The sequence below is a fragment of the Rattus rattus genome, chromosome 11, assembly GCF_011064425.1.
Source record: "Rattus rattus isolate New Zealand chromosome 11, Rrattus_CSIRO_v1, whole genome shotgun sequence".
In the NCBI taxonomy this organism is placed as follows: Eukaryota; Metazoa; Chordata; class Mammalia; order Rodentia; family Muridae; genus Rattus; species Rattus rattus.
This window is the reverse complement of record NC_046164.1, coordinates 10,278,899-10,422,491: the sequence shown is the minus strand read 5'-3', so window position 1 is coordinate 10,422,491 and position 143,593 is coordinate 10,278,899. Positions and strand designations below refer to the sequence as shown.

General features: G+C 47.2%; 3 protein-coding genes across 9 annotated transcripts; 2 read left to right on the top strand and 1 right to left on the bottom strand.

Moving 5' to 3' along the window:
• The first annotated feature begins 30,662 nt into the window (after positions 1-30,662).
• Tmem150c (transmembrane protein 150C) lies at positions 30,663-103,859 on the top strand. Of its 2 annotated transcripts, none has more exons than XM_032916217.1 (8): positions 30,663-30,911; positions 86,312-86,401; positions 89,242-89,295; positions 89,388-89,420; positions 89,524-89,591; positions 95,187-95,314; positions 97,700-97,877; positions 101,715-103,859. In XM_032916217.1, the coding sequence occupies exons 2-8, from the start codon at positions 86,322-86,324 to the stop codon at positions 101,921-101,923; spliced, it is 750 nt and encodes a 249-aa protein (XP_032772108.1). In that variant the 5' UTR covers positions 30,663-30,911; positions 86,312-86,321; the 3' UTR covers positions 101,924-103,859. The 2 variants fall into 2 exon arrangements, with proteins under 2 accessions (XP_032772108.1, XP_032772107.1); XM_032916216.1 differs by lacking the exon at positions 30,663-30,911 and adding an exon at positions 31,125-31,171.
• Positions 103,860-109,223: 5,364 nt separating this feature from the next.
• Positions 109,224-136,031, bottom strand: Enoph1 (enolase-phosphatase 1). 2 transcript variants are annotated; one of them, XM_032917152.1, is made up of 6 exons: positions 135,365-135,686; positions 119,282-119,383; positions 118,003-118,196; positions 115,753-115,885; positions 113,595-113,718; positions 109,224-110,182 (listed from the first exon to the last, which is right to left on the bottom strand). In XM_032917152.1, the coding sequence occupies exons 1-6, from the start codon at positions 135,446-135,448 to the stop codon at positions 110,034-110,036; spliced, it is 786 nt and encodes a 261-aa protein (XP_032773043.1). In that variant the 5' UTR covers positions 135,449-135,686; the 3' UTR covers positions 109,224-110,033. The 2 variants fall into 2 exon arrangements, with proteins under 2 accessions (XP_032773043.1, XP_032773042.1); XM_032917151.1 differs by lacking the exons at positions 109,224-110,182; positions 113,595-113,718; positions 115,753-115,885; positions 118,003-118,196 and having other exon boundaries at positions 119,281-119,383; positions 135,394-136,031.
• Positions 136,032-136,456: 425 nt separating this feature from the next.
• On the top strand, positions 136,457-141,992 carry Hnrnpdl (heterogeneous nuclear ribonucleoprotein D like). 5 transcript variants are annotated; one of them, XR_004389487.1, is made up of 9 exons: positions 136,457-136,926; positions 137,642-137,810; positions 137,899-138,060; positions 138,407-138,538; positions 138,645-138,759; positions 138,987-139,154; positions 139,391-139,482; positions 139,847-139,951; positions 140,599-141,992. XR_004389487.1 is itself a non-coding variant. In XM_032917150.1 (8 exons), the coding sequence occupies exons 1-7, from the start codon at positions 136,484-136,486 to the stop codon at positions 139,459-139,461; spliced, it is 1,260 nt and encodes a 419-aa protein (XP_032773041.1). In that variant the 5' UTR covers positions 136,457-136,483; the 3' UTR covers positions 139,462-139,482; positions 140,599-141,992. The 5 variants fall into 5 exon arrangements, 3 of the variants coding, with proteins under 3 accessions (XP_032773041.1, XP_032773040.1, XP_032773039.1); XR_004389486.1 differs by having other exon boundaries at positions 139,391-139,951; XM_032917150.1 differs by lacking the exon at positions 139,847-139,951.
• Positions 141,993-143,593: the final 1,601 nt, after the last annotated feature.

Below are 143,593 nucleotides of genomic sequence, written 5' to 3'. Positions count from 1 at the left end.
GTGTGTGTGTGTGTGGTTTTCACTTCACCATTTACGATTGTGTAATAAACTACCTTGAAACCTAGTGGCCTAAGACTAAGGCATGTTTGACCATTCTTACTGTCTACCTACCAGAATTTCAGGTTTCACTGGAAATTTCCTGTGGTCTTTGTCACAACAGTTAGGCCACTCAACAGAATTCACTGGTGGCTGATGGGTTGAAGCAGAGAGCTTCGGTCACCTATAGCTCCTTAATGGCTAAGAGCTGTCTGCTTTCTCTCTGTGGAGGTTTAACTGGGTAGGCTGTCAAGATTCAGGGCTCCAGGCCAGCGTTCCAATAAGTAGGGGACAGCTAGAAGCCGCTTTAAAGCTGAACTCAGGCCCTAGTACAGAGTTACTTCCTCTGCCAATGGTGGCAAAGCAAGTTTTAGGACAGCCAAAGCCACACAGAGAAAGCCTGTTAACAATAACAATAACAACAACAACGACGACGACGGCGACAACAACAACATGACAAAGTTCAAGAGCCTGTTAGGTAAGTGGAGGTGATATCGATTTCTCCACCTCAAATAAAAAGGTGATTTGTAGGGCTGGGAGCATAGCTCGGTGGTGGGGAGGTCCTGGATTCGACTTCCTAACAGTGGAAAGAAGACAAAGAGAATGGTGTCTGTATCTCTTTAATTTTCTACAGTGTATACTTTGTTTTTTATTGGGAAACAATGTATTAAATATGTATCAAAGAAGACAAAATAGTATCCAGATCTCCAGATACATATCTTCCATTTCGACAACTGTTGACTCTTGGTGGGTTCTCTCATCCCCACCCTTCCGCTCTCTCTGTTCCCGTATGATTTTAAATCAAATCCCAGACACCACATGGGCTATCATTCACCCACTGCAGGAGAGCCTCCAGGTACTGGGAAGCAGTGTGGGCAGCGGCCAGAGGAACTGTCTACTCATTGTTCCAATCAAAAGCTTTCTTTCATTTTTAACAAATCACCCTCACCTCCCAGAGCAGCTTTCCTGCTTGGGCTCTGGTGATACTCGCTGGACTGGAGACCTGGGACACTTGGGTCTGGTGTCAGCACCTACTGGCTTTGATGGAGTGACATTGGCAATGACTAGCTTTTCCACTTCGCTGGGCACATCCCATTCATCATTGAAACTCACTGTTGGTCCACTTTACGGATTTGGTTAGAGACACTAAACAACTTCCTTAGGCTCAAAGGAAGTTGAGTTTTCCTTGAGTCACACTTTGGCTGGTCCTGCCTTGGTCCAGGGGCATTTCACTGAGAGTAATTCGGTAAATGATTAACAAGAACCTTTGAAAATACTTTACTGTCTTAAATCACAAAAAGCTTCGAGTAGTTAGTACATTTTCTGTCTAATTAACTGTTAGACAATTTTATCCATGTCTATCATATAGGGGGATTACATGACCCCTTCATTGTCCTCCATGGTCATGTCTTCACCTTCAGACCCCTGGCCCTCTTCTGTATATCGCATATCACACTTCCCTACTCACTTCCTCTGAACAGGTAATGCTTTACTACTGTATAATTTATTAAATCAAAATATGAATACATCCATACCCAGGGACATGCATATTTTTTCTACTCCTCCCATTCTTACACAAAAGATAACGCTTTCCTATATTCTAACTGTAGCAAAGGTATTCCTAAACTCGCTATGTAGCCCAGGCTAGCCCCAAACTTGTGACTGTCCCCCTGTGTCAGCCCACCAAGTGCTCGGATTACAGGCATGAGCTAGCATACTTAGCTTCTCAATGAGTGTTTGTCAGCCTCTAATGTAGACCAGCTGACGCCTCTCTAGTGTGCTGAGCGTGGGAAGTGTGATCATGAGGGAGCTAGGGGAGAGGTGGGTAGGAAGGTAACGGTGTCAGAGAACTCTGGGAGGCTGAAGGCTGAGAACTCTAATTCTCTCATTAATAGAAAGGAAAGAATTAGAGATCAGAGACGTGTGGAAGGGAGGTGGGTGGGCACCCACAGGAACATTGTCTTCCTTCTAATTCCACCCAAGAGCAGCTCTGTCTCTTTAGATCTCTACTACGGAACTGAACTGCATCAGTTGCGTGACTGTGAATCACACTACCGTGTTCCAGTTTTACTATCCTAGCCGTTGATCGGAATCTAGACAGGGAACAAGGTCCAGCCAGGAAGCTGGCGCGTGTAGGTAGCTGGCTAGCGTTCTAGCTGGCACTGTGGCTTAACACAGAACGTTTTGTTTCACGGTTGAGTTTTCAAAATTCTCAAACATGTCATTACGCCCACAGCGAGAACACAGAGAAACAGCTTCTCTTGGAGCTAAGGGTTTGAAGGAGGGGTGACAGGCAGGAACAGGAGCAATGGCACACTTTCAGAGAGCTAAGTGAACCGTTGCCAAAACTCAACATCAAACTGTATGGACGTCTCAGGTCTCCATTCCTTCCTTTGCAAAGACACCTGGCTGCTGGGTAAGTCTTCCTCAGGTGATGCCCCGCCCTCTGTATGTCCTGGTAGTCTCCCCACCATCCATGTTTGAGCAGATTCTTCTAGAATTCAGAAGAATTCACTTTTCCCCTTGAGTGACGTATTTCTTGAACTCACAGTCTTAGCAAGTATGGGACATGGACCCTTCTCGTTCCTGTGCTAATAAGTAGCCTTTCCACAACACAGGGCTGAGATTCTCCTTCATTTGTTCATGACTTTGTAGCATCTTATTTTGAAGCGAGGCCTTGCCATGTGGCCTAGCCTGGCCTTAAACTCAGTCTTCCTGCCCAAGCCTCCTGAATGCTGAGATTGCAGTAGACCCATCACACATGGCTTGTTAATAAATCTTATATTTCAGGATCATTTTACATCTATAGAAAAGGCACTAAAACAGGACAGAGGCTTCACGTCCTTTACCATTTCCCCGTTTCTCACATATGACGTCAATACGGCAGACATAGTCACAAAAAAAATGGACTCAGTCATTTTAATTGAGTTCCGTAGCTTGCTTGGATCTCTTTAGAATGTTGTATCTTTGTTATATCCCAGAATCCTGTCTAAGGTACCACATATATTTGTATTTTTTAGGTTCTTCTTTACTGAAATAGTTTATGATTAACTTTTTTATATTTGAACCATCTACTCCTAGGGTACTAATCAAGATTCTCAATGCCACCACTCCCCAGCCTCAGCGCATGCCATGGAGACTTTTGATTTTAGGAACGTTTGTTTCTTTGGGACAATCTCAGCTGTCTCACAGGAAGTTAATTACTGGGTTTCCTGATTGCTTACTGCCCTGGTGTGTGTGTGTGTGTGTGTGTGTGTGTGTGTGTGTGTGTGTGTGTGTGTGTGTGTTAGTCCCACCTAAAGGTAAAGGAATATTCTAGATTCCCCGGTGCTCTTTGCAAACCCAGGATTCCCTGGCAACGCATCCTCTGCTGTCCTCAGGACTAGGAGAGAAAAGTATATTGTGCTTGAGAAGGAAACTCTTGGCCCAAGGTGCTGCAATGAGGCTCGACTCAGAAGAGTACCAAACACAGGAAGGGAGGGGGTTTACAAGGCAACAACCAAGGGAGAGATGGTCAACTGCCTTGCCATGTGGCGATGAAGGTTACAAAGCTTGTGTGGACTCATTAAGGTGCATGCAAGTACCCAAGGTATGGCTGTCCCATCTACGAGGGGAGGCCAAGATCAGAGATCTGGTACATCTTTGGCGTGATAATAAAGAAGTCTTAGAGGACTGGCCATTGTCCCCCAGAAAGCTATGATGCTGACTCCTAAATATGAGGGGAACATCAAGGCTTCCCTCGTTCACTCTTTAGATCTGTAGATGTTAGAAAAATTCCTCTGTTGGAGGGAAAAGTTAAAGGCTCTTAGAATTGTCTGGAAACAGTGACTGGACATTAAAGACACTTAAATGTGAGGCTGGAGGATGACTCAATGGTTATGAGCACTGGTTGCTCTTCCAAAAGATCAGCCCTATAGGATCTGACTCCCTCTTCTGCCCTTCCTCCTGCACTGCAAGCACACGATGCACACACACACACACACACACACACACACACACACACACACACACACACGCAAAACATCCATACACATACAACTAGTAATAAGTACGTTTTTTGAAAAGAAGGTTAAATGTCAGGAGAAGTTAGGAGTTTATATTACAATTGGAACCTGAATGTTCAAGTTTCTTGCTCTTACCCAGAGCCCAGCGCTCTCCTGTCCCAGCTCGGGGCTCTCTCCCATAGGCACTGCTGTGTAATCAACTTCTCGACGCTAAGTGGCTGAGACTGTCTTCATCGTTTAGTTGCTCATAATTTTGACATCAGGCAAGGATAGCTTGGTGCAATCTAGCGCTGCTTCATGTAGCATCTGCTGGGACACGTGATTTTCAAGCTGGCTGCTGGTCTGGGGGCTCTTGGTTCTCTTTCATGAGACCTTCTTCAGGTGGCTACTTAGGCTCCCTCGAAGCATGGACATCAGATTCCAAGGATAGAAAGAAAGCTGCATGTTCAGTTTATAGGTCCAGGAGAAGCACATACGCTCTTATCTTCATATCAAGTCCAGAGCAGATGCAGTGAGATGGGAAAACTCTGCCTCTCTGTGAGATAAATAAGAGAGACTTTAACGTGCTTTCTTTAATGTGCCACACGAAAAGGGTAAAGGTAGAATGTCAAGCCGGACAGTGGTGGCGAGCATCTTTAACCCCAACACTGGGAGGCAGAGGCAGGTGGAGCTCTTGTCCTGTTTCTCTTCCAGCCTTTGGATGTTGATCTCCCAGACCCTTCTAACAAATTCCTTAAGGATAAGAAAGGTCGGACTCCATTGCTTGAACCAGAGACTGATGAGGGAGCTGGATGCCTCGTCCAGAGGGGAGGATAGTGGGTGGTCACCGAACACGCAGGACAGGGCATTGGGAAAGCATCATAAGTGGTTCTCGACCTGTACGTCTCAACCCCTTTGGGGGTCAAACGGCCCTTTCACAGGGTTCGAATATCAAACATCCTGCTATCCGACATTTACATTACAATTCTCAGCAGTAATAAAATTGCAATTATGAAGTAGCAATGAAAATAATTGTATGGTTGGGGATGACCATAATGTGAGAAATTGTGTTAAAGGGTTGCAGCATTAGGAAGGATGAGAACCCATGATCTAGAAGGAAGAAGACAGCTCAGATAGAAATGTTAGAGTTTTAAAATATGAGCTCAGTGGGTGGGTGTGTGAAGGACTGGACACGACCACTTCCCACTGAAGGGACAGAAAAGACACAGTAGAAAGGTGAGGTTGGCCTGACAGTTGAAAAGGAAAACGGAAGGAAAAATACACCCTGATTGGAAAGCCTATGTGTGTTTAGTTGTCTGGCAATAGAGCTGTTCAGTCTACCTAGAGCAGGAAGGACTAGCAAAGGGCTTATGGCTACTGCGTTCTATTGACATTGAAGACTGAAGGTGTCTTAGTCCAGTTTCTCTGTAACAGAATGCTGGAGGCTGGTAAAGAATAGAAGTTTATAAGGCTCACAATTAAGAAGCAGTGGTGGTAGCATGGTGTCAGCATCTGGGGGGCGGGGGGCTTCTAGTTGCATTCTGACGTGGCAGAGGACATCCCTTGGTTAGACAGCATAGACAGCATAGTCGTGTATGCTACCTCGTGTCTCTCACTCTCCTGACACAATCTAATCCTAATTATTTTCCAATGGCCTGACCTCCAGGTTCCCAACACAGGAAATCTGGAGGGCAGTCCCAAGCCAAACACTAGAACACAGACTTTGGTCTTTCTTCAGTGGGTCCCAAGGAATGGAGACCGCTAGTCTTCAGGGAGAATTACTGGGCAATGGATGCATTCGGGTGTGAAATCTGGTAGCCATAGATAAAGCCGCCAGGTAGGACCCTCAAGGCCTGAACTCTGAAGTCTGCTGGTGCTGGCAGAAATGGGAAAAAAAAACAACGTGCAAAATGGAAATTAGAATTTGTAAACTGACAGCTCCCTCTGCTTAAAAAAAAAAAAAAAAAAAAAACCACCCGCAAAGCCAACTTTCAGCGTGCGTTGGCACAGTCTCTGTATTTATAAATACACTGTATTTACATAGAGTGGAAGGGAAACCTGTAACACTTCCATATGCTGCTATAACATGGGTCTCCTCAACTATCTGACTGGAGAGCTTGCTCCATACATTAGTAAGAAATAGGATAAGCGGCCAGAGAAAAATAATCTCTACATCCTTCTATGAAAGTACTGGTGTGTGGTTTGTATTTATGTGTGTGTATGTGTATGCACATGTGTGTGCCTGTATGCACTGTGTGTATGCACATGTGTATATGCGCTGTATGTGTGTGATTATGTGTATGTGTGTGCACATGTGTGTGCCTGTATGCACTGTGTGTATGTGTGTGATTACGTGTATGTGTATGCACATGTGTGTATAAGCATGCATGCGTATGGCATGTGTGCCTATGTGTGCTTGTATGAGTACATGTGTGCATCCCTTTATTTTTAACGCAGTTTGCAGCAAATCCGTAGACTTCGGAGGAGTCATCCCATTCTGCTGAGGGACCAGCGGCTTCCTGTACCCCTGGTTTTGCTTCAGTTAGACCTGGTGGTGGATGCAAGGAGCTTCTGCTGAAGCAGAGGGAAATTCACTCACTGAGTTGTCAGTGGAAATGAACTGGGTAGCTCCCAGGGCAGCGGGGTTATGGAGGCTCCTTAACGAGGAGTGAAAGCAACCGAGTGATTTGCAACCTCCCTTCTGTCATCATGGCAAGTCTGTTGATCTACCTCGTAATCTAATTTGAAACTGGACTCTCTTTACTCTCACCCACAAAATTCAACCCAAGCTACCTTCTTGATCACTGCATGTCCAGTCAGAGTTCTGCCCTCGGCTCTCGGGTGAAGAGATCGATTGGCCATTGTCTGTCTCACGGTTCCCTTCCTGCCCTTTGCTAATACAAGGAGGTCCCAGACTCCTGCACCGGCCACACTGGGACCAGATCCAAGATGGATGAACATGGGTTCTCTTCTTCTTTAGGAATTTGGAATTAGGACTCAAAGATGTCAACAAGCTGTTGAGGTGCTGGGTCTGAAGACTGGGGAACTGGAGGCTGTTTGAGGGAGGCCAAGGAAACACAAAGCCGTCTATCTGGAGTTCGATAGTACAGATGACGTAGAGATGGAGGATGAATTAACCCAGGAGAGGAGAGAGGAGATGGGGAGAGAAGAGAGGCCCCTGGAGAGATGGGGGCCAGGGTGGGGAAGACCACTGGCTTAGCTACCACTTTCTCCTTCCAGCTCCCAGATGTGGTGAGGCCAGTGTTCCTTTCCTGGGTTCAAGCCATTTCTCCACAGCCTTGTAACACTCCCTCCTGCCTTTTGGACAGTTAAAGCCATTCCTATTTTTGTACCAAGCATGCCCTCACCAACTTTCTATGGAATGTATTCATTCCATGTTTTGTCGAAGCACTAATTGTATTACACTGTAGCTGTTGATTCCTGCTCCCTCTCTTTCTCCCTTCCCCTCTCTCTCCCTCTCCCTCTCTCTCTTTCTCCCTCTCCCTCTCTCTCTCCCTGTCCTGGCTGCCTTTGAACTTCCTTTAAGGGTTCATAGTTTGTCTGCTATCGTTTGAATTCCAGTGCTCAGGAGAGTGACAGCCATACATCAGCTGACTATCTAAAAAGTACTTTTTGAGTTAGGGGTCAACCCTTTCACATCCTGTATCGATCCTGGCTTAGGATGACTGTGTTTCACATTGAGTTTTGACAACATAAACATCAAACACAAGCTATTGCTTCTGACTGGCCAGAGTCCCTGAGTGGCACAGTAGGAACCCGTAACTGCCTGACTCCTGGTGTGGAAGGGGCTCTGGGAGGTCACTGCTGTCTGGAAACAGGACATCATTTTACCATGGAGCATTAGCCATTGGCTTTTATTTAAAAAGATATAACTTCACATGCACAAAGTGCGTAGAGCAGTAGTGCAAAGATTAAACAAACAAATAAATATCCAAACGTCGTTCCTACAATACAGCATTCGTCTAAAGCTCCAGGTAGTTATTTATATGTATTCATACAACTTACAGGGTGGGAGCCATCCTTCTGATAAAAATGTATTTCATGAAACAGTTATGGTTTCTTTTTTCTGTTGCTGTCAGGATTTCCTAAATTTTAATAATAGCTCTGTGATAGCTTAGCTAATTATGTATGCATTAGATTCTTGAATTTTCCTATGATTGATATTCAGATTGCTTTGTTCCCTCCTTCCCCTCCCCCTTCCTCCCCTCTTCCCTCCCTGCCTCCTCCTTCCCTCCTCCCTCCCCTTTCCCTCTCTCCTACTTCTCCTCCATTTTCTCTCTCCCTCTCTTTGTCCTTTCCATCCATTGTTGATGTGGTTTCTTTGGAAAACATCCCATAAATTCTTCTGTTATTTTAGTTTGGTTCTTTTAGAATAAATCTGCCCAGATCCATGCTATTGCCATAGGGCTGAGCTTTTCTTCAATCACAAAGCTTCGCTGAGAATGCCGTACGCTGGCTGCTAAATGTTAGTACCACAATGAGGCAATATCCTGTCTCTATAAGGATTCTCTGGCTGTCTCTTCCCTTCTGGCTTGCCAAAGGGTGCCATGCAGGCTGCAGTGGAGGAACTGTCATCAAAAGTCTTACTCAGGTGTGGTCCCTGCATGCTGCAGTACTGTCTGGACAGGGAGTATCCCTGGAGCAGTAGTGGCAAGTCTCTTATGGTCGTAGCTAACTGCTGCTGTCTATCTGAGCTGAGGTCTCTACCACAGGATGGAATCCGTGTGTGGTACTGTAAACCCGGTCAAAAGCTGATAATTGGGATGGAGTCATGGGCATTATCAAATACTAAAAACACTGCTACTGTTCTGCTAAATGGGTATAATGTACCCATCGAACTGTTGTCTAAATAATTATGTGTATTTCCATGCTAATATTAGCTTAGGTCGGAGACAGTCCTTTTGCCAGTGAACAGTAGTAACTACAGAAATTCATAACTGATCAAAGGGATGAAATTAAGAGACTATCGCACCCTCGGGCACGGTTGGGAGACTATGCACTACTATGCCCTAGGCTTGGCAGATAAATTAGAATATGTCACGGCAAAATGCTATGCCATAGAGAAGAACAAATAGTTGTGAAGCCAGACTCCCTTGTCTGGGAGCTGGCTTTACATGCTATATTTCTTACTAAAGAATACCATGTTCTCTGTCCACAGCAACATGGTGGTCTCTCTGACCCCAGTGCTATTACCCCATACATTCAAAGTATTACTAGAGTTAATGACCATTCCTTTGGTGAGCACTTGTGTTCTGGATTTTATGATGTAATACAATGTAACCCTCTCAGTGATGTGAGACGTTGCTTTTATATACAATGTAACCCTCTCAGTGATGTGAGACAGTTGGTTTTATATACAATGTAACCCTCTCAGTGATGTGAGACAGTTGGTTTTATATACAATGTAACCTTCTCAGTGATAATGTGAGACCGTTGCTTTTATTGCCCTTACTGTTTCTCACAACAGAGCCTCAAAGATGTAAAAAATAACTTGTCAGATTCACACAAGCTAAAAAAAGTGAATACAGAAGCTGGATGGGTGTTCACATTTGTAACCCCAATATTTGGGAAGCTGAGACAGGAGGATTATGAGTTCAAAATCAGTCTGAGTTGCACAAAGGTTCTGCAGGCAGACTAGGAACTCAGTCAGTTTAGCTGCAAAATTGCTGTCTCTGAATTGAATTCCCCTCTCCGTGGGCAAGCTCTATGCTCTGTAAATGCAAGTCTTTGTTCTACTGGTGACTACAGGAGAGCAGTTTTCTTGTTGTTGTTGTTGTTGTTGTTGTTGTTGTTGTTGTTGTTGAGCAAGTCTTACAGGCCAAGTCTCAAGTCTCTTCAATGTGGCCTCTCACGTTTGTCAACTCTCATGATCAGGCCTAACCTTCTCTTGGTCCCCAGACAGCACTGGGGTGATCACTCAAGATTCTTGTGATAAGGCTGTTCAGGGTACACATGGAGCTCTGGGGTACACATGGAGCGATCTACATTGCTTTGCATTGTATTATTCATCAACACACTCTTCCCAGAAGGTAGTTTTTGTCGTCCTTGGATATTTTGGTTTCTAGTCACAACAGAGTATGCAGTACTGCCTACCTAAATGTGTGAGCAGCCATGACCTTCTGTATATCCCAACGCATGGTGGGCTCACACGTTTCTTATATGAGAAATTATTAGCAATGAGCCTGAATCCAAATAGAGAGAAGTTGTCTTTGGCCGGGATCCCAAGAAACAGTCCCTGAATAGGGGTCATGAGCAAGTGATTTGCACAGGAAATGCTCCTGGGGAGAGCCAGGGACAGAGTAGGAAAGGCAGACACAGAAAGGGGGAACACGAAGCAAAGGTGTGTGGAACTTCTGCTCCTGCCTGACCCCAGGGGAGCTCAGGGGTATTAATCACACCTCAGAATTGGTCTCTAGCAAGGCAGAGAGCTGGACTTTGGTACTGGGTGGGGCAGGTACTGGCTTTAAGCCTATAACCCTGCACATTTGGCTCTGTAGACCTGGATAAACCGGGCAGCTGTGGGGAGTTCTCTGGGGAAGATGGCAGGAGTGAACTGCTGGAGAAAAGGTAGGCAGAAGTGGTCTAGGCATTCAGAGCGCACAGAGGCATCCTGCCCATGTCAGCATGCAATCAACGTCCAAGCGACAACCCAGTGGCTAAAACCGCATTCGTTGGAAGCCGGTCTGCATTTCCATCTCCGCTTGGCTATCCCAGATACACAACCCGGCCAGGCAAGACTTGGTCTCCTTTGAATAAGTGAGAGGGGAAGACTTGAGATCTGTGCTGGAAGGATTATTTTGATGATGGTCCCAAGCAGGTTTGCTGTAACTGTTAGCTCTTACCTCTGATTCAATACAAAGATAAATTGTAGAACGTCCTTGCCCAGTAGGACCACATGCCTTTATCCTTGAAAGTTTGTTATCGCTTTTTTTGTTGTTTTTGTTTTGAATCTGCTGATGTTAGTGAAGCTGTGGACATTTGTTTAAAGGTCCATGCTTGTCGCAAGACTTGACAAGCTTCATAGAAAGTTACACGGTCTTCATTTCCTCCTGCTTTGTCTGTGCAGAGAGCCCTTGTCTTAGAGAGAGAATTCAGACAGCAGCTTCTCCTGGGCTCTCGCTCACCGTTTCTTTCTGGTTTTAACGTTGTGGGATAGACACCTTTGAAAGGAATTTCTTTTAAAGGAAGAGAACATAATGAACCCCTGGGGAGGAATAGAAGACACAACCCAGTCTCAACAATTATCAGTTCTTAGCCAGCCTTGTTTCATCTGTCCGCAAAACTTCCTTCCTTCCTGTTATCTGAAGGAAATATTGGACACAGTAACCGTTGCATCCATGAATATTCTACTCTGTGCCTCCAAAAGACAAGGACGCTTTTGGCTTTCATTTAAAATTAACATAGGCTAAGGCTGCTCTGCTTTTTCTTTTGTTTTTTGTTTGTTTGTTTGTTTTGTTTGTTTTTAATGCAATGAGTTCACGCCCATGAATTTTCTCGAGCGTGTAGATGTTTGTCTCCATCCTTATAATCACATGGCTGAGTAATTGTCACCCCAGAGGAGGCGACATTCATGAGTACAATACCATGACTGGACCTTTTTAAAAGCAGCAACAAGTAAGCTTTTGAGGATGCATGTGACCCTGACTCTTTATAACCATGGATGGCTCCCTAATGTGCTCAACAGTCTAAGTCACGATGTCCCTCTCACAAAGGAAAGGGTCCTGTCTCGGCACTCTGGCGTGTCCTGCACAGCACGTGCTCTAAGCAGTCTCTACCCTTGGTTCTGACAAGAGATCCAAATAGACAAAGTGCTTCTCCACTGGCCGGTGATAGGGATATAACTCAGGTCTTCTTCTGTGCTAGCTGGCTCCTAACACTGACCGTGATTTGCTCTGTTTCCTTTTGGGGAGGGTATCTTGCTGTTATACAAGCTGGTCTTGAACTCAAGATCCTCCCAATTCAGCCTCCCGAGTTGCTGGGTTCATTGCACTCAGCCAAAACGATACATTCCACAGCAATTTATTTATTCTCTTCTGCATATAATCACCTTCCTGTGTTACCCAGAGCTCTCTCTTTGACGGAAGTTTTGTGACACCCCCGGGTTCTCATATAGTACAATTAGCCATGCTAACACGACTTTACATTTTTATGGGATGGAGTATTTTAAGATGGTTCTCGCCTTCTTTTTTTTTTTAATGACAGAATTTTAACTCAATAGTGGTTTTATTTCTTATAAAAAATAGCTGCAAATGGTAGAGCTGAAAGGTAAGTCTTTCGCTAAATTAGGTATGATGGTACGTGCCTGTGAGGTCGACAGCTTGGAGACTGAGCCAGGAGGATCTTGAGTTCAAGACCAGTCTGGGATACATAGTGGGATCCTGCTCCAAAGAGGAGGGTGAAGACAGAGAAAAGGAAGAAAAGGAAGAGGAGGCAGATGGGGAGGAGGGTGTGGAGGAGGACTAATTACAAGCGGGACCGCCTTACTTCACAGATGAGAGCGTTCGGGAGAGTGGGAGAAACACTAGCAAAAATAAAAATAAATTAAAAATAAAAACCTGGGGCTAAGAGTTGGAAGTGCTGCTTCTCTTGAAGGGCTCTTTCCATCTCGTCAAGTGACAAGGCAGGATTATGGCATTTCCATCATCACAGGCGGCAGTGAACTTTAGTTCCCACGGTCTAAGGCAACCGCCAAGATACAGACGGCCTTATTCTGGATATTTCGTGCAGTTACCCTTTTGGTAACTTTGCGTGTTCTTACCTGGTACTCATGACCTGTGGGCATGTCGGCAGAGAGGGAATCACATTCCAATGACAGGAAGAATGAAGGAAAGGGCTGTGTGTGGACATTTAGCAGTCTCTGGTAACAAGATGTCTGGAAGAGGCAGAGTGGTTTGCTCCTGGAGCTCTACATGGTCTCCGCCTCCCTCATGTCTCCGCCTCCCTCCTGTCCCCGCCTCCCTCCTGTCCCCGCCTCCCTCCTGTCTCCGCCTCCCTCCTGTCCCCGCCTCCCTCCTGTCTCCGCCTCCCTCCCTCCTGTCTCCTGTCTTCAGTCCTGAAGAGCATCAGGCCACGCTACCCATCCCTTGCCTCACATACCCCATACCCCATCCTTCTGGCTCCTCCCCCAGCACCCCCCCACACCCCCGCAGCTCTGAAACAGACCCACAGAACGCACAGAAAGCCAGATGCAGCGTGCTCTTAGTGTCTCATCCAAGTGCAGGCCTACCACAGCTGGCTTCTTCTTGTCACCCAAAAAAGACAACTAAGCCAGGTCCCTGTCCCCACCCCATGCAGGAAGGACTGAAGCAGTGAATAGAGAGTGACAGTGGGGTGGAGTTATCAAGACTGAGTGCCGAAGCCAGCCACACTGCCTCCTGGACCAAAGCCAGGGTTGTTGGCAAGAGAACGGGTAGTGAGAAGTGCCAAGATGGTCTTGAGTGGGCTGCAAAGAGTGGCTGCCAGGCCAGGAAACTCAAAACCGTGCCAGCTGCTAGGAGATGCTCAGAGCGTTCATGGCATGGTGGATACACGACGAGAGTGCTGGAGAGATACAGCTGACATGCAATGCCAGCCCTACTGCTGTGGCTGAACTCTGTACCCCAAATTCATATGCTGAACCCCCAGTCTTCAGCACCTCAGAATGTGACTATTTAGAGACAAAGAGCCCACGAGTCTATTAGGCTATTAGGGTTGACCGGAATCACATCCGGTTGCTCTTATGAGACAACCAGGGCAGGATTACATGGGCAAAGAGAAATGACCCTGCGAAGAGACAGGAAGAGCATGGCTACCCGCCTTCTGAGGGGGGAGGCCCTAAATGAGGAAGTTCCTGCTGGCACCTGAATTGAAAGCCTCCAAACGTCAACGCTGTAGGAAGATTAAGTCTCTGTTTAAGACATCAGTCTATGGCGTCTCATTATAGAGACCTCAGAACCTAGCCCAATACTTACCTTCCGATGTCATTAACTATCCTGTGCTTCTGCTTTCTTTACCTTCCAAGAGGCTGGTTTCAGTGCCTGCTTACTGTGGGCTGGCTGCAATGTCCGCTTATTAGCGTTAATGAAGAACTAAATGAGCTGTCTCTGTGAAGAACCAGAACAGTCCCGACACACAGTAAGCTCTACGTGGGTGACTGTTTGATGCATATGTGTAGTCACATGTAAATGTGCAATATTGGCATGTCTACTCTCCATTGTCCCTTCTTCATTCACCAATAATGAATAAGAATAAATAACCTGATACGATCCCAGCAGTGGGTTGGACGTGGATAAAGCCCTGAGCAAGAAAAAGTGGTGTCTTCTGATCTTACTGAGCTTGCGTTCTGGTAGAAGAAAACAATAAGTTTTCAAAACACTGTATAATGGCTGTTAATTCCTGATTGTGCCGAATGCTTTGAAGAAAAACACCCAGTGATGAGAGAGAAGATAGAAGGTGAGAGAGAGAGAGTCAGACACGTGGAAGAACTTCCCAGATGGTGAGTTGGTGCAAAGGGAAAAAGCTTGATCTGAACGAGCCTGGTACTGGAGGCCAGTGTTGCTGGAACGTGGTGAGTGTTGGGTCTGGGGCCAGAATAAGGCTGAAGTCCTGTCCACACAGCCCTTTGTAGCCAAGGGGGAGGTGTTTGAGTTTCATTTTAGTGCAGAGAAGCCGCTTTAGAAAAGTGTGCTTGTCTAATATGCTTGTTTTTAGCCACTGTGGCGGCTGAGTGGATATCACTGAGGAGAAGGGAGAGTAAATGCAAGGAGACAAGATACATAACAGGGTGGAGAAAGGTGATGGTAAAGGAAGAGAGATGCAGGGGAGGAGCCTGTGTTGTCTGTGCCTCTGAGTGTGTGTGTGTGTGTGTGTGTGTGTGTGTGTGTGTGTGTGTGTGTGTGTGTGTCTAGAATGCATCAAACTCCAATATCCTGTGGAGGACCACAGTCTCTCCTGTGCCTTTCCTCATAAGTTTAGACTGCTTTTCTATCTCACTCCATTTCTGGAGTGTCAAGATACACACCTCACCTCTGCATAGTGCTTTGATGAGCAGCGGAGTCCAGGGCTGCTGTATAGGGAGTCATCCACACACAGAGATTAGGGGAGAGACAACATCCCTGACCTGGAGATGGGCAAGCGTGTGTCCATCACGGCTAGCTGGTTATGAGCTGGTTATGAAGGTAGCCAGGCTCTGACTGGGAGATGTATTCACCCTGGCAATGCGTGGAGCTTCCTCTGGAAGAAGCATGGTGTCTCACACTGAGACTCTGCTCTGCCTTGGTTCTGCCGCCTCCCCTTCCCAAGTCTACATTACAGTGGCAGAGGGAAATCTGTAATGTGGGAATTCACCCATCTTCCTGGCTAGGCTAAATATAGTAAGTGTATTTGAATATCCCCCCAAATCTCTCTAGTCAGGCTAGGTAGGGTAAATGTATGTTTCACTGACGTTTAGGTTCATGATGGTCTTTTCAAGGTAAGCTTATCCTATGTCAGTCAAGGAGCTTCTGTATTTGTAGCCATGGTTTTCCTTCTCTGGTTCAGGGCAAGGACAATCCCCCAGGGGCCAATGGGGCAAGAGTTTCATGATATAGAGGAGACTTTCAGATATTAGCCAAACATGTATAGAATGGAAATCTAAGTGGAATGTTCTTACGGGATGTAAGTTTCCATGGAAGTGAGTTTCCTTGTGCTCACTGAACACCTGAAGCCCGGGGAAGAGCGAGGAGGGTTTAAAGCTCTGGTCAGAAGAAGGTCACAAGCAACCTTGCCAATTATAACTAAAAAAGACCCTCTGCCAAGGAGGGTGTAGGCCGGTTGCCTGGCAACCAGAATGCATTCTCCTTGTCCAGTGTTTGAGGCTTTAATTCACCAACCAAGGCTGTCCTTGATGTTCTTTACCATGGGGATTCATCTGTGTAACTCTACTGGGGAAGGACTTACTTCATCCCCCGCTAAGTGGGCAAATCTAGACGAGAAATGGTCGTCTGTCGGCTCTGGCGGATTGTCTCAGGTCCATTCCCTAACTGAGACCCAGAGAAAGCTGGCTCACCCCGTTAACAACAGAAGAAGCCTCCTTCATGCTGTCTACTGCCAGGGGCCTGTTGGGTAATTTCATCACCTTCATTTGACCCCCATAGGGACCTCCTCACCGGGTACTCAAGGGCCTATTGATCATGCAAAATGGCCCTGTGTGCTTATGGAATTACACCCAAGCTCACGAACTCACTCACAGTCAGCAGGAATCATGCTGAACCTGTGGAAATCATCAAGCAAGACTAAACGAGGGCCCTGGTGACTCTCGCAAACTGTATCCATAGTGACAAAAGCTACTGGCAGAAGGCCGCCAAGGAGAGGCTCAGCCAGGGCTCCTCAGGGAAATGACAGAGGGAGGCAGCCTGCCTTTACAAGGCTCTGAGCTCAGAGGGCCACCTGCGGGAGAGTGCAGGAGCTAGGATCTGGGAGGACGAGGGTCCAGATTGCAGGTAGTTTAATGCCCATCTTTAAATTAGTACCTTCAAAAAACCACGGGTGAGGAAAAGTACTGGCGCTCGCGCGTGCGTGCGTGCGTGCGTGCGTGCGTGCATGCGTGCGTGCGCAGGGCTGAGCTGTACCACAAACCTAGCTGTCAGTGGCAATCGTGCTCTGAGACCCTGGGGCAGGGCCTGGTTTTCAGGGACCTGTTTTTATTTTTGTTTTTAAAGAATCACCAATGTTTATTGTTACTCTTTTTCTGAGAAAAAAAAGACCCCAAGTGCCCTCGGGATTCGTGGAACATGGTGCTAACCTTCCCCAGACATCCTCCACATGTCCCCATGATGCCGAAAGAGTCGTGGGCATCCCTTAAGGACAAAAGGGTAGGGAGGAGAAACAAGTAGCTTGGGGGGGAGGGATTTAAAATCGGACTTTGAGAGTCAGGGCGCAGCCTCAGCTTTCTGAGAGGGGAAGATGAGTGGGTTCACAGCTCTGTAAGCAGTGACACAGGGCCTGTCCTCACTGCGATGAACTGGCCAAGGCAGAGACCCGCTGATGGGGGCCAAGGCAGAGACCCGCTGATGGGGGCCAAGCAGGCTCCTCACTCGCTGATGGGTCTTCTTCGCACAGCCCATCTCAGCTCCGCCTGTCACTTTAAAGGCTTCCTTTCCTCCTAGTATGAGTTGGTTTTCTACATCTCACCTCCATTCCACCACCTGCCCAAAGTGGGCCTGAGAGTGTGGGTGGAGTGTGGCGGATTAGCAAATTTTAGAATATTATTAAGCTGTGACAAAAAAGATTTAGCTTACTGCCTTTCCCGAGACCTGTATTACTCACGACACCAAGCCACAACAAGAAAATAACTATTAAAGTACTCTAATTGGCTTTTAAAAGACCTTATTCAACTGGCGAGCTTCCTTAATTTCCCCTCAGTTGTCGATCTTTGCGCAAATACATATGTCGGATCCACAGGCTATCAGCACGGCCTCAGAGTCGATTGTTTAATGAACACCAGGAAGCAGGGAGTGCGTGTCTTCGCGAGGGCGCCCGCCACATCTCATCGGTGTGACGAACCCACCCCTGAAAGCAGGCTCACTCAGCCGGCACTGTCTGGGATCCATATTGTTTCTCCACCACCTCGCACAGCAGCTGCCCCTGAAGGAGGGTTTAGCATAGCAGAAAGAGTGTGAAACTTTAACATCGAGCTGACCTCCCAAGGATGGGGGAGGAAGCTGGAAACTTGGAGATGGTTTGGGCAGCCATGTGGAGGGACAGTCATGGTGAAGCCAGACTAGGAAATGACCAGGCCATGCCAACAGCTGGGCAAGGTTTCATGTAGCCGGAAGGACCTTGAACTCACAATGTCGGTGAGGATGACCGGAACTTCCGGTTCTCCTTCCTCCCCTCCCGGGGATTAGACTTATAGCGGTGGTGCCGCCATGACTGGCTTATGCCTGAGCTGAGCACTTGGTGAGCACTGAGAAACCACTCCGCTGACTCGGCCACATCCCGGGCCGTGTGCAAGCATCGTTGTGAGGCTTGTGGCAAGAATGAAGCCTTGGAGGACAGTAAAATACAATTTTTGTATTCGTTTTAGGAACAAAATTCTCTTAAAGACCGAATGTGTATTATTTACAGTGACCTTTCGTATGGTAACCTGGTGCGTGTGTATGTGTGTACGCACACTCGTATGTATGTGTGTGTGTGTGTGTGCGTGTGTGTGTGTGTGCATGTGTGTGTGTGCACTCATATGCATGTGTGTATGTCTGTCTGTCTGTCTTTTGCTGGGGGCTAAACCCAGGACCTCACACAAGATAGGCAAGTACACTACCCATCAGCTAGTCCCTCAGCCCATGACCTGTCTTTAAATTTAATGAGGAAAAGGATTTAACGATTTATAACCTAAAAAGCAGAAACATAAGGCAGACTTCAGGTACAATGTGGTATAATTTGATCAAACCCTATCTTTGATCCTCTTTGATGATTGTAGCTATTGGTTCTTTTCCTCCTCCATCATCTGAAAGCTTCTCTCTCTCTCTCTCTCTCTCTCTCTCTCTCTCTCTCTCTCTCTCTCTCACCCTCACACACACACACACACACACACACACACACACACACACACACACACACACACACTCACACACACACACACACACACACACACACACACACACTCACACACACACACACACACACACACACACACTCACACACACACACACACACACACACACACACACACACACACTTCCAGGGCAGACAGGAGCCATGGACTGATCGGCTTACTTCTAGGACACCAGGGAAGGTTGACTTCACAGCAACCAAGTCACTGAAAAGTCCCACCCACTGTGGATTCCTACTTCCCAAAGCTGCATAGACTGAGGTCCCTCCAGCTTCCCCTCCACCCCGTACCCACGCCAGCAGTGTAATATAATCCAGCACCACCTCAGAAGACTGCACACAGCGGGATTACAGCTTGGGTAGAAGGCAGAAGGGAGTCCGTGGCTGAAACCTCAGATAAGGGTCTGATGACTTTTCTCCCACTCCTGCCAGGAGTTCACATGGCTGACCCTGTAAGTGTCACCTCCAGGTAACCACAGCTGCTCTGATTTCGGGGTGACAATGGCCACATCACGCCATTAAGATAACGTTTCTTGGCATTCTTTTGAGACAAGATCTCTCACTACGTAGCTGGCCTTGAATTCGTGATCCTCCCACCCAGCCTCCAGAGTGTTGAAAACTACAGTGTGCCTGGCTGCATCTAGCTACCAACAAAATGCAGGGGTATTTAATCCCTTGTCCAACCATTAACAAAAAATCTGAAATTTCACTTATCGGACCGATTTAAGTCTCTCTGTCCCACGAGCCAAGTGGCATAGCTAGAGAAACGGGAGTTAACGGACTGGCTCGGACAACTGAAGCTATTCCCATGGTCAGGGTCAGTCTACTCAAGTACAGGACAGCTGCCCAGTGGGAGCAAACTCTGAGGAGCCGAATGGACAATAGAGCAGAGTAAACGTTAAGAATGTGGAATAGATTTTTATGAAGAATACATGGGAGAACCAGCCCTGCCTCGTTACCACTATAAAACAGAGCCCAACCATGTAAGTCGACATTAAAACTGATACCATCCATTTGACAAGGTATAATAGTTTAAGGTGGGTGAGCCCAGGCACATGTGTAGTCTTAGCCACTCTGGAGGCTGAGGTTAGGGGAAGAAATGTCAAGAATTTCAGGCCAGCCTGAGAACATACCAAGGATGTTTCTTCAATTAAAAGTGGTGGTATAATTATCAATCAAACTGGAAGGAAACCTTTAAATATAATTTTTTTTAAAAAATTTAAATAAATCAGAGAATTGAAAGGTAAAGGAAGAAACACGCAGAATGAAATCACTGGAAAAGGTTAGGAATGTCTGAATAACTGGGTAAAAGAGACCTTTTTCATTTTCAAGTAATCCTGGAAATACAGGGGTCACTTTTTCTTTTTTTCTTTTTTTCTTCTTTTTAGGAGCTGGGGACCGAACCCAGGGTCTTGCGCTTGCTAGGCAAGCGCTCTACCACTGAGCTAAATCCCCAACCCCGGGGTCGCTTTTTCTCAAAGAAACATTTGACCTTCCATTCAAACTATTTTATATCAAAAAGCATCAAAGCCAACGTGAACATAAAGAGGGTACACTTGAGAGAATTTGTGAGGTTCATCTCGGAAGAACAATGTCAGCCCTGGTTACAGGAAAATAACAGAGACATGGGGAAAAGCGCCACACTGACTATACTTAAGTCTTTAAAAATGATAAGAACGAATCTTGGGGTGGACAGAAACTAATACTTTTATGCATTGCTACAACCTTTCAGAAAGTTGTCTGGAAACATCAGTGGACAATAAAACTATATGGCTTACATTGGTTTGGTTTGGTTTATTAGACAAAGTCTCTTGTGGTCCAGGATGGTCTTAACATTCTGACGCTTCACCTCCACCTCCCAATGCCGAGATTATAGGTATGTACCACCATGGCCCGTTTGTGGCATTGGTGATAAGTCACAGGGTCTTGTGCTTGCTAGGCAAGCTCCCTTTCAACTGAGCTGCAGTCCCAGCCCCACAACTAGGAATTTGTTTCAATATTAAACGCCCACATACTTAAGTATATTTATCCTACCTACTGTTAATTGTGGGAACAAAATGGAATCAGTCTAAGTGTTATCAAGAAGGTTATTGTTAAATAATTTGTGTTATGTCCCAACTACGGACCATCCGTAAGGGTTGTAAAGCGACTTAGCTCATCTTATTTGGCAGTGACAGTTATTTCCATTTTTCTTTGGTTTAGGAAAAGGCCAACAACAACAAAAAACATCCACAGTTGATACTGGATTCTTTAATAAAAGGCTGAATGTTGTCCCTTAAGGTCAGGAGAGAAGAAAAATGTCCACTCTGGTCATTTCATTCAATACCGTGCTGAGGAATATATGTAGAACCATTAGTCAAGAAATACAAACAGAAACGTCCGTCCTGGGAAGGAAGATGGGGAACTGCAGAAGATCCTAAGGAACACACACAGCTAATGCGTTTGGCCAAGAGTGGGTCAGTCAGTACACAAAATCATCCGTGCTTCCTCTTGGGAGCAACAGACAAACGAAGAACAGAACTGAGGAACATTCATTTGTATTAGCACTTAAAAGCATAAAATATTTAGGGATGACTTCAGCAACGGAATGGACTGTGTTTCAGAAACTATAAAACATTGTTGAAGTAAATTAAGGAAAACGTAAGTAAGGGTTGGAGAAATAGCCCGGGACTGACTGCTCTTCCTGAATCCCGGTCTGATTCCCAGCACCCACATGTCAGCTCACAGCTGTCTGCAACTCCAACCCCAGGGGATCCCGTTCCCTCCTCTGGCCTCCAGGAGGCATACATGGAGTACAGACAAATATGCAGACGAAACACCGCCCACGTAAAACAAGTACAAAACTTAGGTAAATGGGAAGACGTCACTTTTTCATGTATTTGAAGAATAAAGAAGAAGACAATATTCTCCCAACTGGTCTGCATATTCTCTGCAGCCCGAATAAAAATAGCAACCGGCTTTGCAGAATTTGACAAGTTAATCTAATTATTCATATGCAAATGTATGCAAATGAGAGTTCCCAAGGATAACCAAAACAATCTCAAATGAGAAGACCAAAGGTGGATGCCGTCTTAGCCCTGTGATACCACAGTATGGACTACTTTGTAATGAACAGAAACGCGCTGGCTTACACTTCCGTGAGACAGAAAGTCCGAGATCAAAGGACTGGCATCTAGACAGGCCCTTCTCAGTAGGCTGCAGCAACGACCTTAATCCGCTCTTGGGGTCAAATACTTGGAGCCTAATTATCTCTACTGTGACCTACTTCCCAAGTTGTCAATGTATGGTCTTCGGGGGACATATTCAAACCAAAGCGGAAGACTCGTACATCCTGATTTCAAAACCAGCTATAGTAATTAAGACAGTGTGGTACTGACATAAGGTAGACACATGGATCAATGGAATGGAATTAAGAGGCCAGAAATAAACTCTTACATTTGCAGTCAATTGATTTTCAATAAGGGTGCCAAGACTGTTCAGTGGGAGGGAAACAGTGTTTTCAACAAATGATACTGGGCCAGCAGGATAGCTGCATGCTAAAAACGAAGTTGGACCCCTTCCCCGTACATAGAATAAGGCGAAGACTCGAATGTAGGAGCTTAAACTATACAAGTCTTGGAGGAAAATGTAGGAGTGTATTTTGTAGCCTAGCGTTAGGCAAAGCCATCTCAAATACGACATCAGAAGCATAAGCAACAAAAGGAAATAATTTAGGAACTCATAAAAATTAAATAATGCGGGGTTGGAGATTTAGCTCAGTGGTAGAGCGCTTGCCTAGCAAGCGCAAGGCCCTGGGTTCGGTCCCCAGCTCCGAAAAAAAGAAAAGGAAAAAAAAATTAAATAATGCTGCTGTCTCTCGGGATACTGCGTGGGAAATGCTAGGGCAGGCACATACCTAGTTAACACGCAACACGGATGGACCGTGTGTTTTAATAGACGATGACCGCTGTCGATGAGGATGTGGAGAAATTAAGATCCTGACGCACACCTGGTGGTAGTGTAAGACACTGTAGCCACTGTGGAAAAGACATAGGCAGTGCCCTCGAAATTAAATGTGGAATCACTGTCTAACCCTAAATCCCGCCGCTATGCACGTCCCTAAAAGAAACAGAAATACCTATCCACAAAGGAACATAAACGTTTATTACAACGATATTATTCCAGTCACCAAGAGCTAGAGACACGTGTCCATCAAAAGACGAATGGGAGGGTTGGGAAGACGGCCCAGTGAGTAACGTGTTTGCCACACAAATGTGAGGACCCACGTTCAGATCCCCCAACACCCATGTAAAACCGGATAGCCCCCCTTAGTGGCACCTTGGTACACCCAACGGCTAGGAGGGGGAGACAGAAGATCCCAGGACAAGTTGGCTCATCAGGTAAGCCAATCCAGCAGACTCCAGTGCAGACTCCGCTCTGGTGTGCCTTCTGTTGTGATAAAACAACGCTGACCAAACCAACTCGCGCCTGCAGCCCCTCCCCCACGTGAGCAGGTGAGCCAGCGTGATGAGCACACGGGAGAATACGGGATGGTGTGTGAGGGATCCCCGGTGACAAAGGGCGCACGGCGTGGAAACTCACTATGGTAATCCCATCAGCACTAGCCTCGGGTCTGCCTCTATCCCAGCCACCCTGCTCGGAACCCGATCCCAGGAAGGACTGAGAGATTCCACATCAGACACGCAGGACGAAGGCTGAGCCTGGTGGAGAATCCGGAAATTTGGCCCTTCTCAGGTGGCGTGCTTCCTTGAGATATAATTTTCCGACTGATGAAGACCCTGGCGGCCCCCTACTCTGGTCTGTTAGAGAGGAAAAGGACTCTGGGAACATGCATTTAGTAGACAGTTGGTCTTCCACTTAGAAGTCCAGCTCTTGGGGTTGGGGATTTAGCTCAGTGGCAGAGCGCTTGCCTAGGAAGCACAAGGCCCTGGGTTCGGGTCCTCAGCTCCGAAAAAAGAACCAAAAAAAAAAAAAAAAAAAAAAAAAAAAAGAAAGAAAAGAAAAAAAAAAAAAAAAAGAAAGAAGAAGTCCAGCTCTTTGCATCCAATATCCTTGCAACATCTATGCTGGAAATCCTAAATTACCCTACGCCCCCCCAAAAGGGGGATTTTGTGGCATATATCACTTCTTTATAATTCGAGACCTAGAGGAGATAACCTCAGAGGCTCATGGTATGACGTGGAATGCCTTAAGGCTGATGGTGACAAGACACACGGGTACACTCAGAAACTGTTGAATTCTTCCCCACCTACCCTGTTCAGAACCGCCCTATACACTGTCTTTTCTACCTCCTGATTAATCAAGGCATGGGATGTGTTCTTTTAGAGGCTCCTTTCAAGAGCTAAACAAGTCTGTGGTTACATTTAGCCAAAAAAAAAAAAAAATAGACATTTCAGTAATTAATCTGTCTGGTGCAGGGTAATAACAAAACCCACCCCCAGTGGGAAAGGGGGTGATATAGGCACCCCCATGTTTCTTTCAGCCTGGCACGTCTCCCTGTCCCAGGCTGGCCAGCTCCTCCAGGAGGAAGTGGGGAGAGAAAGCTAAGGAAATGAGGTTTTAGAGTGCTTACAGGCAGGATGCTCCTGCCCACGGCCATGTTTCCATTCTGTCTTCCGCACTTTCTTGGGCTTGTCAGAATCCGGCTTCTCACCAGTGCCCACTGGCAGGTGCTGACCACCCAGGATCCTTTGGTACAGGGCAACCATGTTGCCCCCCACTGGTGGCTTTAGCTTTTCCCCAACCCTGGACATGAGGAAGTAAATGTCGTGCCTCTTTCTGCTGAGGTCGCTTGGTCATTGAGTGGGATCTCAATCCCACACTGTGGCACTGTCTGTGGGACTAAATTGCTTCGGCCATTGATATGCAGGCTTTTTTTTTTTTTTTTGGTTAATTTTGGTTTGTAGTCTGTACAAGGTGTGCAGGGTGGAGTATGAGGAACACACACTGAGCTTCGTGAGAAGTCTGCCCGAAGTCTCTCATTACCAGAGGGAAGAAAAGCTGTCTTGGCCCCCCTGCTGTGGGAACAAAGGAGGAGCCCCTCAGAACTATGTCTGCAGAAACCTTCCCCAGTGCCCAGCAGCCCCACCAGCATCTATATGTCAGGTAACTGAGACTTCACACGGCACCCATGCTCCTTGTCTGGTAATGTATAGCGCTGGGTTTGGTTAGAGGGTTTATCACTACTATTATCAGGGAGGGGGACCTCTGCAGAATGGGGGTACACTGAGTATACAGGAATCATCCACTTAACCTCTCAGTACCAGAGAAACTCCACACCTTTCTAGTCACAGCTTCCAAGCTCTCTCGATTGCTTGCTTTGTCTGTCTTTCTTTCTTTTTCTCTTTCTTTCTTTCTTCCTCCCTCTCTCTCTCCTCTCTCTTTTTACTTTTCTGTTCTTTTCTTTTTCTTTGTTGTAGTTTGTTGTTGTTGTTGTTGTTGTTGACTGCTGTGGTGGGGTGGGACAGGGTCCTTCTTTAAGACAGAGCACCTGGCTATCTTAAGTCACAACATATAGACCAGGTTAGCTTCGAAATGCAGGCAATCCTCCTGCCTCCGCGTCTCAGGTGCTACGGTTCCAGGGATGTGTCATCCCATCCAGGGTTCTTTAGCAAGTAGACCAAATGTCGTTTCTATAAACTTGGTGTGGTTTCTGAGCTTCCGGCTGTCGGATGAGAGCGAGCCTTCATTTCACTATGCAGAGGTTTTTACCGTAATGGGATTCATTGCAATTTCACCAACAGCCAGGATTCCCAGGATCCCTAGGAGTGTTATTTATGAGCTGTGCAAGCCTGATGTTTCAGATAAACGAGGGAAACGATTTGAATCATAAACAACAACAAACTGGCTGCCCTAGGGGAAGACATGCACGAAAGTAGACTTTCCTCTCGGTTCTAAGTGTCCTGTTGTGGTGTACACTAGAGTTCACTTATATCAGGAAAGCCAGCACCCTTGTTCAGTCCCATGAACCCTGTGCAGGGCAGCAGAGTACAGGCAGCAGAACTAAGGAGCAAGATGGTGCCAAAATCACAATGTCTTGCAGTGGCCCTGTAGGATAATGTCCCTGTCCTACCCAAGGAAGTCTGTGTCTGGTATATACCACAAGAAGGCCTAAAGCCTCCTTCCTGCCTGCCACACTTGGTCTGTAACTCTGTGCTTGGCCCTTTCCTTAAAGCATGAAGTGTTTTAGAACTCCATCAATAAGGCACTTGAAGGCACAAGATGAATCTTACATTCACTAAAAGATAACCAACTCCAGGATGTTAATGACTTTTCAAATTATTTTATTTATTTACATCTCGAATGTTCCCCTTCCCAAATATCTTTATTTTTTTGAGATAGAATTTTACTAAGGAATCCAGGCTGGTCTTGAACTTGCAATCCCCCTGTTTCACCTTATGAAGATTGCTACTAGGTTTTGGGCCACGATGGCCTGATGTAGTCACGTATAGATTTGAAGTCTATGGCCATACCGTGTACATAACAGACAACAGATTTTAACAAGTGAGATATCAGTTAAAGAAAGATTTAAAAAGCTCAGCCAAGTGTCTCCGGCTCTCTTGAACGGTGGAACACAGAACGGAAGTCCCATTCGTGATAGCGGAACCTTCTTAGAGCAGCGGGTTCTTCTCTGCAGCCAGCGTTTTAACATATTAGTCTACGCTGTCAATGTCACTGTTGGATTCACTTCACTCTCGGGGTTGATCTGTACGGACATTTTGGAGACTGGGGCGGCAATGATGGAGTCCTGCTGGCAGTTGGGACTGAGCCTACCGGCTGCATAAACTCAGGTCCGTTTCTAAAGCAAAAGTGGGCGGGGCTCTAGGCGCCCAGTATGCGTGGAGCAAGTTTTGTCCTCTCTTCCACAGAGAGAGGGAGGGACTCTCACAAATTGGAAACGCCCCCCCCCCACACACACACGGCTGTGACTCTCACAACCACATCAAAAACCATATCTGGTTCTTCACCAAAATGCCCTGGGGTTGGAGAGGTGGCTGGCATTAAGAGCGCTTGCTGCTTCTGTAGAGGACATGGGGTTGGTTCCCAACACCCACACAATGGCTCAAGATCATCTACATCTCCAGTTCCGGAGCTCCCACACCCTCTTCAGGCTTCTTTGGACAGCAGGCATGCATGTGGTATATGTACATGCATACAGGCAAAACACTCGTACACGTAAAATAAATCTAAACATTACAAACCAGGCGTGGTAGCACACGTGTACGGCCACGTGCTTATGACAACAGATACTGGGAAAGCTGGGACCAATGGAGTGCAAGCCTTGGCCTCCAAAGCTCGGTGTGTGATTGTGGGTAACGGTTTCTGGCTCCCGGAGGGAGAGGGAAGTCCGTTCGGAAGGTAAACAGAACTTACAAGTCTGAGAAAGCTATAACTAGATGCCTATGCCTCCTCCTTGTACAAGTAATAACAGATAACAGTAATGACTGGGAAGGGGGATCCACCCTCTGTTCCGGGAATGACTGCAGATTTTCTTCTCTGCATACTTCTTGTCTCCTGACCTATAAGAATAAGGAACAGAAAGGGAGCAGAGCAAGGTTTATTAACCAAAGAGAAAGAGAAAGCTCTAGATGGGCAGCAGCAAGGACAGTGGTCAAGTTCACCACCAACGCCAAAAACTCCCTGACAGAAATAGAACTCGAAAAACAACTAGCTTTAAATCCTCCTTCACAACTCCTGCCCATTGCCTGTGTTCGCTCCTTGGCTGTGGATAAATGCATAAAATATATTTAATACTGAAAGTGTGACATGTAATGTGAAGCTATGTGGCTTGCACTTTGAGAGCCTACTCTAACGCTATACAAATTCACTAAGTTGCACAGACTTTGAGTCTCATTAATTTTGGTGACCCATTTGTAAGTTTCCTTATAATAAAATTTATTGAAAAAGAGAAAGTGTTTGCCATCGAAGAGAGTGGGTCTAGGGATTTTTTAATAAGTCCAAGAAGGTCCTAACTGGCTAGTTATATGTATGCAAAATAGATGAAAATAGAGACCAATCAGAGGAAAGCTCATCAAACTGAGAAGGGTTCTCTGTTAAGTCCTCACCTCAGTCCTCTCTTGACCTTTGAGGGGTATCTCATGGATATGGGGGAGGTAAAATGAGGAAGTGCGGGTTACCCAGAGGTTTTCAGCCTCCATTTCTGGCCACCTGTACCCATCACAGCCTGGAGCCTTTCCCACCTCTATCAGAACACAGTGTTTGTATTGTCCATGCTAGGGTGAGCTTTTTTTTCTTTTTAGTGATGTAACTGTGTTTGAGTCATTCTGGCTCCTGGAAGTAGTTCCTCATTCCTGCCCTATAAGGAAGTCCATCGAACTCACGGTTTTACCAAGTACAGTGTAGAATTCTTACTATAGCCTGCTGGTGGTGAGCAGATGTTTGTTCTCTGAGGAAAGGTCACACGACCGCATAACAGGGTTGTGTTACTTTTCTCCTTATCGCAAACAAAACAAAACAAAACAAAAAACCGACAAAGCAACTTAAGGGAGAAAGAATTTACCTTGTCTTACAGTTCCAGGGTAGAGCCCATGGTGGCGAGAAGTTGTGTCAGCAGAAACCTGAGGTAGACTGGTGCACGGCACCCGCAGTCAGGAAGTAGAAAGAGATGAGACACCCAGCTTTCATTCAGTTCATGAGTGGGAGCCACCTACATCCAACTAACTTCATCTAAATAATCCCTACTGAAGGTCCTGGAGGCTGACCTCAAAATCCCCTCACAGGCAAGCCTAGAAGTTGATGAGTCTAGAGTCTTTGAGTTGACAATCAATACTGACCATGATGTAGACCCTCTTCAAAAGACAAAAACAGATCTGCCCACTCAGGAGGTAGAGGCAGGAATGTAAGGCCAGCCTTGCTACAGAACACAGTGAGTTCTAGCCCAGCTAAGGTAACATGAGACTGATTCAAACACCACCGTCACCACACATACACACACACACACACACACACACACACACACACACACACAGAGGCACACATACACATACACACAAACACATTACACACACATACACATACATACACACATGCACACCACACACACATACACACACACATCATACATACACATACACACCACACACACATACACATACCACACATACACACACATACACACACATACACGCACACACATGCACATACATACACATGCACACACATGGACACACACATGGACACACACATACACATACACCACACATGCACACATGCACACATACACATACACATGCACACACATACATACACACAACACATACACACATACATAGACAAAACACATACACACACATTGATACACACCCATACACACCACACACACAAACACCATACACACACCACACACACAAACACCATACACACACAACACACATACACATACACATGCACACCACACACACACACACACACACACACACACACACACACACACACACACACCACTGACTCCCCCTTCTTTCAACTAGACTCTAACCAGGGTTGGGGAGCTAGGATGGGCCTTTGGGCTTCTTTTTGAGTTCTGTGGGTGGTTCTCATACATAAATTAAGAGGACCTGCTAACAAGTTGGCTGGATCTAGAAGATATAAAATAATTAGGAGTCTGTGAATGGTGCTCAGTGGTAGAGCATCCGTCTGGTAAGCGCTGGGCCATAGGTTCAGGCCCCAGTTCCCTCACCTATCACACACATGCATGCATGCACCCATGCACCCATGCACATTGAATAAGCTGGAGGTGCTGGAGAGAAGGCTCAGCTGTTAAGGATCCTAAAAAGGGACCCGGGTTCAGTCCCCAGCACCCATATCAGGTGGTTCACAACCCTCTGTGCCTCCGGTTCTGGGGGTGGAGGTGAGGGTGGGGGTATGGATACCTCTGGGCACAGGCGCTCTAATTAAAAACAAATGGCTTTTAAAAGAATGAATCAGAAAAGTGTCTAGCTAGAGGTCTCTTCCGGTCAACTTAGAAAGAGAGCGGCAGAAGTAGATCGGATAGAGTGCGCCTGGGATCGTGGTGCTTGGGAGGCTGAAGTAGGAGAAACTCTCCGTGACTCTTCAACTACTTTCCCAGGGCCAGTTTGCTCTTTTCCTCTCCTGTCTTGGTCAGGTAGTCATAGAAATGTACTCATCGGCATTTTAATAATGTTTTCCACCCTAGGCCCCAGACTCCCAGTGACAGCGCGTTCATAGCTCACAGCAGCAGCAAGGATCAGTGATACCCCACCCCCACCCGGTCCACACCTGATTGACTCATTGATTCATGCAGTCTTAACAGCCAGTCTGGGCATCCCAGCAAGGAGACAAGGAGTAGGAGTTTAACCGTCAGACCTGGGGTTCACGCTGGGCCTCAAGCAACTTTGGGGGCCTCACAGGCCACCTGGACAGCCTGAAAAAAAAAAAAACCTCACAGAATTAACTTATGAATTAACTTGATTGAATAAATAGTAGTCCCATTCCTTTATATGTGGCAAACAGAAAGTCGTAAGACCTCAAGAATCGACCAGTCCAGTAGTCAGAACAAAACAGTGGCCAGAAACCAACGCATGCGTAGATAATTACAAGCGCCATGGAGAACAGAGCATTCTAGAAGCCAGTGGTGGAGACTTTGTACAGGCGGAATTGAGGAGGAATCTTAGAATCTTGTGCTCTGAGAGGCAACAGTTTTAAATAGATGGGTGTGGTGGGTTGATCCAAGCGACCCTACTGTACATAGCAGGCCAGTCAAGTAAGTTAATCAGGAATCTAAGATTAAAATGTCACTGCTTAGGGGTCAGGGTGACACTGGGCTATGCTACTTAGGGGTCAGTGACAAAAGTTGGGGTCTGGGATGGGGTGCTACTAAAATGCTGACTAGTGTTTTATGAACACACACACACACACACACACACACACACACACACACACACACACACACACACAGGGGAGATGAGCAAGTTGGCTGTAGGAGAGCGGCCTTGAAGTCCTCGGTCCATTGTCAGGGTCAGAAGTTGGTCCTGTGTCTGTTCAGTAAGATGAAGGAAAACCACGGGAGGGCAGCGGGTGGCGGAGAACTAAGCTGGGCTGGTGGGCCTGGAAATGAATTTTAGCTGCTGTGCGCAAAGCCCTAGGTGCGTGTGTGGACAGAAGGAAGCCGCAAGAAGGTTATAACAGGTCAGGAATAAATAACCAGCAGGCGGAGGATCCCGGATTCCGTCCTGCCTTTTGTTGGGTGAGGAGCGCCAGGCAAACGCGTCCACCTTGGCTTAGGAAGGAGGCGATTGGACCGTCCGCCCGCAGCCGCAGCCCCGGGTGACTGTGAGGGACCCAGGGACCGGGAGGAGGGGGGAGAGGTACAAGCCGGGACCTCGGGGCTCCACCGTCTACCCGAGGCCCCGCGACGGGGACCCCGGAGTAAGTCGGGGACGGGCCGCGCTGCAGCGGGAGGGGGCGGGCGGGCAGATCCCACCCCTTCCTGAAGGAAGCGCCCTCCCCACCGCGACTGCCACCGCCGCCGCCGCCGCTGCCGCCGCCGCAGGTCACGGCCCGCGAGCCGCCGCCGCCCGGAGCAGGTAGGCGCGGCGCCCTCCTCCGCCCCTGGCCCCTGATGCCCCGCTCGCCGGGCTCGCCCAGCTCCGGACCCCGTGGGGACCCCACCCGGGCGGTGGCGTTGCCTACCCAGCCCCCGGGCGCGTGCTCCCGAGCCCGAGGCTGGCGGTGCGGCTCCGCGGCGCGCCTGTCCCGCTCCCCGCCTCCGCAGTGTCGCCTGAGGCCCCCGCCCCGCCCGGTGACAGGTGTCCCACCGCCGCGGGTGGGGTCTGGGGAGGAGCGGTGAAGCCGAGTCCACCGGCCCCGGGCGCTAACTTGCGGTGCCCTGCGCGCAGCCGGGTGCCCGCCCTGCTGGGCGCTCGTTCCTGGGAAGAATCCAGGATTTCGGGCTGAACGAGGAGAGGGGCGAGGGGGAGGGTACGGGTCACAGTGCACGAGGCGGTCTGGTTATCCACGGTTATAAATAATTTTCAAAAGTCGACTGACTACCTTGGGTTTTGGAGAGAGCCTTCGCTAAGTGGTTTCCCCCCTCCTTAAATGAATCAAAGCGGGAATTAGGGTTTTCCCAGTTGAAATTCATGTTCCTTTGCGTCCTCCCCCGACCCCCCCATTCATCCCTCTCAGTCCACCCCTAACCCCCATAGCACTTTGCTGGTCTTTCGGTCGCAGCTACTCTGACCAGGTCTTTCAGAGCTGAGCCAGGGTGGTGACTGCCAATGTTGAGAGCAGAGCCCAGGTGAACGGAAGCCAGCCAATCCCCCTGGGCGATCCCAGGCTGACCTCCCACAAACGACATCCTGATAGGGAACCGAAATGCACCACAGAAGCAGGACAGGAAAAAAAGCACTGCTTAGATCTATTACAGTAACGCAGCCGAGAGGGCAACGTTAGTTTCTGTTTCTTCAATTCTCTGCTTGAATCGAAGACGGATTTTAATAATGCACGGCTGTAACTCCATTCTGGGCTGCAGTTAATAAAAAAGGGCAGGCGAATGTGAATGCATAACGTTCACGGTAGCAGCTAGTAAGCTGACCCACGTAAAATTTCCCATGCTGAGGATAAACCGTTAGGCGCGTGCATGTAATAGATGCAAAGTGAATGATTTTACAATCTCAACTTGCATCAGATACCTAACTTTCTTACACGCGTCCTGCGGAGAACCCTGCTTCCAAAGTAACCATAGTTGTGCAGAGCTCTCTCTCCCCCTCTCTTTGCCTCCCTCCCTCCCTCCTTCTCCTTCTCCCTCCCCCCTTGTCTCTGTCTCTGTCTCCCTCCCTCCCTCCCTACCCACCCACCTATCTATTGACCCACCTGAAACAAGGTCTCCCTATTATGTAGCTCTGGTTATCCTGGGACTTAACTATATAGACCAGGCTGGCCTGGAATTCACAGAGATCCACCTGCCTCTGCCTCTGAGTACTGGGATTAAGGGCTTGCACCAGCATGCCCAGCAACTGTCATCTCTTAATGAACTAGAAGTGTGAATTTAATTTTCTCGGCATAAGCGTGGGAATCTCAACGGTTTGCCCTTGATGTATAAATTACTTAAACATTTTGCAAGCCTCCCAAGTTGGAAGCTGACAAATTGGATGTAGTAAATAAAGGGTAAGGACGTTCTGCTAGCATTAGTAATAAATGGCAGATGGCCTGACGTTGGTCAAACATAAACGGTTTGAAAAAAAAAAACCGCGTGCTTATTCTGATCTGCAGGTCAGCTAAGTAATGGCTAGCTTATGTAGATTTGCATTATAATATCTTGATAGCGATTTATTAGTCCGCGTTTGTTTCTTGTCGAATGCTTTGTGAGGGAGGTAGATTGCCTTAGAGGGTCATCTTTTTTTTTTTTTTAATTTTTTCCCCATCTTTATTAACTTGAGTATTTCTTATTTACATTTCGATTGTTATTCCCCTTCCCAGTTTCCAGGCCAACATCCCCCTCCCCCTCCTCCTCCTCTTCTCTATGGGTGTTCCCCTCCCCATCCTCCCCCCATTACCACCCTCCCCCCAACAATCCTGTTCACTGGGGGTTCAGTCTTGGCAGGACCAAGGGCTTCCCTTCCACTGGTGCTCTTACTAGGCTATTCATTGCTACCTATGAGGTTGGAGCCCAGGTCAGTCCATGTATAGTCTTTGGGTAGTGGCTTAGTCCCTGGAAGCTCTGGTTGGTTGGCATTGTTGTTCATATGGGGTCTCGAGCCCTTCAAGATCTTTTCAGTCCTTTCTCTGATTCCTTCTCTAATGGGGGTCCGTTCTCAGTTCAGTGGTTTGCTGCTGGAATTCGCCTATGTATTTGCCATATTCTGGCTGTGTCTCTCAGGAGAGACAGTAATGCTGTCTGTTGGCCTTTGTCACAGCCTGCCGCCACCGTGCTCACAGCCACCCTGCAGGAATTTTGTGTTCAGTTGCGCTGCTTTTGACTGTGGAGAATGAAGGCACTGTATCTTGGTTTCCCTGTAGCCAGCTCCTCTATGGTCCAGATGAGCAGGCAACCTGGAGCCCTGAGGGAAGGAAGGGTAGCCGTATCTGGCCTTTTGGGTTCATTTCAGGGGTTAGGCCAAGGGATCCTGAGAAGCTAATGTTTTATCTGCCAGTCTTTCTCTTCCTGAAGGGACCAGTAGTATCAGACTCAGGACTCTGCAGGAACGGGATTGGCCTTGTCAGGCCCAGGCAACTATGGTTACTACGCCACTGTGTGTGTTGGGTATGTATGTATGAGTGTTGGCCCGGGTGACTATGGTTACTATGCCTCTGATATGTGTTGGGTATGCATGAATGTTGCCATTGTATATGTTGGGTCTGGGTGTGGTGCACACACGTGTGCACATCTATGCATGTGTCTCCACACTCGACCTGAGGTCAACACTGCACATCTTTCCTTCATCTCTCTTCACCTTTATTTTTTGAGATAGGGCCTCTCACCCAACTCGTGAGTTTCAAGAGGTCTACCCGCCTCCCTTCCCTACCAAAGGCTGGGGTTACAGGCACCCAACACCACGCTCAGTGTTTGACACGGGTAACAGAGGGTCCAAACTCGGGTCCTAATGCTTACATGCCAAGCACTTTATAGACTGAGCCTCTCCCGGCCCAGAGTGGAAATGCTTAACCAAGAAGGATTTCAGTCAGGACAGATGGAATAATGAGAGATAACGGTGGTTACTGACACACCCAGCCCCATGTTGTCTGGATCAAGCCAGCTCCAGTAGGTTAGGCAAGTAAAAAATAAAGTTTCCTTTTTAACATATATATAGTATTATATTTAATTTTATGAATGTATTACATTTACATATATTACATTTAATTTAATATATGATATATATGTATATATTTATATATATCTCCTCTTGCAGATCACTACTACCAAGCATAACTTTCTACATTGATGGGAATAATCTGTAAATCTGTCTTATATGATAACCATAAACCTTAATATGAGGCCGTTGAAATGTGGCCAGTACAATTGTGGGACAGATTTTAAATCTTATTTAACTTTAATTAGCTTGAATTGCCACATGGAGATAGTGGCCACCGCGTTAGGCGACACATCTCTGAATTCCCACCACTCGTTTCTGACAGGGATACATTTGAGGGCAATTATCCCTTAATTGGGAAGAAGTAGAAATTTGCATTATCCTGCCAGGAATTGAGATTTAACTCTGGAATAGGGTTTCGTAGAAAAGGCACTTGCATTTATGCTAGAGTCCTTGTCTACTCTAAAAAACAGTTGGCTTTTTAACTCTCTGTCTCCGACATTTACAAGCGCAGTTATCGGACCAAGTTGTCGGGAGCCGTGTTTGTGGGGCGCTCACAAAGGGGCGTCGTCTGCTCTTGTGCGCTCTGTAGCTCACTCACTCTAAGTTGGCTCCTGCACTCCTTACGTTTCCAAGCCAAGGAGGGGGGATTTGGAGAAAGGGAGGAAAGATTATGGCTGTGTCTGCCTGTACCCTTCCTCTCATAAGTCAGCCCCGACACAAATGGCCCATGAGTTGCTCACGGGACAGCCTAGGGCTGATGTCTTTGCTCTGTATCCCTTCACGTCCGGTTTCTTTCTCTGGAGCTTCGATCTAGACACCCGCCCCCTCCGCTGCTCCACACCGCCTGTAGCGTTTACCAAATTCACTTAAAATACCGCCCACTCTCCTTTTTAGTGAAGTGGGGTTCGAGTAAGCTTCTACTGGATAGCTTCTATTTTTAAAACTAACTCGCTTTGGTTAAAACCGTTATTTTGATGCTGGAGACAGCACATTTTTTCTTTTAATTAGATTTCACAAGATATTGCCTCTCTCCTTTCTTGAATGAGCGACCCTCACCCAGCCCAGAGACCTAAGAGTCTCTCTGCGGGGGAGAACTGAAGGGTCCGGAGGTTCCCAGTTTGGGAAGTCACTACCCTTCAGTGTGTTATTTAGAAATTATTGAGTGTGTTAAGATATACTAGAGTTAGGTTAAAACAACCCTAAGGCATTTGTGCCTTACAGTACTTACGGTCTAGAAGGGCAGATTCCTCATAACTATCCCATACGGTGACGTGGGTACTTAAATACATTTAATAAACGCTCCCTATAAATCCAGTGCCCTCTGAAATAAAGTGCAATGTCCTTCTAGCTTTGATTTAAGAAAAAAAAGTTGTTAGTGTTTTCATACATTATGGTGTTTTTCAAACTGCTTGTCTTGGGTCTTAAAATCAATTTGTAGATGAGGATCATCGTGTTCCTTCTGAAACAGAACCATAAAACCGTCTGTGCATTGTCCTCGATGGAAGTTTCTCTTTCCTCAATGTATAATAATGACTAGGCCACAAGGAAGCGGGTAGAAACGGGTTTGAGTACTGGAGAATCAGGACCTCTGGCTTTAAACCTTTCCCGCGTAGCCTTGTTCATCTGTGCACTGCAATGTACGGGTGTCCACTGCCTGCAGTCACTGTCGTGTACACATGTGTCCTGGTTCAGATGCAAAGTCCTCCCTGCGAAAGGTCCTCTCGCACCCCTCCAAGAAACACTGATGGGAGACGTATGTAGTCTGTAGCAATACCAATCACTCCACACCAAGTTCCCCATGTGAGTTGTCCTGGTTTTCCTTGATGGGGGGAGTTCTGTTTCCCCACAGTACCTCCATCTCATTTGGTGGAGAAGGCACACCCTGTGCCCATATCCAACAGTCACGTACATGGATGGGCATCTGCAGATGTATGGCACTCATAGACTCGATGCACCAAGGCCCTTGGGCAGAGGTAAGCCAACAGCAGTGGTTTTTCTACACGAGGCAGAGCCGATGGTGAGAAGGGAGTCACCATAGTTGTAGGCTGCAGAGACCTCGCTGCCGCCAGCCAGTGGTCTCTGAGGCTAGTCCTCTTCGAGAGAGCCTGAGCATCCTGGAGGCTGCCTGCAGATCGCATCTCCACAAGTGTTTCCTTTGCTGCCCACACCCCCCAGCTTCCTCGTTCTGGTTTGCAGCAAGCAAATGAGAAATACTCTAACCGGTCCATCTCCAAACCCCCGCTGCATACAATCACCTGCACTTTCTTTCCAAAATCACTTCTGACCTGTGAGTGCTACTGCACACTTCCCAGTACAGCTAACTGAGGCTAGCCCACTGGTAGAGGCTTGCCTAGTGTTGGTGAGGCCCCGCATTTACCCCCAGCACCATGGCTGGAAAAAATTGTTTTAATATAAATGAGCACATACGTGAGTGTCAGTGTCTTAGGAGGTCTTAATGTTGGAACTGGAAAGCCCCGCCCCCCATACTGTAATCTAGATGCAGATTCCAGTTTTCCTTAAAGACCAGGCTAAAGACGAGTGATCACTTATCCAGAGACCTTGCCGGGTAGGAGAGGCCTAAGTCTGCCGCCATGCTCAATTTCCTTCTGTTAAAAGTCCAGAGGCTGCGTGTAACATACTAAAACCAAAAATCTGTAAAATATTCAGACTTTGTTCAAGGCTCCAGAATTGTCTGTCTGCGGGCAGTGAGAGACTTTGCCCATGGACTAGAAAGAGGCTTGAAGAACCATCATTGAAAAGACACTGAAAGCCACGTACATAGTGCTTAAGGAGTAATCATGCTTAACTACGGCAGTAGAGGAAACTGGCCTGTGCTTGAGATGGCATTGTCTCACGCCAAAGCGTCCGTAAGGGGTGAACGTGATAATCATATCAATATGGAAGGTAGCCGGGCCCTCTTTTTATATCCTGAGGTTACAAACACACGACGAAATTAAGCATTTTAATTATATTTGTTCTGTCTATTCTTCATGTCTGTGCTGAGTTAGCTGACAAAGAAATGGTTTTAGATGGCATCACTTGGAAGTTCTAAAACCTAAGTTAAAATCGGCTTTCTACAGCTACAATGGGTGTTTGACCCTGTCGACCCCACAGAATCTTGCCAATAAGAGTCTTCAAACTGTCTTCCTTCTGCAGATTCATAAGTGAATAAAATAGTTAAGAAATGATGATATTGGGGCTGGAGAGATGACTTTGTAGTTTAGGGCACTTGTTCTTGCAGAGGACCAGGGCTTGATTCCCAGCGTCCACATGGTAGCTCACAACCATCTGTAAGTCCAGTTTGGGTCCTGACATCCTCTTCTGACCTCTGTGCACAACGGGCACGAGCATGGGGTACACGTGGACAAAACACTTACACACATGAACCAAGTAGGTAAAATGGGGGTATCATTGTGAAACAATGTAAGCAGAAGCATTAGTTTCGTGTGAGTTTAGAAGTGTTTGTCTATTAAGCTGTGGCTCTGTGATGCAGTTCTCTTAGAGTTCCTAGTAGAGGTGTATCTTACAACATCTAGGCCCAGTTTCTCCAAGTGATTTAGACCGAAGCACAAAGACTTTTATGACCGTATTCCCTCATGCCCTCCATGTCAAAAATCTAACATTCTGCCATTCTTGTCATTGGCAGCACGGTGGCTGCAAGGATCATATTTATGTCCTTGTAGCTTTGGCGGCTAATGCAATTGGTCTTTTAAAAGGCGATTATCTTCCCTGTGACATTTTGATTGGTATTTCTCCCTTTTAATTTCAGCTTATATGTAGCATAAAAATTGATTTACATAGAGAGGAGTGGGCTGCCATTACATACTGTAATTTTGATTGCATATCTAGGCTTGTAGAACTAAAGAGAAGATTTCTCCATTAGCTGAATTGCAGGGCAGACCCAGTTATGATCCAATAGGGGCAAGTTGTGATTTTTTTTTTTTAAAGATCAGGCGACTTAAACCAAGGCACTGTCTGCTTGCAAAGCTATAAACGGAGTTCAGAAATGTGGCTTGTTCGCTATGGTGGCACTTGAAGTATGGCCCCTGGCTCAGAATGACTGTTTGTGGGAGAATATGAGATGTATGACTGTGTGCGCATTCAAATGTGTGTGTGCATGCAAGCATATGTGTGCATTCATGTGTGTCTATACAAGCATGTGTGTGTACGTGCAAGCGTGTATGTGCATGCAAGTATGTGTGTGTGCAAGTGTGTGTACACACAAGCATGTATGTGCATACAAGCATGTATGTGCATGCAAGCGTGTGTGTGCATGCAAGAATGTATGTGCATGCAAGCGTGTGTGTGCATGCAAGCGTGTATGTGCATGCAGCTGTGTGTGTGTGTGTGTGTGTGTGTGTGTGTGTGTGTACAAGCATATAAAACCCAGAAGTCAATGGGCTTCTTCAATTGTTCTTCATTTTTGTTTTTTGCAACAGGGTGTCACTCACCTAACTCAACACTCACCTTTAGATTAGTCCTGCTAGACAGCAGACTGTAGGCATCCTGCCATCTCTACTCTTCAACCCTGAAGTCACAGACCTGCATGCCTGGCTTTTACATGACTGCAGGGGACTGAACTCAAGTCCTCAGCTTGTGCACCAAGCACAGTGCTGACCAAGCCGTAGCCCCGTTCCCTCTGGATAACGCCTCCTCTCCCTACTATTTTCTTTTTATGAATAACATGGACTTTAAATCATTTTGCCACATGGAGAATTGAGAATTGTTCTAGGTGGCAGTGATTTCCCAGCAGGGTGTCTGAAAGCAAGACAAAGCCTTTGGATGTCACACGATTTATTTATTTATAGTCACCACGGAAGGCGGTGGCTTCTTTATGCTTTCAGACTCTGGCTATGTTACACGAGTTCTTGACACACTGTTGGCCAGGCTCTCTTAGCATGACTTTCAGCCTAGACCTCAAGAGTCTCTTCAGATTCAGTCCCCAATTGAATGTTTCCTTCCTCTCTTTAATTAAATCATTTTCTCTCTGGGTTATATTATACAGGATAGTTTTATCCTAGGGCATTTGACTATCTAATGGAGAAGGCCAGCAAAGTACTATAAAGTGTTACTGGACACAATCACTCTTCTGTTGCTACATTGTCTGAAGTGCTTATATACCATCAAGGAGTTAGACAGTTGGGCTCCCCAAACTGATGATATCTCCTGCTAGGTCTGCTGTGGGCTAGATCTTTAATTTTGACTGACTTAAATTTTACCAGCTTTGTGTGATGCGGCATCCCTCCATCCAATGGTCCAGAGAGACAGGCTCCAGCAGATGGTGAGCTGATAACGTTCTTAAAGGGTTGCTACCTTGGACAGCGCCATCCACATGAGCACTGGGCCGTCTACCCAAGAGGCACAGTTGCACAGTAAAATCATCTGAGGAGTTAACAATCAAGTTGCACCCTCAAACAGTTAAATTAGCATCGCCTGTGTGGGGGTTTATAGACACCACACTTTTAAAAAGCTCTCATGTGATTCCCTCAAGTTTGGCTGGTTAGGCACAGGTAGTCAAGGAAGCCTGTGTGCCGCAGTGTTCCCTCAGGGACTCCGTAGTGTTCCCTCAGGGCATCACAGAGTGTGCCTTGGGCCAATGGCCAGAAATGAACACAGGAAGGCCAATGAAGCCCATCTTATCTTAATCAGGAAGACTCTGACAAATCTATGGTGTTAGATCTAGGCCATTTTCCTATTGGGTTGCCATAGCAACAAGGGCGCACTTACCCCCACAGTGTCCAAGTACCAATTTGATTTGCTCATGGGTGAGGCAAGGGTTTGGGGGTGGGGAATTGTGGGAGCTGAAGGTGTGGAGGACGCGAGGGGAATAAGCTCCATGGAATCCCCTAGGCAGGGTTCATAGCAGCTCAAAGAAGCTGAAGCAGCCATCTTGGAGCCTGCCTGGATCTGTGCTAGGTCCTCTGCATATGTTATAGTTGTCAGCTCGGTGTTTTTGTGGGACTCCTCACAGTGGAAATGGGAGTGTCTCTGCTTTGCCTGCTCTTGGGACCCCCACCCCCACCAGGTTAACTTGTTCCGCCCTGATATGAGGATTTGTACCTAGTCTTATTGCACCTTTCTTATGTCATACTTGGTTGGTATCCCTGGGAAGCCTGCTGTTTCTGAAGAAAAACAGAAGGAGTGAATCTGAGGGAGAGGAGAGGTGTAGGCAAGGGGAGGGGCGAGGAGGGGAAATTCGGTCAGGATGTATGAGGGAAAAATAAATGGAAAAAACTTGCTGCAATCATTTTTAAAAAATACAGATTCCTGTTTAAAGTTTAAAAATCAAGAGAGAAAGTTGGTCTAAAACTAACACAATTGGTCCCTTGTCAGCTCGACACAAGCTAGACTCTAGCTGCAGAGTCATTTGGGAAGAGGGACTCTCAATTGAGAAAAATCACTTCATAGGATTGGCCCATAGACAAGTCTGTAGGGCACTTTCTTCATTAGCGATTGATACTGGAGGCCCGGTCCACTGTGGGCGGCACCATCCCTGGGCAGGTGGTCCTAAGCAAGGCAGGAAGGGTAAGACACTAGGCAGCATCCACCATGGATTCTGCTTCAGGTCCCGCCTCCAGGTCCCTGTCTTGAGCTCCCACCCTGATTCCCTCAGTGATGGGAGTGGCCTGAGAGACATAAAATGGAGTAAGCCCCAAGCAGCTTCGGTCGTGGTTTTATCACAGAATAAAACTCTATGACAACTTCCCCTCTAGTCTACTCCAGAACCCGAACCATTTCGGTTCTGACATCCCTATCTCTTGAGTGGCTCTGAACCTCTCTCTCTCTCTTCTTTATGGACACCTTTCCATCAGTCACACATTTGTAGATTTTGTCCATCCAAAATTTGTTTTCCGCTGTTAAATAGATTAGGTTCATCTCTACAGTGGAGTGCTCTATTGTCGTCAAAATGCTGATAGTACGTACACCTCAAGTGAACAGGGCATCACGAAATACCTGAAAAGAGTGAGTTCCTTTACAAGCTTTTATTTATTTATTTAAACATTTTTTTGTATTTTTTTTTATTAACTTGAATATTTCTTATATACATTTCGAGTGTTATTCCCTTTCCCAGTTTCCGGGCAAACATCCCCCTCCCCCCTCCCCTTCCTTATGGGTGTTCCCCTCCCCACCCTCCCCCTATTGCCGCCCTCCCCCCAACTGTCTAGTTCACTTGGGGTTCAGTCTTAGCAGGACCCAGGGCTTCCCTTCCACTGGTGCTCTTACTAGGATATTCATTGCTACCTATGAGGTCAGAGTCCAGGGTCAGTCCATGTATAGTCTTTAGGTAGTGGCTTAGTCCCTGGAAGCTCTGGTTGCTTGGCATTGTTGTACATATGGGGTCTCGAGCCCCTTCAAGCTCTTCCAGTTCTTTCTCTGATTCCTTCAACGGGGGTCCTATTCTCAGTTCAGTGGTTTGCTGCTGACATTCGCCTCTGTATTTGCTGTATTCTGGCTGTGTCTCTCAGGAGCGATCTACACTTCTGCACTTCTTTGCTTCATCCATCTTGTCTAATTGGATGGCTGTATATATATGGGCCTCATGTGGGGCAGGCTCTGAATGGGTGTCCTTCAGTCTCTGTTTTAATCTTTGCCTCTCTTCCCCCTGCCAAGGGTATTCTTGTTCCCTTTAAAGAAGGAGGAAGCATTCACATTTTGATCATCCGCCTTGAGTTTCATTTGTTCTAGGCATCTAGGGTAATTCAGGCATTTGGGCTAATAGCCACTTATCAATGAGTGCATACCATGTATGTCTTTTCTGTGATTGCTTAGCTCACCAGGATGATATTTTCCAGTTCCAACCATTTGCCCACGAATTTCGTGAAAGTCGTTGTTTTTATAGCTGAGTAATATTCCATTGTGTAGATGTACCACATTTTCTGTATCCATTCCTCTGTTGAAGGGCATCTGGGTTCTTTCCAGCTTCTGGCTATTATAAATAAGGCTGCGATGAACATAGTGGAGCACGGTTCTTTTTATATGTTGGGGCATCTTTTGGGTATATGCCCAAGAGAGGTATAGCTGGATCCTCAGGCAGTTCAATGTCCAATTTTCTGAGGAACCCAGACTGATTTCCAGAATGGTTGTACCAGTCTGCAATCCCACCAACAATGGAGGAGTGTTCCTCTTTTCTCCGATCCGCCAGCATTTGCTGTCACCTGAGTTTTTGATCTTAGCCATTCTCACTGGTGTGAGGTGAAATCTCAGGGTTGTTTTGATTTGCATTTCCCTTATGACTAACGATGTTGAACATTTCTTTAGGTGTTTCTCAGCCATTCGGCATTCCTCAGCTGTGAATTCTCTGTTTAGCTCTGAACCCCATTTTTTAATAGGGTTATTTGTCTCCCTGCTGTCTAACTTCTTGAGTTCTTTGTATATTTTGGATATAAGGCCTCTATCTGTTGTAGGATTGGTAAAGATCTTTTCCCAATCTGTTGGTTGCCGTTTTGTCCTAACCACAGTGTCCTTTGCCTTACAGAAGCTTTGTAGTTTTATGAGATCCCATTTGTCGATTCTTGATCTTAGAGCATAAGCCATTGGTGTTTTGTTCAGGAAATTTTTTCCAGTGCCCATGTGTTCCAGATGCTTCCCTAGTTTTTTTTTCTTTATTAGTTTGAGGTGTCTGGTTTGATGTGGAGGTCCTTGATCCACTTGGACTTAAGCTTTGTACAGGGTGATAAGCATGGATCGATCTGCATTCTTCTACATGTTGACCTCCAGTTGAACCAGCACCATTTGCTGAAAATGCTATCTTTTTCCATTGGATGGATTTGGCTCCTTTGTCAAAAAAAAATCAAGTGACCATAGGTGTGGGTTCATTTCTGGGTCTTCAATTCTGTTCCATTGGTCTATCTGTCTGTCTCTGTACCAATACCATGCAGTTTTTATCACTATTGCTCTGTAATACTGCTTGAGTTCAGGGATAGTGATTCCCCTGAAGTCCTTTTTTTATTGTTGAGGATAGTTTTAGCTATCCTGGGTTTTTGTTATTCCAGATGAATTTGTAAATTGTTCTGTCTAACTCTTTGAAGAATTGGATTGGTATTTTGATGGGGATTGTATTGAATCTGTAGATCGCTTTTGGTAAAATGGCCATTTTTTACTATATTAATCCTGCCAATCCATGAGCATGGGAGATCTTTTCCACCTTCTGAGGTCTTCTTCAATTTCTTTCTTCAGTGTCTTGAAAGTTCTTATTGTACAGATCTTTTTACTTGCTTGGTTAAAGTCACACCGAGGTACTTTTATATTATTTGGGTCTATTATGAAGGGTGTCGTTTCCTAATTTCTTTCTCGGCTTGTTTCTCTTTTTGTGTAGAGGAAGGCTACTGATTTATTTGAGTTAATTTTATACCCAGCCACTTTGCTTGAAGTTGTTTATCAGCTTTAGTAGTTCTCTGGTGGAACTTTTGGGATCACTTAAATATACTATCATATCATCTGCAAATAGTGATATTTTGACTTCTTTTTCCGATCTGTATCCCCTTGACCTCCTTTTTGTTGTCTGATTGCTCTGGCTAGAACTTCAAGAACTATATTGAATAAGTAGGGAGAGAGGGCAGCCTTGTCTAGTCCCTGATTTTAGTGGGATTGTTTCAAGTTTCTCTCCATTTAGTTTAATGTTAGCCACTGGTTTGCTGTATATGGCTTTTTACTATGTTTAGGTTAAACATTTTATTAAATCTATTTATTTTGTGTTGGGGTCCTGGGGGTGCATACCACGGGGCTTGTGTAGAAGTCAGATGACAACTTGAAGGGTCTCATCTCCCAGCTGTGGGTCCTGGGCATCAGACTCAGGTCATTAGCCTGACATCAAGCACCGAACGTTCCTGATGAGCCATTTCACCAGCCCTATTTACTTAGTTATGAACTGTAGCGTGAAGAGTACACATAAAGCTTTCCGTCTTCGTCATTGTAAAATCTACAACCCAATTGTGTTAGGAACATCCCCATAAGTATACATTCTGTCTCCAAAACTCTTTGTTTTGCAGAGTTGAAACTCTATACTGATGGAACAACTTATCCCTTCCTGTCATTCTGTCTGTGTGTCTCTGTCTCTCTCTGTCTCTCTCTGTCTCTGACACACTCTCTGTCTCTGTGTCTCTGTCTCTCTGCCTCTGTCTTTCTATGTCTCTGACTCTGTGTCTCTGCGTCTCTGTCTCTTTGTCTCTCTCTGTCTCTCTGTCTCTGTCTCTCTGCCTCTGTCTATCTCTCAGTCTCTGTCTCTCTGTCTCTCTGTCTCTGTCTCTGTCTCTCTGTCTCTCTGTGTCTCTGTCTCTGTGTCTCTTTGTCTCTCTGTGTCTCTCTGTCTCTGTCTCTCTGTCTCTCTGTCTCTGTCACACTGTCTCTCTGTCTCTGTCTCTCTGTCTCTGTCTCTGTGTCTCTTTGTCTCTCTGTGTCTCTCTGTCTCTGTCTCTCTGTGTCTGTCTCTCTCTGCTTTCCTCTAGTGAGACCCAGCAACCTTAGCCACTTCACCATACCAATGACCTTCCCTTTTATTGAAGACCTGTTAATAGTCACAGAGCCCCTTCTAGTTTAGAACCCCAGGTTGTCCTGCCCCGGCTCCCCTAGCACCAGGATGGTAGTGTGTCCATCTCACTCTGTGTGTTCCTAGATGGTGTGCTGCACTTGGTGTGATTTCCTAAGGTTTACTCATGTGACAGCATGTGAGAGAACCTCCACCTCTTTAAACTGAGAAGTACTATAATATATTAATGTATCACATTTTAAAGGAAATGATTTCAGCTTTGAAAAGAAGTAATGCTTGTTAGTGTGTGCAGGTATATCACACACACACACACACACACACACATACATACATACCACACACACACATACACACACAGACGTACACACACACATACCACACACACAGAGACATACACATACACACAGACACACAGACACACACACAGATTTTCATCCATCTAAATGGGTTTTTAGAATACTAATATAGAACAAAGGCTATTACTGTTATTGTTATGGGAACCATGTCTGGATATCTGTACTTTTAAATAAATGAGACTTTGCCCAGTCCAGTTATACACGTTTCTTCACTATCAACCCGTAGCCGGACTTCAAGATTAAGAGCCAGAACCCGAAAGCATGTACGTATTTTGTGGGATTCAGTGACTGTAGACAGTGATTTGCGGTTTTTTGCAGGCTCTTTGCTGATTTTGTCTGATTTGTCCTGTCCTTTCACCTTTCTGTGGCAATTTAACACATCTCTCAAATTCTAAGATTTTATTAAATTTAAGACATAATGAAATATAATTCCGCTGCCAGATTACCGAGCATGTATCACTAGATGCTCTCTCTCCCTCCTCCTCTGCCCTCCTATTCTCTCAGCGTAGGTAACAAATCAGGGGTCGATTATCTCAGGAACTGTGTAGACACGAGGGAGAAGGAAACATGCCCTCCTCTAGGCAAACACAGCTCAGTCCACAGCCGTGGGGCCACTGTGGGCTAGTGGTAATAGGAGTTCACCCCAAATGAGGGTTAGCTGTGCAGGCAAACTTTGTACGGAGAAAGAACTTGAAGCCTGCCACTCACACTTATTAAGCTCTTAGGTGTGCCAAGCACTGAGCTAGGTAAATCATGTGACTGCATGCGCACGCAAATATTTGAGGTAGGTTCCTTAATCAGATCTTCAAAAATAAATGAATTGAAATGTCCCATGATAATATACATTGCCTAACGTCAGACAGCTAAAATGCAAGGCACCCTGTCTCCTGGAAGACTAAACTGAAGGCGTTAACAATATAATAGATATTTGGAAAGTGTTACAAGATGGATTCTGAGTGTTCTCATCGGAAACAGTATGTGAAACGTTGTTGATGTTAATTGGCGTCATTTGGTCTCCTCGGTGTATACACATGTTAAAACAGCAAGGAGAGGTAAGTATTAAAAGTTTTACTTGGTGGTTAAAGACAGCGGCCAACAGGAAAACAACTTGTCTTTATGTCAACATAAAAATATAGTTTCATGGGCTGAGAAGTTAGCTCAGTAGCCAAAGGCCACCAAACCTGATGATCTGAGAGAAGCAACACCAGAACGTTGTCCTCTGACTTCCACATGCACACCCAGAGATGCATACGTGCACACGCATGCACACACACACACACACACACACACACACACACACCTGCTAAATTAGATAAATGAGTTTATAATTTGTGTGCAGTGTAATGGGTAAATTAGAAGGCTTTAGTGGCGTTTCTTTTAAATGACTATAACGCTGTGTAGAGGTTTGCCTTTCCCTAGTGGGAGCGAGCTGAGCTAAGGAGGGTAAGGAGCAAACGCAACAATGCTAACAACAGTGTATGAAAGGAAGCCCCCTCAGTGATGCGATGCTAATTAAAATAACAGGTGGGGACAGCGCAGGGCTTAGTTGTGAATCTCCTGATAGAACTGACTTTCAAGATTATCAAGTAGGTTTAAAAAGATTTTGAAAGTGGCCTAGTTGGAGATTTCCTGGGTAAGTAGGCTTATCTTCAAACTGATGAATGATAGAGATAACCTCACTTCCAAACTCATCTCCCCGAGGGCTTCTCTCTATTAACTTTTCTGAGTCCCACTTTCTGTGGGGTCTTCTCACGTCCACTCTTACCGCAGATAGACCCACGTATTTTAGGGGGGCTGTCACTATTATACATTGATTGTGTTTCCATTTTTTTGATGTAGGACTCTGAGACTTTACTCTTCTGTGATTTATCTAACCCTTTATTCGAATGCCCATTAACTTCTGAAATAGTTTACTTCATTCTCTGGTCTCGCTGTTTTCGCTATCATTTCTGTAGGCCTTCATCTGTACGTCTTGCTGGAACAGCATTAGTAAACAGAGTAGTATTCATCTACTCTAGTTTTGCTTATGGCGAAAGCTCTCTTCTCATATCAAAGAATAATATTGGTGGATAGAGAGGCAGGAGGGGGCTCACGGAACCCATTAGCCACTAAGCCTGCCCTAGATGTTTTTTATTAAATGTTTTATTTTAAATGTCTTTCCACATCCATGAAGCTCAGCTTTGGCTCACAAATGCTTTACGTCTATAATATCGATATATTTCTCACAATAAACTGTTTTACGTCAGGAGGCTCTTTTGAGGCTAAATCTGGCTATGTTGCCAGGCTGCCTTTGAACTTCTGAGCCCTGGTAATCCTCCTGCCTGTAGCGTCCTGAACATTTGGACACAAGGCATGTATATTTTAGTGTCTTGTTGACATCCCAGGTTATATCCAATTTGCGATTTTTCCCCATGTTGTTCATATAAACAGGAAACATGTCTATTACCTTTAGGGGTCACATTGTACACATTCCTTCATGTCCTGAATTTTCTGTCCATGTGCTATACGAATCTTTAGAAGGTTTATTGTTCAAGACATAGTTTAATGGTTGCGTAATATATGGGTTCCTCATAACGTAATCCTTACAGTTTTTAAAATGTTTATATTACACTTTTATTTACCATGTGGGAGAATGAGAGGACAGCTCGCAGAAGTCACCTATCCCCTACCACTAGAGTGGAAATCAGGTCATCAGATTTAGCAGAAAATATCTTTACCCACTAAGCCATCTTGTCGACCCCTTCATCCCTGTAGTTTTTTTATTGCTCCAAGTTTTTCCTGATTGTTTACTGTCACAGCGAGCGCAGTTGTGCGTTCATGCATGTATAAACTTTTCCTCCTACCTCCTATATCAGCTTCCAGAGGCCTCGGTGAATTGCCACACACGGTAACTTAAAACAGCGGTGGCTTATTCTCTTACAATCTGGAAGCCAGGAATTCACATTTAAGTTGCTGGCCCTTCAGGGGCTCAGGCTCCCTCTAAAGAATCCAGGAAACTCTCTTGCCTCTGCCAGCTTCTGGCCTCCCTGGCATGTGGTGCCATCACCACTGCCTGTGGCTGTCCCCTACGTGCCTATGTCCTTCCCGAGATTCACAAGGACGACAGCCACACACTGTAAATCTGTGATGACTTCAAGATTGTCAACCCTGCCTCTGCAAAGGCCCTGTTTTCCAATAGTCACATTCACAGGAAAGAGGGATAAAGACATGGACATACCTTCTTGGTGGTTTCGAGATTCAGCGCTACTATAAATTTGTGTCAGAGGACAGGTTTCCCATGCTTCCTGATTCTGTTAGCTGCTTATTTTCCAAAGGCTAAGCCAGGCTGTCCTTGGTCGTCAGTGGTATAGATTGCCCCATTCACCTACAGTCCTTCTTGCATTAAGTATCTATTTTAAGATGATCTTTGCCTCTTGGACAGAGCAGGGGAAATGAAGACTTTGCTGACTTCAGCAGAAATTCCTGACTGCAGACATTTGTTTCTTTTCTGGTGAATCTTGGTTGGCATCTCTTTGCCCCTTTCCCTGGTGTGGTGACTGTTCCTTTGTCACACTGTCACACCACTGCCATCGCTTTCTCTCAAACGCTGTTCGTAACCATTCTCACCGACTACCACTTACTTTGTAATGGTTCCAAAATTTAGTCTATGCATTCAAAAACCAGAAGTATCCATTTGTGATGTCTCCCCGTATTTTAAATCTAAGAAAATACTTTCCTGAAGGGCTAGAGAGATAGCCCTGCGATTAAGAGCACTTGTTGCTCTTACATGGGACCCAGGTTTGGTTCCCAGCACCCATGGTGGCTGCTGACCATCTGAAACTCCAGTTCCAAAGACTCCACGCCCTCCTGACCTCCGTGAGCACCGTGAGCACACAGTTCCCGTACACATCTGCAGGCAAAACACTCCTGCACATAAAAACACAAAGTAAAAGGATGTTCCCAGCCGGGTTACAGTTCCACATTTTATATTATTCTCTTGTATTAGCTCCTGATCTCTTTACTGCGATCAAATGCCTGACAAGAAGCAAAGGGAGGGAGTTTATTTGGCTTCAGCTCGCAAATACCATCCATCTTGGCAGGGGTGACCAGTGGCAGGAGCTAGGGACAGCCAGGAAGGAGCTAGGGACAGCCAGTCGCTCTGTACCCACAGTCAGAACACAAGAGAGATTGAAGCTCCCCCCCCCCAACTTCTTCCTTTTATTTAGTCTGGGACTCCATCCTAAGGAATCACATCACAGGTGGGTCTTCTCATGCCAGTTAGCCTGATCTAGAAAGTTCCTCAGGCATGCCTATGGTAGTTCTACATCCCATCAACTGGACAACCACCTTATTCCAAGAATTGCCATATTCCTCACTCATTCCTTTAAAACAACCGCTTTTAGTGACAGGTGGTTTTTGCCTCCCCTGCCCCAGGGACATTGGGCACAGTAGATGTGCTGTCTGTTGAGACATGGTCTTTTTCTTCCCATCAGAATTTTGTGGTATTTTTTAATTCCAGTTTTGTTAGGACAAATCCTTGCTTTGTGGCTTATAACCCACATTTTCCTGTCTCCGCCACCCTGCTGCAGTGATTCTGGGGACTTAACTGTTTCACCTGCCCCGAGACACACCTTTGGAGATGTTCCTTCCCTTTCTTCTTTCTTCTCCTTACCGACTTTGGGATGAGGCTGGGGAATCTGCGCTGTGAGAAGCGTGAGCTGTGACTTTGAAGCAGCACTTGCTGGACCCCGATTAGACAGATGCTCCTGTGAAGCGATTGTCCAACCTGAGCGGCTTCTCATAGCCTCTCCCTTTGTTTATTATCCTCCTTCAGCAAAGTTTGCCCTCCCGATTATTCGTCCTGTACGTGGCAAACGCATTCGGTTTTTTCCTACCATCTTGTAACTGTTATTGGTGATTTGTATTGCTTGACTTGTTTGCTTGTATCCAACTTGTTCGCTTGTATTGTTGACTTGTTCACTTTGTGTCCAACCAATTTACCCAGCTCTCTAGTCAAACCGAGTAGCTTTGTAGCGAAACCCAAGCCCTAGGAAGTCCTTCACCTGGAACAAGTCATTTTACCTTCTTCCCGGTGTTACACCCCCTATTTCCTCACTAGATAGCCCTTAGTGGCCTGGAGCTCACTATGTGGAGCAATTTAAACCAGACTGGCCTTAAACTCACAGAAATCTGCCTGCTTTCGCTTCCTCAGTGCTGGTATTGAAAGTGTGCCCGGCTACTCCTGCTAGTCCAAGTGTTTTTAATGCCGCTTCTGAGGAGGGGCATGGGGTCACCTTCACAGGTCTCATTAATGAAATAAATTTACAGAAGACTCAGGATGGAACTCCAGGATAATTTGCAGGAGTCAAAGAGAAGAAAGAAGCAGGGCACCCAGGCTGGAGGAGGGGTAGAAGGAGGACAAAGGGAGAAAGTTTGTTTATAAGAGTACAAACAAAAGATAAACCCCAAAGGACCTGACGGGTCCTTGGGGGGCGGGGAGGAGCGGGGAGAAGTGTCTAACGTCAGGGTCCTTGTTCCTTGTAGTTTTTATTCAAGGGGTACAGAATCGCTCTCCTCCGGGAGCGGGGAGGCGTGTCATGGTCTGGGGTGTGAGAGCAGATTAGGAGACGCTTACCCGAGAATCATTTGATTCCGCCTGAGTCAGCTGGAGTGGCTCCAGGGAGCTTGGAGCTCAAGATGTGTCTAACACAGGAAGGAAAAGCAGCCGACTGCACTTTCTGTTGTCAGTTCTGTTCTGAGGGCCCACTGTAAGGCCCCCGTATTGGCCCTACTTAGTCGTGAGCGCCACTGTAAGCCCACCCCCACCCCAGCATCGGCCCATCTTCCACATCATTAGCTCTCTCTGCCTGGACATCTTTATCATTTCCTGAGAGGCCAGCACTAGCCGTGGAGGCCAACGTTTGAAAATGAGTTAGGAGCAGGTTGGAGATCCTCTTGTATAGTGTTTAAAACCTGCCTCTTAAAACGACTCTTAATTCCTTATCTACCAGGGTATTTCTGACCACAGACCTTGCATTTGTCTCCAAGAGCTCGAACACATTAATATTCGTATGTCTGAAATAACGCTTGGGAAGGAGATAGCTGTTACCCACCTAACCTCCCCTCATTTAAAACAACAACGACAATAAAAGATCTGTTTCACTTTTATATCTGTGGCAGTATGTGGGTGTGTAAGTGCAGGTACCCACAGAGGAGCCGGGGTTATGTACAGCTGTGAGCTGAGCATCATGGGTGCTGTGTACCAAGCTCCAATCCTCTCAAAGAGCAGCCAGAGCCCTTAACCGCTGGGCCGCTTCCTCCTCCTCCTCTAACCGTTCTTAGGGCAAATGCTCTGGCTAGACTTGGCCAGCCATTGCAGAGTATCAACTAAAGGGTAATACTGGACAATGGAGAGAGAGGATTCAATAAATAGGCACTGGGAAGGGGACCAGATAAAGGGGTCCAGTGGACCCTCCCCCAGTTCGTTTTCACTGGACTGAGTGTTAGGCTTAACTACAGGAAACTTTGGAGCAGGGGTCAAGCTGTATGTGCGATTAAGCATCTGTCATTGCCAGAGCCTTGGTTCTGTGAGATTGTCTGATAAATCGTTTGTCTGTAAATGCTTTTGTCACCTGAAGGGACTAGTCAGATTCCTACATGATGACCTCTCCTGTTCCAGGGTGTCCCTTGTTCCCGTGTGTAACCGCTCTCTTGAGGGGTTAGGGGTGCCCATCCTCTGGGGTTCTGCTCGTCCTGGAACCCAGAGTGCCAGTGGTTTAGGACAGTGACTCCTCTTCTGTCTTGCCATTTAGAGGGGGATGAAGTACCTTAGGCAGACGGAAATGGACAAGACTATGACCCAAAGAAAAAGACACAAAGTAAAGGCAGAGACACCGGCTTCCATCCCGCCGGGCTTCCTTGTGGGCTCAATGCTTCTTAGCAAAAGCAGTTCCCGGTGCCCATGGCCAAGAGGGAAGGTTCCAGATCAAAGCATCCTCTGAAACCAGCTAGATTTGTTGGTAGTGGCGGGCTATTCTTGATTTACATTCTTCAACTGATCGGGTAGCATCTCCATGACCTTTATAATTTATCAAGAGACTGGCTGTGCCCTGGAGCTGGAAGCCACAGAGAAGATAGATCCTTCTGGAACACTGGAAATACCCACTGGACCTAAAGACAGTAATAATTGGCATTTTTCTCTACATTTTAAAAATTCTTGTGTGTGTACAGATCTTTCTCTCCCCCCCTCCTTCTCCCTCTCTCTGTATATGTGCTCGTGTCTATACACATATGTGTGCAAATTTCTATGTGTTTGTGTGCATGTGTATATGAATGTATGTGGGCACATGTATGTGTGCATACATGTGTTTGTGTGTGTGTGTGCGCGTGTGTGTGTGTGTGTGTGTGTGTGTGTGTGTGTGTGTGTGTGTGTGTGTGTAGGTCAGAGGAAGATGTCCAGTGTCCTCTTCTATCACCCTCTGCCTATTCCTTTGGGACAAGGTCTCTCAGTGAATGTGGAGCTCACTTGTTTGCGCCCCTTCCCCATGTTCTGCCAGCAGCTAATAAGCTCTGCGTCCCCCTCACGACTCCCTCCCCGCATGCCGAGGCTGCAGATTCGTCCGGCTTCACTCAGCACCTTCTGTTGAGGATTAGAGCACATGTCCTCACAGTCACACAGCAAGCTCTCTGGCCCTCTGAGCCATGTCCCCAGCTTTCCTCATACTTGTAAAATTCCATACTTGTAAAATTTCTTTTACTAAGTATGGGAAATGATGGTTTCATTTGCTCATAGTCACTCCTCCTCCTGCGTTAACCCAGGTTCTTTGGAAATAATATCTCACAGATGCTGACTATCCTGAGGTCCACAGCTAGGGATGCAGCTCAGTGTGTGAGCACCTAACATGGGTGAGACCTAGGATTTAGTCTCCAGGATTACAAAAGGATAGCCGATAGATAGATAGATAAATAGATAGATAGATAGATAGATAGATAGATGATAGATAATAGATAGATAGATAATAGATAGATGATAGATAGACAGACAGACAGACAGACAGACAGACGAAAGGTACTGACAGTGCACCTGAAAATGCAGAGCCATTGACTAATGTGGATTTTATTTTAAGGCTGGGATTCTGGCTTCGGCTGCCCTTCTTCACTTAAGATCGCGATGGCCTGGGAATGCCGACGGCAATTCACATTTGGTTCAAGAGCAGCCTAAAGGATTCAGTTGATAGCACAATTCAAACAGAAAGGGCTTGTCTACTGCTTTAAACAAATACCCTTGGTTTTGACTCAGGAAATACAGTTCTTAACGTAACTGCTCAGACTCTGGGATGGCTCGGCATAAAAGGGCTCTGAGAGCCACAGACAGAATCCCATGATGCTCTAGCGGCTATTGAGACAATTATTGCTGATACAAAGACGGCCCACGGGCTCTGGACTGTGGGAGGTGAGCATTTCAGGCTGCTCTTGCCTACTTGGTATACTGGTAGCCATGCACACTTTCATCACGTGTTGGGAATTATCACTTATTTGAAGCAGGCATTCGGAGAAGTGGCTGTGAGAGCCAGGATGTAAAAGTGCATCAGTCTAAAGCTGTGAGCATTACTTTTCCTTTTATTTGGGAATAAAATTGGTCTATAGTTTTCAGTGTTTAGAAATGTCCCTACTGATCAGGGGCATCGGAATTAGTCCATCTTCAAGAAGAATTTGGGTAGCTCGCCATATTTTCTCATATTCTAGCATTTTTTCACACTAAAACGAACTCTTCCATAAATGTTTGTAACTGTTAAAAAATAATTTTCAGAAAAAGGTAATTTTGTTATTCTCACATGGATATAAAAATGGATACCAGTTAAAGATGCTGAACTCGCTAGCCACTGCCAGGAGTGTTGGAGCCAGGCAGGCAAGCACACTGTAGGGCAAGAGCTCTGTAGTTCTCAACCTGTGGGTCACAACCCTGACAGGGGTCACATCAGATGACCTGTATATCAGATATTTGCATTGTGATTCATAACAGCAAAATTACAGTTATGAAGTAGCAACAAAATAATTTTATGTTGGGGGGTGGAGGTCACCACAACATGAGGAACTCTTTTAAAGGAACCTACTATCAGGAAGTTAGAACCACAGTTGAATTACAGGTGATCTGACAAGTGAAGGTATAAACCGTCCTTCTGTGGGAGAGAGAGTGAGAGAAGCGGGAATCAGATGAGCTTGTCCCTTATTGAACGCAATCTGCATGTCTAGAGAAAAGCACTGTTTTCATGGCTTTCGGTTACCTATAGCTTAGTTTTACGCAGAGTATGTAGTTGTTGGTGTAGGTTCATGCACACATATATACACCAATGTGCTGTTACATAAGTACATGTTACAGACACAGCTAACACTGTTTTGCATGTTAGTTGATATGCTAATCTTCCAAGGTAGAACTAGCTTTCAGATTTCTTTGGGTCATTTTGCTCCTAGTATGGCTGAATGGTCTCAGCACTTAGAAGGCTGAGGCAGATGGATCTCTTGAACCCCAGAGTTCAAAGCCAGTGGGGAAACATTTCTGTTCATTTAAAAATTTATGGGGTTGGGGATTTAGCTCAGTGGTAGAGCGCTTGCCTAGGAAGCGCAAGGCCCTGGGTTCAGTCCCCAGCTCCGAAAAAAAGAACCAAAAAAAAAAAAAATTTATTATTTGTTGGCGCCTTTGTCACTTCCTGTGTGTCTTTCTAGATGAATAACGAGAACGCGGAGTCATCTCCTTCCTTCCTTTATTGAAGGATGTAATAAAAACACTGTGGACATTAATTTATACTACAAGTAGCCTGGGCTACATTGTCCAACCTGTTCAACAAATATGGGAACTTTCACATGTCTGCACATGTTGTCACCAGCAGGGCCATTTTTATTAGACATTGCCAGTGGGTAAGCGCGTTACTTACGGTCCTGTCCTCTCCCCCTTTCTGTTCTCCACTGGCTGCTTCAGACTGTGTTCAGATGCTCAGTTCTGCTTTAGCTCTCTCAGGAAAAACATCCTAAGACCTCTCTGCACCCGGACTCTTCTTTGGACTCTTTTTCTGCGCAGTTTTCAGTCAATTTCTCCTATTCCTCTCTCAACCCAATTGTAACCTGCTTTCTGAGCCCCATGGTCTACAAAAGCCATTAGAGACAGTGCCACAGGTGGGTGCTTGATTGCCGAACCTGGGCCACCTGTTCGGCTCTAGCTGGGCTTTGAGGATACATTGTTGCCATACGCCTTTTCTCCTTGGCTTTCACAAAGCTGTTTTCTTCTCTACTTTCTTTTCCAAGACCATCTATCAACTGCCATTCTCTATTGCTTCCTCATGTGAGGATTCTCTCTGCCTTCATCCTTTCTTATCTTCCATAGTCTACCTAGGCTGTTGCAAGGGTACCTTGGCTTAAGTCAACCCCCCGCCCCACCACCATGATGCTGACTCCCAAGCCTGGGTATTTAACCTGCTCCTCTGAGTTGCACGTCTGTCTGGCTGTACCTCTTCTTGAATGAAGCATAGAAACACAGGTCCTCCAGGCTGGTAGACTTGGTTTCCCCAGTTGTCTGCACTTTTGTCTGCTCCTTTTTGTTTTCGATGCTTCTGACCTGCCTTGGAATGCACTGTGGTGGACTCGTGGTGGTTCTCCATCTTCCTAATGCTGGGACCCTTTGGTACAGGGAACCCCCAATCATAAATTGATTTTGCTGCTACTTCATAACTGTAACTTTGCTTCTTCTATGAGTCATAATGGAAATATCTGCTATGGAGGGCTGATATGTGACTCCCAAAGAAGTTATGACCCGTGATTTGAGAACTACTGGAGTATCAGCTGCTAATTGCTGGAGGAGAGGAAATGTCTGCTCCAATTAAAACAGGGTGTTTGGGGTTTTGGGGGTGAGGGGACTGCTTGTTTTTTTAAGGTAAGCTTTCCCTGTGTAGCCCTGGCCATCCTGGAACTTTGCTGACCAGTCTGGCCCCAAAGTCAGACATTTGCCTGTCTCTGCTTCCCGAGTGCTGGGATTAAAGGCATGAGCAACCAGAGAGGAGGGGCCACTGCCAGTTGGGAGTGGAAGAGAGGCTGAGGTATTGGGGCACCATCCCTGGCCCACGGCAGAGCAATTTCCATGGACTTCAGAGACCCATCCATGGCACTGAGGCTTGGAAAAAGGAAGTGAGACAGAGATAAAGCAAATGCGGACTGCCTTCATTTGCTAGGTGTGGGTGGAAGGCAAGATACACCATTTCACAGGGAAGGAGTGAAACAGTCTGTGGGAGCGATGGGGACTGAGGGCTGGGGGGGGGCAGTGTATGAGCGTGCAGAAGGAAATACATAAGAAATGTCCCTATCAAACACAGCACCACATACAAGGAATACAGGCTCATTAAGAAATATTACTGGGGCTGGCAAGATGGTTCAACGGTAAAGGTACTTGATGCTAACTCTAGTGATCTGAGTTCATCCTTGGAAGCCATGTGCAAGAACACACACACACCACTCATACAAACACATGCATACACACATATACAAACTCACAAACACACACTCACACACACATATTCACATACACTCACATATACATACATATACATATTCACACACACACTCATGTACACACATACACTCACACATATACACACTCATACACATACACATTCACAAATATACACACAGTCACACACATACACATACATATGCACACTCACATGCATGCACACTCACACACATACACACATTCATACATATACACACAGTCACACACACATACATGCATACACACAAAATAAATAAATAAATAAACAAATAAATAATTTAAATGTTTAAAACAAGTGTTATTAGCCAGATGTGGTAGAACACACTTACAGTCCCAGAAATTGAGAGGTAGAAGGAGGAGGCTAAGTAATTCATGGCTAACCTTCTACATGTCAAGTTGCAAGGCTAGCCTGTGCTAGATGAGACTCATCTAAAAAAAAATCAAAATATTCCCACAAACCCCAACCAAAACATTGTTAATAAAAAAGTGTCCCCTTTGTCTTCCACTACTTTGTTGTCTCCTGCCGAGGCCTCTGTTCCCGCCGTCCCCTTCCTTTGCCCTCTGCCCTGTGTTCCCTCTCTGTCCCCACTAAGTTAGAAGCTCACATTGGCACTATCAGCCTTTGCACTCAGTAGACTCTAAGCCTGAAGTCTAGAAACATATTTCCTGCCTGGGACATCTCCGTGGTCACACCTCAGAGGTGAGAGAAATCGTGGCCAGTGAGCTAGAAGAACAGGAGAGAAATCTGTGACTAGGGACCGGGTTGTAAGTGACATATCTAGCTGCATCTGTCCTTGCTGTTTAGAATGCCTGCCACCTCATTCCAACCCTTCTTTAGTGTGGCTATGGCTCTCTGAGTGTGGGCACCTGCCAGTAATATCAACCGTAACTGGGAATTTGAAATACAAACTCATAGTCTTGCCAAATCTTCTGTACTAGAGCTTCAGGGCCAGGACCAAGGAGACTCTGCAGGTGATTGTATATCAACTGTAGTTCTCAAACCCCTGCACTCAGGGAACCCACACATTCTTCATGGTACAGTATCAGTGTTACCTGTTTATGTACTCTCCATGGTGCAGCATTAATGGTATCTATCTACTCTCCATGGTTACAGCATCAGTGGTACCTATCCTCCATAGTTACAGCATCAGTGGTACCTATCTACTCTCCATGGTTACAGCATCAATGGTACCTATCCTCCATAGTTACAGCATCAGTGGTACCTATCTACTCACCATGGTTACGGCATCAGTGATACCTATCTATTCTCCATGGTTACAGCATCAGTGGTACCTATCTATCCTCCATGGTTACAGCATCAGTGGTACCTATCTATCCTCCATGGTTACAGCATCAATGATACCTATCTATTCTCCATGGTTACAGCATCAGTGGTACCTATCTACTCTCCATGGTTACAGCATCAGTGGTACCTATCTACTCTCCATGGTTACAGCATCAATGGTGCCTGTTTATGTACTCTCCATGGTGCAGCATCAGTGGTACCTATCTACTCTCCATGGTTACAGCATCAGTGGTAACTATCTATCTTCATGGTTACAGCATCAGTAGCCTATCTATCTGCAGAGATCTTATTGATACTTCCAGACAAAACTGAATCCAGACTCCCTCCTTCACCTCCCCCCAGCATCCCATTCATGCCAACCATGCAGCACTCAATCTATTATAGCCAGCTCTGTAAGCGTCTCCCTTCCCTGTAGATTATGCAATCTAAGGTCGTTATTGATCATCGTAGCTCCAACACCAGACGTGTGCCTGGAGCCACACACACACACGTGTCACATCATCACGGGTTGTTTTTCTGTCTTCATTACCCAAGATCCCTTTTCATTCGTCTCCTCCATATTCTTCCGTATTCTCCTGAAACTGCCTTCGGAGGGCAAATAATCAGAACAAGGTCTTGTCACGCAAAGGGAAAATCCTCATAAGGTCCAAGGTTTTAACCCTCTTGTCTCTGTATCAGCCAGGGCTCAAAGAAAGAAGCAGATCCCACGAGAGCTTCCATGTTGTGGCACAGAGATGCTTCAACTGCTTGTGTGAGTCTGTTGTCTTTCCTTCTGAGGCTGGGGCTTGACACATTAGAATTCTGACACTGGGGAAGGGAAAGGTGGATGTAAAGGAGGATAGTAAAGGAACGCTAAATTCCAGAAGCTCACGTGCCAGAGCTCACGCTCGTGATGAGCAGGATCTATAGGATTCTGGAACTGGTTGGCCCCTCTTACGTCTAACCTCGCTGCTGTGAGGCCCAGCTAGAAAGAGGACGGGGTAGCATTCATTACAAAGATAAGCACATTTCTGGCCTGATTGTTAGTTAGTGAGGCTGCAGAGGGTCCAGATGCAGATGGAACAGCTGTCCTGTGTCAAAGGACAGACGCCAGCAGGCTCACAATGACGTGTTAGCTACACACACACACACACACACACACACACACACACACACACACACACATGTTCAGCATTCCAACCACGAAAGACAAACTGTCTGTTTATTGAAATCATTCCTCAGCGAGTGTTTAATATCCTTCCAGTGGTTGCTAATTCTCTTTGTCCTCCAGGCCTCCTGCGTGGGTGTTTCTCATCCTCCACCTTGACCAGACGCATGCAGGAGGAAATCCTATGAAACCTAATTCAGAGAAGCCTAACCACACTGCCACGCGTCTGGTCCTAAAATGCCAGAGTCCCAGAGGCTTAGGGCTGAAGCAAAAGATTGGAGATAGGAGTGATATTTTTTTTTCTTTTTCTAAAGCAAAACAAGACACAGTAAGAGCTGGGGTAATGAGAGAACCCCTTCCAAGGTTAGCTTGCAGTAAAATTGGCTCTGGAACAATGAGTGAGATTTGCATTCGAAGGCTTCCCCTGAGCCAAAGGCTGCTTCTCCATAGAAGACTTTCAGTGTCCAATAAAAGACAAAACTGTGCTCAGTACATGCTCTCGCCAATAGGATGGGTTTTGGAAAGATTATCAGTTAAGAGATGAAGGCGAAACATCTCAATTTAATTAATTGGAGCCTCGTCTAGGCATTAGAGTTAACTGAGAGGTTCTGGCAAGTGTGGCGTGTAATAAAGGGTAATAATGCTTAGTAGAATGTACTGGTGAGAGTCCAAGAGCTTGGACGAAGTCCACCACTCTCCAGCCGCACGGCCCTCGGCGAGGTCCTAAGGCTCAGTAAGCCACTGTGGTCTCCCGTAAATTGACAATAAAGCTGGTCCGCGCGCCACGGTTAAACTGTGATGAATGAACAACAAGAATCCATGTACAGTAATTGGCAAAACCCCTGCCAACAGTTCGTTACCCGTCGTTGTGTGCCTGTAACTTTTATTGTTGCTCTCTCCGTAGGAAATGCTTTCCAGGAAGGTTGGTTGCAAAGATGATGTAGTGGTTTGAATAGGTTTGGCCTCCACATAGATTCATGTATGTGACTGAATGCCTGGCCCATGGGGAGTGGCACTATTAGGAGGTGTGTCCTCGCTGGAGTGGGCGTGGTCTCGTTGGAGTGGGTGTGGCCTCGAAGTGGGTGTGGCCTTGTTGGAGGAAGTGTGTTGCTATAGGGGTGGGCTTTGAGATCTCTTATGCTCAAGCTCCTCCCAGTGTGGCACCCAGTCTCTTGCTATCTGCTGATCAAGATGTAGAACTCTCAGCTCTTTCTCCAACACCATGCCTGCCTACACACTGCCACGCTTCCCTCTAGGATGATAATGGACTAAACCTCTGAAACTCTAAGCCAGTCCCAGTGAAATGTTTTCCATGGTCGTGTGGTCTTGCGCACTCTATGGAAGGCCAGTTTGGTAGATGGCTTGTGTATGATCAAAAGAACTCACCTCTACTTATTTTTATGGTTTCTCCAGACTCAAGTATGATTTCCAGAGCCCAACCCCAAAAAAGTATCCCTCTACTTTCCCGTAAAAGGTCTTTCACCTGCATTTTGGTCATGGTCTGCACTTTGAGGCCCTTGGGTGAGCCCGTGGATCAGTGGCTAGAGCCACTGCCACCCTGTCTGCTTGGTAGGTGGGCGACTGTGTTTGGGTACGTGACTGTGTCTCTTGGGTGAAGGAGTGATCGTGTGGCTACCTTACCACTCAGTTGTTGGCCGTGAGAAAACAGACTCACAATCTTCCCCAACTGTAGTCACCATTGTAAACAACCATGATCAGAAGCTGTTAGACTTATTGCTGCCTGAGAGAAAGGACTGGACATCTCCCTGTGTTTGTTACACAATGACAAACAAAGATTGGAATGTTGTCTTTTAATTAAGGAGGTCCCTAAGTTACTTCCTTCATCTTGATTACCACCAGAGCTTCATAAATCTTTATCTCCTATAAATCTCCATTCCCATCCTCCCCGCTCTCCGTCTTTAATTAGGTTGTTGTAGTTTGTGAACGCTTGCATGGTGAGAATGACTGAACTAGACTAAAAACAATGCCGTCCCTTCTGGTTTTATTACTCCGTGTCTGTATTGATCCGCTGCCCAACCGTACTCATTGACATGCATCTTCTGAAACCGTCTACAGATCTTATCAATGCAGTCATTTCCTCCTGTTTACCAAGCCCAAACTAACTTTAATCCAAACATGCGTTCCCTCGGAATCAGTAACTGGGTTACCTTTCAGAAGGTGTAGCCCAGCTACACACTCAGATTAAAATGCCCCAAGCATTCTTGGCACTTGCTACTCCTACCTCCAAACCAGCTCTTGAATGTATCCACTTCAGTGTCTAAGTCGCCATTTTGGTTTGGGGCACCAGCTCTCTCCTTCCCCTGCTCCCATCCCCACACTGCCCTGGGTCCCACCTTGCTAGGAAAACCCACCTCGTTTAGATCCTGTTCCCATTGCTTCGTTCATGCTGTGCCTAGAACCACTACACTCTTTCTGCTTCACCTGGCAGGGAATTCCTTAAGTACGACTCTGCTGTCCATCTCCGCTCCTTGGAGGGGTTGGGCCTGCCTTGCTGTGGGCTTAGGCCAGTTTTTTCCTTTCCTTTGCACTGAACCAGCCATAGCTGTCTATCTTTTCTGGAGGACCTGAGGATTCAGGGCTTGCCTTCTTGGTAACCACTTTCCCCAACACCCGGTACGATTCCTTATCCAGGGGAGACCCTGGAATACTTGTCCAGTGAATGACTGGTGAGTGACTCTCTGTATATAATATACAGAGAGCTCTCTGGATAATATATTAATCTCTAGACAGTGATCTATACATAATAAGGAAAGACTAATAAAGGCAATTACTTGATTTTTTTTTCTGAAGAAAATTGAGATAGATCTAAGTTTTTTTTACAATTTGAAAGGCAGCTAAAGGATGAGATGTGGGGTTCCCAAAACACTTCGCCCTAGAAATAGATATCTACTTAAATGTTGACGGCAATAAATGGGGAGAAGAAAAGAATTTTTATACAAAAAGATAAAAGAAAAAGAAAACCATCCCCAACAAAACGATTTGCTGCTACAACCTTATATTCTGCAGCCTGATTTTGAATTATGATCATGTTTTCAGTGTGCTTTAATAAAACTGGTGACCATGACCTGGACAGAGACTCTTTGCTTGACTAAACTTCAATCAGACTCCTGGATTTTCTTATAGACCCATCTGTACATGCTATAAAACTCTGGGTTTAACAAGAGCCTCCAACACTCAATATCTAATAAGACTGTAGTCTTCCCGCCCTCCTGCTTGATGGTTCATCTCATTGTGAACTTAACTAGGTCTAGGATCGCCGAGGAGACACAACTCTGAGAGTGTGTGTGAGGATGCTTCCATCGAGGTGGAAGAAGGGCGATCCTGGATGTGGGCATCATCATCCTGCAAAACAGGGTCCCAGATGGGAAAAGGGGAGGGGGCAAGTCCCCAAGGCAGCTCCCTCTGCTTCCTGACTGCAGGTGCTGTTAGCAAGCCTTCACCACAAGGGACTGTATCCTCTCAAGCCATCAGCCAAATGAACTTTCATTCCTTAAGGTGCTTTCGTGTGAGGCATTTTGTCATAGCAACAGTCAGCGATGCACCTCGCTGGCTGCCGATCATACTGCTCTGTCAGCTTCCTGTTAGGTGCGTTTAGTCAGAACCGTGCCTCTGCCCCGGTCTTTCCTCATGGTAATTTCCCATTCTGCTCCTTTGTGTTGGTCCATGCCTGCCTGTGATCAAGAGCAAGGTCCCTCTGCCTGCACTGCACACCCTGTTGCTGGGGCCATTGTCTCCTGCAGGTTTGTGCAGCAGCAAAGAAGTCGCCTACAGGCCAGCCTCCGTGCTCATGAGCGAATCAGTCACTGGGCAGACACAGATCTCTAACTGCAGCACACACAGCCATCGTCGTTAGTTTGCCTGGTGCAATGGCTGCTCCTGGTGGTCAGCTTGACTGTATCTGGAATGAACCACAATCCAGAATTGGGAGGCTCACCTGAGAACCTGATCTTGAGGCCGGGAGACCCAAGTTTCCGACCTGGATCTTGGCGTGGAGAACTTGAGGCATAGCGGCTATGAGTCCAGGAGAGTAAGGCACGGAGATCTCTGAGTTCAAAGTCAGCCTGGGACAAAGCACGTCCCGGATCCAGGCATGGTGGTCACACCTTTGATCTGGGCCACGTCTTCCGCTGGAGACCTACAGAAGGACATTGGAAGAAGGAAGACTCGAACTTCTTCGCCTGCTTACATTTACTCGCAAGCACATCTGCTGGAACCTACTTCTTCAGGATTCCAGCTGGAACACCCAGCCTTGTGGGACTGAGCAACTACCGGGTTCTTGGACTTCCCATTCGCGGTTGACCAGTGTTGGGGAGTCGCACTACCGACTGTAAGTCATCATCACAAATTCCCTCACTATACAGAGACTACCCATAAGTTCCGTGACTCCAGAGAACCCTGTGGTCACTTACGTTCACACTGATGTCACCTTCGACCAAATCTCGTTCCTGAAGCTGGCTTCTTTTTATTATTGTACCGTGTGTCTGGGTGTTTCCGTTCTGTGGATATCCGTGTACCACATGTGTGCCTGTACTCATGGAGGCCAGAAGAGGGCGTCAGATCCTCTGGAACCAGAGGTACCGATGGTTGGGAACTGCCTCGTTGGTGCTGGGAATTGAACCCCGGTCCTCTGGAAGAGCAGCTAGTGATTTTCACTGCTGGGTCATTTCTCCATCCCCTCAGCTTATTTCTTAGAATCTTCTGTCCCCATGCCTAGCACAGTACCTTTCATGTGTTGTGCACCGAATGCTTGTGGGTGTGGCCTGGCTGGAGATAGTGTCGATAAAATGGAGACTAAAAGCCCAAAAAACCCTACCCTCTGACTTGCTGGGAAGAAAAGGGTTTCAGCCAGAGAAGGAGTGGGGTGGGAGTGAATGGCACTAAAATTCATTATTAGAGGAAACCTCCAAAGAATTTAAAAATAAACTCATTTTAAACTAATTTATGGAGGGCATGGGGGAGGGGCTGGGAGGAGAGGAGGGAGGGGAAACATCTGTCAGGGTATGAAAACAATAAAAATTAAAAATAAAACGGTATCAGTGAAAACACAGAATAACCTATTTTTTAAAATGTAATTTAAAAAAAATAAAATCCCACCCGGATGGAGCTCCCACTGTGAACCGAGCAAATAGATTAAATACAGGACAGGATGCTCTAGAGGGAGAGCCGCAGGATGCTGGAGGGAATTCTGGGCCATGTTAAGTGGAATGTTCTGGAAACACTTTCCAAAGGAACTTTACACAATCTTGGGGCAGGCAGCAGGGCTGAGGCACGAGACAGGGCATGGAGGTGGTGGCTGGGGCAGACAGGGGGACTGGGGCAGGTGGGGAGGGGGAGGGGGAGGCAGATCAGGGAGCAGGGGAAGCAGGCAAGGGGCCTGTGTCAGGCAGGGAGCCTGTGTCAGGCAGGGGGACTGGGGCAGGCATGAGGGCTGGGACAGACAGCAAGGCTGGGGCAGGCAGGGGTCAGCCCTGTTTCACGTTGAGACAAAGCATACTTTGGAGGAATAAGGAAGGGCCACCCTGGCAGGACACTGAAATCTAAAGTCTTGGAGGAGAGTGTGCTGAGGACAGAGTAGGGTTTGAACCCTGTCTGTCTGGCAGGAGTGGAGCCTGACTTGTGGTTTAGAGCTATCATCCTGGCTACTGTGGGGAGCAGTGTTTAGTCTGGAACCTTCTCCGGCTCAGGACGCCCCGGTACATTAAATCTAAGGTCTCTACAATGACCTTGAGGCTTTGGGGCTGAGAACCACTGTTACTGCAAGATGGCGCACGGCCAAGAGCACACCTGTGACCCTGTCATGCACAGGTAAAGGACATGACAGAGTTAATACGAGGTGAGGTCTCTGAGGACACACGGAGAAGTATTGACCGGTAATCACCTGGGATTTTCACGTCTCAGTTTTCAATTCTTGATTCTCCGTGAGCTCAGTTGACCTAAAGAGCACAACGCTCCGAGGGCCTGTGTGAGGTCTCTGCCTTCAGTAAACACAGAGAGCAAACTAGCAGAGCAAACCTGAGCAGGGCAGTCTCCAGGCCTGTGTGCTCAAGGGCTAAACCCTCAGCTAGGCAGGTTTCCTCCCTCAATCACCAGAAGACGCACACTCTCTCCTGCCCAGCTACAGCTGTGGGCATCTTTATCAACCAATCAGGGGTAATTCGGGGGGCAAGGTTTACACAATAAAAGTGTACATGAGGATTCACAACCAGATCTTAGGGGCCAGAATTTACCATTTGAGTGCACAGCAGCACCAGACCAACCCCAGCATCTTTCCGAGCCTGGCATTCCATCTGGTACGATGATCTTCACAAATTACAGGCTTGATTCTCCTTAAAAGCTGAGTAGAATTCACCGTTCGCTCCCGTATCGGTTGATGGACAGGTAGCTTGTTTCCACATCTTGGATGCTGTGGCTGGTTCTACAGTAAACATGGGAATGTCGTCCGTATCTGCTAGGAATACGTGCTTCATCTCCTTGAGAAAGGCCCGTGGGGTTCGATTTTTACCGAAATGTCCATAGTAGCTACTAAGTGGAATGGCAGAGAGACAATGCTCTGCTGTGATTTGATCTGCATCTCTGTGGTGACTGCTGGTATTGAGTGGAGCACATTTCCTACACCCGATGCGTCTCTTTGGACCGATGGCCCCTCTTCTTAGGGTTGGTGCCCCCTCTGCTGTTCTGGATATGATTCTGCTGGGGTTTATAAGGATCCTCTGAGTCTTACCCTCCCTCCCTCACACGTGTAATTTGCAGAGGCTTTTCTCCCATTCTGTAGGTCGTCTCTTCACGCTGCAGACTGTTTCCTTTGCTGTGTACAAGCGCTTTGGTTTGATAGAGTGCTACCTGTCTACTGAAGCATTTGGACAAGATCTTACTGTGTCACCCCGGCTGGCCTAGAACTCATGACGATCCTCTTTATCTCTGTCTCCCAAGCACTGGGTCAAACTATCCCTCTTCACTGTCAGTCGTCTTTCCAGAAAACAATACATCTCCTTAGCAGTGAAGCAACTTTCCCCCTAGGCATGACACTACTCTGACACACTGCGAATCCTAATGGTCACACTCCTACCCATCCCCCAGTCAGTGAATTCACTCTTAATTTACCTTAGATAAGAGATAGCTCAAGAAATTAGGGCGTATCTAGTTCATTAGTATATCCACTTAGTGTTCAATGAATTGTTTGTATCAGACAGGAAATAATAACCTAATAACTGGTGAGATTTTTTTTCAACCCCCTCCCTCACCTCCTAGGTGTTACATATGGCACAACTGAGCCAGCCCCTGTTGCACAATTTCTTTAAGTTTGTTTTAAATGCTACTCACCGTTGCGTGCGTGCACATGTATGCTACCATACGAATGTAGGGGGCTCAGGAGAAAACTTAGAGGAGTCAGTTTTTCCGCTGTGGGATCCAGGGATTGTGCTCAGGTCACCAAGCTTGTATCCAAGGACGGGCACTCACCGAGCCATGTTCCTGTCCCTGATGTGTAATTCCCAAGAAATGTTTATTCTCTCAGTCCGTTCTCGCTATGCTACCAAATCCGCAGCCTCCTGCTTTAAAGAGTGAACTAGGCAGTTCCTGGAGAGGAGGCTGAGAGGCCCACGAACACCCACCATTGAGAAACCAGGCAGCTAGGGCTGGAGAGATGGCTCAGCAGTTAAGAGCACTGACTGTTCTTCCAGAGGTCCTGAGTTCAAATCCCAGCAACCACATGGTGGCTCACAATCATCTGGAATGGGATGCAGATAGAGCAGTCACATAAAATTTTAAAAAAAAAAAATCTGGCTGTGGAGAAACCATGCAACTAAACCACAACGAGAAGGGCCTGTGACTCTAGTCGAGTGGCAGTGGGAACAAAAATGGGAGCTTTATGCATGCATTTGCCATGGGGGAGGAGGGTGGGAGAGGATTCCCTGGGGATGCTGCCAACCACAGGGGGCTGGGCCCTTCCACACAATCAAGACAATCCCTCACAGAAATGCCCACAGACCAACCTGACCTTCTCTCAGATAACTCCAAGTTGTGGCAATTGACAATCTTAGCTAACCAGGACACTCAGTCTCCTGAAGCCTTCTCTGAGACACATCTACTTGTTGTCTGAGCATCCCTTAACCCTTGCTGCATCCACGTATAACGTGAACCATCTTGACCTGGGATGTTGCTCAGTGGTAGAGTGCTTACCTAGCATGTGGGAGGCACTGGGTGTGATCCCAGAACAGCAAACAAAGAAACAAAAGATTGACCCCTACCCCTGCAGTGACCCAGCAGGTTTTAGTCTTTAATCTACAGCCACACCCTGATTCATCCTCTGTAGCCTTCTGGTGTAGCAAAATGAGAGCAGTGGAAAGTGGAGGAAGGTAGAATTATTTATGAGGTCCGTTCCAGATTGCTTTTGTACAAGCTACTAAATGGTGGGAGATTCTGCAGGAAGGCAGCGTTTGCCAGATGAGTGGTGTGATCACTGGCTTTGGAAGAGCGGGCAGTGGGCAGCTGTTACGCTCTGTAAGCCCCTGATTCTGATGGTTGCCATTCTGTTGATGGAGTAGTTCTGTTTGGGTTCAGGGGACTTGGGTTCAGTTGTTGATTTGTCCTCGCTGAAGGAAGGATGCCGGATGAGGTACAGCCTGCTTCTGCACCCTCTGGGCTCCAACAAACAACCTCTGGTCTGGTATGTTTTGTGTGCTTCCTGTCCTGCCAGGGAAGTTATCAGAATAAAATGACTTGCAAGAGACTACTTGAAGAATGTATGTGTGTGCGTGCGTGCGTGCGTGCATGCGTGCGCACACGTGCACGTGTGTGTGTGTATACATATACATATATACATGTGCATACACATACATATATACATGCACATATACGCACACACACATATCCATATACACATATAAATGCACATACACACATATACACACATACATACACATACACACATACACACACATATACACACATACATACACATACACACATATACATACATACACATACACACACATACACACACATATACACACATACATATGCATATGGTTTCCAGCTAGGAAGAACTTAGCACGTGCATGTCACTGATAGGTTAAATCTTAGTCTTAACTGCAACCCAAAGAACTACATGAACCCCATGTTGTGATGGGAAAACTGAGGCTCAGTAAGGTTAAGCAAGACGCATCACCCCACTGAGCCGGGTCACACTCGTGGCCCTTGCTCTATTCTGAGGCCCTACATCACGGGAGGTGGAAGAATAATCATCGGTTTCTTTGCATCTGTAACATCATCCACCAGGAAGCTGGCAGCCTGATTGACAGGGCGCTCCTCCACCCTCGGTGTTCAGGGACGGCTGGTCCCGCTCACTGCTCAGTCTCAGAATTCTTCCACCAGCCACACCAGCTTGAACCTGTCTGCCTGTCAGATCCCCGTCTCCTGGAGTTCCAGGGAGTTTTCTGTCCCTGGGGACTTGGCTCGTCCCTGGGACATTTCTTGTTTTGCTCTGATTTGCTTTGTGTTTCCTGTTTGCCTTTCACTGAGCTGAGTGTTGATGTCAGAGCCCAGCAAGAGGCAGCTTGCACCCCATGGGCTCAGCCTTGTTCTGGAGCTTAGAGCTGGCACAGCACGCACAGCAGAGAGCTGCTATAGCGTTTCCCAGCACGGGACCAGGGCATACACGTTGGCACATGGGCAGACTACTGAATGGCTTTTTTCATTGTTTATTGTCTTTGGGATAGGTAGATACATGAAATAATTGCATATCAAAGGACAAGCCGACAGTCTTCAGAACTGTCCCAGACAATCACCTCGGCATCCACAAATTACGTCGGTGACAAAGCCTCCCAGCCTCCCAGGAGGCTTGAGTACTTCAGGAAGTATTTGACAGGTGAGGGAAAGATTTGCGCATTTGTGAAATCTCTGTGAGGAGGGGACTGAGGGGGCTATCTCAGTTGGTAGAGGACTTGTCTAGCAGGAACCTTTGTTCAATCCCCCACACCACAGAATCCACATATGGCGATGCATGCCTGTAGGCTCAGGACCTGGGAGAGGGAGGCAGGAGGATCAGGAGTTCAGAGTCATCCTGACGATGTAGCAAGTTTGAAGCCGTCCTGGACTACATGAGGTCCTCTCTCAAGGGAAAAAAATACCAAAACATTTACACACATAGGAAGATTAGCCATTTTAAGTCAGGAAGCCATCCCCTGGCCTCAGTTCTTCCGTGGACTGGGGGAACCACCTAGTCACTCTGGTCTCCTGGGTGTCACCTAGTTCCCAGGGCAAGGTTATGTTACTGTCACCTAAGATTCCTAGGATTTGGCTGGTAGCTTGTGAACAGTGACTGCCTTCGGTGAGATGTGTGGACATCAGCTACCGCGGCATCTGCATACATTAACTAGCTACGGTAAAGAGATTCCGCTGTGGCAACAAAATCTGAGGGCAAGATGGCTTTAAAATGTGGAAGGCTTGTTTGTCTTTTTAATTTATGTAACAGAGGGTGGGAGAGGAGGGACTGATAACTGCTAGGCTGTCTGCAGCACGGTGTCTGTGCAAGGTCGCTGTTGTTTTAGATCAGAGGGAATGATGGGCAATCCCTCCCGTTCATATCTCACGGGTAAGAAATTAATCATGTAGCTGGGCTGCAGCCCAGAGGAACTGGGGTGCCATACAGCAGGGCAGCTCTGTGCCCAGCTCTTCTAATCACACAGTGGAAGAAGGGGAAGTTGACTTGTACAGACAGCTGGCAATCTGCCACCACCAGCTCCTCTCTGGCTCCCAGAAAATCTGTTTCCGACAGTGTTCCACCGCTGTAACTGGAATGTATGTGTGAGTGTAGAAGGTGGGTAACCCGCCATCGAGTTTATAGTTGGTAAGACTCTTATGCAAGTGCACCAGCCTGAGTTTGATCCTCAGAACCCACACACACAAAAGCACACATTGTACACACACACACACACACACACACACACAGAGGACATATACTCACATGTGCATGCATACATGCAGGCATGCACACATATCACACATACACATTCATATATACATATACACATTATACACAGAATCACACATATGTGCACTCATACATTATACACACACAAACATATACACATGTGCATACATGCACATACAACACATATGCACATACATGCACACATATCACACACACATACACACACATCACATACATATATTATACATTCATATCACATATACACATTGTACATATACACATTATACATACATATTATAGATATGTAGACATATTATACACATGCAAACGTGCACACACGCATATATGCACACATATCACACACATTATACACATACATCAATCACACACATTATACACACATTATATATATGCACATATTATACACACAAAAACACATACACACATACACATATGCACACACACATCACACACATTATAATCACACCATAATAGGCATCTGTCCAGATGGACAGGGCAGTGTGTTACCCAGAAACCATCACTTCCAGATGGAGACTTAATACAAGCACCCATTCCCTGACTCCACCCCAGAGCTAGCACCTGCCTTCTGTCCATCCCACTGTCTCTGTTGGTTGAGCCACTTTGGTACTGCATAAGTGAGAGCTGTCTTTCTGTTCATCAAATGGCACTTGTCAGAATTTCCTCTTTACGGCAGGCCTTGCACTTGTGACCTTTCTGAGCACTGGGATAGCAGATGGGAGCCACCATACTATTCTGCTGTCTATAAAGTGCCAAACTTTACACCCACCGATGGGCACTTGGGTTGTTTCTGCCTTAGGCTGTTGTGAATACTGTTGTTAGAAGTGTGGGTTTACATGTATCTGTTCATGTCCCCGGCTTTCATTCTCACGGTTTGCATTAGGTCCTTTTCTGTCGCTGTGATAAAATATATGACCAAAAGCACCTTCGAGGAGAGAGGCGCTTACTTTTGGCACACAGGTTTGTGGCAAAGGAAGGAACAAGAAGCTATTGATCACGTTTTTTGTCTGCACACAGGAAGTAAGGGAAAGAACAGGAAGTAGAACAAGGCTATCTAAAACACCAGAACCTACCCCCAGTGACATAATTCCTCTAGCAAAGATCTGCCTCCTAAAGCTTCCATAACCTTCCCAAACAGGCCCAGCAACTGGGGATCAAACGCTCAAATTCGTGAGCCCACGGGGATGTTCTTCAGAGTGGAATTTCTGCATCATAAGTTAATTTTATTTTTAACTTGTTGAGAAACCTCCATATTGTTTTCTAGTGATGCACTACATGGTTTTATTTTAACTTTATATGGAGTACGGGGAAACACATGAGCATATATACCGCAACGTGCTTGTGGCGGTCAGAAGACGATCTCAGATATCAATCTTCACTTCCCATCTTGTCTGAGACAAGATGTCTGTTGTTTGCCGAGGCTACACGGCTTGGGACCCCTTCTAGGGAGTCTCCTAGGTCTGGCTCCCATCTCATCATCAGAGTGCTGGGATTATTTCTCCACAATCTGAGCATTACTGCGTCTAACTTTATGTGGGCTCTGGGGATTTGAACTCAGGTCTCTACACTTGTACTTCAAGTGCTTGACCTGCTGAGTCGTATCCTGATCCCACGAGCCGTCTCTCCAGCTGACTCTGACGTCTTAAATTCTGAGCAGTAGTTCTAATTTTTGTCCAGGCATCGTAGCACATGCTTTTAATCCAACACTGGAGAGACAGAGGTGGATCTCTGTGTGAGGCCAGGCCAGCCTACATAGCAAATACCACATCAGCCAAAGTGATATAATAAGACAGATTAAAAAGTTCTCATTTTTAATCTCACATCCTCACCACTAGTTGCTTTGTTTTTTATTTTGTTTTGTTGGTTTTGGGGGTTTTTTTTTTTGTTTTGTTATTTGTTTGTTGTTGTTTTTGACACTGGGTCTCTCTACACAGCCTTAGAACTCACTGTGCAGACCAGGCTGGACTTGAACTCACAGTTCTGCCTGCCTCTGCCTCCAAAGTGCAGGGATGCTCACTGTGGTGGCTTTGGGTCCTCATATCTGTGGTCTCATGGTTACATAGCGGATGCCACCAGGTACTGAAGTTTTACTGCACCGTCCTGAGTGAGGAAGAAGGAATGTGGGTGGGAAAAGTTTTCTTCCCATTATTGTGGATGCGAACCCTTCCCATTTACTACCCAGGACACTTCCTTTTGCATGTCAGTGCTGAGGTCCAAGAGAGTCTGAAATGGTCACTCGTCAAAGGAAAATGAGGCGGCCCTTTGGCTTACCTTGCTGTGACATACATGGCATCCTTGGGCTGTTAAATGAGACTGCTCTCAACTAAGAAGAGAAGTTGTGTATCCCCCCACATTTGGGTAGTGTTTGTTATTATTCTTAAACAAGTAAGTGAATTGAGAGGCTGCAGCAGGGAGAGTCAGACCATAGTGGGTCTGGGGCCAGTGGAAGGGACTTCCTTTGGGGGTTATCTTTGCATTGTATCAGTGAGTCCCATCTAGTTCTAAGAGAAAGAATTGGGTTGGGGATTTAGCTCAGTGGTAGAGCGCTTGCCTAGCAAGCGCAAGGCCCTGGGTTCGGCCCCCAGCTCCGGGGGGTGGGGTGGGGGACTGAGAAAGAATCCTCTGGGCTGTGCGTGTGTAGGAGGACCCTATAGTCATCTGTCGGGTGAATGAGGGTGAATGCTTTTAGAAATCAAAAAAAAACAAAAAAACAAAAAAACAAAAAAAAATGGTAGCGAAAAGACTAGTCACTGCTGGTTCTGTTTAGAAATTATTGTATTTGGGGAATAGCAACCTTTTACAGGAATCCTTCACTCCAACTGTACTGGGTGGTTTGCTTTGTTTGGTCAACACCCTTAAAAATTTTGTGGTGAGGGACTGACCTTGTAGGTTTGATGATGTTGCTGGTGTCTGCTGATCAGGGGAAGTCATCACAGACTCTTAATGTGATTGATACCAGGTCACCTGACTCTTGTGGCAGTCAGAACTTAGGATGCAGTATAAGTTTCATCTCGGGGCCAGGGACCTATTTGTTGACTCTTTTTCCAGCTCCCCATGGTGATCTGTATCTCTGGTATCTTAGTTAGAGTCTTATTGCTGTGAACAGACACCATAACCAATGCAAGTCTTGTAAGGACAACATTCAGTTGGGGCTGGATTACAGGTTCAGAGGTTCAGTCCATCATCATCAAGGCAGGAGCATGGCAGCATCCAGGCAGGCATGGTATAAGAGAAGCTGGGAGTTCTACATCTTCATCTGAAGGCTCCTAGTGGAAGTCTGACTTCCAGGAAGCTAGGGTGAGGGTCTTTTTGCCCACGCCCACAGTGACACACCCACTCCAACAGGGCTACACCTTCTAATAGTGCCACTCCCTGGGCTGAACGTCTACAAACCATCACGCTCTGGGTCTAGAAAAATCACAGAGAAACAAAACAGATTGCCCCGGTCATTCTCACTTATAATTACAAATGGATTAGAATATAATGTAAGCCCTCCGCGTTTGCTCATGACACGCATGGCGGAGATTCCCAGGAGACTCTGGTTCACAGGCGTTGTGACCATTCTGGCCATTAGTAGGTGGCTCATTCATGGTTTCCGCTCCATACTGCTGGCCCCAAGAGTGCACAAAGAATTGCTATGGCAAGGAGCCCATCTCCTAATGAATTACAGAGCAAAGATGAGCAAAGACCTAGGTGGTACTTGTGGCAGAGTCATGTGTCGCTTAACAGCAGGGACACATCCTGAGGAGAAGGTCGTTTGACGGTTTCATCCTCAGGGGAACACACTTCCACAGACAAGTCACCAGGCAGTACAGTCTCCAGGGACGACAGTTATACGCAAGCTTTCTCGTGGACAGAAATATTGATTCACGTGCACGACAGCGGTTGGCACGTCTCAGGAGGCTGGCTAGACAATGAGACGTGTTTTCACTGTATTTCCAGTCTTTATAAAAGCACGGCAAGGCCGGTGCCATTATTCTCCCCATTTTACTGATGAAAACACTGAGGCACAGAGCAAGCTTAACTAATGTCACATAACTAGGAAGTGGCAGAGTTGGGAATCTAAGCCCTTGTCCCAAGCAGGTTAGCTACTGTTAGGTCTGTTCGCCACTGGCCCCACGCAGACAAATCTCCTCCTCAGGCAAACGTAGGCTGGGCTGTAAGGTCTCAACCTCTGTCGCTCGTCAGTCAGCAGTAACAGGAGAAGTGGTTTAAAGAGCTTCAAACAACGAGGATCTGGTGGGCTTTTGTTTTCCATCTGTAGATGGGAGGTGGTTCTCATCATATGGTCCAATAAAAGGTTTGTGACTAAGGCCCTTGTGCTGACTACAGGATGCCATTTTCCCGGCTTTCATAGCCTCACCTATACCAGAAGAACTACATGGTACTTGCTACACAAAAGTAGGAATACGAATATTACTATCATTGTTGGCATTTTCTAACAGGGCCCCTCCCTGGCCTCAACCTTTCAAGTGGTGAGATTACTGCCCTGTGTCACTATGTCAAGTTGTGGCTTTGACTTATAAACTTCCCCCTTTTTGAACAAGTTAAAGTGGGTGGGGCCTTAGAAACTAGCTCCAGTGGGCATAGAAAACACGCTCTCAAGAGAGCGTGACTTTCTCTTGGTTGTTTGAAGCCAGAGGACTTTCAGAGCCTCAAAAATATAAATGATGGGAGATGCCACAATCTCTTAGCTTTTGGTTTTCCCTCTCCCGTGCCCGGGGTTGGGGAAGCAAGAGTTTTGGGACCACAAAAGGAGCAGAGAGAGGGAACAGAGGTTCTCGCTACCTCACACAAGGCACCGAACAGTCCTGGCTGTGTGGCCTGCCTCACACACAGATTGGGTAAGAGTACCGATCACTCACGCTTGCAGTGACATTTATTGGGAGAGAATACATGGTAAAACGCACAGAGCTGGCAGCACCGACCTTGTGAGATGTGACCATCTGGGTAAGAGCTTAGCAAGTCATTTGGATAAATAATACCGTTTGGAGGAGAGTTCCAAACCAAGGCTGAGCGCCAGAACCCTTTCAAGACGGTCTTCACAATTTTGGCTCCTTCCCTCCTTTTGTCAAAAATTCATTAGATTGCATTCCAGATATGCTCAGCTCTCTAGGGCCATGGGAACATTTATCCTTGTTTTTTTTTTTTTCACTGTGAAATAATATTTGAAGATTAGTATTGGCAGGGTAAATACTGCACAGAAGAAAAAGAATCACAATTATTATACGAAGACAAAATTCTTTTTAAGATATTCTCTTTTATTTTTTATTTATAGTGCTTTGCCTCTCTCTCTCTCTCTCTCTCTCTCTCTCTCTCTCTCTCTCTCTCTCTCTCTGTGTGTGTGTGTGTGTGTGTGTGTGAGAGAGAGAGAGAGAGAGAGAGAGAGAGAGAGATCATGATGTATGTTCCTGACCCCTAAAGAGGCCAAAAGAGAGCATTAGATCCCCTGGAATGGTTGTTAGCCACCATGTAGGTGCTGGGAATTGAACTTGGGACCTCTACAAGAACAGGGCTCTAAGCTGCTGAGCCCCCTCTCCAGTCCCAAATCTTTAGGAATGTGGAAGAGGCTTCTTCATTTAGCTCAAGAGAAGAATGGAATATATCCTTGTCTCAGGGTTGCTATTGCTATGATAAAACACCACGACCAAAAGTAAGCCGGGGAAGGGAGGGTCCATTAGGCTCACAGTTTCATATAACAGTTCGTCATCAAGAAGAGCGAGAGCAGGAACTTGCACAAGGCAGGAACCTGGAGGCAGGAGCTGATGCAGAGGCCGTGGAGGGGTTAGACTTACTGGCTTGCTCAGCCTGCTTTCTTACAGCACCTGAGACCCCAGGCTCAGGGATGGCACCACCCACAGTGGCTGGGCCCTCCTCCCCCAGCCATCATTAATCAGGAAAGCAGCTTACAGCTGGACCTATGGGGGTGTTTTCTCAGTAAAGACTGTCTCCTCTCTGATGACTCTAGTTTGTGTCAAGTTGACATAAAGCCAGCCAGTGTATCTCACTAGTTAATGAAAACTCTGAGTGATGCTTTCTCTTAATTTAGAAAATATTTACTTCCAGCATGTGTGTGCGTGCTTATGCGTGCATCTTATGTGTGTGTAGGAGTGTTCATACTATGGCACAAATGCGGAGGTCAGACGACAATTTTGTGGAGTTGTTTTCCTCCTTCCACCTTTACCTGGGTTCCAGGGACTGAGCTCAGGCCGCCAGTGCCTTTTCCGGCTAAGCCACCCCTCCAGCCCTGGTGACATTTTCTAATGTAACTGGAGCAGTAGACCAGTTCGTGTTCAGGAAGTGTGCGAGCACGGAAGGCAGAGATACATCTCGGTCTTTCCTTCCGTTCTTAGACTGGGGCTACAGTCATGTGACCAAAAGAAAGCTACACTCTGTTGAAATGTGTATGCTATGTCCACATGACCTTCTTACCTAAGACCCCTCCCAAACTTTAATCAGTTCAAAAGGGGGGCATTGTAAAGTCAGAGTCGCAACTGGACATGGTGGCTTGCGTTTATAATCTCAGAACTTGTGGAGCTGAAGGGGGGTGTTTGGGGCCAGTGAGGACTTCATTCTTAGACAATTCCGAGACAGAGTCTGAAGGTCGATTTACCAGGCTGCTCACTTCCCTCCCATGACATTCCCTTTCTGAACTTGCCCTTGATCCCGAACAGCACACAGTCAGCACTGCTCACCTTCCAGGAACCCTGCAAACCTCTAGCACCAAGAAGAGAGAGCACGTGGGTTGTGTGTCTCCTGGAAATCCTTCTAAGCTGAGAGAGGACAGAGGGAAGGCCAGTGGACTCTCTATGTCAAGAAAGGAAGTGTGTAACAAGGCACACCAGAGAGGCAGAGAAAAGCAAAGTATCATGATTTGTCCCATGGGACATTGACAGGCTGATGAAACCAGAAGTCAGTCTTGAACTTTTCACTGAACTCTTCTGGTCTCTAGATGTCTTGACCTAACAGGGAAAAGTGGGTAAGGGAGTAAATAAGACGACTTTCCTGTCTACACAACACACACACACACACACACACACACACACGTAACATATACACACATACACACCTATTCAGGTACTCATGCACACACACATACACACACACACACACACACACACAGAGGCATGCACATATATAAACACACATGCACACTCACACACACACACATGCACACAGATACATATGCATGGACACATACTCTGTCATACACACAGGCATACACATATATAAACATGCATGCACACTCACACATACATGTGCACAGATACATGCACATGAGTACAAACTCTGTCACACACACACACACACACACACACACACACACACACACACACACACACACATTCCCCTTTAGTCTTCAGCTCATACCTGTTAGCTGCCAGAAGAACATGGCATGGTAAGTTCTACTGTATGTCTGACTTAGGTCCCTTAGTGTACAAATCGTTTTCGATGACTTCAACTGACTTAGCTCATTATGTGCTCCTCAAGTCTTACCGAAATAATTTTATAGCTGTTTAGGATCTAACCAAATTCTTTAAGACAGTGGAGACTCACAGTTTCTAAAGATAAAAGCCAGATCACTGATTTCAATATAAAACCACAAACCTTCTAATTAAAAGGACATAGGAAAAAAATGAGATCAAGGAAAAGGCAAGAAGTTCCTAGATTTGACAAAATGAGGGACCTATAAAAATAGAACTGGTCAGGTTAGACTTTGTTAGAAGCAGAATTTCTTGCTTTGTGAAAGCGCTTGTTAAAAAACAAAACAAACAAACAAACAAACAAAGCTAGGCATGATGACACGTGCCTGTACCCCAGGTGTTGAGAGGTGCAAGAGAAAGAGTTCAGGGCCAGCCTCCGGCGTCTTGTGAGTTTGAGGCCAGCTTCACCCTACGTCAAAAGAACGTGAGCTGGAAGATGTCTCCATGGATAAGAACACTTGCTGTACAAGTGTGAGGGCCTGGGTTGGTCCCAGCACCCGTAAGAGCCACATGTGGCCATGTGCCTCTGTAACCCAGCACTAGGTACGAAGAGACAAGGGGATTGCTGGAGCTTGGTGGCCAGCTAGTCAGGGAGAGGAGGGTGCTCAGCTCCAGGTTCTGTGGATGACTGTTTCACAGGGATAAGGGGCAGAGTGCAAGAGCTGGACACCTGACCTGACACCAGCACATGCGTGCACAGGTGTGTATATCCACACATGGATATACACAGACACCTGACACCAGCACATGCATGCACAGGTGTGTATATCCACACATGGATACACACAGACACCTGACACCTGCACATGCATGCACAGGTGTGGATATCCATACATGCATACACACAGACACCTGACCTGACACCTGCACATGCATGCACAGGTGTGGATATATCCATGTGTGCATACACACAGACACCTGACCTATGCACATACATGCACAGGTGTGGATATCCGTACATGCATATACACAGACACTTGCACATGCATGCACAGGGTGCGTATCCACACATGCATACATACACACAGACATACCACACACACATACACACAGATTCTGTGAAGTGCCATTCAGTGATGAGAGATACTTTTTAAAATAGTTGGTTGTGGACCTTTAATATACAAAAAAAAAAAAAAAAGGAAATCACGTTATGCCATATACTTTGAACTCACAACGACCGAGAACCCTAAACAGGAAGGCTTGAAATTATAAAAACAATGAGAAGGAAAGAGAGAAGAAGCCAATCAACACTGGAGTGGGCGATGATTTTTTTGTTTTAGGACACTAAAACTCGGGAGAAAGTAGGCAAATTCGTCAAAATTGAAAACACGTGTGCCTCAAAGGACGCTCTCCACAGTGGGATGGTGACTTACATAATTGGAGACTCTGGATATGTGATGGGAGATTAATATCCAGGACACGTGAGGGACAATAAGACAATTGAGAATCTGAAGGGCTGTAGACGTGGTTCCGTGCTACCCAGCATGCTCTGGGGCCTGCCTGTGATACCTGGTGTTGAAAGCAATGACGTATAAACAAATTAAGTAGACATTTTCATAGCGAAATATACAAACGACCAGTAAGTGTGTGACCACACAAACCTAGGGAGGTGGGACATTTACATAAAACTCACGGGGAAGCAGTGGATGGGGTCAATGCGAGCTGGCGAGAGCTGAAGGAAGCTGAGGAGAGGAGCCGGATTACGGTTGGTTCTTAGTTGAAGATGTTAGGCATTTATTGGTATGCCGGAGATTGCCGGTGGGGAGACAGCGTGAAGAACACACAGGGTCTCGCCTCTGTATTCTTTGTTGCAACTGTGTGTGGATTTGCAAGCATTTTAAACGAGAAGAAATCAAAGCCTACGTGAAATGCTTTGGAAGAGGCACCCGGGTAGTTCTGCCGCCAGCTAATAATGCGAAGGTTCATAGACAGCTCCCCTGGCATCTCTTCACGGTAAGAAAAGGGCAATTTTCATCTAACCTCAGGCGGGGTATAGAGAGCATGTTTCCAATAATTTAGACATAAGTTGCCCTGGGAGAGTTAGACTAGTGAAAATAAAACAATTTAGAAACTGTGGGCGTGTTCCCCGTGTCTAAAGGAACGAGTAGCACGTGGCAAAGAGTAACAAAACTGCTCTGCCTGGCGAGGGGGACCTGAGATCACAGCCCTTGGGGGTTTCAGGCAGGAAGACCTCGCTGGAGTCGGCCTGGGCCACATAGTGAGATCGTCTCAAAAAACAAAATCAAAAGCAAGCAAACAAACAAAACCCCCACAAAATAAGGGAAGGGCTAAGGAGACGGCTCCAGGATTGAAGTGCTTGCCGTGCATCCTAGGGACCTGAGTTTGGATCCCCAACCCCCAGGTAACATGCCAGACATGGTAACACACACCCCTAATCCCAGAACAGGTAGGGATGAGGACCCAGAGATGCATGGGTCCCCAGAACTGTCCATTCTAGCTGAAATATTGAGTTCCAGGTTCAATGAGAAACCTTATCTCAAAAGACAAGGTGCAAAGCAACAGAGAAGGCCATTGGTATAAATAAGCCTCTGGCCTCTACGTGTGTGTGCACACAGGAGGCCCTTGCCCATGTGCAGAAGTAACTAGGTAGCTCACTGGTAGAGAGCATCCCATTACTAAAAACAGAGTCACAGGAAAGCAGACCTTAAATATTAAGATTTTTTTGGAAAGGCATTTAAAGGAGAAAAAAAAATGTTATTACCAGAAAAGCTATCTGTGCCTTTCTAGAAAAAGAAGAGAGTATTGTTGTTCTGAGTCCTACTCTGCAGATGGGAGCCCAGTGCTAACACACTGGGCCATCTGCTTAGTCTCTAGTTACGACGCTTCCAGAACAGGGATCGTATGTGAGGCTATTGTCAGTCCTCAGCACGATGCTACAAGGGAGATACTGCTCTGTAGCTACACAAAGGCGGAAGAGGGGATAAGCCACCAGCGATCACATAGCCAGTGGCTGGTGAGGTGGCTTCACATCCTGAGTCTACAAACCATTTCTTCCCCACTGCCTCTTTCTAGGAAACGATGGCAGACAACTAGCTTGTTGCCATGGTCCTAGAGTCGATTGACTCTTGGCACGTACCTCCCTGCTTCCAAGCTTCTGCTTCCCATAGTCCTAGGAGAGGCGCCACTGTCGGTCCATTGACCGTTCTGTTTCTCGACGTGCATTTGCAGGTTGATATCCGATTTTTGTCACCGGTATCTGTGTTTGTCTTTGTGTGTGTGTGTGTGTGTGTGTGTGTGTGTATCTATTTGTGTGTCTCTGTGTGTGTCTGTGTATGAGTGTTTGTGTGTGTGTCTGTGTATCTGTTTGTGTGTGTGTCTTCATTTGTGTGTCTGCGTGTGTGTGTATCTGTGTGTGTGTGTCTATATGTGAGTGTGTGTCTGTGTTTGTGTGTGTGTATATCTGTGTATATGTTCACGTTTGTGTGTGTGGGTATGTGGGTATGTGTGTGTGGGGGTGTGTGCCAGTATCTGTGTATGTGTTTGTGTGTGTGTGTGTATGTGTGTGTATGTGTGTGTGTGTGTGTGTGTGTGTGTGTGTGTCATGTAGTGTGTGTGTGTGTGTGTGTACATTTGTGTGTCTGCGTGTGTGTGTATCTGTGTGTGTGTGTGTCTATATGAGAGTGTGTGTCTGTGTTTGTGTGTGTGTATATCTGTGTATATGTTCACGTTTGTGTGTGTGGGTATGTGGATATGTGTGTGGGGGTGTGTGTGTATGCCTGTATCTGTGTATGTGTTTGTGTGTGTGTGTGTGTGTATCTGTGTATACGTCCACATTTGTGTGTGTGTGCCTGTACCTGTGTGTATGTGTTTGTGTGTGTATCTGTGTATATGTCCACATGTGTGTGTGTGTGTGCCTGTGCCTGTGTGTGTGTGTGTGTGTGTGTGCCTGTGCCTGTGGCTGTGGTTGTGTATACATGTGCTGAGATTGGCCATTGTTAGTAGTAACAGACAGTGAGCTGTGAATAACAGAACATCAGATAACCAGTAACCATTCCTTTTGTCCGGGGTCTGTAGAGGGGGGTATGGGCAGAAATCTAGACGTTAGGTCTGGGATGCTAATTACTGTGGATTCTGGAAAGTGCTACTATTCAACCAAAACCTAAGAGCTTTTCACAGTGAGACTGGCCATGGCTGACTCCCCACTCTGGCTTCTAGAGCTGGGTGGAGAAGCCTGCTGAGGTCTGGCCTCTAAACGGCGAGTCTTCTGCTCAGCCCACACTGCTGCATTCTTCCTGTCCCTCCTCTGGTCCTTTAGAAAAGGGAGCCACCAGCTGCCTCCAGCTATGAGAGAAGCAGATGCCTCTCGTGTTGCCTTGGTAAATCGTCTGTGCTGTTTAAGCTCACCAAGGAACGGGCACAGGAGCTGGGATTTGACCCTCTCACTTCAGACTCAAGATGACTTCTATCAAAGCATCCTTCAAACTCCCCCGCCCTGGGTCGCGATGCTCCTCGACTCTGTAACAGGTTGAAAATAGAACAAAACAGCTCAAAGCGAACGCGCTGTGCCTTTGAGAGCAGCTAAAAGGTTTCTGTATTTACATCACATAAAAAGCCTGAGAGGGAAAGGGTAAGGAAGGTTCTCTGCCTAAGGATCCCCAGCGGATGAGTCTACTGTCCCAGTCTAACGGGGTTTCCTTCGTCGATTTCTGCTGGACGTTGTACACATCAGTTGGAAGACGTTTGATTCTGCTTCTGGCGTCTCCGTGTGCTGCTTGGCCCACTCAGAACCCAAAGCACGGCCACGGCAGATCTTTCTTTGGGCCTTGAAGAACACAAAAAGAGGTTTTTTTGATTGTCCTGTTTTCTATGGCATTTGCCTGGGAGCTTACAAAGTCTCTCAGTGTGACAGCGCATACGCTGGGAATATTAACTTAATTAGATTCTGCTCTGTGCGTAGCTTGGATTTGGTTCTCTTTGAACATGATGAGAAGTTTGCTTGTTGATGTTACTGTGTCTTAAGGTATTAAGAAAAAAAAAACCATAAAAGGGAGTCAGTGAGGAGGGAAGAAGAGAAACGTTAGAAAGCTGAAGGAATTGAAGTGTTTTACTAAAAGATGGATTTGTGTTGGCTGAGGTTTTTTCCAGAATTGGAAAGAAAATGGGGACGCCCAAGTAACTCCCCAGAGCTCCAATCAAGTTATCTAAGGCGCGTGGACGATGAGACCCAGGTAGCTAAAGTAGCTTAGCAGACTTTAATTGGAAGTGTTTGGGCTATGCCTAAGCTTTAAATATTATACACTAAGTAAAAGTACCAGAGTGGTGTAACGACTTCTCACCCTTTAATAAGTCTACTTGGAAGCTATCCTAAGGTGGAAAGAGATTAAAACAGGCATTTTGCCCCTTGACTTCCAGTCCCCCTACATCTCAGGGACCATGAGACATCTCTCAAAGTGACCTATATGCTGGTGAGCCAAGTCTTTTGCTTGGAGAGGCCATGGAGACCTCACCAGGTAGAGTCTACCCAGTGTCCATTCTACCAAGAAGAAAGTCGCCACGGAGGAACTCCTTCCTCAGTGCCTCCAAGTGAAACTGTTGCCAAGCAGTTCTTGGCGCTCTGACTAATCCTCACAGTAAGGAAACCACTGGTAACAGAAAGAACTCCTGAGAGCTAGACCTTCGACCAACCTTAACAAAAGAAGAAAATGAATAATTGTGGCCTCCTGCATGGTCTTAAAGACACAGCAACAAAGTATCACCAAAAGTAAGATCATTGATAATAATAAAAGACGAAGAATAGACCAGCCCATGCCTGATGGGCTACTGACAAGTCAGGGGAGTAACCACACCCTCCCTGGCTTTAATCCAGCGAAGGGCTCTCATCTTCTCTTAGCAATGAGCGCATTGATCTTTTTATATCCCTGGTAATTTTGTTTTTGTTTCCTTTGCTCTACAAAAATCGGACTAAGGTCATGTCAGCAAGGTCATGTCAGCATCCCCATCCTAATGGTAAAAAGGTCTTCGTAGTGAACTTGGATTATTATGATTATTATGATTATGATTATGATTATGATTATGATTATGATTATTAGCACCGGTGCCGTTAAAACCTAAACCTTGTGCTCTCCGCTACTGCCTTGATTTTATCTGCTCTTTACAGTTTGTTCACACTCAGATGGTCCTGGGATGACCTAGGTCTATCTTGTCCCCTTGATCACACTCCAGGAAGTCAATTAAGAGTGGAGATCACAAGCCCTTTCTATACCCCCCGGTGTCATCCAGCATCTCCCAGATTGATTCTGTATCTGTCCCCTAAATGGTTTCGGGGTCTTAACTCTTGAAGGGAAAATGTTAGGTAGCTAGGTGATCGTTGGCAGGCTTGGAGGCCATCAAGGGTGCCATCCTTCATGACATTTTCTCCCTACCTTGACGTAAGGTAGACTTGGAGGCCACTGACAAAGGACCAGAGACTGCTCCAAGAACTCCCTGGTGAGGATGTCAACATCATCCAGCCAGAAATAGCCACATGGACCACCCATCTCTAGAAGTCAGTCAGGATTGTCAGCCATGGCCAACTAACTTCACTGGGAAGGGTTCTTATAGTTTGGTTAAGTAGTAGCAATTTCCACAAACAATAGTAATTGGCATTCCAGAACAAAAGCCTGGCTCCCTGCCCCACCCCACCTCTGAAGACCCTTGATACTGAGTCTCCATAAGAGATGGGTTTTTTCAAGACAGGATTTCTCTGTGTATTCCTGGCTGTCCTAGAACTCACTCTGTAGTCCAAGCTGGCCGCAAACTCACAGAGATCCACCTGCCCCAGACTCCTGAATGCTGGGATTAAAGGCATGTGCCAACACCTCCCAGGGGAATTCTTTTACTTAACTACCCACCATTCCGTTTTCACCCTCCTTCCCCACACCCCGCTTCAGCCCTGTGACCACCCCAGTTTGAATGGAGGCTCTGGTTCTTACAGATGCCTCCCCTTCTAGGTTTCCTGAGATAAAGAGCTGCACTATGGGGAAATTCTGCTAATTAAGGTCAAAGTCCGCCATGACCGATAGTCTCTGGGCTCGGTGCAATGTGGGAGACTCTTCATTAGCAGGGGTTCTCCTCCTCTGACCTTGTCTGGGGAATTCTAAGTCCTGATATAAGCCTCTACTTGAGGAATGTCACATAGCCTCAATTAGATTACAGGATCAATTCCCTTTATCCTGATAAAACCTGTTTGGCTAGTACCTGAGATTTCTGAAGTGCTTCCCCATGATAAAGTGGCATTTTGATGCCTTAATCTCTCAACCAGTGACCTTTGCCCACCTTGGGTGTTCCTACCCTCTGTCCCCAAAAAGCCTGTAAGCCTGAATCACCCTAGTAAAGCTGACCGGCCTCCTGATAGCTGGCCTCAGTGTGGTCACCGTATGGACTCACAGGACTCCAAACACACCCTCCCACCAAACACATGCCCCACCCCAGCTAGTTCTCCGCTCCCACTGACCTTGTGGACCTTATCAACTGATGATCCACGATTGTGGAGAGACCCACACTGCACGGTCTTTTTTTTTTTTTTTTTTTTGGTTTTTTTTTTTTTTCGAGCTGGGGATCGAACCCAGGGCCTTGCGCTTCCTAGGCAAGCGCTCTACCACTGAGCTAAATCCCCAACCCCTGCACGGTCTTTTTAAAGAAAGTGGCATCCCTGGGACAGGTAGTGTCCCACTGTCAGGTTGATGCAATGTGGACTCACCTGTGGTGGGAGTGTCGGCGGGGAATTGACTGGATTATGCTGGCCTGGGGGATTTCCTTAGTTGGGTCAGTTGAGGAGGGAAGACCCACCTTGAATGTGGCCAGCGCTGTTTCATAAATTGGGCCCTGAACTGGATGAAAGGGAGAGCAAGCCCAACCCTAGCCTGCGTGCATTAACTCACGACTCTCCGCTCGCGACTGTAACGTGGAGTGATCAGTTCTCTCTGGGTCTTGCTGCTGTGACTTCTCCATAATGAAGAACCGTAACTGGGAACTGTGAGCTAAAACCAGCCTTCTCTCCCCTGAGTTGCTGCTGTCAGGATACCTTATCCCAACAGCAGGAAATGAAGGAGGATGTTCCCCAACCCCCATGCCTGTGACTTTGCCAGTGTGCCTGCTGGAGCTAAGAGGAAGCATTGTTTGCAAAGAAAGCACTTATTCATCCTGAGAATCTACTAGATTAACAGCCACAGGGAAAAGTTCAGATTGGCAAAACGTCTGTCGTTCCCCCGAATTGCTAGTCCGTTTAGTAGCTGTCTGTCTCTAACTCTTCTTTAGACTATAACACATGGAAGCTTCATCAAGCCATGAACATGAATGGTAGCCCTAAAAGTGCTCCAGACCACACTGTTGGTGCCCGACCCTTCTGCATTCCATATTACAAAGCCCTTTGTAAGTAAATCACGGAGGATGTAAAACCTCCCACTGGGTCGCCAGTAAGATCTGGAATCTCTAAGCTAGTACCAAGCAGCGATCGCCTATTTTAATCCTGGACTCTCCTAATAACATGGAGCAGTAGTAACAGAGTTGAATCATGGTTTCGTACAATACATGGGTTTTTTTTTTTCCCCTCCCGGTTGGACTTTCTATCTTGAAAGAGTTAGCTGGGTTTTTTGCTTGTGTTATTAATACCTGTTCATTTGATTTCAGTGGTCCAGGCATGGATGGGAAGAAATGCAGCGTGTGGATGTTTCTACCTCTCGTATTTACTTTGTTTACTTCCGCTGGCTTGTGGATAGTGTGAGTATTCCCAAGTTGATAACTTAAGGGTTCAAGTGTAATACAGAGAAAAATCCAAGTATCGGTGTTATGTCATATATATATAAATGCATTTATAAGTAGCATTATATATAGTAAATAAGTTTTTTAAAAGTAAATATGTATTTATACACATACACATACATACTAACCAACCTTCTAAAGTCTCCGTTTTTATCATCCTTTATTATCAATAACAAAGTTGAATAACAAATTATGCAAAAACAGGTAATGAAGACGACTGGTTTTGTCTTCTTTTCCTTCTCCCTCTCTCTCTGTCTCCCTCTATCCCCCCACTCCCTTCAAGGCAGGTCTTGCTGTGTAGACTAGGCTGGCCTTGAACCTGCAAGTGTCTTCCTGTGTGCTGAAATTACAGGCATGTACCACCATGCACAGCCATCTGAACTTCTTGTGAAGTATTTTTTTTGGTTACATAGAGTCTCACTCTAGAGGCTGTTATGGAGCCTGTCCTGGGATGGCTGGCATGTACTACCATGATGAATCTTGGAAACTGGTTATATGAATTAATATTTGCAGGATTTTTCTCATTTGACACCGATGTGCTGTGGACTCCATTTGCAATCTAGTTATATGATGTATTTATAAAATAGTTATCATTATGCCAGAAGACCTGACTTACCACAGAGAAAGTGCCCTGAGTTGATGATGCAGTCAATATTTATCTTGAGAAAACTCATTAAGAATGAATGGTGTCGCTGGCCTGGGGCTGTAGTCAATGGGAGATCCTTTCCCTAGTACATACATGGCCATGGGCTCTGTCTTAGCTTCTGTTCTATTGCTGTGAGAAAACCCCATGGCCAAGGCAATTTATGAAAAAGAAGGCATTTGGTTTGGGACTTCTAGTTCCAGAGAGTCAGAGTCCATGATTGCAGAGCAAAGACATGATGGCTGGAAAAGCTGAAAGCTCACACCTTGATCTGCAGGTAGGAAGCAGAAAGAGCTAACTGGAAATGATGTAAGTCTTTGAACCTTAAAGCCCACCCCACAACAATACCACCCTCAACAAGACTACACCTCCTAATCCTTCCCAAACAGTTCCGCCAAGTGGGGACCAGGTATTCATTCTCACTCAAACCACCACTCAAACCACTCAAACCTGATTACCAGGAGTGGGAAGATCAAACCAAACCAAACTAACTAAAATCAGGGAAGGAAGAATGGTGGTCATATATTCCTGAGAAATTATATTAAAGCTATACGGTTTGTCCCTACTGCCAAGTTTTCAGATTATAAGTATCACTGCTAGTTTGGAATCTCTTCAAAATTAACTTTTATAAGGAGTTTTTTTTTAATCATGTATGTATCTCTGTGTGGTGTGAGCATGCGAGTGTAGATGTCTATGAAGGCTGGAGGCATCAGATGCCCCTGGAGCTGGAGTCACAGGAGCTGTGAGCTACGTGACGCCGGTGCTGAGAACTGAACTCAGGTCCTCTAGAACAACAGCGCGTGCTCTTAACTTTTGAGCCGTCTCTCCAGGTTCTGGTGATCAGTGAACCACTAACCCTGGCACTTAGCTTTAAAGCACTAGTGATGTATTTGGTGAAGAGTTGCAATTGACATGGTTGTGGTGGTGCACACCTATGTTCCCAGCACTTGGAAGGCAGAAAGAGGGGGATCATAAGTATTAGGCCAGCCTGAGCTACATACAGAACAATTCTAGGTCAGCCAGTGCCATAGTGAGATCCTGTCCCAAAAGAAAAATAAAGGTAGTTGAAGATTTTTTTTTCTGTTTTTCAGTTGGCTATTTGGCTGTTTGGTTGGCTGGTTGGTTGGTTGGTTGGCTGGCTGGTTGGTTGGTTGGTTGGTTGGTTGGTTGGTTGGTTGGTTGGTTGGTTGGTTGGTTGGTTGGGGTTGGTTGGTTGGTTGGTTGGCTGGTTGGTTGGTGGTTGTTGGTTGGTTGGTTGGTTGGTTGGTTGGTTGGTTGGTTGGTTGGTTGGTTGGTTGGTTGGGTGGTTGGTTGGGTGGTTGGTTGGGTGGTTGGTTGGCTGGTTGGTTGGTTGGTTGGTTGGTTGGGTTGGTTGGCTGGTTGGTTGGTTGATGGGTGGGTTGGTTGGTTGGTGGGTAGGTTGGTTGGTTGGCTGGTTGGTTGGTTGGTTGGTTGGCTGGTTGGCTGGTTGGTTGGTTGGTTGGTTGGTTGGCTGGTGGCTGGTTGGTTGGTTGGTTGGTTGGTTGGGTTGGTTGGTTGGTTGGTTGGTTGGTTGGTTGGTTGGTTGGTTGGTTGGCTGGTTGGTTGGTTGGTGGTTGGTTGGTTGGTTGGTTGGTTGTTGGTTGGTTGGTTGGTTGGTTGGTAGTGGGGGGCTGGTAGGTAGTATGGTTGAGTGGTCGGCCGGTCGGTTGGTTGTATGGATGGTTGGTTGGTTGGTTGGTTGGTTGGTTGGTTGGTTGGTTGGTTGGTTGGTTGGCTGGTTGGTTGGTTGGTTGGCTGGTTGGTTGGTTGGCTGGTTGGCTGGTTGGCTGGGGTTGGTTGGTTGGCTGGTTGGTGGGTTGGTTGTTTGGCTGGTTCGTTGGTTTTTTGAGAGAGAGTCTCATGTAGCCCAGGCTGGCTCTCCCTACATAGCTGAAGATGATCTTGAATTCTTGATCTTACTGGCTCTGTGTCCCCAAATATCAGAAATGCAGTTGTATGTGTGCAAACATGCCTAGCTAAAGAGTGTTTTCTTAGATAGAAGATAACAGGTATGACATGATACAGATAAACTAGATATTTAACACAATTAAAATAAAGAAAAAAAAAACAACTCCTGGGGTCTGTTTGTTTTAAACTGTTCTGTTTTTATAAACTAGTCATTCTCTCTTGCTAGGTACTTCATCGCCGTGGAAGATGACAAAATTTTGCCATTAAATTCAGCTGCAAGGTAAAGGTTTCCTCTAGAGAATTCATTCCCGGTTCCCCCCAGACTTGCCAGCCGCTTTGTCTTAATCTGCGCCCCTGTGCTTTGTCATCTAGGAAATCAGGTGCGAAGCACGCCCCGTACATCAGGTAACTGATCCCGCCTGAGCTGCCGAGTTTAAGGACAGTGCATGTCAGATCCACCTGGTTATGGACTTGGACGGCCAGGCCCTAAGGCTTTGCCTTCTTCCAGTTTTGCAGGTGATGACCCTCCTGCGAGCTGCGTGTTCAGCCAAGTCATGAACATGGCCGCCTTCCTGGGTAAGAGGAGCAGGAGGAACGGAGCCGCACGTGCCCTGTTCATCCCTGTTTTAAATCTTCCTGAATCCGTAGCAAAACAGTGGGGGACCTGGCTGATAATTTAGTGTCCTGTCGTATTGGCATGCTGAAGGCAGCAGCTTTTTGTTTTAAGAACCTTCCCCCCACCCTCGTAAATCCTTTCAAATTCCCCTGCCTCCTTCCCAGCCCTCTCCCCTTCTCGGTGTTCATCTTTCCCTTCACACCCTGAACTTTCTTTTGCTGCATGAGATGACATATTTCACATGTCGTAAAATCTTGCTGAGAATTTAACAGGGTGGCACACGGTTGGTTTGAAGAGGATGCCTTATTTATTCCTTCCTTGGCGAAGATGGGAACGTAGGTAGGTTCTGTGATGAATCTCTCCCTTAACACAGACCCTGGCGTGACGCCCTCCTGTGTGCCTGCATACATATCAGGCTGCCATGTGAATACAGAGGTTTCAGGAAAAGTACCATTTCTCTGGGGTCCAGGTCCCTCTTTTAACATTCTGGCCCCCATGATCTGCAAGTACTCATGTGACCCTGCCAGTCCTCTGGGGACAGTAGGAAGCAGCCATGTTCTTTGTCTTGTTGAATATCACCTGCTCTTCTAAAAAAAATCCCAAGCCAGGATGGTGACATGCGCCTTTAAACCCTGAAGGCAAAAGCAGATGGATATCTGAATTCTAGGTCAGCCTGGTCTAAACAGTGAGTTCCCGGCCAGCCTGGGCCACATAGAGAGCCCCTGTCTATAAACAAGTAAATAAAATAAATAACCCAGTAAACCCATTCATACCATGGTCTATTGGCTACTAATAAATGCTTGCAGTTAACAGGGCACAAAGCCCCAAGAGTGAACTTGGATTGCAGGGCTGGGGCCTTCCACAGACCCTCTGCGGTCATGGGGATCACAGCGCATAGGCCTGCAGGCTGCCAGCCTCTGCACTGAGCATCCCCCGGGGACCCAGCACAGACATTCACAGCCGTGATTTCTGCTCCAGACCCATGGCTGAGTGCTTCCCAAGCCCCGCCTCATTTCCTCACAGGAGGCTCTCCTCACGCCAAGGCTGTCACAGCTTCCCTCCACTGGGCTTCTAGGAAACCATTTGAGCACGCCGTAGAGCTCCACGCTCTTTCCTTTGTACACTCTGCACAAATTGATATTTCCCAGGAGTCTTTAGGATAGGATCTAAAAACCGCCAGTTTGCACACTTCACGAGTCCCGTGGTCACAGAGCCTGGGATGAGCAAATCACAAAAGCATTTGCAGAAGCAAGACCCCTATGTGAGCAAGCAAGCGACACCCTCTTCCAGGTGACAGGCCTCATCCCCTCGTTCCCCGCCCTCCCTGCTCAGCCGACAAACAATTAAGCTTTTGCTGGAAGGTGTCACAGCGGCCAGTGTTCAGCCTTTATTACCGTTCCATCTTGCTTGATGTTATCTGGTAGGCGTGAAGCCGATTGAGATCAGTGTTCAGTGAGAGCAAAGCCGGTCGCTTACTGAGCAGCTGAGAGTGGAGAGGAACCTGTTTTTCCTCTCAAGATTATTATTGTATATGCTAGCTGCTTTCTTCTCCCCAGACCGTCCCGGCAGACCCCAGGCTATTACTCTAAGCTCTCCAGCCGCCTTTAAAAAATATAGCCTTCACCGCTTATAAGTCGCTGACTTCGACAGCCGTAGAGGCTGTAATTTCTAGTCTGAAAGGGAGTCCATGTGGCATTTATTAAAATGAGTTAGCGAAGATCTTTCATCTTTTTGACAGACTAATCAAAGATTAAATGCTCAGTTATTCTCCTCACAGAATTAGCGGCCTCCTTTGTCCTGAATGTATGCTTCCTCTCAGCTGGGGAGAAGGACCCAAGACAAATGTGTTAAAAAGAGCCTTATCTCTGCCCTGCGGAGGATGTGAGGGTGAATGATTTCAGTCACCTAACAGCAGCCGCCTCCCTCCCTCAGCCAAAAACATCCCAGCTGACTTTCTTTCCTGCAGCCATAAATAGGGATCACTGATGTCTAAACAGTAAAATTAGCAAAACAGAAGTCGGCCAGGCCAGCGGAGCACTGTGACTGGGAGGTGTTATTCTGAGTTCTCGACGTGAAGACTCCAATCAGTCTTTAAACATCTCATTTTTAAAAGTCATCTGTGTTTCCATTTGGGGTCTTTTTGAAATAGAGAGGACAATTAGATAGGGGACTCCCATATCACAACAACGACAACAACAACTTATGTAGACCCAAAATAGCAGCGGGGTGGTTTTAAAAGTTCTCTAAAACCGTTGACACGAACACAGATTTCTTTCATTACATCTTATTTGGAGGGCGGGGGAGGCGGCTTACACAAGTCACATGTGCGTGGAGGTCGGATGACTACTTTCCGAAGTTAGCGTTCTCCGACCGCATAAGCCCTGGGGTTTGAACTCGGGTTGTCAGGCAAGTGTCTTCTTCCCAAGCCATCTCACCGGCCCCAAATCAGTAATTTTTAATGGAACTTAAAAGTATATTTACTAACCAATTAGGGGCTAGAGGGATGGCTCAGCTGTTATGAGCACTGGCTGCTCTTCCTGAAGACTGGAGTTCAAGTCCCAGTGTCCACATAAAGGTTGTCAACCATCCGATCCCCAGGGCACCTGACAGCCCCTCTTCTGAGCCCTGTAGGTACTGCATCTGTACGGTACACATACGCACAGGCAGGGCACCTAAAATCATTATTTTCTAAGTTGTAAGGTCAGAAAGTAGCTTGACAATCAGCTCTTTTAACAGACAGTTTGACTAATGACAGATTAAACTCTTACACAGCCAGATCTTCATTCGTTCCTTCTTTCTAAAATTCTAACTAGGATCTATCTCGAAGGGAGACCTTGTCTCCTCTGAGCTGGTTAGTCTAGAGTTGGTGGATAGGAAGGACAACGCCTAGTGTTTGGAATGTAACTGTCAAGCCTGGGTCAAGTTATTATAATCTAATATAGGTTTCTGTTCATGATAAAGCGACTTCTCACCCATATTCCAAATAGGAAGCACCTGTTTGCAGGAGGTGAACACATCCACGTCTCTAGGCAAGGCGTGGATAGTGCCTAAAGCGGTCCATGGTCCCTGTGTTGGGTAGGGAGGAAGACACTGTCAGTAGGTCAGTGTGAGGAACCATGCTGGGTTTGTGTATGTCAAAGTTATAGCACAATAGGCCCACCAAGTTAAAAGCCCTTAAGAGTTCCCAGGAAAAAGGCTTTTCACTAGTTGACTTCAGAAGAGATCAACTGTGCTGTGTCTGTTTGATTCTTCTGCCATGATATCAAACAGTGTTAAATGGCAAGTGTTCCCAAGGGGCGCTGTGCTAAGCCCATCGTCCATCCTGATCTAAGGCTGCTCTATCAGTCCTGTCTAATTAGTCCTCTCCTATCTCCTTCCTCCTGTTCCCATCCTAACAACGAATGCAGTGCCATGCTTTTGTAACTAATAGACTTCTAGGACAATGGTCCTTGTAACTAACAGGCTTCTGGTATACCTCCGGAGATATTGGTTGTAGGACTGTTGTCAACTTGGTTATTCTCTGATCAGTCATAGCCCTTAGCTGGGACATGTGCCAGATATGAATCAAGTTTTATTCCCATGGCTGGTCAGAGGTACTCAGAGTTACAAATGAACTCTGGATAATACAGCTCAACACAGTGAAACCTAGCAACTTGGGAAACACAAACATGTGGACGGATGGCTTCTCTCCACTAATGGCTGGAGAGATGAGGGTCTGGAGTCAAGGTTAAACCCTTAGTAAATAATCTCCAGTTTAATTGCTATGCAAATAGGGTAATTTCATCTTTCCTGATGAAGTATAGTATTAGAATAGTCACAGGAAGTTGGTACTACATTCCCTTATATGTGGATATAGTTAAAGTTAATTGCCAATTATCTTTCTTCATTTACAGACTAACTTTACGCACTCGTGCATATGTACACACGTGTGTGCACGCACACACACACACACAGAGAACTATCTTGCATAAGCAATAAAAAAAGGTGACTTTTAGGTTAATAACTTGAGGGCAGATTGTCCTCAAGGCCTTTATTGGAAGTGGCTATGCTGATATGCCAGGGCTACTGGATCTCCACGGGAAGCTTGTAGTTTTCTGAAGAGAAACAGAGGAGGAGTGAATAGATGGGAGGGAGGGAGGTCTGGGGGTGACTGGGAAGAGAAGGGGGGACTGCAGGTGGGATATAAAGATTAGATAGATAGACAGACAAACAGACAGATGATAGACAGATAGATGATAGATGATAGATAGATAGATAGATAGATAGATAGATAGATAGATAGATAGATAGATAGATAGACAGGTGATAGACATATGATAGACAAACAGAAGTGGGATTTGAAATCTAAACCCCCATTCTACCATTATATTTTCAATTCACTTTTTAAAAGTGTCCTTTATATAGCAAGTGATTGATATCATTTGAAGGAATTAATTTTCAGTGAACGTGGTTTTTCCAGATGTGATAACCTTGCCCTCTTTCCCACGTCTTCTGGCCTTTCTGTTCAAACACTGCCGAAGGTGACTGGCCAGCATGTGCCGGCATGTTCTCTGTCCCTGTCTTCTTGGTTTGTGCTGTCTCCGCAGTTGTTGCCCCACCCAGTCTGAGCTTCACTGACCTTGCTTTTGAAAGCTCTGAGGAAGTCCTGTTAGCGACACTACTGTCCCTGCGTCACTGCAGGGGAAATGTGCAGGGCTGCTTCAGGGCCCCTCTGAGTCCCCAAAAGTTCAGAATCATAAAGCATCTGAAGAATCTAAGCATCGAATGAAAAGGTCCTTTGAAAAACTGTCTGTCTGTCTGTCCAGAACTAGAGGCAAGCAAGGAGTGCTGAGAGGGAGCGAAATAGTCTTCCCCAGGGAAGAGCACAGTTGGTTATCCGACCTCAGAGAGTCAGTCCTGAAAACATATTGACAAGTAGCATTACGCAGACAGAGCAAGTTGTATTTATGTGTTTGCGGGTGTGCATATATGTAAACATAAACACATACACATGCACATACATATACACATACATATGCATACATATATGTATCTAATAATTATTGAAAAAAGAAGCCACACGTGAGTTTGCAAGCCAGCAGGTAGGTGTATATGGAAGGGTTTGGAAGAAGGAAAGGGAAGGAGAAAATGGCATTCTATAATCTCAAAAATAATGAAGAAAAGTTGTTTGTGGTAAGATTTAAGATGCACTGTGAGAGCCAGCTATAGTGGCTCATGTCAGTAATCCCAGCATTCAGAAAGCTAATGGAGGAGAATCCTGGGTTTGAGCCTGGACTATATCCTGAATTCCAGGCCAGCCTGGACTGCATAGCCTGGGCTACATCCTGAGTTCAAGGCCAGTCTGGACTGCATAGCCTGGACTACATTCTGAGCTCCAGGCCAGCCTGGTCTTCATAGCCTGGGCTACATCCTGATTTCCAGGCCAGCCTGGACTGTCTAGTATCTCAAAAAACAGTTTTAAACGAATCTTACTTTTTTGCTGTGGTTTTAGACTTTGGCCTTTGTCTAAGCCTATGGTTTACATACCTTAATTTTATGATTTGTTTCATCCCTAGCCCTCGTGGTAGCCGTTCTGCGCTTCATCCAGCTGAAACCGAAGGTTTTAAACCCATGGCTGAATATCAGCGGTTTGGTGGCGCTGTGTCTGGCGTCCTTTGGGATGACCTTACTTGGTAATTTCCAGGTACTTCCTCTGGCATTTCAGCCTCCCTCACCCGCTGGTAAGATTATTCATGGCTCGATCGTTGCAGCCTGAGGTATAGCCACCGTATGACCCATACCATCTACATGAACTCCAGATACAAACAGACACTTGGGCCCAGCATCCCGTCCCCAGGGTCTCCACACCCATCCCCATCACACACTCGAGTGCTAACTGCAGGGGCGGATACCAGGATGGCTGGGGAAATGGCTTACACAGCTAGCGTGGGTTCTCCTCCAGGGATTCCTTTAGAGGGCGGCTCACACTTTCCTTCAATGCAACCCTGTATCCCAGGGTGCTTCTCTAGATAACTCAATGCTGACCCGCATATATGATGAAAGCTTGCATTTCACAGGGACCAGTTTATATGAAAGTCAGGATGGAAAGCCAAGAATTTCTCCAGAATCCGTGATTAACACAAAGATCTGTTAACCCTGACTTGCCCTCCTAGAACTCAGAAGCCTCGTGCATGCACCTGGAGGAGTCATTTCCTCTTGTCCTGAGTGGCTTTTTTCAATAGTTGGCTAATTTCCCTGCCTCCCTTCGCTCCACATTCCCTGCACTGTGAGTGAGCAAACGAGATATATTTATCCCATCCTCCTCCCTTGACCTGTTGAGTGAACTCCAAATGGCAGAGGCACTCAAGACCCTCGGCATTCTACTGCACACTTCTCTTTGTCCTTTCCAAAACATGCTAGTGGGTTTCTCTGCAGCTCTCTCTCTCACTCTCACCCTTAGTCCAGCTGATTCATTGAACCAGGATCATTTACTCCTTAACGCTTCACCTCGGCACCCAGAAAAATCAATAATTTTTGCATAATGTGTTGTTGAACATTCCTATTCCGTATCAAGCTGGATAACCAGAACGCTGCACTCTTAAGAGTGCATGGCCTAGGACGATAAACTGTCAAGAGCATCTCCGTTAAGATGGCTGCCGAGATCTTGGCGGCCTTCCGTCTTGCCTGAGCGTGCTGACGTTGGGGGCGTGGCTTAAAGTTAATACCCACCCCCAGGGCTTCGAGCTTTGATGAGTACTGAAGTGCATATGTCATTCTGAAGTCCTAGAAGAATCCCGGAAATGGGTTGTCTTGGAGAAAGGCAGAGTTTAAATCTATGAATGATGGCACCCAATGTGAACACCCTTGCTAGTTATCTGCTGGAGTATTGAGGGAACAGATGATCAATCCTCTAGCGCATGGGATGAGAAATGTTCCCATCGCTGCCTTACAACGTTGAGAAAGTTTGAACCATGTGACCGTGTTACCTATTTCTAAAATCAGGTGACATGTGAGTAATGAATGGAGTGGGTTACGTTCAATATGAGAAACTGATTTCCTAGAAGTGAAATATAGCTTGAGAAGTCATTATTTTAAGTACATTTTGAAAATATACCTTTTGAATTATAATGGAGGGGGCAGTGGCTTCCTAGCAAAGTGTAGGGGAGGGGATCTATAACCAAAAACAATAGGAAAATCTTAAGAAAAAAGTAGTATTAATTTGGTGCAACACTGTCAAACAGTAAGATTGCTGGGGGCAGTATAAAGTTTTAAAATAATATTTCACCATGGTTTAAAAGTGGTCTCTTGAGCAGATTTCATTTTCCTGTATGTGTAGCTAAAATGCAGATAATTTTATAAGGAGTTTTTAGTGATGGCCCCTTCTGTGCAACAGCTGCGTAATAATTTGGAGAGTTTTTACATCTCTAACATCCAACTGAGGTGGCCCAGAGGAGACTCAGTGTTGGGACTCTGCAGAAGCCTTGGGTATGGGTCTTCAGACACAGTTGTTCTGTAATGGCCTGTGGGTCTGGCTAACACTCAGAATTTACAGTTTTTATGACTCTAGGAAAACAACACCCAGAGAACTCCTATTAAGTAGGCTGTGCTAAAGACGAGCCAGTTGTCCCAAGGGTATCGCTGTGTGCCAATCAAGTCTCCCCGTGCCAGAACTGACGATTCTCAGTAAGCACACATCCACATCCCAGCCCTCATTCTTTTGGCCTGAAAAGCAGAATCTGGGATGTGTGCCTGCAGAAACTTGACATTTCCCTTTTTTATTTATTTATTTTTTTATGTAATTCTCCAGCTTTTTAATTTCCCTTCCTTAAAAGCTTTTTCTGGAAAATAAATTCAGGAAATAGATCCCGGCCTCCTGCAGGGTTTTCTAAACAAATGTTTTTTAAGTTTGCCTCCCTCTCTGATTTTAACCATTGGAGAACCAACACACAGAGGCTGGAGAGAGCAAGAAGCCCAACCTTTCTAATCTCTGTAGCCCCACTCCCAAAGACCTTTCCCCATCTCTGCCCCCATAGCTGCTCTACGTGTCTGGAATGAGCCCCCCTCCCCCCGTGCCGTCTCTGTCTCCTAGCTCACAAACGATGAAGAAATCCACAACGTGGGGACATCCCTGACCTTTGGGTTTGGCACACTGACCTGCTGGATCCAGGCTGCGTTGACACTCAAAGTCAATATCAAAAATGAGGGGCGGAGAGCCGGAATTCCTCGAGTCATCTTGTCAGCCATCATCACTCTCTGCGTGGTCCTGTGTATCCTTTGAGGGTTCTTTGTCAGGGACAGTAGAGCCCAGATAAGCTTTATATGCAGAAGACCACCGCCCTTCCTGGTGTGTAGGAAAGCGGTCAGGTCCAAAAGGGTCAAAACGAAGCTACTATCGGTTTGTGCTCTTTGAAAACAGCTAGCCAGGGGCTGCAGAGATGGCTGGGTGGTCAGGAGCTCTTGCTGCTTTTGCAGGGACTGGGGTTTGATTCCCTCACCTGAATGGTGGCTCACAGCTGTCTGTGATTCCAGATAGAGGACGAGCTGTGCCCTTTTCTGCAGTCCTCAGATACTGGGCACACTATGGGTGCACATACATATATACTGACTCGATCATACACAGAAAAATAAATCTTCAAGTAAACAAACAAAGAATAGTCAGGTCTGGTGAAGCATAGATGTAATCCCAGAACCTGCAAGGTGAAGACTAGAGAATTGGGGGTTTAAGATCAGCCTTGCCTACTTAGTGAGTTCAAGGCCACACTGGACCACGTTAGACCCTGTCTCAAAAATAAAATAAAACAAAACAAAACAAAAAAAAACACCCAAAACCAAACTGCAAGACCAGATTTTTATACCAAAGAGCCAAAGAAAGGCGGGTAACTTAAAGAAAGGCAGGCTCTGCTCTCTGAGGATTATTTCAGCCTATGGGAAAGGTGTCCGGCATTCTATCTCCTGCCACATATTCCACTTATGAAATCCATGGTACAGAAATCCAAAAGAGTGTTGTGATTTTTTTTTTCCATCTTAAAAATATGTATCTGTGACTTTAAGTCTTGCTAGGGTTGGGTTATCGATTATCCTTAAAATGAACTGCAGGGAACAAATGTTTGTATTTCTCAGGACTATGCGTTTTTCTGGAAAACAAGTTCAGGAACTGGATGATGGCCTACAAGTGTGGTTTTCCTGAATAAACATCTGAGGCCTTGGGGTGCTGTGCATTTCTCTTTCTCCCCTCAGACTCTGAACCAAGGGAGAAGGGACCAAGAAGAGGTAGGGGAAGATCAGCCTTTATTCCTAGTGAACAGGGGGGAGATCAACTGCACTCTGTAGCCAGTAAACTGGGGAGGAACGGCTCGGGCTCCACTGTACCCTGTCATCAACAAGCAGAGGAAGGGAAAGACAGAGCCTGCCTTACTCTCTCAAACCCCAGACAAGTCCGAGAGCCGGGTAAGCTAGCACATAGCCCTGACCTGATAGAAGCCACCAATTCCAGTCTGTGTTGGTCACTTTTCGGTTGCTGTGGCAAAATACCCTGACCAAAGGCACCTTAGGAGATGAATGGTTTGTTTAAGCTTACAGATCCACAGGGTCCATCGTGACTGGGGAGCACAATGGTTAGATCAGGAGGCAGTTCACATTTTCACCCATACACAGGAAACAAATGAGGAAGCAGGGCAAAGTTATAGAACTTCAATGCCTGGACTCCGCAACGTACTTCCCCCCAGCAGGGCTCCGTCTTCTAATAGTTCTGTAATTTTTACAAACAGAACCACCAGGTGGGGATGGAGTTTTCAAACACATGAGTCTGTGGTGTGTATTTATCATTCAAACCCCCACCCATCAGTTACACAGAACACAGAACGGATGAAAAGAATTGGCCTTTATTCCTAGTAAATTGGGAAGAATGACTCAGGCCTCATCTATATCCTGTAATAACCAGTATTTATTCAGACAGGTTCTCCTCAGAAGGGGGAGTCACGATTTCTAAGTGGTCACGCACAGCTAACACTTGCACACCTGTCATAGTAATCCCCAGTATTTGCTGAGTGCTCACCCTGTCCAGGCATCCTTCTAAGTGCGTGAAATGTATTGATTCTTTCGATCAGAGGTTGAGATTCACCGGGAGGTTAATTTGTCCAGGATCACACAGATTGTAGCTCCCTGATGTAATATGATCAAAGAAATGGAAGCTGCCATTTCCCCATGAGTTAATCCAGCCCTGGTGACATTTTCTACCCTCAGCCAGAAGAATGTGCAGACTTTCGATGACTTTGGGGCTGACAGCTAATGTTTCTGATTGGGTTGCATCTGAACGCTTGGACGTGCTGCTGCCTAAGTCATGGTTACTATTGCTGTGACCAAAAAGCAAGTCAGGGAAGGAAGGGTTTATTCGCCTTATACCTCCACATTGCTGTTCATCACAGAAGGAAGTCAGGACAGGAACTCACACAGGACAGGAACCTGGAAGCAGGAGCTGATGCAGAGGCCATGGAGGGATGTTACTTACTGGCTTGCTTCCCCTGGCTTGCTCAGTTTGCTTTCTCATAGAGCCCAGGACCACCAGCCCAGGGATGGCACCACCCACCGTTGGCTGGGCCCTCCCCCCCTTGATCACTAATTGAGAAAATGCCTTACAGCTGGGTCTCATGGCGGCACCTCCTCAAGGGAAGCTCCTTCCTCTCTTAAGACTCTAGCTTGTGTCAAGTTGACACAAAACCAGTGAATATAGTTGCTCTGGGAAGTCCCTGAAGATGTTAGGTCTGTGTATTAAAGACAGAGCCCAGGCCTAAGTCCTCAGATATCCAGGGGGCCATATCTGCCTTTCTGAATAAATGTTTCTGGCTCTTAGACTGTTCTTATTTCTCTAAGACATTCTGTGAACTTTCCCTCTGTCCTCAGCTCCCACACTCCCATTTGCATGGTCCTATGTGTACATACATACTGTATGTGTCACACATATATTTCAATATGGGTGCATACACATGTAGGGAAAGGACTGTCATCTGACATTTTATTGGTGTTTTGGGATTTTTTTTCCAGAGGTTTAAAATTTTTATATTTATTTTATCTTTACATGTATGATTGTTTTGCCTGCATGTGTGCCTACATGTATGTATGTATGTATGTATGTATGTATGTATGTATGTGTACCACCTTTGTACCTGGTGCCCTTGGAGGTAGGAAGAGGGAGTCATCCTCTGATACTAGAATTATGGATGGTTTGAGGCACCATCTGGGTATTCCATGGGGGCTGAAAGGATGGCTCAGTGGTTAGAACACAGGTTGCTCTTGCAGAGGGCCTGGGTTCAGTTCCCAGAATGCATAGGGTGGCTCACAACCATTCATAATTTTAGTTCCTGGGGACCTAATGCCTTCTTCTGTACCAGGCATGTACATGATACCCATACATATACATATATATACATAGACACACACATACACACAAACACACGTCAAGGGACAGAGGCCAAGTGTGTGTGGTGTGTGTGTTTTCAGACAGGTTCTCATATAGTCCAGGATGACCTCAAACCTACTGTCTAAGTATGGTGAGCCGAGAACTCTGGGTCCTCCGGTCTCCACCTCCCAAGTGCTGGGGTTCACTAAGGACGTCCCCATTGCTTTTCTTCCGTGCTCACCTGGTTTAATGTGCCTAAAAGGGCAGAGCCGTGGCGGTATGAGCACTGTGGAGTGAACCCACAGTGTGGTGGCAGCTGGGATCGGGAATGCTCAGCAGGGTAGCTGTCCTTTTGCTACTCTCTCATTTAACCAGGCAGGTGTGGAGTTCAGTCGTGGGTGGCCAAGGAGTTTGCCTAAATCCACCAATTCGTGCCTGTGAGAGTGACTTCCGGCCAGTTCCCCACTTGGCCTCCGTTTCTTGACTGTGTAAAACCGTCAGTGATGATCGGATCACTGCGAGTGTTACAGGAGACTGTCTGTGAACACATCTAGAAGCGTGCCCAGCACCGCGTACAGCTCAACATAATTTAACAATACATGCAAACATCACCCTTCAGCCAGCCCTGTCGCATCACCGTTAGCTTGGCCAGGGATGGGGAGACTAGCGTGGTCATGTCTGATTACCTTCCTTGACTCCTGCGCCCCAGATTTCATCCTCATGGCCCAAGATATCCACATGTACGCAGCCAGGGTGCAGTGGGGCCTGGTCATGTGCTTCCTGGCGTACTTCGGCACCCTGGCTGTGGAGTTCCGGCACTACCGCTACGAGATCGTGTGCTCCGAGTACCAAGAGAACTTCCTGAGCTTCTCAGAAAGCCTGTCAGAAGCCTCTGAGTATCAGACCGACCAGGTGTAACCCACCAGCTTGTCCCTGGGCGTGCGGTGGGTGTGGCGACAGGGGAGGGGCCGGGAGGACACACTCACAGGACTTGACACATCACCTCACTTCTCCCACACACGGACACATACTCACGGCCACATCTGACAAAAGAGCTTTTCGGGGCAGGTTATTTCTTTCTTGAACCAGCACACGCCCCCAGGCGTGGAAATACATGCTGTCAACACTGAAAACATGCACGACCGGGCCAGAAGCTTGTGCATGACCACCTCCTCGCCCCCGCCCTCCCAGCAGGCCTTGCGCTCCTCATCCTCTTCGCCTTTCCAACCTGGCCCCTTCCTCCGGCAGAGTAAGGCCCGCAGAATGTAAAGCGAGAGGCAAGCCAGCTCCCTAAGTCGCCCTCGGGTCCGAAGCGCTTGAGATGAGCGTGATGGGAGAGTGGTGGATCTGGTACCAATATTACCGAGTGACAAACTGAGCAGCATCTGCCTGGATGCACACCGCACTAAAGCTGTGACTGCAGCCGGAGAGCTGCGGGCTGAACTTTCCCACCAGGCTGTCCTCGGCACCGTTCAGCGGTTGGCTCTGTGGATCCAGAGAGAGAGGCATTCTACGGAGAGAGCACAGGAAAGAAGCCGGCCACCAACATCTGGACTTGAGTCACTCTGCCTGAGGAAGATCTCCAAACGTGAATGTTTGCAGGGACGGTCTGCGGCGTTTGGCCAGAGTCCGGCTGAGAGGGCGTGGCGTGGCTTATGTTTCCACCCACGCTGTTATCCTGCACCGTTCCACTTTCATAGCTCATGACTCGCTTTTTCGTCTTTATGTGCAACTCTCATGGGTCTGTGTAGGCCTCCTGGTCAAAGGTGTGGACCAAAGGCAAGCATCTTGTTTTGCTTTCGAGTATGAAAGGGTATGCCTGCAAGCTGTTTATATTTGAAGGAAAAAAAGATTCTCGAAGAAGCACAAAAGAAATCTGCGTGGGGTTGGGAGGCATGAAGGTGCCTGTGGGCTCTGAGGAAAGAGAGGAGGTTGTAAATCCAACCTGGGGGAGACTTTCACATCCATGTATTGGCCAAACTTTACACTTTGAAGACTGGGGCCTTTTCAAATTTGGAAATTATAGAAGCAAATTAAAAACACTGCCCTCCCCCAAACTGCATCGGCACAGAGCTGCAATATTGCTAGAGTTCAGAAGTGAGCTAATAAGTGCAGGAGTTCAAGGCCATCCTAGATCCCTGTGGCAACAACAGTGTGCCAAGTGCACAAGCACCCCTCCCCCAACCAAGGGCACTATTTAAAAAAAAAGATCTCCAAATTTATAGGGGCCTCGGATACCCCAGAATGTAATGTCAAAAACGCTGTTTTGCAAATTCAACCCAAAGTGTAGCTTCCCAAGGAGGGGGTCAAAGGTGGTTCTATCTAATTCTCTGCCCCCAGCACAGTCCCTAGCACATAGTAAATACTCAGTAAGTGTCCACTGACCCGTCTACTGTTGTTTATGAGTGCAGGTAGGGAGTGCAAAAGAGATTCAGAGACAAATGACAGAGTGGACGCAGAGGGACAGAAGTCTCGGAGTGAAGACAGGGAGAAATTGTCACCACTGGGCAGGGAAAGGAGCCAAGCCCCCGGTGGTGTGAGAAGAGCCTCGAGTAGTTATTCTCTTATTAAAAAGGCGTCTTACTGTAAATAGTCCAGGGTGGCGTCTGCTAGTTTTGAAACTGCTCTGGGGTTCCTTTCTTTTCTTTCCTCCTCTTCATTTTTATATTTTAAAGGTTTTTATCAAAGGACAAACGGTTTTACTTTACACACTTCCAAGTCAAAGAGCTCTGGGTGACGCACTTCTCTGCTCTCTTAAGAGTGTATGTAACAGCACATCGTAACAGAATCAAGCCAAGACTGACATTACTCACGGGGCTCTGGCCACTAATAAAGGTGTTTTATGCAAAAGTGACTTCCTTGTTTCTTACACTAACGGTTCTTCGTGGGGGTGCACAGACACGTCCACGTTTGCTGTTTGCTTGCAGAACCCGTTCTTTATGTTTGCCTTATTGTGAAGGATACAACTCAGGATCAGTCAATCAGAAGAGGTGTGTGGGTAAAGGGGAGGGGCTCCCCTGCCCTCAGAGCATCCCACTCTCCTAGAAGCTACCCCCAGCTCCCCATCACAGCTGCCACCCCTCCCGGAAGTGGGGGGAGCTTGGAGGTCTAAGCACTTGGTGACCAGCCTCATCCTAAAGTTACCTCAGGAGCATGAACTCTGGTATGACCAGAAGATGGTCGTTCTGATATTCATATGACCAGAAGATAGTCATTATGAATAAAACATTGCTATTATGGACTTAGGAATTCCACACCAGGAATAGACACAAAAGCCAAACATCTTATTTGAGAAAATGTTTTCGTACAATAAGGTTTTAGCATATTCTTTCTCCCCACCAATTCCTCCCAGCTCTCTCTCCCACCTCTGTGTCCAATTTCTCGCTCAATAAGAAGCTAAAACCGAAGCAAACTGAAAAGACCGATAAGACACTACAAAGAATCCACAAAAGGACACGGTACTTGTGTGTGTGTGTTGATGGGCTCTGCCCAGCTGTGTTGTAGATTTACCCAGTGACACTCCATTTGAGGGAGCTGGTTTTGCTCCCCAGCAAGCACCAATTATGAATATCTTCTTGGTTAGGGGTGGGAAGGACTGTGTGCCTGCTTTCCCATCTCAGTGCTGGGATGTTGTCTGGTTTGAACCTACGCAGGTCCTGTGTGTGCTGTCACCGGCTCTCTGAGCTCCTGTGTCCATCAGCTCTACGATGTCTACAAAGGTTTCTTTGGAATCATCGCCTCTGGCTCTCACGCTCTCTGCCTCCTCTTCTGCAGAGGGGTCTTGCGGGAGGGGGTCTCAATAAAGGCCTCCCAGTAAGTTCACAGTGAGTTCCAAGGTGACCGTGACTACATGGTGGCTCAGTCGGTACCTACTGATAACCTGAACAACCTGAGTTCAACTCCCAGGACCCACGTGGTAAGGGAGCTTTCTGACCTCCACATGTATGCCATGACACATGCACGAGATAAAAGAAAAAATGAATAAAGTATGTGTAATTGGCTAAGATTATACGCACAGGGGCTGGAGAGGTGGCTCAGTGGGTAAGAGCACTGCATGCCCTTTCAGAGGACATTCCTAAGTGCACACTGGGGCACAGGCCTGTGCTGGGGAGGAGCGTCACTGCTTGGCCACTTGATGACTGTCCTAGTTATGGTGACGCTGGACACGGTCATAAGGTGCAGCAGCAGACAACCAGTGCTTGGCTCCCAGACTCTGTGCTCACTGCTGGGACGTGTCTTCTCTGCTCCGTGGTCTCCGCACGCTGACTTGAAAGGCTGAGGCTGGAAGCAGAGGCTGGCTGGCTGGAGCCTGGGTTGCTCTGCAGGCCTGTGACTCTGGGTTCCCACACAGCATGGTAGCTGGCTTCCCTGGAGCAAATGTGCAAATTCCAGCCCTTGACAACAGAGCCCCCGAGGCCACACAGACTAACAGTGGCAGGGGAATCGGCTCATGGTTAGAGTTCTGGGAGAAGGCTTTTCCTGACTTATAGGTGCTAACTACCCTGTCACTGTGTCCTCACAAGGTAGACAGGGAGGCGAGGAAGAGATGAGACAGCCGTGGGACTAAGAACATGGTGAAACCAAGCACTCTCCTGTCTCCCCCTAATAATGCCACCAACCCTACCCATTTATTCAGACAGAATCTAACCGTGCAGCCCTGCTGGCCTGGAACTCGAGTTCAGATGTTCCCAGCTCAGCCTCCAGAGTGCAGAGAGGCGCTAGTACAATTCATTTCGTCTAAAGACTTCCTACATGCCTACCCCAAAACGTGGCCGTACTAGGTTGGGACTTGAACATACAAATTTCAAGGAGCAGTTCTGGTGGGCCACCACAGCAGCCAGTCTGACGATCCTGTAACGCTGTGAAGGCTTTACTGTCCCTAAGTTGGAACTCTGCCAGTTCCAGGTGGCTACCCAGGACAGTTGCTGAAACAGTTAGACAAATGTATTATTAAGCACAGTCGAATGGAATGATGGGTAACAGCTGGGCAAACAACAGACTTGGCCGAAAGGCGTGTTAGGAAAGATCAGAAAAATATGGCCTTTGGTGAATTGGGGCTTTGAGAAGTCCTGGTGTTTTCTTGGTGGACAAGGGATATATATATATATCCCTTCCCCCCACCTCTCCCACACACACTGAAAGTCTAATACCTAGTAAGACAGACTGCAATCTTAGAGAGAGAGAGAGAGATTAAAATGAAGGTAGACCTCACATGCAGTACTGTCAGGTCAGGGTTCACACATACTCTCTTCCTCGTCTGCTTGGCCTGCTTCCTTCTGAGGCATGATCTCAAACGTTGAAACTTCGGGGTTCTCTAATTCTTCCCCTAATCAAAACTCCAGGATTTAACAGCATTTCTTCGTCAATCAGCTCTGACCTCAGTCTGCTGCTCCGAGGTCAGGCCAGAGGCTCAGGCTCTGGGCTCGTCTCCCTGTCTACGTCGGCTTTCTGCTTTACACATTGAGTCGCTGTCTCCATAGCGACAGCTATCCAGTTACTCCAGGCAAAATCGTAGGAGTTTCCCTTTCAAGCCCTGTCAATCAATGTGGTTAGAGACCTCCGAAACATCCGTGACTGTTTCCCATGTTACCACACCCAAACCAGCCACTCTTAGCCCTCACTACAACAGTCCAATACAGGACCCAGGAGATGCAGCAATTGGCAGAGCTGCAAAATTGAAAACGTTCCCCAGACGTACCTACAGAAGGTTCTGGAATGGAATTACGCGATGAAATGTGGTGGGCTTACAAAGAAAAACGATCTGGCTGCAAGGTCACTAAAACGCAAGTGTCTGGAGAAGTTGCAACCAGTGGGGCTTGTACTCCACTGCCTGGCGGGCTTCACGGGTGAGCCACGGTAATAACCATGGCGGTTCCTGACCTCACCACGGTGGGCTTCCTGGGCTGGTTCCGCTAATTATCCCTCCTCTAAGCCGTCCTTCCATTGGGTTATGTAAAAAGCCTTATTCCTTCTTTCAAAATACCTCAGGGGACCTTAAGAGGCAGAGCAGCAGCGAACACTTGCTGCCCTCACACCTACATCCGGTCGCTCGCCACTCGCCACCACTCCGTTAACTCCAGTGTTAGGAGCTCCGTCTTCTGGCCCCTACCCATACACACATGATGCACACGCACACAAGCCAATACTAACCCTCAAGCCCCGCCCTCCCATGCCTTACTCTGTGCTATCTCGGTTTAGTTTCCTAACATCTGTAAAGCATGTGCACTTCTGACCGTGGGGCCATGTGTTCCTCATGTCAAGCTCAGGACTCACCTTGACAGAATAAATCTGAGTGGAACTCGAGGGCAGCTTTACCCATTCTATTAGCAAGAACTCTGGGTTTTTGTTTTGAGAGTCCACGTACATAGCCTTGGTTACTAGCCTGGAACTCCCTATGTACACTAGGCTGGCCTCTGTAACTGTAAGCCGCCAGGGCAGACTCTGCAAATTACTGCCGAATGTTACTGAAGACAGTAAAATGTTGACATCAAGGCACACATGTTGTGCTATGATACATTTTATATTTAATATTTTTTTTGGTAGGAGTTAAAGAATATCTGAAAACAAGCCCCTTTAAACAGTGCTGCTAGAACGTGTCTAACCAAAAGGCAAGTGTTTTTTAAAATGTGTTAGACACAAAAGGGGAAAAGGGATTAGAGGGTGGGCTGTGGTTGACATTATCGTCACAAGTCTGCCCAACTCCTCTGCTCCTGCAATGGCTTTCAGAGAGAAATGAACTCTTCAGTCATCTCTGCTCTCCCCCCAGGCTCCTGTCGGATGGGGGGCCTTTGAGACATCTGTGGGGAAACAGCACCACCTGCTGGGCAGAGCCTGTCCTGAACCCACACTGGCATTAAGGCCAAAGAACCCTGCAAACATCAGTGACTCTCAGCCACCAAGGCCAGCCTAAACAGCAAACCTCCCTGCTCCAGAATTACTGACTAGAGAATCAGATTGAGATTTCTCTCCCTAAAACAGTAACGTGGACGTCAGTGCTATTGAGGGAGAACAACCGAACATATGTGGCTGGGCACAGGCATAAAGAGCTTCCTGTTCCAGAGAGAGCAGGAAAAGACCAAATGCTATTATACACGTGAGTGTTCTGACTGCATGTGTGTCTGTGGACCGCATGCGTGCCTGGTGCAGGGAAAGGCATCAGATGTCCTGGGATTGGAGTTAGATGGTTGTGAGCCACCATGCTGGGAATCAGACCCTGGTCCTTTGCGAGGGCAGACAGTGCTCTTGACCACGAGCCTTCCCCAGCCTCTTAAAGACGGTTTGAGGTTTTGTTGGGTTAGGGTCAGGGTCAGGGTTAGGGTTAGGGTCAGGGTCAGGGTCAGGGTTAGGGTCAGGGTTGGCTGGTTTCTGTTTGAGACTCCGTAGCCGTGGATGTCCTGCAGGCTGGCCTTTGCTAAAGTTGAAGGCTCTCTTCCAGGCCTGGGGAAGTTCTGAGGCCACAGGGATGGGCCACCACACCAGGCTGCCTCTCGATTCCCTTCCTAACTGCTGTTGGTACAGGATAATCTCCAGCCATCTGCCCATGAGCCTGTCTACAGATATAATGAACAGGCAAAGCGAAGCCTTTTGTTAATGTGATTTCTTATTTATAAATGATCCCGTTCCCACGGCCCAACGTGAACTCCCAGTGACAAACTGGGAATCGACATAACATTTTTCTGTTCCCTTCCTCTTCCTATCTCCAAGACTCTGCCTCTTATTCAATGCATCCCCAAAATGACTACACAATTTCCTTAATTACAAAGCATGGCTATTTCGTTTAAGTATTTTTTTATATAGCCTTTTAAAAAATGAGATGGCAGTGGTGGTGCACGCCTTTAATTCCAGCACTCAGGAGGTGGAATCAGGTAGATCCCTAAATTCAGGTCCAGCCTGGTCTACAGAGAAGTTCCAGGTCAGCTGAGGCTACACAGAGAAACTCTGCTTCAGAAAAACAAAATAAAACACAAAAGGAATGGCTGAGCGGATAAAAGGGTCCTGCGTCGAGCAAGCCCACGCATGCCCCGAGAGAAGGCAGAGAGGACCAAGCATCACACACTGCCCCCCACCCCCACAATGATGTTCATTCACATTCTGTTCAAGCAGACACGCATTAGACACGCATTGCACACACTCACTGCAAAGTCTAAAGGAAGGCCAGTCTTCCGGTTGCTTCAGCCTCCCTCCCTCTGCCCTGACAGAGGTACAAGCCACACGTCTATATGAAACTGAGAGAAGAAAATGCCTTTATTAATTATTAACTACAGGAAACTGACACCAAATCCTGTTAGAACAGCATCAGGACAAGCAATGCCGTTATAAAATTTACATCTTTATATCATCTGAGGAAATATTACACATTAGAGCTCTTTGTGGGGTTACACCAGTTTCAATAAAACATTTTTAAAAAAAATAGTCATTAACATATATTCTCAGTAAGACACAGAAAGGCAACCATGACACAGGCTGACACTGACAGGGTTAGGGTGCCCACCTCGGCCTCGGCTGTTCCACTCACGCCTGCTAGCACCGGTCGGTCCGTCCTGAGACCAAACCGCCTTTCCCAGAACTGCTCTGAGCAGGAGCAACGCCGCAGTCTCGCGAAGGCCAGGCCGTGAGTCTTTAGTGCAGCGGCTGGGCGCGCACTCTTGGGACGGGGCAACCGGCTCCTCCTAAGGGTGCCTGCGAGCACTTCCAGGTTTTAAAATATATGGCCTCAGGGTAATAATTTCTCAAAACTAGCTTTCCATTTTGGTAAACAATTTGATAAACACCACAAATTCGTATTTTTGCAGTTTCTTTAGCAAATACACTCTGGCCTTGGCAAGACTGAGATTTACGGTCTACACACAAAGTGTCTTTAGGTGGATCTGGCCTCATGGAACTGACTACTTCTCTCACATTATGTGCCCAGGGAAATTAATCTGAGCACACAGCCACGTATATACTCTCGCATATGCCTGTGTGCACACATAGTAAGTTACTTTTACATAGAATAAAGCTAGACACTAGGGGGAACAGTGACTTTTCCTCAGACCTTGCTCTGTGTAGACGGCAGGTAGAGCTCGCTGAAGGACGAGATGAGGTTGTAGTAGGTTTTCTCGTCGTCGGTTAGCCCCGCATTGCCAGGCCTCACCACCACAGCCACATGCACGTCTGCTTCCTCAGCAGCACTGGCCTCTGTGAAATCAAAGGACAGGTGAGACGGCAGGCCCTGATGCCTGAGATGACAGCAAGTCATCACGGAGAGAGTGGGCTGGGTGCAGCTTCTGCTGCAGCTAGAAGAAGGCACAGCGAGGAAGATACTAATTCTTTACATATATAAACTCTATGCTAAGGTGCACCTAATTATACGTGGCGGACAGAACACAGCCCATCCCCTGCTGTGCTTTAATTAGAACTACTGATAAATACAACACAGGCCCGCTCTGGACCACGCATGCCCTTTGTCCGTTCTTGCAAATTACCCCAAAGAGCTGAGCTGTTTCTCAAAGGGCAGGCTGTGCGGTCGAACACCAATTATTAAGTAGATTAGGGTGAAGGAGGCCTATGATCTAATGTAGGTAAAGTATATGCTCTCACCTCAGGCCCCAGCATGTCATGCCCCTGCCTAGACTCCACAATTTCCTATTCTTCAAAATTCCACTCAAAACATGCGGCACCACCCTGACCTACAGCAGCCCGTGTGCTTCTCACAGCTCGCACAAAGCTGCCCTAACCAGACTGCTTCACCCGTCCCGAGGCTGTGGTACCTAATGATGAGTGACTGGGATGACGCCGGGTGAGAAGAGTCAAGGCAAGAGCAGGCACACTAGATTAGCTAAGCTGGCTGTTATAGAGCATCCCTCCGGATCAGTCCTCTCTCCATTTGATTTTTATGGGAAAACCTCAGCTAACATCACCTTTAGACACGTCTACTATGTGCTAGGAACCACTCCTGACAAACAGGAGGACAACGGAGCTCCGGCCTTCATGCCACCCCATTCTCTTTGTCTCTCACAGCCCGAAGAAGCCTGCCACATCACCCCTGCCCGTCTACAGATATGGAACAGAGCTAAGCAAGCAGCGGCCTAAACTTCCGTTGGCTACCCTGGCACCAGGCCCCACGCTGCTCACCTGTTCATCGACATCCTGGGTGTGACTGTTCTTGCACTGGGGACAGGGCTGAAGAGCTGTGACAGCAACTGAGAACTGAAAGGCACTTATCTACTCACCAACTCTTTCAAGTGTGCTCTCAGGACACTACATGCTACAATTCCAACAAGTCTTTTAGTTTCCTCGTTCATATTTTAGTGCCTTTTGGAATATCAGCTTGGTTTTACGCCCTGCCTTGGCAGTGAATGGATGGGTGCGTGGTACAAAAATACCCAAGGACCAGACAACAGAAGCGCAGTAGTCTATGCCTTTACCCCAGCATTTGAGAGGCAGAAGCAAATGCAGAATGGTCAGGACTACGTAAAGAAACCCTGTCTCACAACAACAACAACAGAGCTGGGAAAACCTACTCTGGTTCCTTCACTGTATACATCATCTTTAACTCAACCTAGAAAGTAATCTGTGAACTTCAGCCCTCAGGGGTGGCTTAAACAAGACAGACTTGAAACTGCAGGCGTGCGCGACTGTAAAAGGCCTAACGACAAAAACATGAAGAAGGCCTAATCGGTCTCGAGGAGCTGGGCAGTGAGGCACTCGGCCTGGAAGGGCACTGGCCACCAACACTGATGGCACGAGCTCAATTACCCAATGCACTAAGTAGGAGAAAGAGACCCCACCCCTGCCTCACACACATCCTCTTCTATTCACTGGGTACAAGTAACACAATGTACAAACGAACAAGAGTTAGAATCACGGTATGTGCACACGTGTGGATGCATGTGCTGTCCATGTATACCCATGGAGACGAAAGGAAAACCAGGTGCCAGTCCTCAAGACACCGATGACCTTTTCCTTCTTGACACAGGGTCTTTCCCTGGCCTGGAGCTCACTGGAAGCTAAGCTGGCTGGTCTGGAAGCCCAGGGATCTGTCTGTCTCCTTCTCCCAAGCACTGGATTATGCACCACCAGACACACCGGGCACTCACAAGGTGCTAAGTAGCAAGCATTACTGGCTGAGCTGTCTTCACGGTCCTGGGAGTTACAATCATTAATTGACCAAAGCCAGAGGAAGGCAGAAGGGCCTGGGATCACAAGGTAAACTCAACTTGAGAGACTGCCTGGGGTGTAGCCGCAAAGTACACCTTTAATTCTACGTCTGGGGACATCTACCGTGGGAAGTGCTACTGAAATTAGAAGTAACCAAAACAAGTTCAAGCTAAACCAGCTACACTTATGAGGACAGCACAGGAAAAGGCCCACAACTTATCATCCTTCACAGAAACTCTGCACGCACCCTACGCTCACAGGGATGGGGAGGCAGTCTCCCTGTGCTGCTCCCCGAAATCCTTCAAATCAGGAAGAGGTTCCACAGCGACACAACAATGTCCAGTGTAGAGTGTTGGAGTCCTCGCTATCCACTTCACACAGGCTGGCTACGTGTTATAAAATAACCTGGGGCCAGAGACATGGCTCGGAAGTTCAGAGCACTGGCTGCTCTTCAGTTCCTAGCACCCACATGTTGATTCACAGCCACCTGAAACGCCAGCTCCAGGGTACCCAACAATGTCGCCTGGCTTCCCCGGGTCCTCCATGAACATAAAATAAAGACGGTTGGTCCGTCTTTAAAGAATAAAGCACGCCTTGGCCTGCTGTGTATCTGCTTCTCCTCTAGTGTGACCAGGTGTGTAAAAGAAAGACTTTCCAGGATGTGGAAGAACAGCAGCAGTTCACAGAATTCCAGCCCAGCCGGACACGCAAGAGAGAGCCTGGTCCTCACTAAGGCTGCTGGGTAACAAGCCACTGTGAATGCCACCACCTACCCAGATTACAAATTCCCACCAAGCTACCAAGGACCGAAAAGACTTTTCCCTTCAGTAGCAGGTACCACTGTGAAGCTTCATGTGTGCATATAATCATTTCATTATCCTGGCCTTACAGTCTCTCACTGACCCAGAACTACCAGAGTTCGCTGGCTGACTGGCAAGCTCCTAGAACATACCTCTCTTCACTACAGACGGGGTTTCAGGTAGATGGTATGTGGGTGCCAGAGATTTGAACTCAGGTCTTCATGGTTGCACAGCAAGTACTCTTACCTACTGAGTTTCCTACCTGGACCCTTCCGTGGACCCTTGGAAGGTGACAGACATCAGTTATGCCATGTTAAGACACCACCACGCATAGAGAGCGGCTGTAGTATATTCTGAACTGTCCCCAGAACAGGCTGTGGTATTTCATCACTGGTCTCCGTCAGATGTTGTTAAGGTTGGGGAAGTTGGGAACCTCTGGGAAAGGCCTCCCTGACAGGGGCAGGCCAACAGAGGGTTCTGGCCCAGACCTGCTTCCTGATCTGTGGCTATGTGAGAGTAGAAGCCCCCCAGGGCCCACACCTCTCCCCAGCACGATGGCCCCATCCTCTGAACAGTACAAACCTCCCCTCCCTTAAAGCACTCAGGTGCTGCATCACGACAACAGAGCAGGCCAACAAGCCGTTACCCACCTACAGTGACATCCGTGAGAAACAGGATGTTGTTGGTTGAGCAGCCGATGCTGTCTGCAATCTTCCGGTAACTCTCACTTTCCACTTTGTGTCCTATCTTGGTATCAAAGTGACCATCGATGAGCTGAAGCAGGAAAATGGAAGGACTGTTCAGTGCAGACCTACAGGCAATGGACCCCTTCCCCTGAAATGCAGGCCAATCATGGTGGGTTGGCTTCATTTCACAAATATTTATTGAAAAAATATCTAATGGAGTGCTTTATGGAAGCTACAAAAAACAAATCTTCCACGGTACTAGATAATCAGAAGAAATCTAGTTTAACACACGTCCCATTTGGTCTCCATGGGCACCGCTTAATGCCCAAAATCACTCCAAGTGTGCATGCCCTGCACTCTAGCCTGAACAGTTTACATTCGAACTACCTTTCAGACTGGGTTTGCTCCCATGAAACGGTCAATTTGCTTTTTTTTTTTTTTTTAAAAGATTTATTTATTTTGTGTATATGAGTACACTGTCACTGTCTTCAGACACACCAGAAGAGGGCATCAGATCCCATTGCAGATGGTTGTGAGCCACCATGTGGTTGCTGGGATTTGAACTCAGGACCTCTGGGAGAGCAGTCAGTGCTCTTAACCGCTGAGCCATCTCTCCAGCCCGGTCAATTTGCTTTTAACTATCAGAAACATTGAGACTGATGCTGCATATTCTGTTCTGTCTGACTCACTTGCTGACTGGAGACTTTCACTACTGAATCCAGGAGGGATTACCACACCCTGTGCACTTACTATGCTCTGTGTATGGACCATGCTGCCGGTCTCACTAGACAGAAAGTCGCCATCACTTACTAAAGGGTCCCATTACTGGTTTGATATCTGCCAGAGAAGACAAAAAATGTGTGTGTGTGCGTGTGCGTGTGTGACGACTAGAGGGCCCCACTCAGCTCATCAAGCTTGGAAGTGAGTGCCTTTACCCATGAACCCAAGTTGCCAACTCGTCCTTTATTTTTTGAGACCTGGTCTCTCACTGATTGATCCTTGAACTCACCGATTTGCAAGTCCAATAATCTCCCTGTAGTCACCTCCCCCTCCCCGCCCCACTTTCTCTGTCTCTATCTCTGTCTCTCTCTGTCTCTCTCTCTCTCACACACAAACACACACACACACACACACACACACACACACCACACACCAGTGCTGGGATGTTATTTATTATCTAGGCCTCAGAATATGAATTTTAAATAAACTTCTGCGGATCCTACACACAAGAAAGATTTAGGAGACTTCTAATTCAAAACTGTGCTACCCAAAACATTTCACCTGTTCAAAGTCTGGCAAAGCCAGGCTTTCTCAGTGGTCCTCACAAAAGCCAAAGGAACCAAGTTCTGCCTTTGCCCCAGGGCACTTGGCAAGCTCCACTCTGGGGCTGGGTACAGGAGTTAAGTGTGCTTGGCCCGTGGCATACCTGAAATATCCCACAACCCCCTTGTGCGATATTGCTTGATTAGCTTCCTGCTGACTTTGTCCCATTTCCCCTCCTGCTGTACGAGATGCTCTGAGTAAGCCCTCAGCTTGGGTAAGAAGACCTTAAGGATCCCAAACACCCCATCCTCTCAGGAACCTGACGCTGCTGCCTCAGGCCTCTCTACGTAAGGCAACCTCCAGTTTTCCACATACTTTTAAAACAGCAATACTATTGTCTGGTGTTAATTGAACTTACTTAGTAGATTTCTTTTTCTATTCAGTATTTCATGCTTTGACAGTATCAAGGCAAAGTAATCCAAGAGTGCTGGTTAGCTTTTGTCAACCCGACACAAGCTAGAGTCATCTTTGAGGAAAGAACTTCAATTAAGGGAGCGTCTCCGTCAGGCCAGCCTCTGGGCAGATCTGTGTGGCACCGACTGATGTGGACGGTGCCGGCCTCAGGCAGGTGGCCCTGGGTTGCTGGAAAAGCAAGCTGAGCAAGCCATGCAGAGCGAGGCGGTACGGCAGCCCGGTCTCTGCACTGTGGCACCCGAGTTCCAGGTTCCTGCTCGAGTTCCTACCCTAACTTTCCCAAGCGACTCGACGTGGCAACGCAAGCCAAACAAACCCTCCCGAGCTGCTGCTGGTCGCAGGACTTACCACCGCAGCAGCGACAGTCGAACAGCAAGCACCCTACCTCCAGAATGTCTCCCTCTGTGGAATGCCCGAAGAGCAGCTTCTGCGCCTCCACGCTCCCTGAGGAATAGATGTAGACCTTCATCCCAGCGTCCCGCCACCTTCTAACTGCAGGAACCACATCTGCAAAGAACCTGGAAGGAAACCCAGCACGTTACACAGCAGCACACGGTCCAGCCAGATGGCATGGCGGTGCCCCAGCCTGGCTCACACGGTAACCTGAGAAGCGACTCCATGGACAGGGGATTCCTGTGGTCCTAGCAGACAGGGCACTGCCCTTCCAGGATCACAGACTAGAAGCAACAAACTTGGTGGATGGAATAGCATTTGACAGCAAAAAAAGTATGAAGGAATGAAAATAAGGACGTGACCAGTGGTTACCAGAGTTAAGGGGACTTGCGTATTCTTGCAGGGGACCGGGTCTGTTCCCAGCACCCACACAGCACCTCACAACTGCCTATAACCCCAGATCCAGGAAACCCAGTGCCCTTTCGGACCTCCATGGCACCAAACATGTATGTGGTGTACTTAACATACATGCAAACAAAAGACTAAGCAAATCTAAGAAAGTGATTATGTTAGGATCCTCAAGGAGCTAAAATACACAACATATAAACAATATTGTGTTATTATTTATAACAAGAGGCTAATTTACTCTTGTTGTGTTTGAGACAATGAAGACGCTCTCCTCCCTACTTTGAAGGATTTATTTATTTTAGTGTTTTGCTTAAGTACTTCCTGCGTGTACATAAGGGTATTCCCTGAAATTCCAATGCTCCTGTTACAAAGCAGATCCTTGTAGTAACAGAGAAGAATGACACCGATCTAACACAGCAAAATCCATGACATACAGAAGCAGCACAGGCGGCTGAGAACGGCCCTGAATCAGAGGGTACCTAAGACGACTGAGCGAGTGAAATCCTTTCAGAGACAGGGAAGCTAAGGTCAGTCCATCAGGCGTAGACACGTGAAGCCCAGCCCGGGGAAGGCCGGCACGGGAAACGCCCAGTCTGAAGTCATGTGGGCTGCACTGCAAGCTCTAGGCCAGTCTGATAGACATATCTAGACGGATGGATGGACAGACGGACGGACGGTCTGTAGTCAGGCAGGTAATATGTTTTTTGTTACATCTTGTGTGTGTGTGTGTGTGTGTGTGTGTGTGTATGCACACACCTGTACACACAGGGCCAGCCACGGTCCACATGCCTAGTTAGAGGTCACCCTGCAGAAGGGGACCCTAGGGCTGGAACCCGGTTGTCAGAGCTGGCAGCATCCGCTCTAGCTCACTGAGCCACCTGGCTGCCTGAGGCTGCTGGGTCTAGGGAATACCACAGCCAGGGAGAGCTACCAGAGACTCAAGACTAAGGAGCTGCACAGAGCAGAGGACGGGCGGTGCTGTGTAATCGCACAGCGACAGGCACCCCAGCTCACAGCGTCTGCAGCTCCCCTTTTCTGGTTTATTCATTATTTTATGTGTAGTGCCGTCTGTGTTCTGGTGTCTCCCTCTTTTTCCGGTTTCCTTTATTATTTTATGTGTGTGAGTGTTGTGTGTGCCCATGCCTGAGGTCAGGAGTGGACACTGGGTCCCCTAGGACTGGGGATACAGGTGCTGGCAATCAAACCTGGGCCTCTAAAGAGTAAAGAGCAGCAGAGCTCGTAACTGCTAGGCCAGCTCTCCAGCCCTCTCACTCTGTCTGCAAATGGCACGGTGTTGGGAGAGGCTGGGCAACACTGCGGTCGCTGGGACCTGGGGCCGCTGGCGAGCCATGGAAGGCTCAGGCAAGCCCAGCCCCCAAGTGCTGACATCACGGAAGTCACCACCACACCAGGCTCAAGTTGCCACCTTTTAGGAAGCTGCCTTAAAATAAAACTAAACGTCTCTCCCATCCTGCCCCCCACAAGCCCCACATGCAGATCCAGGGGATACGCTGAGTGAAATGCTTCTGAAAACAACTCACTCGCCACAAAAAGGTAGATCTGATGTGATCCTCCCTCCCTCCCTCTCTCCACCCACCCCACCCCCACCTCCCTCTCTCTCCCTCTCTGATAGGATCTTTTTATGTAACCTGCCCTTGCCTGGAACTCGGAGATCTACCTGCCTCTGCCTTCTAAATGCTCACATTAGATGTGCATATACCGTGCCTGGAAACCTTATCACCTTTCGCTAACTGTGCACCTAGCTGAGGGAGAGGAATGGCGAGGCTGTACTGGGCTTTGGGGCTTCCAACTGTCCTATCATCAGAGCACGCACTCTGCCTTCATGCGGCCAGCCGTGAACGCCGCCTTCCACATGTGGCCCTGCAGCTGCTTGAGCGCCGTGGTCTTGCGGTCATGAGACATCTGCCAGGACACATTGTCTACCACAGCCTGGATCATCTGCTGCACGTCACCACCAGATGCCACAGGTATCGGGACGGCCCCATCCAGATGAGCATCTTCTTCAGCCTTTAAATCAGAGACAAAGGAAGTGCATTTGTGTGCACATTTAAAAAGCATTTGACGCATACACTTGTACATACCCATGCACCCATGCATACGTGTGTTTTTAAAATAAGATACAACCAAAACCAGGCTGATCACTTTTCCCCGGCAATCAATTATCCTGAGAACTGCTAAAAACTATTCTTAAAGGAATGACTTGGCAAATAGATTAGGTAAAAACAAAACAAAACAAACAAACAAACAAAAAAAAAACTTGCCACCAAGCCTGATGACCTTGAATTCAATCTGAGACCCATGTGATCAAAAGGAGAAAAATGACATTCAAACTGTGCTCTGACCTCCACAAGGGCTCCATGGCACATGACTGTACACACACGCGCACGCACACACACACATGCCCACACACATATAAAATTTAACAATAACTAATTTTCAAGGACTCTGTAACAATGCAATGCGTTATCCAAACGTAAGACAATATGTACGTCCAGGACATTTGTTGAGATAAAAACAATGCCCTCAGGATATACAGGATACTCACTCAGCAAACCCAAATACCACCTGATTCAAAGGGCGTTACGCTATTTCTAGTCCTAACCGAGCACAATGAGTAAGACCTGAGGACAGTAAGACCCGAGGACAGCTTTCAACAGATCCCCAGGAGGGACGCTGCCCAGCGAGGGAGGTCTGCGCCCTGAGGACAGGCTGCACAGCACACCACGTGCAAGAAGAGAGTGCAGGCTGGAGAATGGCCGATGGGCGCCAGGGTGTGAGGGACACTGTACTGGGGGTCTCCTGCCGTGAGGTAGGAGAGTAGAAATCAACAAGCCGCTGACCCTGGCTGACGTTAATGACATGGGCTGACACTGCACAGCCTTCTCTCTGTCTTCCACCAGAACGGCTTCATTTCACAAATACACGAAGCTTTTATGCAATTTAAACAGTGGCGGAAAGAGGCGATTCCGCAGACACAGGCGCTCTGACTTGCTTGTCTCACTACTCGCTGTGAGTTCCTAGGAGCCACTGCACTCTCCCCATGCAGGCGCCATTGACAGCACAGCTCGCTAAGCCTCAGAGCGAGTCCTAACCTGCTTCCTCAGCAGGCTGACATCCTGCTGGCACTCCTCCTCCTCCCAGTGTGTCTGCAGATACTCCTTGACATTTTCCTTAATGTACGGAAATAAAATGTCCTGGAAAGAAGAGGAAAACAAGAATTAAAAACTCGGTTGGTTATTTTTCTGAACTTCGTCACACGATCTGTGTCTTTGATGATCTCACCTCAACTAACAAATTGCCCAAGAAAAAGACACTTACAAGGCACCAACTGAACGTGGATTGGCGAGAGCAGAAAATGATTTTAACTACTACACCTCTCCATCCTGAGGGCAGGGACAGACAGTGCAGTAGGGACAGACAGTGCACTGCCCAGAGGCCAGTGTATGACTCAGAGGCCAGCTGGACCGTAGGTATCCCAACGGCAACAAGAGACTTGGTCGGACCTCCTAGAGTGGCTCTGCAGCTAGGAGTATGCCTTACAGACAGGAGGAATGACTCAGGATTGACTAAACCTACGCCATACAGTGAGTGAGTCCCAGGCCAGTCAGGCTACAAAGTGAGACCCCGTCTCAAGGGGAAAAAAAGATATGCAAACTTATATGCAAAGCAATTCGTTAATAAATATGTCAGTAACTCATATGCTGAGATTATAACCTCTCACTGATCAACATTGTATCTATTGGGGGCTGGAGAGATGGCTCAACAGTTAAGAGAGCTGGCTACCCTTCCAGAGGATCCAGATTTGATTCCCAGCACCCACATAGGTTGCTCACAACCAAGGGTCGCCAGCCATGCCCTCTCCTGTCCTCCTCAGGTACTTACAAGCACACGGTACATAAACATACACAAACGCAGGCAAAGCACCCATACAAATAACTTAATTTTTAAAGCATCGTTTGGTGTCAAGGCCTGAACCCAGGACCCTTGGCCTTTTTAAGATTTATCTTCATCATTTTTATTATGTGTAAGGAGGGTGTGTGCACATGAATGCAGGTGCCCACAGAGGCTGGGCTGTCAGCCTCCCCTGGAGCTGGGTTACAGGCAGTTGCAAGCCACCTGAGGTGGGTGCTGGGAATAGAACTCAGGTCCTCAGAATGTGCTCCTAACCACTGAACCACTCCTCTAGCCTGGCCTTCACCTTCTAAGAAGGAGAGGCCTTGCTGATACACTTAAACTCATGGCTCCTGCTTTAGTTAAAGCGTCTCAATGTACATACATCTCCTCAAATACATTACAGTACACATAACAGTTTCTTGTAAAGGTCTGCTGCGTATGGAGCTATGGAAGCTGGCACTAAGTACGGAGTGAGACGTGATGAGAAGCCCCAGTCACTGTTGCGGACGAACTCAAGGGGCCGGGGTGGGCAAACACGATACTACAGTGCATTGTGGGAGCAAGCCGAGTGCAGGGCTGTGCAGGCTCAGGGTTTAACGGGTTGGCCAGTCTTAGAGTCTAAACACTCGGAAACTGGTTTATGCTTGAGCACAGAACCCACACACACACTGCAGAGGTCTTATATTTTAAGTTAAATTGTATAATGAATTAAATTTAAAAAGCCTGCTTAAATTCACTCACTTTATTTTAAAAAAAAAAAACTAACTGCTTCCTCCTTTTGAGAGGGTCTCTCTGGCCTACAGGGGTCCCACACTTGCAACTATTATACCTCAGCCTACAGATTATCAGTATATGTCACCATGCCTGGCTAAAAGACACTTTAATAAATGCTACAAAAATCAGAAATGTCAGGTTTGTTTTGGTTTTTTTTGCTACTTAGGTTTCCACCTCCTGAGTTACACTACTATAGGCGCAAACCAACACATGCAAAGAACCTGAAGGACTCACTGAAGGGGAAATGATAGCAGAATCAACCAGAGGTTCTAACACTGTCACTCACAACCCCTAGGTGTTCTAGAACCTTCTAGGGAACCAGCAAAGTCAAACTGCTATCAGAGCACACTGCGCTGTTGACGTTGTCAATGACGATAAAGACATCTTTACAGGTAGTTAGCAGAGTGACTAATTTAGTAATTGCTGTCAGGCACCTTCAAACAAGTAGCAATGGTTTCTAACAAATTCTAAAATGTTACTCATTTTCCCCTCCCTCCCTCCCTCTTCAGTCAGGGTATGCAATGGGGTTTCCACAGCCCATGCAAACACAATGACCAAATAGGGACATAAGAATCCAACATCAAGGCTAGAGAGGTTAAGAGCACTGGCTGCTCTTGGAGGGGACCCAGGCTCCATTCACGATGGCTCACAACCATCTCTAACTCCAGGGAGACAACACCCTCTCCTGAGCTCAGATGGGCACTGCACGCATACTGTACACACACATGCAGGCAAACACCCGCACATAAAAACAGGAAGGAAGGGTTGGGGATTTAGCTCAGTGGTAGAGCACTTGCCTAGCAAGCGCAAGGCCCTGGGTTTGGCCCCCAGCTCCGGGAAAAAAAAAAAAAAATCATTCACTGCTGTGCCAGGCTTTTATGGGGTTGGGGATTTAGCTCAGTGGTAGAGCACTTGCCTAGGAAGCGCAAGGCCCTGGGTTCGGTCCCCAGCTCCGAAAAAAAAAGAACCAAAAAAAAAAAAAAAAAAAAAAAAGGAAGGAAATGATTCAGATCTTTTCAGTAGTAGGCGTTCAAGGGATGTACAAAAATGCACTCCCTTTTCTTGGCTTTAAATGGCACATCTAGACCAATGCCCGCCACAAGGGACATCTCATGACAAAGAATGTAGAGCTGGAGGCTGGGCGGGGGCAGTGTCTGCAGCAGTGAGGCTGCTGTGCTCAAGCCAGAGTTCAGCATGGGTGGAGACGGGCAGGCCAGAATCCACACCTAACAAAAGACCTGTTGGCTGCGGCTGGCTGCAGGGAGGGGGTCAGGGGTCATTTACCTTGGAGACATGGCCATTGGCAGATTGCCTGTTGTACTACTAATCTCTGTTGGTGTGATAAAACACTCTGACCAAAGGCAACCTCAGGGAGGAAAAGTTATCTGGCCGATACTTCAAGGTCCCAGTCTACTGGTTAGTTTTACATCAGCTGACACAGGCTGGAGTCGGAGAAGAAGGACCCTCAGCTGAGAAAATGCCTCCAGGAGATGGGGCTTTCTCCTAACTGATTATGAGGGAGGGCCCAGCTCACTATGGCTGCTGCCATGCGGGGCTGCTGGTCTTCTGCTCTATAAGAAAGCAGGCTGAGCAGGCGGCGGAAAGCAGCACGCTCCATGGCCTCTGCATCAGCTCCTGCCTGCAGTCCCTGCCCTGCTGCTGCCTGAGGCCATGGTGTTTCACTACAATAGTAACCCGGACTCATCCAGCCATGGAGCGCAGATCCCGGAAGGCTGCTTGCTGGCTAGCAGGCTCCCAGCTATAGTCAGGATCACTGCCAAGGCTGCTGCTGTCCAAAGGCTCCACCCCACATCGACTAATCACCAAGACAAGCCCCTCAGACACACCCGGAGGCCAGTCTGACCTGGGCGGTTCATCCTGGAGGCTATGCCTCAGCTGCCAACAGTGGCCGGCCCCACACCCACTTACCTGCACACTTGGGCAGCACTAAGAAGACCCACTAGGGTGTTCATTTTAAGAGAGAGGAAGGAGAGGATAAGGTTGGGAAGGTCAAATGCTGGGGGAGTAGGGTGGGGAGAGTGAGAGCCAGACCAACCCAAGACTTTCTGAGGTCCCGGTGAAAGGACAAAGGGAGCTTTAGTTCTGTGTCCTTGTCCAGGAGTGGACTTGGCAAGTCAGGTCTAGGGCTGGAGACAGGGCCTCAGAGGAGGTGAGGTTGGCCCCTGGGCTCTGGTCTGAGATGTTCTGTGTGATCGGCCTGATCGGCCAGCTCTGCTGACCTCGGCCATTCTCCTCTTGTACACAGTACACATGATGACACTGTGCTATCTAATAAACGTGCCTGGCCCAAGACAAAGCCGGGCTGACCTCCAGACCCCGGCTTCTCTCTCTCTCTCATCCCAGCCCTCCGTGTCAGCACCTAGTCACTGAGAAGTCCCTGGGCAGGTCAGGATGGACGTGACTAAGACAGGTCCCAGACAGCACTTTTCATGCTGATAGTCGCGCTAACAAAGCACTGAGGTTTACTGCTCCTGTTTAAAATGAAAGTCCTTAGGCACGTGAGGTGGAGCATGGACCTGTGTGAGTTCTAGGCCTGCCAGAGCTACAGTGAGACCTTGTCTCAGAACGAGGTAATAACGATGAAAAGTTCCTGACTGCTCAATTTTAAGTCCCAGTGTGATAAACACATGAATAGCACTAGAGGTAAACAAGCTCCCAGAGTTCACTCGGACACAGAGGGAGTAGAAAAGGCTCTCAGGCAGGGTCACCTGAGACAGGTATGAGTTTACCGAGTGTAAAATTTACAGTGTTCCACGCTACCCCAGCGATCAGAAGGCCCTGCAAACACACGCTCCTCCTCCTGGCAGGCTGACTGCATGTTACGTCATTAGACTAACTACCCCAGTCATTCGGTACACAGGCTCTCCTCGCTTGTCCTTCTCCAAAGCTCCTGAATCACTGCATGGACAGACACACGGACACACAAATACACACAGTGGGACGGTTGTGGGGTGGGGAGGGGTCTGTCCCTAGTAAGAGCCATGGAATCAGGGTAGGATATCTAATAGTTAACAGACCAGTATGAAAAGTGTCACCCCCGTGGTCTGAGTATATAATTAGAGATCCAGTGGGTGTATGTATATGCTGAGGAGTGAACCAGGGCCTTCTACATGCTAAGAAAACACCCCAGCAGAGAGAATGCCCAAGTCTGAGAATTTTTTAAATGTATCTAAAAACCAAAATCTAAGTACAACTTCCAAATGAAAATCACCAAGGTCTAACTTTTTCTTTGTTTGCATCCTCAAAACCCTTTATCTACACTTCACCTCCTCAACAAACCCCTTGTGCACACTTCACCTACTTAACAATGACAAGGTGGTCACTGGGATGGTCTCACAAGGTAAGAGCAGAAGCCCACACATGGCTTGACAAGCCACACCCCCCGCACACTTGGCAGAGAAGCCGGGGCAGAGCCAGGGAGTAGGGGAAGAGCTGAGCACGGATTCTCCCTGCAGGCTCCTTCTATACTGACACTCTTCCGCCTCGCACTCCTCCTTCTCTACCCCCTCCCCCTGCCACCTTACCCCTCCCCCTACTCACTACACCCCCTCCCACCCCTGCATAGGCTCCAGGGTAGGGCAGCAGGCTGCTGTCCCCTTGAGAACACTGCCTGAAAGATGCCATGACTGCCACTCCTCTACTAGCAATGATGAGACCTGCAGAAGCAATGTTACTGCAGCACTGTGAGAACAGCACAGGGCCTGAGGAGCCCAGGCCTGCAGCAGCAGCAGCAGCAGCAGCAGCAGCAGCAGCAGCAGCAGCAGACCGTGCCTGACGGGAGGGTGGTACTGTCACTGGCACTCAGGAGCCGGAGGGAGGAGGACCCGGAGTTCAAGGCCGCTGCATACTGGGTTTTACTGCCACCTGTCACGTGTAAGACCCCGAATCAAAATCAAAACAAACAGGAAAGCCTGCACAGCACTTAGAGTCGATGTGACAAAGTTTCCTTTATCAGCACAAATACCAAACAGGGTATCCCTAGGGGCCCAGCCAAATGCTCGTGCTATTTCTTTAAGCTAAGATCTAAAGCAAACCAGCGAGTTTGGCCCCTAGTTGGATTCAGGGAGGTGTGGCCTTGTTGGGGGAAGGAGGACACACTGGGGGTGAACTGAGGTTTCAAGACTTACTCACGCCATCAGGATGTAAGCTTTTAATGTTACAGGTATTTTACCTGTATGTATGTCTGTACATCCATGTTCTTGGAGGCCAGAGAGGGCACCAGAGTCCTTGGAACCGGAGTTACAGTCAGTAGTGAGCCACCACTTAGGTGCTGGGAATCAAATCTAGGTCTTCCGAAGGGCAGGGTTCTTAACCTCTGAGCCATCTCACCAGCCCCAAAGGCTGTAAGCTGGTACTGCCCCAGGGCTACGCCTGTCTGTCTGTCCTGCTGCCAAGCTTCCTGCCTGATGGTCATCGACTCAAACGATAAGCAAGCCCTCAATTATGGGGACCAAGCCTCTAACACATGAGCTTGTGGGGACGTTAACCAAACAGCACTGCCTCATCCAGGAAGCATTTGCTGAGAGCCAGCGGTGGTTACTGGAGTTGTGTGCTGCAGTTCTCATCTCAGACCTCCCAGAAATGAGGCGCGAAGTGTTAGGCAAAAGTGTTTGGGGAAAGTTTGAAAACTAGAAATTACGTAAAACTGCTCATCATCCATTATATCCCCACCTCGCCTAGAAAACCTCTCCCCCACCATGCACTGGAAAAACACACAGAGCCAGAATGCAGTGTAAGAGCAAAGCAGCCAGAGGTTAGCATGCTCCAGTGACTGTGCTCTCTAACTGCCCTGCTTGGGTGCACAGCAGAAAAATAAAGACACAATTCATTAGTTCTCAAGACATCATCCATTCGTAAACACACACTCAGAGTTTCTGTGACACAGATGCCTTTAAGTTACTTACAAAAACGGCCAATAATTATATTCTAGCCTGGCGTACACACACCATTACACACACATACAAGTGCTCTAGAACGTACTTTTCAAAGCTAGCAGTAGGAGTGGGAACACATAGTGTTGGAGTAGAAAAGGCCCAGGGCTCTGTGCATGTGTATGTGTTGTACGCATGGGGCTAAAACAATGCTCAGTGTTAACAGTGCATGTGGGTCTTCCCAGAGGATCCGAGTTCAATTCCCAGACCCAGCTATGTCTGGCTACTGGGCCACCTATAACTCCAGCCCCAGAAGAGCTAAGTCCTCTGGACTCTATAGGCGTATGTGCATGTGGGCATGTGCAGACACACAGACACACAGACACACAGCCACAGACACAGCCTCTCTTTCTCTCTCACACATACACGCACTATTAAAAGTACATTACAGGTGGTAGAGCGCTTGCCTAGGGAAGCGCAAGGCCCTGGGTTGGGTCCCCAGCTCTGAAAAAAAAAAAAAAAAAAAAAAAAAAAAAAAAAAAGTACATTACAGGAAGGAAGGAAGGAAAGGAGGGAGGGAGGGAGGGGAATGGAGGGGACGAGGGAGGAGGAAGAGAACGGAGGACGGGAGGAACTGTTTGGACGGCTTCAGCTTCATTGGGTGGCACTTGCCACCAAGTCAAATACCCTGAGACCTACAGGGTGGAAGGAGGGAACCGACTCCACAGTTACCCTCTAAAACACACAAAGTGTGCACATACACGTATATGCATGAAATAACAGAGGGAAGTGGCTATCAGATATCTGTGAGTTGAAGGCCAGCCTGGCCTACATAGAGAGACTTAGAGAGGCTTTACCTCAAAAGAAAATGGAAAGGCTAGTGCTCAATGTAGAATCCAGTGAAAATTATAATTTCAATTATAACCTACTACTGGTAATTTTACAATCTCCTAGAATAAAAACCATGCTGCTGTTAACCCTAGCATCTACACCAGACATCTGAGGGTTTACATCCAACAGCACAGAACCAAAGGTTACGCAGGGCTACAGTTGGGTGGCAGTGTTGGACGAGCGTGTGCAAGGGTTAAGCTCTGGGGTGGGAAGGCTAGAAAACTAAATGAGAGTGTGCTTTCCAGGGACTACAATTACACTCCACTAGGTGCTGACGGGATGCCTTGCAAGCAGCAACTCATACCACTGCACTGGCTCAATGGCAGCTCACGGAGTGAACGCCATCAATACGACGTTTCTGACAAGGTAACTGTCGAAGCTGCCTCGTAAACATTGAGAAGTCAAAGTATGGATGCGCTTTTTACGGCTGTGGTTGTTTTAATGGGAAAGTCACAGAATCGATAAACATTAAAGAGTGGCTGCAATCTTTACCTAAGCTCCCTTTGGAGAAAACAGGGATGAAAGGTCCTTCCTAGGATCAGAGCTTGAAGAACTCGAGTCTTTCAGGGGAAGCCTGGAGTAGAGTGATAGTGACTGAAACCTTAGGAACTGTTGCCCAGAATATCAGACAATGCAGACGCAATGCTGAGAGGCTACTGTTACTACAAATAAATCAACTTTCTAAGCAAGAACTACAACTCATACTAAACAGTTTACATCGTCAACCCCTGTTGTGGGTACAAAGAGAAATGGAGAACACGGCTCTGTAAGATCCTCACTGGACACACTGGGAGCAGAAGATACTTTTCCTCCCATCTTTCATGAGCTCCGAACGCAGCTAGAGGGTGCTGGGGAGGGAGGCTCTCTCTTCAGTGCCGAGCCATCTTACGTAAACTCTTGGGTCACTGACAAAGGTGGACCGGCCAGTGAGGGGGACTACGGGGTACAGGCAGGTGTGGAGAAAGGGTGAAGGGAGTATACGCAATCGAAACACACTACGAACATGTGGGACATGATTAGTCCGTAATGTCTTCCACCTGGAGCCTTCAGACAATCCCCTCCATCTGCCTTTTAGCTCAGCCTGACAAGGCGCTCGCTCGCTCTCACTGCCTCCCGCCCCTGGCCCCTTCCAGTCTGGTCTCTGTGCTAGCAGTACAAGCAGAGCCATACCACATGAGTCTTTCTGCCACGAAAACACACAATCTTTTCGAAGTCTGTGCGTGTGAACGTGAAAGTCAAATGCATGGGTCCTGGGGATGACCTCAGGCCATGAGTCTTGACAGGAAGTGTCTTCACAGTGGGCCACCTCACCAGTCCCAAAACATCTAATTATAATAGAGCACAAAATTGGTAAAATATGTTTAGTTAAAAAAAAAAGGTCAGGTGTAACAGCACCACACCTATAATCCCAGCAGCACTCGGGTGAAGGCAAATGAATCCAGAGTTTAAAGGTCATCCTTGGCTACATGGGAAGCTTGAGGCCGGCCTTAGAATGTGAGAACCTATGTCAACCAAAAGACAGATTTCACAAAGTATATTTTGGTCAGGTATGAGATAGACTCTTTCCGCATGGCCGGAGCTGGCCTGACACCTGAACGCTGGTATTAAAGGCACCTGCTGCCACACTGGCTGTTGGAGTAGTTTTAATAAGCTCCTCACCGATCAGAAGCCATTTACCTGAACGAAATTAGGAGAAAACAAATGCATCAGGCAAGAGTAGCTGGTCATTTGTAACTATGGCTAGAGAGTTCAGTAAAACCCAAGTTCAATCAAAATGATCAGCCTGCAGCCTCAAGAGAGCAAAGCAGACTCGACCCAGGCAATGCGGGATGGGCTAGGATAAATCCGAAGACCACATCTATGCTGAGAGAACTCTCTCCACTGAGCCACTCAGCCAGCACCTCCCGTGGTTAAGACTGCTGTGAGCCTTCGCATATAATACCCCGCTGGTGTGACAGATGCCATGGCAGCTCAGCGGAACCCAAGGAAACCCGCTGTAAACTCACAGATTATGCTTCAGGAATTCCATGATGAGAAAATGAACTTCAGGAGCCATTCCCAATCTTTTGTTTCCTGGCTCTAGACCAGACTGGTTTTCCCAGGATAAGAGAGCACCGGTGCCAACCAATGAGTGACATCACCTGTGGAGTGAGGAGGCTCTCTTTCCTGGAAACTATTAGCTGAGGATAGCCCGAGGACAGCCGCTTTCCAGGCAGGAGGAGTGCTGCCTTTCTTTTCTTGGGACCAAGTCCTTGTAACCCATCCTGACTTCCCACAGTGCTCTTCAGCAGAAGACAAAGAAGATGAGTGAGTTGACAAGCCTGGGCCTTTAATCATCCTGTCTGAACAGCGAGGTTAACCCCTCTTGATTCAGTCTCATAATAAAGTTTAAGGAAAACATTCACTTAGCTCAAAGCAAGGAAAATGTATTTAAGACAGAGCTCCACGCTGGCCGTAAAGACCTCCCTCTGAAGCAGGCTGCCTTTAACCAGCATGACAGGAGTATTCAGACAGAGGAGGGAAACAGTCCCTGTGACGTAGAAAACGGTGCCCACCCTTGCCTGCAACGATCCTCTTCATATAGGCAGCCAGAACACTGCCTTCTCCCCTCAGGAACAGTGCTGAGGGCTGGGCTCAGAGCGGGGTATGTGTGTGTGTGTGTGTGTGTGTGTGTGTGTGTGTGTGTGTGTGTGTGTGTGTGTGTGTGTGTGTGTGTGTGTGTGTGTGTGTGTGTGTGTGTGTGTTTCTCAGGCTCAGTTTCACCACCAGCAGATAAAGGGGGAAGGACGATTCAATCCAACCCAGCCCTCTCAGCCTGTTTCGTTCATTCTTACTATTGACCCCAAACGCTGGAAGGTTTGCGTCAGACAATTTACACCTTAGTATTCCCTGGCTCCCTGAGATACACCCACCTAGTCATCTGACCCTGTATGCAATATGGACACGAAGTACTCGAGGCCTGCTCTAATCGTGAAGTGAGGCATCCCTCGACTATTCTGCGTATGTTTCTTGGCCCAGAGCGGCCTGACTCACTGTGATCTTTGTCTTTATTGTTGGAGTCTTTAAAGGCAGGGACCAACGTGTAGTTTATTCTGTCCTCAAACTCATGCTCTTCCTTCCCACCTCAGCCTCCAGGTAACAGGGAGGCGTCACCATACCAGGCTCCATTAGCTCTTAAAGGGCCTTGTGTCTGGACACGTCTAAGGTTAGGACCAGTTCATAGCCTGGCGTGTTCTGTCTGCCAGAACCTTTCTGTGGTTACAGTACTACAGACTGAACCTCTTTCCCTAGGACAGATCAAAAACTAACAAGTGCTCCTGGGCTCTGGGCTCTCAGACTGTCCCTCTATCCCTTTCTCCATGGAGGCAGAACCCAAACAGGGTCCCTTTTGAAAACTGTTATCTGTACTCCAAATAAATCGAGAAACGCGCTCATCCTGTAAATCCCGTTAAAGAGGTTAACCGTAACTAATGAAAGCTAAATTCTAATCTAGTTAAGCAATGAATCAGATGAGCAAGGGAGGACTGTCATTACAACTGGCCTGGGTGTGGAATAAGGTTTTAAAGGAAATTCAGAAGACGGAACATCAGACCCTCAGTGAGTTCCAGGCCAGGATCCTAGTCGGAATTCACATTTATTACAAGGAAACAGTGGTAGATGAAGAAGCTGAGGTCCCAAGAGGCTTTACAGTTGGCCCACGCATAATCAGAACTCAATTACAAGGTTCTCAGATCCCAACATCAAGGTGAGGCCATCGGAGCCTCAGGGCAGGGTGTCTTCAAGGGGCAGAGCTCAGCAGCGCCAACGCCCTGGATTCTGATATCTTATCCCCTGGAAAATTAGCAACAAAGCCACACATCCCCCAGACTTGGAGACAAGGAGCCGTCGCCAACCGCTTACCCACCAGAGACAGCATCTGCCGGAAAGTCTGGAGGAGTGGGCTGGGCCCCCCAACCCGGTCTCTGTGCCCCAGTGCTGGGGTTGCAGGGAAGCCATGGATCTGCTCGGTTGTCTTTACTTTTTACATGCGCTCTAGCGCTCGCAACTCAGGTCCTCGTGCTCCTGCCATGAACAGCTTTGCTGACTGACCCAGCTACCCGGCTATGAGAGATTCCGAAAACCTGAGAGATTTTTGGCTCACTTGGCAGTTGTCACTGTAATCATATTCATAGTGATTTCCCCTCAGGAATGAGAGCATTCTCCCTCTTTGTTCAAAACCAACAAGTATCTAATTCCCAAAGTTAAAACTCCAGCCCTAAGCACTATCTTTTTAAGGGCCTCACCATCACAATCCTTTCTAAAGCAAAACCTGGGCCAGAACGATGGCTCAGCAGGTAGAGATGCTTGCCCCCAAGCCTGACCACCACACGGTGAAGAGAGAACCTACTCCTGCAAGGTGTCAGACATTCCATGCCACACACACAAAAAAATAAATAAATGTAAACAAAATAATTTAAGTGTCAAGTCTTTTTAAAAGATTGTGGATCCATTCAATATCATAAAAGATAATTTGAACCACCATAACAGTAGTATAGCCAAGAATTACCCAAGCCCTTTCTTGAAATTATGACATTACACAGATACTTAATTGTTCTCTTTGGAGAATCTCTGTGTAGCCTAGGCTGGCCTAAAACTCACAACCATACACGACCTTAGCTCTCCGCTGTTTGGACATCACAGGCTTGTCCCCATGTCTAGCAAAAAAACAAAAGCTCATTTAAAGCTTCCCCGGATATGACGCCCCGGGCCCAGCTGAGGATGACAAAGGATGCCTATTTGAGCTCCCACACATGAACAGTTAGTCTTTCATCTATTTTGTTAGTGGCTCTGGTATAAAAATGGCCCTGCAGTGTGCGTGGGTGCTTAAGTGTTGTTAATGCTTCCTCAGTTCAAGGCAGCTATGGTGCACTATGTGGAGAAGACAGGAATGACTGTGCACTGCAATATTAGCGACTAGGACAGCATATGACTCTGTGCGTGCGTGTGTGCGTGCGTGTGTTAAATAAGGAAAATGGACACATAGAACAAGTTTGTGCCTGGATCATTGGTAAAAGAAGGACCAGGGCTTGAGCGCAGTGCTGAACCTTATGGGTTCCTCCTGAGGGAATGATCCGGCACCCACTGACACTGCTCATAGAGGCCATGCAGAAGGAAACTATCACAATGGTTGTTACACTCAACGGAGGAAAAATACAAGATGCAAACATTTTATCAGATGAGAGAATTTCCCCACACTCGGAGAGACGGTCAGTTTCCACGTAAGATGACTACAGGGACTGCCGGCTGCTGCCTGTCTGTGTTCACAGGCTAAGACACAAGCACAAGAGGAGGCTCATTCTATAACAATAGAAAAGAAGACCAAGCAGTTGTTCCGTATGGCACGTGTGTACCCCGAAAGTCACAAACTGTGCCAACCACTAATTATCAGTTAACTCAATTACACTAAATGAGTGTTGAAACTTAGTCCTACAGAAATGTGCAAATAGATTTTGTACTGGCAATGCCTGCTCCAATCCTGTGGATGTACCTGACCAAAATACTGACGGGTCACAGTGCAAAAGACCAGTCTGGTAGCTGCAAACAACAATCTCCAGAGGCAGGGAGGGGCAGACCTGGTGGCATTCAGGACAATGGAGCAGTGGGAACACTGGAGGGAACTAGGGTCTATAGCTGCTGTACGCCCAACCAGCTGTGATGACCCTACCTGTTTCCTAGAAATGATGAGGCTGCTGAGACACTCTCAGGACGCCCTGGCCAGGAGCCCATCCTGCTCCACAACTATTGCTTGCTTTCTTTCTTTCTAAGATCTTAGGCATTTATTTTATGTATACGAGTACACTGCAGCTGTCTTCAGACACACCAGAAGAGGGCATCAGATCCCATTACAGATGGTTGTGAGCCACCATGTGGTTGCTGGGAATCAAACTCAGGTCCTCTGAAAGAGCAGCCAGTGCTCTTAACCACAGAGTCATCTCTCCAGCCCTGATAAAATACTTTATAAATGTTAGGTTCAATACTAGAAATAGTAAGAGGGTAGTTTGTTTGTGCGCATGAGTACGGGTCTGTGTGTGTTGTAAGAGAGCCTCATGTAGCCCAGGCTGGCCTCAAATTTGCTCTGTAGACAATGATGACCTTGATGACCTTCAACACACACTTGCCGTTTCCTTGGTTTTACGCCATGCTGGAAAAGAAACCTACAGCCTCATGTATGCTAGGTAAGCCACATCCCCAGCCAAGAGTAAGAGGTTTTGATCATGACAAATTGGGTTCAAATCTCGGCATTTCATACAACTCTCTGAAGCCTTATTAAATCCACAGTGCATACGTCATCAGGATTTTTGAAGACAGGTTTAGCATCTCATATGTAAACAGTACTGGACGCTTTTGTCCGTCATCCCTGGGAAGATTACATGTTCACACACCTACTTGACTGTAATAAAGCCCAAGGTATTGCTCTCAGCTCTGTCGCTCTCCTCCTTCGGATGTGCCTAACAGCCGAGTAAGCCCCCCCCCCGCCCCTCCCAGGACTCACAAAGCGGTTCACCTGAGAGCAGCGGCCCTGAGGACTCCCTCATGCTGGAAAGCTAAACTTGTTCAGACCGCAGCTCCCACGTATGTCTCAGGGACTTCCTCCGTGCAATTACCATAAACACCACAGAACTCAGATCCTTCTGAATGTAACTTATTCTTCTGAACATACTTTTATTTTGACAAACTCATGAGTCATAGCAAAATAACTGTATTCATATGCATTTACCTTTAAACTTTGTATTTTGTGGTTTTTGAGACAGCACCTCTGTGGTCCCAGCTGTCCTGGAACTCACTTTGGCTGGCCTCAAATGTACAGAGAGCCACCTGCTTCTGCCTCCTAGTATTGGTGTTAAAGGTGTGTGTCATCACTCTTAACCCTTAACTTCTTATAAAGAACTTTGAATTTTTCCTTTACATGCTTTGTCTGCACGAATTATGTCTGTGTACCACTTGTGCGCCTGATGCCTACCGAAACCAAAACAGGTTTGAGCCCCTGGAACTTGAGTTACAAACTGTTCTAAGTCACCATGTGGGTGCTGGGAATTGAACCTGGTACTCTGGAAAAGCACCCAGTGCCTTTAACTGCTGAGCGAGCCATACCTCCAGGCCCCGTATTTACTTATTGGTCATACTGTGTTGCCCTAGCTGACTTCAAACCAGCAATCCTCCTGCCCCTGCTTCCTGGGCAGCACCACACTTGATTGCTAAAAGCTATCCTATGAGAGAGAGAGAGAGAGTCCCAAATCAGTATTTTGTAGCTAGCCTTGAGTGTGCAAATATTCTGGAACCCATCTGTATCTGGGTCACTAGAACATTTTTTTTGACAAGGTTTCAGAGTAAGACTGGCCAAGGATTAAGACGTGGTTCGTGTACATCTAAGGAAAGGCAAGGGGAACAAGATGGGGTAGAGGCTTCACTGTTTCCACACTGACTGGAACTGTTATCTTATTCAACAAATCAACTTTGCAAAACTGGCACATATCTAAGGCCGCATCGTGACCTCGGCTGTCATTTAGTCCCCGTGCTCTGTGGCCAGCAGACACAGAGAGAATAGAGCTAGTCACCTACAACCACCTCCCCCCCCAACCCCACACACAAAGCAGTTAATTATGTAACAAGAACAACAGAGTGGACACAATTATCAGCATTTAGACAGTCTTGAATTTTTCCACTGGTCTCTACTGTAATTAAAATCTTGGCAAAATGGTCAACTGGACTTTTCCAGGACCTCTGCTATGTATCCAAACCACCATAATTCTTGAGGAGAAAAAGAAAAGAGTTGGCAGGATTGGTGGCACATGAGAGTTCGAGGCCAACCTGGGTTATACACAGAGGTAGAGGGACCCTGACTTGAAAAAGCTGTTACATTTGGAGAACTGAAATTGGGCACAAACATTATGACCTACACTAAAAAATCAGGCAACTGTAAAAAGTAAACAATAAAAATAGAACTTAAAACAGGAGACACAGTTTATTGGTCGATGGATTTTACAACGTTCCCCCCTATACTACCCTCAACTATTCTATCCTAGATATCTGCAGTTAATACGGGTGCATACACTGAATACGTGGAAGAAAGCAAAGTCCTACGCCTGTGAAACGGTGTTAACCCGACAGATACTTAAAAACTTCAAGATCTCAGGGCTTTCTAAGGAAAACGAATGGAATTTAGGTGTGTTCTATACAAGTCTCAAATCCAGCTCAAGTGAGATGGTGCTAAAATCAATTGCTATTGCCGAAGATACCAGAGCCACTAGAAAACTCTTTTCCACTTTGGTCTTTGCATTGGGAAGGCCTAAACCTCAAGGACCACTAAATCAAGGCCACTACCTCACCAGGCCGCAACCTTAAGCACATGGTGGACGCTCATCCTCCGGGTGACACACCTACCTGCCAGGTCATGGGCGCTCCAATCACCCCAACTCCTCCCAGCTGTCCTGCCCCTCCCCGAGCCGTGGCTGAGACCACCTCCACGTCTTCCTATCCTCCATCTAACCGAAGGCAAGGACGGGGGAGAAGATGGTGGCGCGAGAAAAAGCACCCCCGCAAACCGCCGCAGCCTCTCTTCCCCATTCCAGAAACGGAAAGCCACGCCACCTCTCCTGAGTCTCTCCGGCAAAATCTGCAACACTTAAAATTTCTTTCAGGTGCTTTTAGGCACAAGTAACTTCCCCGCTCCCTTCCGCCCCTCACCTTCACGAAAGCAATCGGGGTTGTGGTACCTTCGATATCTAACAGGATTACGGTGACTTCGGCGGGCACTGAGACCACGACCATTTCCCTGCCGGATGCTACTACGGGCTCCGCCTTGCTGGTAAGGAGGGCAGCACCGCCTGCGCCCCAGGACCTTTTGAGCTCCCGAGGGCCCAGCAACAATCGAGAAGCTGGCGACAGCGAGCGACCAGAGGCGCGGAGACAGGCCCGGCAGCGCGGACCCGCAATTGCAGAGGAAGCCGCCCTGGGTACTGCACCCGGAGAGCAGGCGAGCGGCGCAGGCCCAGACCACGTGGGCAGTCGGAGGGGCGGGGCCCCCGGATTCGATGGGCGGGGGAAGCCAGGCGCGCGCGCCCATTGGCCGCCGGAAAGCCGCGAACGCCATCCGTCAAAGTAGGCCTCGCGTGGGCGGGAACAAAGAAGCGAATACCCGAGCCCGGAGCCCGGAACCCCGAGCGCGGGCGCCGGCCCTCCGTAGCCTGGTGGAGCCCGCGCAGGAGGCCCGGGGCGCGTGCAGACGGGAGTCCCTTGAGTGGCGCGCCCGGGACGTGAGTGCCCCTTGCCTTCCCCGGCACCTGACCCCTTCCCCGCCCACCGCGTGCGCTTTGGCACATCTTCAGTCATCCGAGCAGGCCCCGCCCTCCGCCGCGGCCTCGGCCAGCCGGGGAGAACGCACGGACCCGGGCTGCGGAGATCCTGCAGCCGAGGCCCCCTGAGCCAACGCCGCCCACGCCAGAACGGAGGCGGTCATCGCGCACCCGCTTTTCTGCTCCGCTGATTCCAGCCGGCGCGAGGACAAAACACGCGTGCGCCGGGAGGGCGGGCGGGAGCGCTGCAGCTTCGGCGAGCGGCGCTGGGTGCACGCCACCCTTTTGCTGGAGCAGCCGCCGCAGCAGCTCTGCACCGGGAGACTGAGGGCGCAGCAAGGAACTGAGTCGAACTGGACGCCGAACGCAAACGGCTCTCAAGGCAAGAGGAACTGTGGCCCTGCGACAGCGCCGCTCGGGATTCCCTGCCCTTCGGTCCTGCTGCACTGATTTTCCCGTTATCTCAGCCCGGCCCCCCGGCGCGACCTTGCTCCTCACCCGGAGCCCCGCGATGGAGGTCCCGCCCCGGCTCTCCCATGTGCCGCCGCCATTGTTCCCCTCGGCTCCCGCTACTTTAGCCTCCCGCAGCCTCTCCCATTGGCGGCCGCGGGCTCCGCGGCAGCTCGCCCCTCTCCTCCCTTCGCTCGCTTCCAGCTCTTCCCGGCAGGGGGCGCGCCGGACCCAGCGCCACGTCACCGCCCAGCAGCCCTCCCGATTGGCGGGCGGGGCAGCTATAAAGGGAGGGCGCAGGCGGCGGCCGGATCTCTTCCGCCGCCATTTTAAATCTAGCTCCATACAACGCTCCGCCGCCGCTGCCCCCGGGACCCGGACTGCGCGCCAGCACCCCCTTGCCGACGGCTCCGCCACCATGGAGGACATGAATGAGTACAGCAACATAGAGGAGTTCGCAGAGGGATCCAAGATCAACGCGAGCAAGAACCAGCAGGATGACGGGTACCGCACGCTCCGCTCTTCCCCTCCCCCAGAGCCCCGCGCGCGCCCTTCGTCCCTCTGGAGCCGCGCGCGCTGCCCCCAGTCTTTCCCCGAGTCGATTCTCCGCGTGCCCGCTGGACCCCAGTAGCTTCCCCACTAGCGGAAAGTAAGATGGGGTGACTCGAGAGGCCCGCCGTGGGTGGGGGAAGGGAGGAGGGGGTTGGTGAAGGAGGGCGGCGCCGTCGGTGTCCCGAGTGCGCAGGCGCCGCGTGGGGCCGGGGGGGAGGGGCCGGGCTCTGTGCGCCACTTGGCTGAGTGGCTGCAGCTGCCGCCGCCTCTTCATTGTGTGTTGCCGCTCGGGCGACTTTTGCTGGGGAGGTTTGGGAAAGTTTTGGTTTGGGCACCAGTAGGCGACTGACACTAAAAGTTTTCTAGGTAGCAAGTTGGCTTTTAGGCTGTGGACGAAAGTCTACGTAAAGTTGTGGGGAGTTCGGTGTGGAAGTTGTGCTTTGCAACCCAAAGTAACCAGAGCAGGACAGCTACCTAGTCAGTCTAATGGCTTGTTTTAAGTTGTGTGTTTGCACAGTAGAAAGCAACATGTCAGTTGGTGTGAGCAGGTGATACCAAGGTTTTTGTGCGCTAATGTTAGTGTTTGCTTGAGCCTGGCGAGTAAGTTGCCCTGTCTGTATTTGTTCAATCTGTTAAGCCTGTTTTTCTTGAATAACTTTATTTCTAGTAAAATGTTTATTGGAGGCTTGAGCTGGGATACAAGCAAGAAAGATCTGACTGAATATTTGTCTCGGTTTGGGGAAGTTGTAGACTGCACAATTAAAACAGATCCAGTCACTGGAAGATCAAGAGGATTTGGATTTGTGCTTTTCAAAGATGCTGCTAGTGTGGATAAGGTAGGGCTGTGTTTCGCTTTGCGTCTATTGTGTTGCTTGCAAATTGCTCCAGGCTTTTAAGTTCCTGTCACACTAACTTGTCTTCCAGGTTTTGGAACTGAAGGAACACAAACTGGATGGCAAATTGATAGACCCCAAAAGGGCCAAAGCTTTAAAGGGGAAAGAACCCCCTAAAAAGGTTTTTGTGGGTGGATTGAGTCCAGATACTTCAGAAGAACAAATTAAAGAATATTTTGGAGCCTTCGGAGAGGTGGGCCGTGTTTGTACTCATGTGTCTGATTGTTTGGTCACGTGTGTAGGGTTCGTTAATATTTCACAGGATGGGGCTGAATTACTGCTGGGTGTCTTCACTTACTGTCTCTTACTGCTGTGTCTGTGCTGTAGTGGAAAGCACGATCTAATCTTAGCCAAAGCCCCAGCGGGGGTAGAGTGTTTGACCAGTTGGTGGCCTCTGGGCTATGGAGATGCTATAAAAGGACATGACACAACTTCTTAGAAAGTGGTGGTCGGCAGAGGGGTCTGTGTAAAGAGCCCGTGGCATTTTGAAGTCTTCATTAACTGGTAGGTTTGTTTGTTTGGACTGCACCTGATTTCAGATAGAAAACATTGAGCTGCCCATGGATACGAAGACTAATGAGAGAAGAGGATTCTGTTTTATCACATACACAGACGAAGAGCCAGTAAAGAAACTGTTAGAAAGCAGATACCATCAGATAGGCTCTGGGAAGGTAAATCACTTAACTACATTGAGAAGTGTGTGGAATCTATTTGAAGGGATAACTTGTTCTATGTTCAGAACTTAGAACATCCGGCAAAATTTCTGTTTATTTCTAGTGTGAAATCAAAGTTGCACAACCCAAAGAGGTGTACAGGCAGCAGCAGCAGCAACAGAAAGGTGGAAGAGGGGCTGCAGCTGGTGGAAGAGGTGGTGCTAGGGGACGCGGAAGAGGTGAGCCTTGCTCTGGGCCTGGTGAGATTTAAACTGAAGCAGTGAGCAGATGGGTGGCTGACCCATAAGGGACACCGCCAGACTGAAGTTGGGAGAGTCCCACCTGGTGGCCTGGCCTTCGGGGGAGTTGAATAGGAGTAAACAGTGTAGGGGACAGGAGGGGGTCAGTTTGTGGTGGGATTGGGACAATCCAAGTTATTCCTAACCATCCTTGTGCATTGTTTCAGGTCAGGGCCAAAACTGGAACCAAGGATTTAATAACTATTATGATCAAGGATATGGAAATTATAATAGTGCCTATGGTGATGAGAGCTATAGTGGCTATGGCGGCTATGACTATACTGGGTATAACTATGGGAGCTATGGATATGGACAGGGATATGCAGACTACAGCGGTAAGAGCGCCTGCCTACCCGTTAAGTGCTTCCCTGTGTGTGTGTGTGTGTGTGTGTGTGTGTGTGTGTGTGTGTGTGTGTGTGTGTGTGTTCGCAGCTATTGCCTGTACTGACTATTGTGTTTTCATGTTTGTGCAGCGGCATGCATGGGTTCTTACGGGGTAGATTTTTTTCTGTGTTTAGGAAAACAATTTTTTAGGAAACTTTGTTAGTAAAACTCGTCTCCTTTCCCATAGGTCAGCAGAGCACTTATGGCAAGGCATCCCGAGGGGGTGGCAATCACCAGAACAATTACCAGCCCTACTAAAGGAGGACGCTGGGAGAGCAGGTGTGTGAGGCTACAGGAAAACATTGGCAATGGCTAATTTAACTTAAAGATGAATAGACAAATGAACGATATGAGTAAACTATGTTGCGTAGTCCTTGCTAAATTGTTAATGTGTAATCGCTTTATAAGCCTGTTTTGCCTAAAGTGTCTATAGATCTTTAACTTTAAGGTTTTACCTCACCTTTTTTAGAATTACAGAAAAACTTAAGAGTTTTTCTGTTTGCTTTGTGTACCAGGAGGTGTAGAGGAATAATTAAACTTTTTTAGAACTATTAACAGGTAAAGTACTGAAATGGGTACAACTTAAGGAAAACAAGAATGTTGTCTTCTAACTCTGACATTATACCTTGTTTGTACCCGCCAGCGGGAACTTCATTGCAGGCCGTGTGTCACCCTGACCACGTCTATCTCTGGGGGTCGCACGTTGCGGGCAGAGCGCAAGGCATACACCAGAAAACGCTGTCCTGTGGTATGGTCTCTTCCAACTTCATGTACCAGCGTAAAGATTAAAGTGGAAAACTTCAGACTTTGGCTTCTTTTTTAATCTTTTTGGAGATTAAGTGTCTAAACTTAACTTAAATGGTTTTTTACAGGAGTTAAAGTACATAAATGCCTTTTTACAGCTTAATCATTTTGGTCTTCTGTTTAGTGTTGTATTTCAATTGTGGAGCCTCATTTTAAGTGTTCATTCTTTAAGATTTAATGCTTGCTTTTTCTTTTTATAGCTAATAGTGAAATCTACAAACCAAAACAAGAACTTTTAAATCTGGGATGTAAGTTAAAGATCATATGCACAAAGCAATTGGCTCTCGTGTCCTACTATGACAGCTGCCTGGAATTCATTGGTGGCACTCCAGTTGGCTCACTAGGGATGCTTCTGGTCGGCCCTCACCTGTTAGACTCATAACAGGGAAGATTGCATTCCCGTGTTCTAAATTGAATCCATTCAGTGTCGTTTGGAACTCCAGCGAGTTTCAATCCCCAAACTGTACTTTGCTGGTGACTATGCATGTGATCTTTAATTGAAGTGAGGACTTAAAGCAGTTCATGAAAGTGGACCTTTTGCAAGCTTGTGGGGACCGCACACATCTAATGGGTGTTTTGTTTTTGTTTTAGGAGGTGTAAAGAAACCATCTTACAGGACGACATTGAAGATTGCTTGATCTTCTGTTGACCTAAGATGATTATTTTGTAAAGACTTTGTAGTGTACATGACACAATTGTGTCCCACTGTACATAGCTGCCAATTAGTTCCTTTGTTAATCTGTCCTTTGTTCCTTCCCTGTGTTATGACTCAATGTGGATTTGTGTTTATACAAATTTTTATTTGTGTGACTTCATGTTCAACCTCAAATAAATGCTTCCTTATGTGATTGTTTTTCTGCGTCAGGTACTGCATAGTTCTGTGGAAATGTAATTTTATAAAGAAGCAATAACTTAAGGCGCAGCTTGTTTTGTAGGGGGTATTGGTACACAGAAGAGACTGGTCATGGTATCTCCTTGTCTCTGGTTTCTGTGGGTGTTATTCTGTACTTAAAGTCTAATGCTTTTTCTCTGTTGATTCCTTCCACACCTTTGGAATAATGTTTCCCCCTGGGTATCTGGAGACTGACACTAGTCTGTTTTGATTGGTGACACGTGGTGTGCTTTTGGATTATGGTTCTAAGGGAAGCACCTTGCTGGGCTACGCTGTACCTCGCTGGCAAGTATTCTTTGCCGGAGCACAAATGATGCCCTTGTTTCTGTCCCTCACTGTTGAAATGAACCTGTTGGCTACCACAAAGCTTGTCAGTTGACTACCTTTGCTCTGTGCCTATCTGACAAACCATGTGTAATTCACAGATGACTTTAAAGAGCTGGTGGTTTGTCTGTTAGATCAGAGGTAAATGCAGGGGAAGAACGCTGTCCAACTGGTGCCCAGATCATCAGTTTCATCTGGGATTAGCCACTAAGTGGGTGCAGTGGGGTCCCACCACAGCACATGAGCTAAACAACAGTTTGATATTGAGGCAGGGGGTGGGGGGGAGTTGTGGAAAGTTACATGGTGTGTATCTTGTGGTGCATTTAAAACTTTTAAGGATTTAACAGTAATACAGGCTTTGGGTTTTTTCGGGAAATGTTGGGCTTAGAGGTCTCCACGGTTCCACAAAAGCTTCTGGGTTTGGGGTGTGTGTTTAGAGTGCCTGGTCTTAGACCAGTGTAAGCTTTTTATACTGATACCTTTTTTTAAATGCCTACGACTTTGTTCCATGATATTTGTACTTGCTAGCAAGGCTGTCAAGTTACCATGCCTTGGCCTGATTTTCCTCTGGCCTGGTACCAGTGTTGGCCATTAAAAAAGAACTGTTTGTTTCAACTTGCAGCCAGAAAGTAGAAGGGAGATCATTTCACATTGTTAGTAGGTACAGTATCCAGAGAAAGATACCTGTGAGTTCAAGCTTACAATTAGGTGACAAGTTGACATTGAGATTGTCATTTCCCCTGATCAAAATGAATAAAGTCTTTTTAAAATAAAACCTCAGTTAAGTGTTGATATGTACGACTTTTAAGAAAATACGAACATCGTCTGAGAATTGAAGGTGAGAGTGCACTTGGTCGTTGAGGCTCCTTGAACTTTGGCGATTTCTTTAGTGTTGAACCCACAGAAGCATGACTTTGCCAAGGTTGAGTAGTTTAGCCATTGCTTTGATGTTTGTGTCAGCGTTGGTTTCTAAATAACGGTTCAGAGCAGACTGGTTTATTTTGACAGTATCTTGGTTACTTTTAGAAGATGAGGCTCATGGCATTGTTGGGCTACTGACATGAGTTACCAGAGCCTCTGGCGTGTTTTGTTGATTGCTGACAGGGAACCTTTAAGAATACAGATACAGCACATTTCAAGTCCTAACCAGGACTTGTTTTCATCATGAACCAATGGACATTCAGTTTAAAAGGATACCTCAAGAGCTGGATCGATAATTTCACATTCCAAGACAAGCTGGGTTGGTGGTGTCTACCTGACACCAGTAAGCCTGGGCAGGTGGAATCAGGAATTCATTCACTACCTCCCCATCCTAGCTGTACTGATAGACTGAAGTTCAGTTGAGAGATCTGGTCTGAATAAGCAGAGATGGACAGGCTGGTAAAATGGCTGCCAAAGAAGCCACCCATCCCTGAACTGAACCTCGGGAAGATGGAAGAGCTGACTCCACACCTGTTGTCTCCATGCATACGAGAGAGCAATCAAGGAGATAACGACAACAGCTTCACCCCACAACACAAGTGCACAGCCACCACTCAGGTGACAACACAAAATAGCTGCGTGTACATAACCACATGGATTCACCAGTGCCGAGCAGTATTAACAAGGGTTATTCTGAAAATCCCTCTTGGACCTTGGCCTCCTGGCTGTCACCTACAACCTTGACTGAGAACAATGCAACCTCTCTTGGCCTTTTGCAACCATCTGAAGATCCTATAAAAATCGGATCACCTCGAATTGGTTGGATTTTTTTTTTCTTCAAAAATAGGATTTTAGTATTTGGTTTTATAAAAGGATACACGGGGTTGGGGATTTAGCTCAGTGGTAGAGCGCTTGCCTAGGAAGCGCAAGGCCCTGGGTTGGGTCCCCAGCTCCGAAAAAAGAACCAAAAAAAAAAAAAAAAAAAAAAGGATACACCATGTCTTCTCACTGAGTACTAAAATGTGGTCTGGGATTTAGAGGAATGCTGAACAAGAAGACTTGTGCTACAGAAATGAGAATTCAGTCTGGCTTTCCATTAGGACTCATTTAGAGTGCTTGGTTGAAAAGGGCTGGCTGTCAAGTGGTATGACAGCTCTGCAAAGCACATTCAGTTTGCCACTTCAGATAAAATGTATGAAGGAGTTTGGTTTCTCAAGACCAGCCAATAAACACCTAGAAATTGAGGACCTGGGAAATGGCTCAGTGGTTAAGAGCAAGTGCTCTTGCACAGGACCCAAGTTCAGCCTGCAACTACTCCAGAAGTTCCAATGGCTCTGGCCTTGGGGGCAACACACAAGTGCACACACACAGGAGAGCAGGTGTTTGTGCTAGTGAACACTGATTTAGCGAGGGAATAATGGTAGCCCTGCCAACAGTCCTTGTCAAAGT

Coding starts and splice junctions, on each gene's coding strand:
- Tmem150c (XM_032916217.1), top strand. CDS start 86,322: ATGGATGGGAAGAAATGCAGCGTGTGGATGTTTCTACCTCTCGTATTT. Junction 89,592..95,186: donor GAACATGGCCGCCTTCCTGG/GTAAGAGGAGCA, acceptor TTTCATCCCTAG/CCCTCGTGGTAGCCGTTCTG. Junction 97,878..101,714: donor CACTCTCTGCGTGGTCCTGT/GTATCCTTTGAG, acceptor CCTGCGCCCCAG/ATTTCATCCTCATGGCCCAA.
- Enoph1 (XM_032917152.1), bottom strand. CDS start 135,448: ATGGTCGTGGTCTCAGTGCCCGCCGAAGTCACCGTAATCCTGTTAGAT. Junction 118,197..119,281: donor TCAGCCTGCTGAGGAAGCAG/GTTAGGACTCGC, acceptor TCTGATTTAAAG/GCTGAAGAAGATGCTCATCT. Junction 115,886..118,002: donor GCTGGCCGCATGAAGGCAGA/GTGCGTGCTCTG, acceptor GTTTCCTTCCAG/GTTCTTTGCAGATGTGGTTC.
- Hnrnpdl (XM_032917150.1), top strand. CDS start 136,484: ATGGAGGTCCCGCCCCGGCTCTCCCATGTGCCGCCGCCATTGTTCCCC. Junction 138,061..138,406: donor ATTTTGGAGCCTTCGGAGAG/GTGGGCCGTGTT, acceptor ACCTGATTTCAG/ATAGAAAACATTGAGCTGCC. Junction 138,539..138,644: donor ATCAGATAGGCTCTGGGAAG/GTAAATCACTTA, acceptor GTTTATTTCTAG/TGTGAAATCAAAGTTGCACA.